The following is a 115,001-nucleotide window of genomic DNA, read 5'->3' as shown; positions in this document are numbered from 1 at the left end:
ATTTCGGTTTTGTGAGCATTATGGCCCGTTTTGTGTTTGATGAATCCGGCGTCCAGCACTTCTATAATTCCCATGCGGCCACCTCGGCTTTTAGACACATTCTTATAAAAAAAGATTAAACTTAGATAAATATTTTTTACTTCGCTCTAATGCCACTTGAACTTGAATGATGGTGGGACAAAACACAGCAATAAACTTGATTGGTCAGAATCAATGACAGGTAATGAAAACTTCAGAGGACAGCTGAGAGCAAGGAGGTTTTATCATCATCTACTGGGAAAAAATCAAAAGTAAAAAAAAAAATTATAGTATGTAATGGAGTACAAGTAATTTTTTCTTTGCAAATGTAGCCAAGTAAAAGTGAAAAGTACTGATGCCAGACATTAGTCTGCAATGTACATTTTGTCCAAACATGTACTTAAATACAAGTAATAAGTTACATTTACTCTGTTATTGCCTACATGTGTAAATTGCATTTACACCAGTAGAGGAATTGTCTGGCCCTCATAGAAATTCACAAGCCATACAGCCATATTTGGCGCACATGATTATTAACATGAGTAATGCGATCAGAGCAGAATTAGTGACACTGAATAATGATGGAAAGGAGGGTTTTGACACTTCCTCAGTAAGAGAGGTCAGCGGGTGTATGCTGACTCCTTGTTTCCTTGCTATCGGTGCTATGTCATCACCACCAAAGTGTGACCGACGTACCTTCCTGTCCTACTTCGGCCTGTCCCCAGCGGAAATGCATTTACATTTATATATTTAGCAGAATCAGATGCTTTTCTCCAAAGCGACTTCCAATGAACTCTATGTAGTCTTATCAGCCCACACTCCTTATTCACCAAGGTGACTTCTAGATACACGACTTAAATAATTTTTGTAACTTTGTTCTATTATTGCATATTCGACCATGATGATTTTTTTTTTTGTCTCTCTCTCTCTGAATGGGTGACACAGTGCTAATTGCGTAATGGATTTCTGAAATTCATCTCCTTCGTCCAGTCGAAGTACCATACTGACCAAGGCTCCATGAATGCAGGGACAAGGACATCCGACATGGATGGAGATACACGGTTCACAGAAACTCGCAGAACCCGGAGCGTGTGACTACGGCCATCCTGAGAATGCCTGAAGTGATCCACGGGTATCATCTTGGAGTTCTACCTGCTACTGGCACATCTATATAAGGCCCAAAGTAAAAGAGACTCATCCGGGCCCTTACTCAAGCTGCTCATCAGCACTGCACGGTGCAGGCTGTGCCGGAGCACATCGACCGTGTAAAAGATGAAGGATCCCGAGTCCTCCCAAAGTGGACACGTGTCCTTCGAACACAAATGAATGCTTTCCCGTGTTGTAACCATCATCTGTGTGTGTAACTCTGCAATCCCTCTTATTACTCATCTGCCACAAAATTACCAAATTGGACAAAGTTTCTTCAGTGGGAGAATGAGTCTCGTCTCTCGTCTCCTCCAAGAAAACATGACTGTGCGAAATTCAGAAAAACAACTTTACTTTGGAAAAAACACATTTTAAACACTTATTGCACATTTTAAATCAAGCCATTCAATGTATATTCTTAAGCCCAATTGAATTATAACAACAGAGCCTTCAAGTATAAAGAATATGTGCAAATAACATCAGCAGTACAGTAAGGGAAAGGGAATTTTTAAAATGCATTAAAAAAAACAGAAGTGCCAAGCATGTTTACAAAGAAAGTAATACAAAAGAGAAAGTATGAAGTGTAATTTCAATGCTGGATCATGTGTCAGGTTCAACAGAGGGTGCTGGACTAATTCTTGAACCTTTGAGGATGATCAGAAGAGGAGTGGACCTTTAGGAGATGTGTTTTGAGTCTCTTTTTTTTTTTTTTTTTTTTAAACAAAGGGCCTTAATCCAGAACATCATGCAGTTACTGCACATTTAGTGTTCAGTTCATGTATCCAGAATCTGTAAAACTGTGTTAACCAACTCATGTGACAACGGATTCAACTGAGCATCACTGTGCTTCTCAGATAACTCCGGGATGCAGAGGGAGGGAGCCATGACCCGCGGGCCCAGTGGGTGATGCTCTCAATTCCAGTAACAGAAGAGTGATGAGTTCTGGATGATGTACTCTTGCAGGGGCAGTCATGATCATCCCTTCAAATTTTATTCAAGCCGACTCCTTGTTTTTATTAACGTGTTTGCTAAATGTTTGGATTAGTTTGTCTGCAGATGTTTTCTGGCCCATTTTCCTGAGCTCGTTATTTAACACATTGCAGGCATTTTCAAGACCCTGCCTTTCATACCAGTCCTTCAGTATGTTGTAGCACTGCTCCCGTATGTTATTCGGATAGCTGTCGACGTGCATATCGATTGTGGCCTGTGCGATCCCGCTTCGAATAGCTAATTCTTTGACCGTCTTGTGTCCAAGTTCATCCACAATAGTGTAAAGGTGGGGGCTGAGGTCAATATCTGTGACAGAACATAGAATCCCAAGATATTAGCTGCTCAATATCCATTTATACATCCCTACTTGCCTTGGCATTCTTCAATATTAAACAAAAACTTCACAAGCAAAACCCACTGTTGTCTGCACAGTGTTATTATATATTAGAATATTAACATGGCTAATACTGAAATAAATAGCACTTTACTATTGAACAAGCAGAGAAGATTGAAACAAATATAACACCCTGAAGATGAGTTCAAAGACAATAATTTAAAATATTTTGAGAAGAATTAATTATACTAACCTCTCAGAAGAGGGTTCATCTAGAATAAAATAGAAAAATAAGTAAATTAAATGTTCAGTGCCATCACTACAGAGTGCTTTTATAGTCAGTGATGATTACAAACAATTGTTAAATTTATAAATTGTTCCCTGTGAAATAAAACAGTTTGAGGAGCCCTTTTTTAGCGCCGAAAAGACATCTTCCCCCTTAGAAAGGCCTTGAAAATAACAACAACAGTGAATAGGAATGAAAATATGGGAATCTACTAAATATGCATACAAAAATGCACCAGTCATTTCCAGTGTTTCAGTGTTTGGTGTTTTGGTACCATTTGTGTAGTGAAGGACATGAATACCGTACCTTATCATACTCATCGGGTTCGTCTGGAGGCTGTAGAGGACCTCCTTTAGCATTTTAAAAAGTAGAAAAAAAAGAGAATTAATAGTATTAAAAAATCCACAGGTCAGTGAAGCTACTTCATCTGTCAGCGTTTTTTAAACTGAGGTACTTACTTGTACATTTTTTTTTCCAAATACACCAAGCCATTGATAGTAATGCAATTAAAATTATAAGAACTGCAAAAGCAACAGCAATGGCGGTACTGTGATCTGTTCTCTGATCTGAAAGAAAAAGAAAGATAATCAGAATTTCAAATATAAACAAAGACAGTTTTTCTGTTATGCACACATGAATGTACAGTTGTGGGGGAAACGGAACAAAAAAGATGCACTTTGTAGAACGCTGGATCATCTGCTTTGGAATGGAGCACAAAGTCAGAGGCACATCTCCAGCTTCCCCGCACAGGACCGATGGAAATACAAACAGAAGTTGTCTGAAAATCCATGTCATTGCCTGTTCGTACGTGACACTGTATGAATTTGGCTCAATTGCTCTGTGTTATGCCACCTCGCTTGAAATTTACCGATAAAACTGAAGTAAAAATGTAGTGAATATTCTAAAATTCTGTTCTAAAAACAATGTGCAATAGTTTAAAATTGGGATTTTGGGCCCAACAAAATACAGCAAGTCTCTTATCTGAATCCCACAATTTATCCATCGTCTCCAAGAAAAACATCAGTGAATTTAATTATATAACAGCAATTTATTTCAAGCGGGACTCCAAGATTTCCACAAGGGATGACCACTGTGGGATGAGATGGCCACTGTTTAGTCATTCTCTCTATTATTACACAAGCATGATGCACAAAACCGGCCTTCAGCAGGCTCCATGAACGTTCATTCATGACTCAGGTTGCGGTATAAAATGAGTTTGACACCACTGGTGTAAACAGTCTCAAAACAATAATGCATACCCCACTAAAAATATTAATTACCAGACACCTCTGCTACGTATGGCCTTGATCATCAATCAAGAGTTCGCTCTCTTCGCCGCCATCCACTTGTATCCCTGAATCCACCAAAGGACTTGGGCCTCCTTGGTAAATGTTCGTAGAAACTTTCTCCGGTGCCGTGTCACGTTTAGTTTTAAAGAGTTTTACTTTTCATGATGCAAGACAGATTAAAAAAGTCTCTTGCTGGTTCGGTCTGATTCCTTAAAGTTACCCTATTCCATGCCACATTTTGCTCATTGTGTTTTTGCAAAGGCACTGTTGCTCTTTCGTCCCAAAAGCCTGTTGTCTACCAAAGGTGCACCTGTCATGTAAACTTGATCTAAAGGTTCAGTGTGTATACATGAGAATGGCCCTGACATATCCATTGGGACACATCACATGTATGGGATGGGGACCATTAAACCTGGCGTTTCCATCTGTTGGTCAATATTAGTACATTACCATTGTGAATGAGTTGCGTGTCACTCAACAGGAGCTTGGCTTTTATTAGTACTGCAAACCACTGTGCAGACATACATGCAAAGAGCATTTGACTGTATACTTACCCTGACGTTCACAGATAGTGTTACTTTTATTTGTGCACGGTTGTACAATCTTACGGCCGTCACACCTTTGGAGAGGAAGAGAGCATACTGCATGTTTAGGAAGAGAACTGGTACATACAATAAACAAAACAAAACCCTTATCTGCGGCCAACATCCCTAAACTTATAGAAATTTAAATAACTGCATGGTAAAAACACAAATGCCTATCACCATTTACATGTTCTTATAACAAAGCGAGTTGAACTTTTTCACCGGACTGCTATGGGCAGCTCCGGCGATGGTTTTGTTTTGTTTCTGGTCCTCAGGCTGTAGCGTTCCAAAACTAGTAAATATAAATCTTATATAAATCTACATCCCTAGACGAATGAAAGAAAATGTCGTAACACTGTCACATAAACTCATATTTTAAAGGTCATATTATTCTCAGCACTCCGACATGTACATATATTTCTATGCATCACCTCGAAAACATTAAAATTACCTTTACAAATTGGATTACGTGTAAGAATAGTACTCCTGCACTGTCTATGTAGTATACACCTGCTACAGTCAATAAGTTTTAAGATCTGCTGCTGTGTGAATTTATATTTTTAATTATATGTAGCTAAAAGTAAAAAATATCCATTCCAAATTCTATTTATTATGAGGGTGCACACTGTATAAAGAGAATACTATTACTATGTTATTATACTATTCTGTTTATACAGTATGCACCCTCATTAAATACCATTAAACATTAAAAATTATTTGAAGGTTTGAACTTACTTGTCACAAGGCAAACAGCTTTTGCATTCATGTTCGGCACAGTAGTGTCCTTCCATACATTTACACTCTGCATTCTTAGTGTAAGTACAATTGATCTCCACTTCCTGAAGCACTACAAGAAATTTCAATAATATCTTTTGTGACCAACAATAAAATAATGACAGTGAATTTATTCCTAAAAACTGTATCTTAACACAATGTCTGAGTAAGATGGCATTTTAATACTGGCTTCACCATAACATCAGTATCTGTCAACTTAGGGTTTGCTTTTTTACTTTTACTACTACTTCAACTTTTCTTAATTATACATTTTCCCTATTTTTATAAAGGGTTCAGCAAGAGGACTGACAGGTCTTCTTGGTCAGTCTGTGATTATTCTATATATCAAAATGTACCAAATAAATTTTAACTGATAACCCTTCGGATAAGGCCTTCATTTCTCTTGGATCTTATTCTTTACACCACATAGTATTCTACAGTTAGACTAGATAAATATGGTATTGGATAATATGCCTAAATGTTATTTTCCTGCAAATGTTACACTATACTCACACATCAAACAGACAAAAATAATGAGTTTATAAAGTACTTACAGTTCTCATTACACGAGCGGCACCGTTCGCAGCTCTCCAAGGAATTACTAGATGCGGTGTAAAATCCTTCATCACATTTGAGACACTTTGTGCTGGTCGGGTTGTTCTGAGTACAGTGTTTTTCAACATATTCCCCTTTAAAAAAGAAAAATAGAGGTGGTGATTGCACTACTAAAGTTACTGTTTCTAATTTTCAGCATTCCATTTATTCGTTTTGCTGATGCTTTTCTCTAAAGCATCTTATAATGTTAAGATACCTACAAATATTTGCCAGTTTATACAGCTGAGTTTTTTTTTTACTGGACCAGGCAGCTTGGCCACATTTATTACAGCAAGAAGTGGGATCTGAACCTGCAGCCTCTGCACCCAGAAGGATGCAGTTCGAACCACTATACTACATGTCTAACATTTTGAACCCTGTGCAGCGAAGTGATGCCTCTTCCTTCATTTACATTAATTTCAATGTAAATGACAGAAAGAGTGCCGTATCGCTTCAGAACATCCAGTTGCAACCGGTTTCGATCGATTCCCCTCTCTAAAACTCTGTAGCTCCATGGAAGCAAAAAACTGATCATGACTTGTGTAGCTCTATGTAGCTTCAGCAGTAACTGAAAGCACATTTCTGAAATCCAAACTAGTGTGATCTTACACAGGTTTATTTTTATGTAATGGGGAAGTTTCTCACAGCTGGGTTCTCTGTCCCACTTGGCCAACGGCATGTCAGCAACTCGGCCTGTGCTTCTTTCGTCAATATCTGAAAATGTTAGCCGTGCATCCCCGGCTCGCTGTGAGGATACAGTTCAAGGCAAAAGCTGTTTTTTTTCATACCTCACCTTCCACTATGAATACTTGCTGAAAACATAAAACACTGTCGAAATAGTCTTTATAGCAAAAGTTCCGGTGATTTTTTTTTTTTTTTTAATTGGTTGCATTCTTTTAAGTTTGGGGGGCGCGGTGGCGCAGTGGGTGGACTGGGTCCTGCTCTCCGGTGGGTCTGGGGTTCGAGTCCCGCTTGGGGTGCCTTGCGACGGACTGGCGTCCCGTCCTGGGTGTGTCCCCTCCCCCTCCGGCCTTCCACCCTGTGTTACCGTGTAGGCTCCGGGTCCCCGCGACCCCGTATGGGACAAGCGGTTCCGAAAATGTGTGTATGTGTGTGTGTTTTAAGTTTTCAAAAATGAATTATTACGATTGGACCTTCTGCGGGCTGCATACCTCATCAAGAAGGTACGGTAGAAGACAACCACGAAGACCAGTTTTTTGACATCGCAGAACGAAGACAGATTTTGTGAGTGCAAAAATGATCTTGGGTTTAGAGGCTCTGCTGCCCGAAACGTGGCGGAAAACGCAAAAGGCGAAATTTTACCACTGTCCCCGCTACAGGGCAGATATACACGGGGGCCAGTTAATTATGGATCTTGAAGAACGTGGAGAATTTAGAAATGTTTTAGCAGGAAGGGAGTGGCGGAAAAGCCAGGGTGTGCCGCCATCAGTGCCCACGTGGCTCAATGAGCCAGGTGTAGAGACAAGAAGAGACAAAAAGGCGGGAAATTCCTGCTTTGAGGGAAAATTCACAACTCTGCCACATTCTCCTGGGCACAAACTTTGCCGAGGACACCTACCAGCAGGGCAGCTGCAGCAGATGTTGTCCTTGTGGTTATAATCCCCATAGCGACACTCCTGCCGCTTCCGTCGCGCGCCAGCACGCGACCCGTCCGCGCCGGGGGGCCCGTCGCGAGACGCCCGCGTGACCAGTACCTCAGAAACCTGCAGCAAATCGAATGAATGGTCATCAGCGACAAGTACCATACCGTAACGTACCGTAGCGACGTAGAGCCACAAAACAGGGCGTTAACCCACATTTCAAAACGACGTCCTGTTGTTGTAAAATTTTAAACAAAAAAAAAGAAAAAAAAATACTTTTTCTAACGTTCGAACTTTTGGTGTTAAAATGTGAAAGTGAAAGTAAACACACGCCGCGCCCCGCCCGGCCTCAACTGACCATTATTTTCTTTATTATATTTATATATCCGTATATTTTTATGCACTTAATAAGTTATGTCAGCAGACTACTACGAGCACTTTGAATTTAACTAGTTTTTTCTTTTTGAACTGATGAGATCATTAGGTGCCGAGAAAGTTACTCAGCGCGATCCGAGCCGCACACACTGGCACTCACACTGACTCAGCAGCTACTCTTACAAAAACGTATGCTTCGTCGACAACAAAAGAATAGCAGCTGTATAACACAAAAACAAAATTAAAACAAGAGAGGTTCGTACCAGCAGAAAGAGAAGCGCTGTATAAAGAGACATTGTCGCTGACTTTGTCTTTTCCTTCGCCGACAGCTCTGTGTTCTTCAACAACAGGGTGACTAGTGTTTTTCGGTTAAGGAAGCAACGCGAGCCAATCAGAGACGAGTGCGTTGAATTAAACAACGGGTGGCGTTAAACTGAAAAAAGTACCTAAAGCACCTAAGAACTGAAGTAGAGCAGTTCAGAGTTACAATGAAAGGAAAAACATCCATTTTGCCGCTCAGAGACCATTTCTCCATTATGTTGGAGTTTGCTTTGTTTTACTGATTTTACTGTGTTTTGCAGTTCCAGAGTGACCTCTGCCATCTGAGAAGTTCTGAGCAGCGCTTACACAAGGAGCCAGGAGTGAAGTCAATGGTCTGCTGCTCTGCTGATGGTTTATGTTCAGCCCCACAGTCCTGCCGAGTTTGGAGGAGGGCACATCGACTCTGCTTTGCCATTTTCGGTCAAAGCTCATGACACCAGCACTGGCTGCACAGCTGTAGGTCTATCACCGGTCTCCACTTACTTTCACAGCCACAATTGAATAGTTTTCTGTCATACACACTTATTGCTACGCCTCAACTTTGTCAGTGGAGATTTCATAATAATAATAATAATAATACTAATACTAATAATAATAATAATAATAATACAGGTTAGGGTGACTATAAATCTGAATCCGTGCACACACAAGGAATTTTTGGCTTCAGTTCCCAATGGTTCATAATGCAGAGTAGACAAAACAAAAAAACACACACAACATACATATACTGTCACACCCTCATGCCGGACGACCGCACCTGTGGCAGATGAAGGGACGGGCTACATAAGGATGCCCCCAAACGCACCGGTTTGTGGAACCTCATTTTGAGCAACTACAGCTGCTTAGCGAATCATGAACTTCCCTTTTTGCCTCCCTGCCTCCTCCTTATACCCGTTGTTTTGCTCTTCTGGCCTCGGACCTTCAGCATCGTTTATTGGACCCTGTCTACTGGCTATTCCCCTTTACCGGCGTACGCACCTTGGCAACCCCTGCTTGCCCCCTGCACCACACGACAGCTCACGCACTTGGGTCTGATGCCCTTTTGTGGTCATCATGACATATACACACATAAACATACGTACAACAAGTGCAAATCTTATTAGACATGGGAAAGCATGTGTACAATAATGTTTATAAACAGATTACTGCAGATACTTATTTACTTACTCTCATGTTTATTCATTACTCAAAACTTTAATGATGCAGTAGTAACCAACCAATCGCAATAACGACTTGTCCTGAATGGGATCGTGGTGAGCTGAGCCTATCCCGGAGACAATGGGCGCAAGGCTGAAGGGATGGGGGGGCACACCCTGGACAGGACACCAGTCCTTGCAGGGCCACAGCTAGCCACCTAGGCTTACAGCTGGTCGAAGGTACTGGAGCAATTACAGGGCAAGTACCTTGCTCAAGGGCACTACAGCCGGAAGCAGCAATCGAACCTGCAACCCTCAGAGCCAAAGGCAGCTGCTCCAGCCACGATGCAGCCCTCATTATTTTATAAAATTACACTGTTTAGGAAAGTAATTTTAAAATTACTAGGATGAATCAAGACTCCCTATATGAACATCATGTGAACTACACATCCCTTTCTAAGAATTTCAGCCCAAATGGGAATATTTTTTACTATGCTGAACTATGCAAATCAGTACGGAGGCTTCGTTACGGTGATTAGTAGTACAGTAGTAATTCTTGAATACATTAGGATCTTTGTTGAGTAGAAATGACAGACCCCTAAAATGCCTTCAGAGGACGTGGTTCAAAACTGCTTTCAGCCAAACATCAGTCAGAGAAAAAGCTACTGTAAAAAACAAGTTTAGGCACAGGACAGATCCAAGCCTGTGAGGAAAAAAAGACAACTTGCGTAGGCAGAGAATCTTGGCAGATGTACCATGTTGGCAGATTTCTCTGTCTGAGTGTGCTATAAAACCGTAATGAAATATCTGAAATAACCCAGACCCCGCATCCAGGGGACGTCCAACTGCGTCTTTGTTTACTGCAGAGTTCCTTTTTTGGTGTTGCTTTAACATCAGTGGAGTGTGTGTTGCCAGGCTGGAAGGTCTTTCAGCTTCCTTAGTTGTGTGTAAAGATGAATGTACATTTCATCCTTGACCATGACTAAAAACAAACCATATTCTCTTAATATGCCTTTGAGATTTTCTTCCAGGTCATTTCAATCATTTGAACCGTTGTTAAATAAATGTTTGCTGTGACGATGGGTGTGCGTTTTGGAAGGCGCAGATATGTAAAGTGTAAAAATGTACTAAATGACAGTGTCCAGTGACAGTGTCTCTGTGTGAGAAGAGAATTCTATAAAAATCCATTGAATTGAATTGAACTGAATTGAGCTGAAGTTGGAAAATACACAAAATATTCACCTAAACACAAAATCACAGTTTTACACTTCTAACTAACGAAAAAGACTGAGCTATTAAATACATTTGGGAAGCGCAATACAGACTGTATGTTTGTTTAAACTTACTATATTATTATTTTAACTTATACACACACACACAGTCTGAAACCACTTTAACTTATATAGTGTACGCTCTTACGTGCGTGTAACACATCATTCTTGGTAAAAATTCTCTTGATCGAGGAACTTACCCTAAAGTGATCGGTAAGAAGTAAAAAGGTAAAGGATTGTAATTAACTCTGAGCAGAAACATGATGTGAATTGCTTTGGAGAAAGGTGTCAGTTAAATGAGTAATGTCCTCTCCTTCTAGGGGTTCATACCAACAACAAGCTGGACTGGTCACACAGCACAGATGTTCTGTATAACAGAGGACAGAGCAGCATGTCCTTTCTTAGAAGGTCAAGGTGGTTTAATGTGTGCAGCCTGTCTTATTTATTTTTTTTACTTTTTTGTTTTATTTAAAAAAGGGGGTGCGGTGGCGCAGTGGGTTGGACCACAGTCCTGCTCTCCGGTGGGTCGGGGGTTCGAGTCCCGCTTGGGGTGCCTTGCGATGGACTGGCGTCCCGTCCTGGGTGTGTCCCCTTCCCCCTCCGGCCTTACGCCCTGTGTTGCCGGGTAGGCTCCGGTTCCCCGTGACCCCGTAAGGGACAAGCGGTTCTGAAAATGTGTGTGTGTGTGTGTTTTATTTATTATTTACTTTCTTTGTTATTTTGTTGATGTTACTCTGCACCTTCTGCGTGAGAATTTCTGAGCAGAAATTAATAAAGTATAACTCTATCGTCTCCTAACATGCTGTAAATGAGTCTCTTATGCTGAATTGAGCAACATTACATAGAATAAAGTCACAGATAAATTTGGACTGAGCACCGGGGCTCACATTTCTCAGTCTTCAGCTCAGAGGAAAACAAACCAAAACTGTTTCTGACAACTTGACTTTGACACAACAGGATGGATTGGCTTTAGTAAAACCACAAGCTGGTTTCCTGCTGCGCTGGGATTTTTCTCCCAGTGAAACCAGGTGTGTATTGCCGGAGGTACAGAAAAGCACATTGTCTTTGTCAAATCGCTAGCTCAGTGCAGGCGGTTTGCAGTGATCTTACGATACGTTTTCCACCCACGCTTCAACTGTTTCTATTGCATCACTTCTTGTGCCATTCATTGTCACATTATTATAACCTTAATTATGTTTTAGTAATAAATTAACAGAAGGGAAATTTGACACACGCTGAAAATAGCAACTCTCATTCCATTATTAGTTTTACTCACATGTCATTGAGCAGAAAGAAAACATGAGTACAGTTAACACACTTCAGTCATCCTTAACAGTCAAAGATATAAAGTTTAAATTTTTTTATTCCTTTTTTTTGCTGTATTAAATTCAGCTTGCAATGGTTTGTGAAGCGCAAGACAATCAGCACCGGTTCTATTTCATGAAACGTATATAAAGCAGAGGCTCTTAACCGTTTCCATTCTAGAAAAGCATCAGCATCATCGGCACCAAACAGTGTGCAGACTGACAAATGCTTTCGAAACGTAGGATGTACCGTACGTTTAAATATTTGTTGACATAATATTTATTATTAGTGTCTTTTGTCTTAAACAGGGAAAAGGTTTCACAGATAAAAGGATTTCCGGAGCAGGATTGAGCACACAGGCTCACATTTGTCCCTTTACCCTTTGATGGGCTCTTGCCGTCCGCTCCAGGAATGTCTAAGGTGCAGGGTGTGAGACGTGTCAGTGAGTACGGGTGTGTATTTCAGTGCCGCGCAGTGCAGCTGGACCGTGTTTACATCTCGCAGGAGCCGGCCACCCCGGTCGGACTGTTTCCCAGGGCCTTCCGTATAAGGCAGCGCTGCAGAGAGACAGAGGGTGGCCCCGGGTCCTGACTCCTTCTTTGGGATCTGGGAGGGGGGCGAGCAGGGAGGACGATGGGGCGGAGGGGGGATACATAAAGATTCCCTGGTGTCGCTGTACCACGCACCATCCCGGAGCGACGGAGCCCCCCGGCCGAGCGCTGTCAGGTAAGTGAACCTCACCTCCATCCTACTTGCGATCTCGCAGCGGTGACGCCTTGGCCCCGACATGGGGAAGCACCGCTCCGGCAGCATGGACACCCCCCGGGGTGCTTGAGTATGAATGCGTACTAGAGCGTGTTTGTGGAAAACAGGTTGCGCAGTTCGTTTCAAAAAGCCCCTGGTCTCCCCGTGCTTCGCAAGCAAAGTGCCAAAGGGGAGTTTGTTTCTCCTCATTCTCCGCATACTTTTGCTGCACCTCCTGCAAAACACTTAAAGCCTCAGCGTCTCCGGCGGCACTTCTCGGGAAAAAACGTGACACCTATAGTTTACGTTTGGGGTCAGATCGTTATGCTTCTTCATGCGAGCTGTTTACATTTCTGCGTTTGACACCAGGACGTGAGAGATGAGTTATGCGCTGAAATGCGACGCGTCGTATAGGGGAACATCCGAAAAACTGACAGGGCCTTGCGCTCTGCCCGGATGCAGGGAACTGGCAGCGATTCCAGGTATTCGGTGGCCATCTGCACCCCCGCGGCACATCTCATGCTTCCAGAGTGTCGCGGTCGGCCAGTTCCCCGAAAACAGACCCTCAGCGGTCGTTCCCTCCACGCTCTGGTCTGGCTGGACCCTCCCCGCCACCTTCAAGATTTAGGATATATTACTAAATATGGTCCTCAGTGACTCCTGCATGAGCTATGTGGGCCCACTCCTCTCAGACAGGCCCCGGGGGGGGGGCAGTTTGGGGGCGATGCACATCCAAAGCCACGCCGCCTTCCAAGTCGTTTCCTAATTAGGAAGTTTTCCCATAGTACCACAGCCATTCACTGCAGGCAAGAAGCAAGTTGCGCGTGACCGTAGTACGCAGCGCAAACGTTGCCGTTCTCCATTGTTTCAGAACGTAATGCAACGACCAATTATAATGCCTGAAAGTATTTTGTCACCAAAATATTTTAAAGCAAAAGTAAGTTTTTCGAAGAGAATTAAAAGCATTTTACTATTAGAATCAGTATTAGTTCTAGAAATGATTTAATATTAAAATGAATCAGTGTTATTAATATCAGTATAAATCAGTGCTTGGAGGTCTAAAGTGAGGTTTTGAAAAATAAATTCAGACGTTAAGTTTTTATTAAATATTTTTATTTTATCAATCCTTCTCTTGTCAGTAAGTGTTTGTCCGGTGCAGGGTCTTGAGGGTTCGGCGCTTGTCCGAGTATCACAGGGTGTGAGACGGGGTACGAGACAGGGTACGAGACAGGGTACAGCCTGGACGGGACACCAGTCCAGCGAAGGGCCATCATACACACTCATCCACATACTCATGCACACATTATGGGTAATTTACCTGAGTGTGTCTTTGGACTGCGTTGGAAACCAGAGCACTCATAGAAAGCCACCAAACATTTACATAAGGTAAAAACATTTTTGTAAATTTTTTGTTTACTCTTTTTCTTGTATGTTATCCATACAATAAATATGGGATTTATCAGCCTCATTTACTGATAAGAGTAAGATCATTTGTGGTTCATTGAAAGTTTTGTTAAGAGGGAGTGGCTCTTTCAATGTTTTTTCACACACCCACACGCTTTTGTCATGTTAGAAATTAGGTAATACCCCTCAAGGTGAAAAGTCACCTCGACAAGCACATACTTCGGGTTTCTCATCTTCGGCGTCACGTTCCTCGCAGCGATTGTTTTCCGTCTGAGCGAAGAGGGCACCGCCAGTTTGCCATGTGTGACGAGGAGGAGAGCACTGCCCTGGTGTGTGACAACGGTTCGGGCCTCTGCAAGGCCGGCTTCGCCGGGGATGACGCTCCCAGGGCCGTATTCCCCTCCATCGTGGGCCGCCCCAGGCACCAGGTCAGCGAAACGAGCCCGAACCTCTGCTCTTTCCCATAGCACCAGTGTCAGCGCCTGCATCCGGGGGGGGAGGGGGGATTCCTGACATCCTGCATGTTTGCTCATCAGTGGCATGCCTGTTCTCCAGGGGGTCATGGTGGGCATGGGGCAGAAGGACAGTTACGTGGGTGATGAAGCCCAGAGCAAGAGGGGTATCCTGACCCTAAAGTACCCTATTGAGCACGGCATCATTACCAACTGGGATGACATGGAAAAGGTAAATGCTCAGTCAAGTCCATCTACCGCCTCGACCACACGTCGGTGAATAAGTGCACGAAACATCACGCAAAAAAAAGACCCCTTTTAACGAATAACACAACTTCCTCTTTCTTCTATAAGGACGTTTAGCTTCTTTGGCTCCCATTGAATTGCGGCGAATTATGACTTTTCTCCAAGGCCTCGGCATGTTTACACGTGATGCAAGAGCACGCTGAACACGAGCGGTGTGTTCATCAGCATTTCCGTGAAAGGCAGGATCAGACATGTTTTGAAATGAACATTTCGGAGTGCTTACTGGAAGTAAAATACCGCGGTATGTCACAACTCAAAACCAGAGTAGCCGTATGACACGGCTTCGCTCGAGGGCACATTCAAAGCCTTCGCCACACGTCACTACCACCATTGTCAACATGTGTTTCTGCTTCTTTCAAAAGCCATTTTTCGTTGGGCAACGATGCTTTTACGCCATGTTTGTCCGAGCCTCACACACTCTGTCTCTAATTACGAGCTGAACTGAGTTCACTTGGTGTGTGTGTGTGTGTGTGTCTGTGTGTGTGTGTGTGTGTGTTTGTGTGTGACAATATCAAGATCTGGCACCACTCGTTCTACAACGAGCTGCGCGTCGCCCCCGAGGAGCACCCCACTCTGTTGACAGAGGCGCCGCTGAACCCCAAAGCCAACAGGGAGAAGATGACCCAGGTAATGAAGATGTAAAAACCTCTCAAAGGCCTTTAGACTTCCAGGTGCTTCCGTGGACACGTTTCATTATAACTGCCCTTTTTTCTGGAAACATCTGAGCATTTTGCATTAAGTGCAGCAAGGAATAGTCTATACAGGGCATCTGAAGTATCTGCAAGAAGTTTTTCCTAAAGGCTTTTAGTTTATATTAATTTATTTAGCGGACACTTTTCTCCAAAACTGCGGGAGGAAACCAGAGCACCCGGAGGAAATCCACACAAACATGGGGAGAACATGCAAACTCCAGACAGACTGAGTGGGCATCAAACCCACATCCTCTTGCACCACTCAGGCGTTGTGAGATAGCAATGCTTCTCGCTGTGCCACCATGCCACTTTCTAAGTATAACAGCAGTTCAAACTATTTCGTGTAACGCTCTTCTCAACAAGGAGACAGAGTGGAGAACAGCAGAGCACATATGGTTGACAAAGTGAAAGTAAATAAAGCAAAGAGAACATAAACACAGAGCACAGTTTGCTAATATACTGATATGAAAGAAGCCATCCGGCAACTGAGGGAAAGAAAACAAAAGTCTCCCAGCTCAAGGAGAAAAATCTGAAAAATTCTTTGGGTCCAAGGACCTGCAGCTGCCCACCCTTGTTGCGGAAAATGTTGACACAAATGATATTGATATCCAGGTGTAAGGAAATAAAAAGCAAAATGTTTTCCTCTGAAACTGCTTGATGCAAGAATGTATTCTTCCTGTTTTAGATCATGTTTGAAACCTTCAACGTACCAGCCATGTACGTGGCCATACAGGCTGTGTTGTCCCTTTATGCTTCTGGCCGCACAACTGGTGAGACCACATGCCTTAGTTACACCATCAGTCCGATTTATACCATCAAACATCATTTCCTAGAGTATAATTTCAACATCTCAGTACTTAAACGGATATATTTTTTGTCGTTTCATCATCGTTCATGATCAACCTGATTTGACACGCAATTCTCATGCATCATGTGACCTCATTGTCCTAACCCTAACCCTATCCCTTACCGTAATCGTAATCCTAACCATAACCCTCACCCTAACCCTAACCGTAACTGTAACCTTAACCTTAACCATAACCGTAATGTAACCCTAACCTTAACCCTAACCCTAACTCTAAGTCTAACCATAACCTTACATTGTCCCTAACCCTCACCCTACATCGTCCCTAACCATAACCCTAACCTTAACCCTGACCCTAACCATGACTGTAACCTTAACTTTAACCCTGACCCTAACCATAACGCTAACCCTAACTCTAACCCTAACCATAACCCTACGTCGCCCCTAACCCTAAACCTAACTGTAACTGTAACCATAACCCTAACCTTAACCCTAATCCTAACCATAACGCTAACCCTAACTCTAACCCTAACCATAACCCTACGTCGCCCCTAACCCTAAACCTAACTGTAACTGTAACCATAACCCTAACCTTAACCCTAATCCTAACCATAACCCTACATCATCCCTAACCCTAAACCCAGCTGTAACCGTAACCCTAACCTTAACCCTAACCCTTACTCTACATTGTCCCTAACCCTACATCGTCCCTAACCCTAACCTTAACCCTACCCGTAACCCTAACCCTAACCCTAACTATAACCGTAACCCTAACCATAACCCCACATCGTCCCTAACCCTAAACCCAACTGTAACCGTAACCGTAACCCTGACCTTAACCCTAACCCTAACCTTTACTCTAACCCTAACCTTAACTCTACATGGTCCCTAACCCTAACCCTACATCGTCCCTAACCCTAACCTTTACCCTATCCGTAACCCTAACCATAACCGTAACTCTAACACCTCTTACAGGCATTGTCCTCGACTCTGGTGATGGTGTCACCCATAACGTTCCCATTTACGAGGGCTACGCCTTGCCCCACGCCATCATGCGCTTGGACCTGGCAGGCCGAGACCTCACAGACTACCTCATGAAAATCCTGACGGAGAGAGGCTATTCTTTCGTCACCACAGGTGAGCGGAGCAAACCTGTCTGACAGCATCAGGTAGGGCAAGCTGCAACATGGGTGTGGGTCCAGAGATGTAAATCTATTATGTACTGGACTTTCCACCATTCGGTCCCATCTGAATGCTCTCGGGGGCTTTCCGGCAACATGCACGTGACTCATGGCTTCCTTCTCATCTTCGTGCAGCCGAGCGAGAGATTGTTCGCGACATCAAGGAGAAGCTCTGCTATGTTGCACTGGACTTTGAAAACGAGATGGCTACCGCTGCCACTTCTTCTTCACTGGAGAAGAGCTACGAACTTCCCGATGGCCAAGTCATCACCATCGGCAACGAAAGGTTCCGTTGCCCAGAGACCCTGTTCCAGCCCTCCTTCATCGGTACTCCTCCCTCCCTCTTTTCTCACAAATATGCAAATCGTGTTCTGTATTTGACAGTGTGGTAGCGCACTCGGTAACACTGGTGCTTCGCACTTCCTTGCTTGAGGGTTCAGAGATGGGTTTGACTTTGGCTCAGTCTGCGAGGAGTTTGCACGTCCTTCCCCAACGCAAAGGCGTGTGTCTCAGGTGGGCTGCGAACTCTAAATTGCAGCTACTGTTCAATGATTGCCTTCCCATCCTGATTCCAACCCTATTCTTCCACGGGATAGGCTCTGGACCTGAACTTGACAAGCAGTTGCAGACATTGTATAGATGTGTAGATGGATGTTTTGCCTTCCTTTGTAACACAATTGAACCAGGTCACCATATAAAGCGCTGTAACCCCTCCCCAGGTATGGAATCTGCGGGCATTCACGAAACCACCTACAACAGCATCATGAAATGTGACATTGACATCCGTAAGGACCTGTACGCCAACAACGTCCTGTCCGGAGGAACCACCATGTACCCTGGGATCGCTGACAGAATGCAGAAGGAGATCACGGCTCTGGCCCCGAGCACCATGAAGATCAAAGTGCGTAGTCGCCACCCTTGCGATAACCTGCTTATGAGTTTATTACGAACCACAAGTAGCAGACATTCTCTCAGTTAAATTCTAACAAGTACTCTTAAGCTCAGTTAATCCAGCAAGGATTTGCTTTCATTCAATGTCACTCAGCAGAGTGCGATCTGAGAGGCTTTGTCTGACTGCTGCTATTGTGAAGAGCACCACCTGACGTTGCGTCAACCTCTTGTACTTTCCCAGATCATCGCACCACCCGAGCGCAAATACTCGGTCTGGATCGGCGGCTCCATCCTGGCCTCCCTCTCCACCTTCCAGCAGATGTGGATCAGCAAGCAGGAGTACGACGAGGCCGGCCCGTCCATCGTTCACCGCAAATGCTTCTAAACCCATAACCTTCGAACCTTCTCGCTCCCCCCCCCCCCCAACCCCCCCACCCCCTTCATTACCTCTATCTGTGCCCTGTTACTCCAGAAAGTCTTTTGTTTGTTTGAACAAATCAGCTTGCCATAATAAATAGTTGGTGGGGTTGGGAATTTCTGCAGTGATGACACAGGAAGAAGGGAAAAAAAGAAGGAGCAAAGCTCACTGCCTCCACCTAGTGTCCAAATGCCGAATGAAGGTCCTCGTGTTCATTCGCCGCTGCGCTTCATTCCCTTCCTTTGAAAGAATGATTACATTGTTGGCACGGCAGGAAGGAATAAAACTGTTCAAAATGGACTTTTTTTGTGCAATATCATCGTTCTTTTAATCTGAAACATACTTTTCAAAGCACAGCATCATTCAAAAAGCATCTCTATTATTCTCTCATAATTACACAGAAAAGTTGCGGATGGATACATTTTTCCCACTTTCCTTAACTTATAAAGTGCTGCGTCTTTCTCAGTTATTGTCCAACTCTGACGTGTGTGAGTGCGTCTATGTACGTTTCTGTATTCCAGTAAGTCATGTGACTGGGGGGTAGTGTAGTGGTTAATGCTGCTCTCTTTGGACCAGAAAGTTATAGGTTCCACTCCCACATGTAGTGCCCTCAAGCAAGATACTCACCTTACAGTGTTCCAGTAAAATCACCCAGCTGCATAAATGGGTAAGGAGCTTAATGTTGTAAGTTGCTTTGGAGAAAAGTGTCAGCTAAATGAATACTTCCCTCTAGTGATGCTTAAGCTCATCAAAAAATTTGATTATGCAGAACACATCCCTCTCCGCTACTCCCCATTACATTTATATGAAAGACTCCATATCTAATTTTAAAAAAAAACCCAATGTCGACATGAGGGCTTTTTCCTGCACGTTCTTGATTTCTGGATGCCTTTACCCTGGTGATGTTGTACATAAACTACACGATCCACAAAGTGCCAAAAAAAGGAATGTGCTGATAGTGCTACGATGAAATTCCATTATGAAAAATATGCTGACTTAATTGGCCAAAGGCCTACACAAGTGCCAGGCTTCTCCAGAAAGGTTAGTGTTAGAGTTAGGGTTAGGGTTAGGGTTAGAATTAGGGTTAGGGTTAGATAGGGTAAGGTAGGGTTAGGGTTATGTAGAATTAGGTTAGGGTTAGGTATGGTTATGTAGGGTTAGGGTTGGGTAGGGTTAGGGTTAGGTTAGGTTAGGGTTGGGTAGGGTTAGTGTTCAGGTTAGGTTAGGGGTAGGTTAGGCAGGATTAGGGTTGGGTAGGGTTAGGGTTCAGGTTAGGTTAGGCAGGGTTAGGGTTGGGTAGGGTTAGATAGGGTAAGGTAGGGTTAGGGTTATGTAGAATTAGGTTAGGGTTAGGTATGGTTATGTAGGGTTAGGGTTGGGTAGGGTTAGGGTTAGGTTAGGTTAGGGTTGGGTAGGGTTAGTGTTCAGGTTAGGTTAGGGGTAGGTTAGGCAGGATTAGGGTTGGGTAGGGTTAGGGTTCAGGTTAGGTTAGGCAGGGTTAGGGTTGGGTAGGGTTAGATAGGGTAAGGTAGGGTTAGGTAGGATTAGGTTAGGGTTAGGGTTAGGTATGGTTAGGCAGGGTTAGAGTTAGGTAGGGTTAGGTTAGGTAGGGTTAGGGTTAGATACACTGTGATTGACTGCAGGACAACGGAGGTAAAGTGTGAGTTCTTTATTAAAACAGCAGAGGAACAAAATAGTATATTGATACCTGTTTCCACTGTCACATAATGCCACAAAAACAGCATATAATTTTGCTGTTCGATGTTCAAAGCGAGTCCAACACCACATTGCATAACCGGGAGAAAAAAGATATGAAGAGGGACAGAAGCTAGAGCAATTTTTTCGGCACCCCCTCGGCGAGTCGCGTTTTCGCAGGACTCCCTCAGATTCAAACCGCCGTGATCGAAAGTGGCTGCTTGCTTTCGGTGGGCGACGCGCAACCGGAGACTCGAATCGACACGTCGGGGTGCGAAACGGGGGGCTGATACCTGAGCTGCGTCGCGTCAAGGCCCTTCTCTTGACGGCAGGAACTGCTCTGCTGTAAGGCGTCTTGGGTTTCTTTGCTAGATACATTCTGAGCACTTTGGTTTTTGCCTCCTCACCTTAAAACAAACTGCTTCCGAAGCTAAACTGTGTGTTTTTCCCTCCCCCACCTCCCGCTTAAAACTGTAAAAGGCGGAACTTTCCCGTCCCGTTCACCGAGCCACACACACTCTTCCGATCCCCAATTCCAAGAACGTGACCCACCAATAACCATAAATAAACATCTGATTAAACCCTCTAAGATGTTAGAAAACTATATTTAAAAAGTAGCCAAATTTATTAAAAAAAAAAAAAAAAAAAAAAGCTTTTTCATCAGTAACAAGCTCCTTATTATGATATTAGCTTTTAATGGCTGAATTTTCATTTTGATTTTCGGAGCAGCGCGTCTGACATAGCAACAGCTATATTGATTAAAACCCTACGAGGGGGCTGCACACACCAGCGTGCGTATTGGAAATATCACTTTGACCTTCTGTGACATCCGCTGTCCCGATCGAAAAGAGTCGTTTAAACGTCCATAACGTGGACTGAGATATTGTGTGTCAGTGCATTTCTTGTTCCTTGGGGGGGGGGGGGGGGTTGTTGTCCCCGTTCTTATCTCACGTCTGTCCTTAAGCTCTCATTCGAGACTAACCCCAACACACAATTTGACACTTTTTAAAAACTTTTCTTTTTTTTTTTTTTTTTTTTTTTATCTCTACGGGTTTTCTGTCATTGCCACCGTCACGGTGCAAGATCTCTAGGTCATATCACGCACCCTCCCATTATAAATTATAATATAAGCCACTGGAAACAAAAGCCAATACTGAGATAGTGAGAGAAAAGACCAAACGCCACCGGAAACAACTCCATACTTTTCACGACAAAACGCTGAACGTCATCCTGTGCGGCAAAGCGACATCTATTCACAGTACCTTTAGTTAAAAAATAAATAAAATACAAAGGCCTTCAAGTAAACATCAAGAGAAATAAAAACTCTGATCCGTGAGAGGCGTGTTGGTCGGTAGGAGCGTCCTTCAATGTCACCTGAGGTCCAGCACCGTTGTTTTCATGTCCTTCACCACAATGTGCTTACAGATCTGCAGAAAGAGGGAAAAGGTTTTATTTATTTCATTTAATATTTGATTCGAGTTACATCGTTTTAATTAGCATATACTTTGGCAGTAGGCAGAATCACGGCATGAGACAAAGAGGCACAGAACAGACTGGCCTCAGTGGTTCCCCAGACTGTGCCTGTTTCCAACAATGACAACCGGCTGCCTTTAATGGAGGAGACGATAAAAACAGTGAAATTTGCCAGCTTGTCTGAAACTGAACAGGGAAATCATGCAGAAGGACTCCCAGGGCGAAGACCGGTTCCCAATCCAAGGATGTGGTGTGTTTAATTTCTTTGTTTTTTCAGACGTTTGTTTGGATTACGGGGGGGAGGGGGGGGGGGTCACGGGGTCACGGCGGGTTTGGCCGGGTCTTGCTCTCTGATGGGTCTGGGGTTCGAGTCCCGCTTGGGGTGCCTTGTGACGGATTGGTGTCCCACCCTGGGTGCATCCCCTCCCGACCCAGCCCTGCACCCTGCACTGCTGGGTTAGGCTCAGGTCTGCCGCGACCCTGCTCGGGACAAGCGGCTTTATCCAGTGTGTGTGTGTGTGTGTGTGTGTGTGTGTGTGTGTGTGTGTGTGTGTGTGTGTGTGTGTGTGTGTGTGTTTGAACTACTGATTCCACACTTGTCTTAAAGGAGCCACAGCCCCATATTCCATTAAGAGCATTTTCAAAAAAGGCTTTTCTGTTTAAACCCTTAATTTCAGTGTGTCTTTCTTGTGTCCAGCTGGGCACCTCCTCTCTTTAAATCGGCTCCAACGTGTCAACTCTCATATGTTGATAGTGCAGTGTTAAATGCAACATAGCTGTTGCTATACCAGATGGAGTGTTACGGTGGGGTGGCACAACGAGTAGCGCTGCTGTCCCATAGCACCTGGGTGGTGCGAGAGGACATGGGTTTGATCCCCTGCTCAGTCTGTGTGGAGTTTGCATGTTCTCCCCGTGTCTGCGTGGGTTTCCTCTGGGTGCTCTGGTTTCCTCCCACACTCCAAAGACATGCTGTTCAGGTGGACTGATGACTCCCACAGTGTTTGAGTGACAGAGAGAGTGTGTTCCACTGATTTATGGATTAGTGATCCAGTGTAAGTAGTGTATCTAGCAGTGTAAGTCACCGCGGTGAATAAAGTGTGTGGGCTGGTAACGCTACATAGAGTTCATTGGAAGTTGCTTTGGAGAAAAGAGTCTGCTAAATAAATAAATGTAAATATGGTTATAATTACCAGAAGGTGTTTGCATGTGTGGGCATACAGCCCTTCAGTTTCAGAATGAATTTGCCCCCGCCCCCCCCCATCCTAACCCACACACACAGCGGAAGAGCAGAGGCCCATTCTGCCGGCAGCAACAATCACCAGGTGGGGTCACTGCTGGGCACTCACGCTGAACAGTGGGGGGTCCTTCGAGTGGGGGTGAAAGCCCTTCATCCGGCAGTTGCCCACCTCTCCCATGCCAGAGCTGGTCAGTCTAAAGACACCGGTACTACAAAACAAAGAGAAACACCCAGTCTTGAGTAAACAGTCAACTGGTTGTGTAGCGAAGCAAAGTAACAGACAAATAATGGCTAGGATCATAGAGAATATCGGTGGTGTTCGTAGCTCGGGTAGATGGTTAAGGTGTTCGATTGTTCGCCGAGCTTGCCATTTAGGTTGCAAGGTCACATGAAACCAACCAATCACGTCCAAGCTTCAGGCAATCCCACCCATCAAACCATATATAAATGAGGACGCATCCAACACAAATCACACAACTCGCACGCTGATGATGTCACCTCGACTGGTGACGAAACGTTTTGCAACCTAAACGCCAAGCTCGGCGAACAATCGAACACCTCAAATAACGGCTACTTTTCTTCGATTGCACCGGAGCAGGAATATCGGTGGAATTTTCTGGAACATTCTGTCATACAAGTACAGCCATAGAAGGTTAACGTTTCTGTATTACATATAGTGACAACAATAAGGCAGTTGGTTTAAAAATAACGGGCTGCTGAAATTTCTCTGTGCCTGTGCTGCACATATGGGGGGCGCGCGTGTGTGTGTGTGTGTGTGTGCGTGTGCGAAAACGGACAGACCGTCGCACCGGAACACTCACTCGTTGTGTTTGGGAGAGCAGACGATGGCGATGGCCTCGGGCAGCATCAGCTGGTAAGAGCAGTGCGTGTGAAGATCCACGCTGGATAAGAAGGCCGTCTGGGTCGGGTGCGTCTGTGGGCACAGCGCTGTTGTAATTACGGGGCCCCGAGTTATGAAAACATCTCCCAGATCTGCACGGTGATCGCTTCAGCCGGGCCCACGCAGCCTTACGGTTTAACGGCGGAAGACGGACGTGGCCCAAGATGGGCTTCGCTGAAAAACCCGAATTCCCGAAAAGCGCCTGACCACGGAGAAGCTCCTGCCTTCCCGGAAAAATCCGATGGTTTTCGGACCCTAACAGCTGTCTTTGTCGTGCTGCTCATTGTCTGGAACCACTGTTCTGAGAAAGAGTGATTCACGGGGCTGCAGCGTTTCTGTCTTTAACATTACGGAGAAAACAAGGTCAAGCGCTGCATACGAAAAACGGGGGAGTCGAAGGAGCTGGCAGTAATGGAACGGTAAATAGAGGTTGCGGTTAAAACGACAGCTTCCGGGCTATTTCCAGCCTGGGGGAGTCGGCTGCTCACGCACATCAGAACCTCCCCCCGGGCTGCGAAGGGTCGCGGGGACGGGAGTGAAAGAAACGCGCTCACGTGGATCCAGCCCAGAGTGAGCAGGTCGTGCTGGTCCTGGAAGCTGAAGAGCTCCTCCACGTTCTCCATGTCGCAGTAGTCGGGGCCGGCAGACTGCTTGGGCACGATCACGTGGGTCAGGACAAACTCGTTGTGCGTCTGAAAGGTCAAAGGGTCCGGATGAAATCTCCGGCAGGGGTTTTTGGGGGCGCCCCCACTCAACCCCACTCTCCAACAGGGGATCTTCCGCTATGAGAAGCAACCCTCCGCTCACATCTAAATAAAACCACGTACAATTTGTAACACACGTTGCGCATTCCTCGGAAATGAAGCAAAGACCAAAAACATTATTAATCCGTCCGCACCAACAACAACATACACATTCAGGAGCCTCTGCCCTCCTGGGCTACGCTGTACAGGTGGTCCTCGATTTAGGATGGGGTTACGTTCCCCGAAACTCATCACAAGTCGAAAATATCGCAAGTCGAAAATGCATTTAACACACCTAATACACACTTGTGCGTGACAGACCGGGAGAAGCGGATCGCTGCCCCTGCCCAGCATCACGAGAGTATCGCACTGCATATCGCTTTCCCAGGAAAAATCTAAATTCAAAATTCAAAGTAGGGTTTCTACTGAATGTCTATCCCCAGCTCGCCATCGTAGAGTCAAAAAAATCGCAAGTCAAACCATTGTGAGTTGGGGACTATCTGGGTTAGGGTTAGGGTCACAGTTGGGGTTAGGTAGTATTAGCATTAGGGTTAGGTAGGGTTAGGGTTGAACAAGTCGAACCATCGTAAGTCAGAGATTGTCTGGGTTAGGGTTAAGTAGGGTTAGGGTTAGGGTTAGCTAGGGTTAGGGTTAGGTAGTGTTAGCATTAGGGTTAGGTAGTGTTAGGGTTGAACAAGTCGAACCATCATAAGTCGGGGGCCATCTGGGTTGGGGTTACGTAGGGTTAGGGTTAGGTAGTGTTAGCATTAGGGTTAGGTAGGGTTAGGGTCGAACAAGTCGAACCATCGTAAGTCGGGGTCCGTCTGTACACTATTCCAAAAAATTAAATATTCCTCAGATCCGATGCACAAATTTTCAAAGGATTTTCTCCCCGCGAACGCGGTGTGCGTGTCGGTAAGAGAAACGCGCTCACCAGTTTTCCGCAGAGGACCCCGCACGTCTCGATCCCTCTGGCCGTGTTGCCGTCGGCCAGGAGGAGGAACTTGTACGTCAGGTCTCTGGGGATGACAACCCGCCTGAGGCCATCGACGCGCTGGTCTGTGAGGACACGCAAAGAACACGTGTGATTTCCTGTTTTCCGTGACACCCCCCGTGGTAGACACCGCACAGGACCTCCTAGGGTTCGGCAAGTGCCGTTCGCTCAGAGCCGAGCACTGCCCGCCACGAACACAGGTTTCTCAGCAGAGGAGGGTATAGAAGCGGTTTACCGTGTCCTTCTTCGGTTCATATCTTCGGACTGTGGGAGGAAAGCCACGCAAACATGGGGAAAAAAACACACAAACTCTGAACAGGCTAAGCCAGAACCCAGCCCTGCTGCACCAGCATGCCGCTGGACAACACTGCCAAATATGAGCTCTCCATAAGCCTCCCGTTCAAGCATCCATCCTTCCACCGGCGTCAGCTAAATGAATACGGGTAGGAGGAAGCCTCATGTACGGCAGTTTTATGAACATCACGCAGACAGAACCGAGGCTGGACTCGAACCCACGACCGGATGCTACGTACAACGGTGCAGGTGAGCGGAGGCGAGAGCCACTCACTCTGTACCGCACCCAGCGTCAGGGCCGGTTTGTTCGCGGGGGCTGGTGGCTTGTTGCTGTTCGGGTCGAGGGCGACGTGGTTTTTCGGGGGCCGGGCGAGACACGAGCCGTCCGTCTGCTCCGGCACCTTGGGGCCGGCGCCATCCTTGCGGCTCGCCATCTCCTGCCTGCGCAGCTGGTCCTCGAAATAGCGGAACTGCTCGGACTCGATCTGCATCCTGCGCAGCTGTGCCACACGTTCGCGCTCCTCCTGCAGCAGGGAGAGCCTCTGCAGCTGCTCGTTGCAGCTCTCTGCAGCCTGACTCTGCACACAAACAAAGCAAATACAATAAACAACACGGACAAAAGGGAACATTATCCCAGAAACACATTTAAGTCAATCTGCCGTATGCAGCGACGACTCCTCTTTATGTGGCCAGTGTTCGGGATTATGCTCTAAACCGATGCGCTTCTACTCTTACGGAAATGTACCATTAATAAGCAGCGGCAGTGGCCTCGGCGAACGAAAGCTCCTGGGACCGGAAGTCGGTTCATGCATTGATTTGCTGGGAACTGCGAGTTATTTTCACCCCCAAGTCACAATCAATAAAAGTTTAAAAATACAAATATCCCTCGACTTATTTAGGGGTTAGCTCCTGTAAAAGTCTAGGATACAGCTGTAAGGAATAAAATGTACTTTGTAAAATGTTACTACCTTTGAGCGACATTAAACGTAAAGCCTTTAAAATGAGTCATTTAAACTGAATGGAAGTATATATATTGTCTCTGTACTAGCAGGGGCGTGCTGGTGCAGCGGGTTTGGCTGGGTCCTGCTCTTTGGTGGGTCTGGGGTTCGAGTCCTGCTTGGGGTGCCTTGCGAGAGACTGGCGTCCCGTCCTGGGTGTGTTCCCTCCCCCTCTAGCCTTGCACCCTGTGTTGCTGGGTTAGGCTCCGACTCACTGCGACCCTGCTCAGGAAAAGCGGCTTCAGCCAGTGTGTGTGTGTGTGTGTGTGTGTGTGTGTGTGTGTGTGTGTGTGTGTGTGTCTATACTCCCATTTGGTGCCAACCTGATTGATTCATTCCATAAACATGCAGAATTCCTCCACTTGCTACACAAGAGATGAGCTGTATATAAGCACAGTTTGCAATCACTCTGCTACAGACACCAATTGTGGAAAGTAGTTGAGTAGAGAAAACACAATTAAAAATGAAACAGGACAGTTGTCACATTTTGTAATACAACAGTTTGCATCATGAGGAGCCTGGGTAATATGATGTAGTTTAGCATCATTTCAAGCTTAGGCTTAAATAGTAAGAGTGCAGGCAGTCCTCGGGTTACGAACGTCTGACTTACGAACAACCCGTAGTTACGAACCACCTCCCCGTAAAGCCTACTATATTAAAAATTCGAGTTACAAACAATGATTCGTAATAACAAACGGCGCTACTTCGCAACACGCATCGAAACATTGTGCCTCTACAGCGGTTTGTCGGCTCGTGAGCCCGAGGAAGGACAAAGACTTTGTCCGTCGAGGCGTCGGACCACGGTGCTGTTAACGGCGTCTCGTGCGCGTTACCGTATTTGGCTTTAACGGGTTTTGTTTTTACCGTCCTAACCATGGCACTGAAGTGTAAATGTGATGCAAGCGATGGTGATGCATCAAAGAAAAGGAAAACGATCACGACTGAAACTAAAGTAGATATAATAAAGCGATCGGAAAAAGGTGAAACGCCAACAAACATCAGAAAAGTGAACGTTAAAGTTTCTTCAATGTTTTTACACACACACTCTCTCTCTTCCTCTCCTTTCTCTCTGTTATAAATATTGTAGTTACATTTATTATTATTGTGATTGTTATTATTGTTATCATTATTATCATTACAGCATTAAAATGTATCATTATTATTAGTGTATTGTTACATCAAAGATGTTAAACATGTTTTAATGTATCCAAATTGTTTTTTTAATGTTTTTTTATGCATAGAAAGGTACGCTATACTATATACTATGACAAACATTTGACAAACTGACGTTAGATACCCACCGTACCCAACTGTGCCGACTGACGAAGAAATTCGACTTAAAGACAGACTTGGGAACGGAACTCGTTCGTAATCCGCGGACTGTCGGTAATGCGGTAGGTATGGCGTCGGCCCTCGATTTCACCCAGCCGGCGGAAGCTCGGCCGACACTTCCGAGTTCCTACCTGACTCTTGAGATATTCCATGTGCTCCTTGTTGTACTTCTCATGGAGGAGCTTCTTTAACTGGTCCTTCCTAGGAAATGCCACATCCTGCAATTTCTAGGGAAGGTCAAAGACATTGCGAGAACAGTGACCACGACAAGCTCTGCTACCGAGCGAAATTGTCTCGTCTTCCACTTGAATTCAGAGCCATTTCGAATGACGGCATCAACGACAGAAAGGATAAACCCCCCAAAGCCGAGAAGAAACGTATCCGCCCCAGCTGGTCTTCGTGCATCGGGAAAAAAGTGAAAACCTTTCAAAAGAATTTTTAATGACGTCGAGCCTGTTCGTAAAGGCGTATCTTATTTGATACGATGGTGTGACAAAACGTCTCTACCATACCGCCTGACCCCCGTGCGAGATTTTAGATCGAGTTGTGACAAGCGTCACTAAGTCGGCGTCACGCTGCCGCGTCGGAGAAAAGAGACCGACCCTCATCCTCCCCCATCCCACTGTGAACGGACGCGCTAATTTGGCGTGATGTTAATCCGACTTGCGCAGGGCTAAGCGTCTGGGCCGTACCTTCATTATAACCTGCTTCTCTGGAACGCTGAACTGCTGGTAGTCGCGATGGCTGGGCAGCTTCTCCACGAACAGGCTGGAAAGGAGAAGCAGACGCTCAGGTGGGAACAAACGCATACAAGTTAAAGGCAACATATGTTTCTTGATGCTCTTCTCCAGAGTGACTTCTAATGTTAAATTACTTACAATGATTTACTTATTTATAGGGCAAGTACCGTAATCAAGGACACAACAGCAATGGGTGGATGCAAACCGGGTCCTTCATTTACATTTATAGCAGGCTTTTCTCCAAAGTGACTTCCAATGAACTCTATGTAGTGTTATGAGCTCACACACCTTATTCACCACAGTAACTTACACTGCTAGATACACTACTTACACTGGGTCACTCATCCATACATCAGTGGAACACACACACACACACTCTCTCTCTCAGTCACTCACACACTATGGGGGACCCTGAACAGCATGTCTTTGGAGTGTGGGAGGAAACCAGAGCACCCAGATGAAACCCATACAGACACAGGGAGAATATGCAAACTACACACAGTCTGAGTGGGGATCGAACCCACATCCTCTCACACCACCCAGGCACTGTAAGACAGTGGACAGTTAGATAGAGCCAGTGCCTTCAACTCGAACTCAATGGCTCTATCTAACCAACACACTACCTGCTGCCTTACACTGCGCCTTAAAAAAACCGATGTCATCAGCGTCAAAAAAATTTACCACCTATTTTTTAAATGTCAAGGTTCTCATGTGTATTACTACCCATCGTTTCCATTCGCACACATCACCGTCCGCCAAAATACGCAAAAGCCGAGAAGAGCAGCATCAGCGGCGGCGCAGCCGTCGGGAAGCTCACGTGATGAACTTGTTGTAGAGCACGAAGGCGTTCTCCAGGCTGCCCTCCTCCAGGTACACGGCCGCCATGCGCTCCATCTCGACGCCCGAGCGGAAGTAGCGGCGCGGCGCGATGTCCTCGTTGATCTCCACGCTGCAGCCCATCTTGGTGAGGGCTCGCACCCGTTCCACCGCCGACAGGCTGACGTCAGTGTGGTCCGGCTCTGCCGCCAGCTTCTTCTGCGCACAGGATCCCGGATGGAGGGGGGGGGGGGGGGGGGGGGGTTATGCTGTGGCCACAATAGCCCCACCTACCCTGTTTCCACCCTCCAACCCCCAGAGGTGAAAAGGGATTAGGAGTAAAGGGGGGGCTGCACACCGGGCCGCAATTGGAGAGGGTCCTACTGAGACACTGCTGCTCATGACAGCAGAACAAGGAGAAAAATTCTTTGATTTAAAATACGGAGCATCTCAGAGCCCATCGGGGAGCACTTCCAAGTGTGGCACGGCAGCGGCTGTACGGAAGTTGGGGGGGGGTGGTCCATTTTTGTAGCCCTTTCATAGAAAGGGCAGTGCAGTGAGGAGGGCTCGCATCTACACCCCCCATGCCAACCCCCTCCCCTCCTCTTGCAGTGTAAAGAAGAGAGGGATGTGAATGACAAGCTGGTCGCTCTGGGAATGCTAATTGGTCTGAGTCAGAGGAAGCCCGGGGGGTGGGGGGGAGGGGGCCACGCACCAGCGAGCTGAAGCTGAAGCTCTGGTCCATGCTGTCCCTGGGCTGCAGCGCGGGGGGGTCCGATCTTCCCAACGCATCCATCTGTCATCTCCCAAGATGATGCCGCACCGAGGGCCAAGGCGATACAATCCAGTGCGAACTAACGGCTCTGTGCTGTTGCCTTGGAAGGAGGAAAAAAAAAAAGAAAAATCCATGGGTCAATACTCCCACAAGCGTCGGGGTGCATCTCGCAAAGAAACGGACCCATTAATGCTCCGCCCCGCCCATTCTTGGCACGCTAATTTACATCGTCTATAAATGTTCGCAGGCACAAGATTCTGATGCTCTAACTGCAAACCATCCATGGCCAGTCGCACTCAGAAAACGGGATAAAAAACACAACGTTTCATAGGTGCAAAAATATCGCTGATGATACCTGTTTTTCCAAGCCATGCTTTAAATCTTAAGGTGGATCCACTTCGGCGTTAGCGATTTGCAAGTATAACACAAAAATGGACCTTTAAGGGCAACTGAATGCAATATGCTTAAATTAATAAATCAAAACTCTAAATCGACAGCCACAGACGATACTTCACCCCAGACAACGGGAGATCTTGCTCACTGGAGCGCTCCACAGACAATAGGGGCTTTTAATAAGGGTTAAGTTCGCTGATATGAGCTGCAATTTTAAAATGTTGCTGTTGCTATGACAGCTGGCAACTGGTAACCAAGCAGTAAAATATGATGACTCATCATTTTTTGTTACCCAGATGAAAAAAAGCAATACAAGCTATGACCATCACATTTAAATTCGCCCGGGCCCTGCCAATGCCATTTCATTATTTGCTTTTGAAACTACTTTATTTCATGAAATACGGCAGCAGAGTGAAAAAACACCTTTCGCGGCAGACAATGACATCCGCACATGTGCTGCCATGGCAACCGCGTTGTTAGGAGGATAAAGACGGCATTCGAAAGCAACTTCGGGCTAATGCGACACTGCCTTTTAATACTTAAGGAATCATTCTGCGGCGGGACTTTGCAGACGGACTTGAAGTGGCAGTAATTCTGAGTCTTTGTTTAAATAATTTATATGATGTTTAAATAATGAAGTTGAACAAATTCTGCCAGGGCGGCATAAACAGCCCTCATGAGACCTCTCAGAACTACAAACTGCATTTCATACTGGAGATACAACCCACTGGTGAATACACACACGCGCACACACACACGCACACACAAACACACACACACACACACACACACACACACACACAGGTATGTACAGTATCACTAAATAAAAGTAACAAGCGCAAAGAGAGAAGGATCCATGGAGGTTCAGGATTACGAAGCTCATCTCCAATGTGACCAAAACCAATCGAGCACCGGTGCAGGTGACAGCGATCAGGTCCCGCGTTACCATTCCAGCGCCTGAGTCACAGACAATATCACCGCCACCCCACCTGTATCCCACAAGGATGCACTCAAGGGACATTACGAAATTACACTATACGTGGTGCCAAAGTACCGCGTTATTTACCGATAATGGAAAAGCACAGATGATCCAGAAAAAAATCCTGGTCCACATGATAGGAGATTAGACGAGAGCATCGAGACGGGTAGTTGAGACCCTGCAAATATTAACACACGACAAAGAAAAAAAAAGACATACACTTCCGAGATTCACGTTGAAACTGAATGAGCGACTAGCCCAACGAGGTGTAGAATTCAACCGGACGCTTTATGTAAAGATGCTATTACTAGAAGGAGAAATTGTAACTCACACACACACACACACATTTTCAGAACCGCTTGTCCCTTACGGGGTCACGGGGAACCGGAGCCTACCCGGCAACACAGGGCGTAAGGCCGGAGGGGGAAGGGGACACACCCAGGACGGGACGCCAGTCCGCCGCAAGGCACCCCAAGCGGGACTTGAACCCCAGACCCACCGGAGAGCAGGACTGCGGGCCAACCCACTGCGCCACCGCACCCCCCATTGAAATTGTAACTCTGTATCTGCTATTTCGTTGTTTTTTTTGTTTTGTTTTGTTTTGTTTTTTCCTGACCAACTGCTCTTGAAAAATGTAATAACTTGATATCGGCCCAGCAGATGATACAGTGGCCAGAGCCGCTGCCTTTCTTTCAAAGGTCCGGGATCAATTCCTGCTCCTGCTGTGACAGCCTTGAACAGCTGCTTTCCCAAAAAATTACTCTGGTAAAACTTCCCAGCTGTACAAATGAATGAAACCAGCTTAGAGAATCAAGACCAAGTAATAACAACGAGAAGAAATAGGGTTTAATATTACTAATAATAAGAGCAGGTAAGCAGTCAGTTGACACTGATTTACACACTAAGTAGAACAGCAATTCTCTATTAATTTTATCCCTGTATGACATCATATTTACATTTTTTCATTTAGCTGATGCTTTTCTCCAGAGCAATGTACAACACTGAGTTACTTACAGTTATTTACCCATTTACACAGCTGGGTAATTTTTACTGGAGCAATTTTAGGATAAGTACTTCGGTCAAGGGCACTACAGCTAGAGGCAAGGATCAAACCTACGACCTTTTGATGCAAAGGAAGCAGCTCTAGCTACTACGCTATCAGCTGTCCCTATAGTACTGCACCTACTGTATTTGGCCACAACGATTCAAAATATTGACTATTCATGCGCAGAATGATCTCTGATTTACACAATTTACAGTATTCTATTCTATTGAGTCTAGGTTCTAGAAACTGACTGTAAATCACAGATCCAGGGGGGCACAGTGGCGCAGCGGGTTTGACCGGGTCCTGCTTTCCGGTGGGTCTGGGGTTCGAGTCCTGCTCGGGATGCCCTGCGATGGACTGCCGTCCCGTCCTGGGTGTGTCCCCTCCCCCTCCAGCCTCGCGACCCCGCTTGGGACAAATGGCTTCAGACAGTGTGTGTCATTGATCCAGGAATGAAACAATGGGTTCATGTGTGCTGTGACACACCTTCAAGCTGCCAAAGAACACCCAGAAAGTAAACGTGAGAAAGGCGGCGGCGGTCGACGTCACGCGGCGCAAACGCACCTGCAGACGACAGGACAGGACGGCGAGGCGACATACCGGCGTGGCCTTCGCACCTTTTCTGGTTACGGGAGAGGTGTCAATGGATGGATTTAAAGCGCTCCTTTTCGTCGTACAAAATAACAGCGAGATGCAAGCAGACGGACTTCGGCGCCGCCATCTGCTACTTGACTCTCCGTTGAAGGAGTGTGCAAAGTGAGGTCAAACATGAACACACTCCTCCGCTCCAAACAAGCACAGCAGGAAGCTGCACACCCTTACGAAGCATACCGCGGTACACTTACCACAGCTTCGTCTCTAGTTACGTGTACCCGTGCTTCTCTCCTGATTTGGCTTTTGTTACTTATTTCTCATTGCCTATTATTATGTGGGCCCAGGATCACATAATAATTTTGAATTATGTGCAATATACTTCCAGCACTTGTATAAAGAATTTGAATGCTATGCATTTGAATGTTATGTGCAAATAGAAACAAATAAGTTGCAAATTATGACAAATATTCAAATGTCCAAAAATCGGAAATTGAGCACCTTAGTATTTGAGGGTTACAGGTTCTGGAAACTGTGGTGGTGAAATGCTGCGGGTAACATTCCATCAGAGAGCTTTATTAGCTATATTAATAATGAGCTAATAATAATGAGCTAATAATGAGCAAGATAAACAAGCAAAGGTGCCACGTGATGCAGGAAAACAGGGGCACCGAGACCTGCGTTGAAGGACATTTTGCTTTTACCTGCAGGCAAAGTGTGTATCACCCCCGATTTACACTCATGAGCATCATATGTGTTTGCTATAAATTAATTTTTCAATCAAACATGCAGGAGAGTATTATACCTTTCATATGCTTTTCTCTAAAGCAACTTATAACACACACACACAGTCTGAAACCACTTGCCCCAAGTGGGGTCATGGCAAACCAGAGTCTAGCCTGGCAACACAGGGCATGGGGCCAAAGGAGGAGGGGACACAAGCCAGTCCGCCACAAGGCATCCCAAGTGGGACTCGAACCCCAGACCCACCAGAGAGCAGTACCCGGTCAAACCCACGCTGCACGCCGCCCCCCAACACAACTTATAACTATCTATCTATTTACACAGCTGGGAAATTTTACTGGAGCAGTTTTTTTCAGGGTAAGTACCTTTCTCAAGGGTACTACAGCTGGAGGTGGGATTCGAACCTGCAACCTTTGGGGCTAACAATTAGCTCTAACCACTATGCTACCAGCTGTCACTTGGTAGTGTGGTTATAGGAGTCAGGCGTGTACAGCGCTGCATGAAAGTATGCGAAGCCCTTGTGCTCCTTAGTTTTACCATAAAACAGTTATTTAATGAGAACCAGTGTTTCTCATGTGACATAACAGGTGTGTGATGAGCAATTCCATATGTTGCTTTAGCGGAAATCGTGAGTGTAGTAGAAACACACAAGTAGCGCAGAAGTGAAAATAAGTGAAGCCCAAGTTAATCTGGTTAAAGAGAGTAGGTAAGTAGGGTCAGGGTGGTAAATCATAGTCATACCTTCATTTTATACGCTTCTTTTAATATTTTAGACCAGAATAATGACCGTCCCTACAGGGTTCACACACTTTCAAGCAGCACTGTGTTCAAGCATCTGGTTCTGCAGGTTGGCAGAAATGCATTCAGTGAAGAAGCCAGTTGCTGTCCACCCATCTCAGATATTCAGCCAGTTTAGATGTTCTGCTGAATTGGCTAAATGTTTGGTCAAGTGGATGTCTTTGACCCTGCTGTCCAACACGGATCCACAGAAGCAGCCAGTGAACGGTGATCGACTCAGTGGCGGGGGGAGGGGGGGTCCCCACACCTACAGTGGATATGTTTAAAGAAACATGGTCTCGTGGTGTGAACCAAACAGCTGGTAGCGTAGTAGTCGGAACTGCTGCTTTTGGACCCAAAGGTTGCAGGTTTGAATCCCACCTCCAGCTGCAGTACCCTTGAGCAAGGTACCGAAGTGCTGAACTGCTCCAGCAAAAGCACCCGGCTGTACAAATAGGCAAATAATCATAGGAAGTTTAACACCGTAAGCTGCTGGGGGGAAAAGTACCAACTAAACGTAAACACACTTTCGCCGTGAAGTGATCACCTCTCGCTTCCCGGTCCAACCGGTCGGTCATAAGGAAAGTTCTACATTTGTAGGACAAACATGGCTTCAAGAGCAGCTCGTGCACAAGACACTCCTACTGTTGATAGGGCCCATTATGAAAATATGTGCGTCCACAATAGTGCATTGATAAGAGACGGGAAATATTAGACATGAGGGATAAAAGGTGTAAAGCAATATGTTTAAAAAAAGGGTGAAAGGTAGGAACCTGGATTTGAGGAGCACCGAGCCGCAGGGAAGGTCCACAAAGCAGCAGGTGAGCGGAGCAGTAAAGGTGTCATCTGAACACCACAGTGATTTAAAATAAAATAAATAGAAATCATAAAAGTTCACTTTGCAGTTTTACCATTTTTATGTCTCATGTATTGAATTTTAAATTTCGCAGCCATATTAACATGATGTAAATATGTGACCCCCCTATGTCACACTGCGCACATGGCTGTGGAAAAGTGTCGCGAGGCAGAAGGACACGCTGCACCCCCTCCCCCCACCCCCACAGACGGCAAAAGTTAATTTTACCAACAAGTGTGAAGAACAAATGCAAACGAGGGAGAAAAAGGGCGCTTTTTTGGTGGCAGAAATAACGGGATCGCGCGCTGCTGGGGGGCGCCTCACTTCGCGGCGCGCGCGTACCGTGGTGTTTCACCGCAATCGGCCGCAGACAGACACACAGTGTCACTTTGTTTACTTTATCGCACCTGTGACACTTTGTCGCGAGGCGCGCACGCGGCCTCCAGAACACGCCGCTTCTCGGATTTTATTTATATTTATTTTCTTTTTTTCTTTTTTTTGGGGACTCGACCCCACTGACTGACTCTCTCTGTCTGTCACGAGGCGGGCTGCGTTCCGGCTTCAACCCCGAAAGTGAAACGCGCTTCGTTCTGCTTCGAAAAAGTGACTTTCGGTCGCGAGGCGCCGCGCGAGCCGAGAAACAGGTTTCGTACCGCATTCCTGCCCCCAGAAACGAGGTTTAAACGTGGTCGTGCTCTTCGTGCGCGAGCCTCGGAACACGGGCTCGGATCAACTGTGAATAGGAATCGCCCCGATCGTTTTAAAAGTGTGTGTGCGTGCGCGTGTGTGTGTGTGCGTGCGTGTGTGTGTGAGAACACCGGACCGGTCCGATGGACTGCAAATCTAACAGTGCGACGAGAATTCATTCCAGACGCGGGTCCAGCATCCTTGATTTTGAATCCCTCGTACGTACATGATGATCCCCCCACAAGCGCACCACGGTACCGTACACGGATTTGCTTCGATTCACTATTCGACTGTGAAACGTTGTTTCCATCCGAGCGGCTCTCAAACTACAAATATTACAATAAAAAGCAGCTTTCGGAACAGGCAACGATCGCGGCAAATATGTTGTTTTTTTTTTTCTAAAGAAAATGCCAGACGTTGTGCTGATGGAGAGACGATCAGAGAGCCTTACCGATACCGGTGGTCCACCTGAGCGCGCGCCTCGTACCGTGCCCCGCATCCCTGCTCGTCACGTGCAGCACATGCTAGAATCCAGTGCAAAAAAAAAAAAAAAAAAAAAAAATAAGGGGGGAGGGACCGGGGGGCGGGGGTTGTGTGTGTATATGTGTGTATGTGTGTGTGTGTGTGTCACTGTGTGTGTGGGGGGGGGGCGGTCTAACGAGCCTCAATAAAAAGGCCGCGCGGCGCGTTCTCTTTTGTGCGCTCGTCACGGACACAATCATGTGTCGAGTTAAAATGGCTGAACGGTGTGTGTCGGAGCCACGAGCCCTGCACGAGGAGGGAGGCAGATCAGCCCGGGGGCGGGGGTGCCTTCCAGGCAGGGGGATGTGTCCAGGGCGGAGGGGGGTAGACCCACAGATTTACCCCCCCCATCATCAGCACTGTCATCTTCACAGGCCCCCCCTGCCCCCCTCGGACTGTTCCACATTCTCTCACACGGCCCCCCCACAGCGCAGCCACCGGCACGGCGAATAAAACACAGAGACGCAGCTGATAAGAACATTTTAATATAAGCGGCGGCGCGCGAGAGCCGCTCTTCCTCCTCCTCCTCCTCCTTCCACTCGTGGTCACGTTTACCGCGTGGCCCGTGCAGTCCTGTTGTACCGCTCGTATTCGCGTTGTCCTGCGCTCGTGGTGCCGCAACATTCACGGGAGGACGGAAATAAAACACAGGTTCCGCCAAGAGCGCGGCCCAGAGCGCGACGGCGCGACGGATTTGCTCAAAACGCGGAACGAACAGCGGAGCGACGCGCTGTCGCGTGAGCGTCTCCTGCGCGCCGCTAGAGGGCGCGCGACCCATGCGCTCAACTTCACGTGGACACGGCGCCCGTCGCGGTGTTAATAGAAACACTCAATATAAACACACACATTTGTTACGCATGTTGTGTTATTATGTATATATTCATTTGTTATTGTGTAGCAGGCACATAGTATATTTTTATTCACTGTATATATATGTCTGCTACATAATAAATTAATATACTCCACTCAAATGTAATATATTTACATTTATTCATTTCAGACGCTTTTGTCCGAAAGCGACGTACATCTCAGCAAAAGTACAATTTATGCATTACATTAAGAGGAGGAGACATAGCTGCAGACATGAAAGTCTCAAGCAAACCTAGTTTGTTACCTTCCAGTTGCTGCACAGATGTTCATTGTTCAAGTAGGTGCATAAAACACACACACACACACACACACACACACACACACACACACACACACACTTTCAGAACCGCTTGTCCCATACGGGGTGGCGGGGAACCAGAGCCTACCCGGTGACACAGGGCGTAAGGCCGGAGGGGGAGGGGACATACCCAGGACGGGACGCCAGTCCATCGCAAGGCACCCCAAGCGGGACTCGAACCCCAGACCCACCGGAAAGCAGGACTGTGGTCCAACCCACTGCGCCACTGCACCCCTGCATAAAACACAGGATAGACAAATTCTCACCTACCAATTTTTTTTTCTTTGAATATTATAAGATACACAAGCAAGCAAATACAATGCCAGAGTAGTGGCTGAATAAAGGCTGTATCTGGGGATGCTATGAAGTTACGATCTGTGAACAATTACACCGTAAATGAGCTGGAGAGATCTTGGGCGAAGTGGGTCTGGAAAAGGTGAGTTTTCAGACCCTTCTTGAATGTAGACAAAGTTTCTGCAGTTCTGAGTGACAGGGGAAGGTAATATATACTGTATATAAATATAAATATACAGTGGGTTGGACCAGGTCCTGCTCTCCGGTGGGTCTGGGGTTCAAGTCCCGCTTGGGGTACCTTGCAGTGGACTGGTGTCCCGTCCTGGGTGTGACCCCTCCCCCTCCAGCCTTACACCCTATGTTGCTGGGCTAGGCTCCGGCTCCCCGCAACCCCATACGGGAAAAGCACACACACACACACACACACACACACACACACACACACACACACACATTTTCTGACTCGCTTGTCCCATACGGGGCCGCGGGGAGCCAGAGCCTAACCCGGCAACACAGGGCATAAGGCCGGAGGGGGAGGGGACACACCCAGGACAGAATGCCAGTCCATCACAAGGCACCCCAAACGGGACTCGAACCCCAGACCCACCGGAGAGCAGGACCCGGTCCAACCCACTGCACCACCACGCCCCCGTGTGTGTATATACATAATAAATTAATATACTCCACTCAAATATAATATACAACGTATACTGTATATATTATACACCTCAAAATTAACTTACAGTAATAAGTAATCAAATTGAACCCATGACCTCTAGCATATGGTCTTATAGTTGTATTTTCTTTACATGTAAAGAAGCACATAAACCATTTTGGGCTTCTTTATATTTTTTATATTAACACACCAAGGATAACACCTCGTCTTCTAGCAACACTCTCACATTTAGGTCTTAAATCACTTTCTTGGTGGCCTGGCTGCATAAGTAATAACTCTTCATACAATCTAATAACATTTACATTGAACACCATATGTGGTTACGGGGTAATCAAATATATGTATATAGTATGTTAATCTTGGTATTTGAATATTCAAAGCTTTTTTTCCCGCTATTATGTACATTTATGTGGTCTCCGCAAGGTTGTGGACGGAAAAGGGAAAAGTAACACTGGTCTGGGTGAGCCGGAGGGGTTTGGATCTGGATGCTGGGCCTACGGGCCTACGGGTCCGCTCAAAGTCGTTTATCCTGAAGTGGCCTTTCGATGACGGCGCTTTCTGTGAGGAAGAACAGAATAAGAGCAGCACGGCGTGCGTTTGAGCCTCTCACAAAGCCCACGACATCTTCTCGTGCGTGAAGATGCAGAACGTTCCAGTCCCTCATTTACAGCATCATGGGCCCCTAAGGGCTTTTCTGCCTAGATGGGCTTCTTCCAGCAGAAACACTTTCCACAAGAGGCACACAGACATTATGATTTTTAAAATTTTTTTTTTTTTGGGGCTGCATTGGCAGTGATTGAGTTTTCAGAGTCCTCCCTTTCAAAATGACCTTTAGAAATCATTTGCGTTGCACAACTTGTCAGTCTCCCCTTATGGATGCAGCCCCCAGCAGCAACACGACAAAAGCCATTACCGTCAAGGAGAAATAAGGCCCAGTCCCTCCCTGTATGAAATGTTTGACCATTGCCTGGTCCATCTTGTTGATCAGGTGTCACAGAGCTTGTCCTGGTGTTTAATATTTATGTCAGCTGATTTTTAGTTTATTCTATTTGGTAACAATTTAGCTGAAAACATAGTGCACCTTAATCCATACCACATTCGTACCGTTACGAACACACTTTGTCTAGAATTTGAATAAATGGCATTCGCAATGCTTATTATTATTTCATTTGTTATTGGTGGATGATTTCTCAGCGTACAGTAAGGAAAGGCATTTCTCTCATCCTTTTTCACTGATTATTAATTTTTCAGATTTTGTGCTGAGGTCTATTTTTACAATAAAACCTCTTTGGTATTTATTATGTATATTTATTCATTTAGCAAATGCTTTTCTCTAAAGCAACTTATAACGTTAAGCTACTTTACAATTATTTACCCATTTAAATGGATTATTTTTTACTGCTGCAATTTCAGGGCAAGTACAGCTAGAGGTGAGATTTGAACCTGTGACCTTTAGGTCCAAAGGCAGCAGCTCTAACCACAACACTACCAGCCACCCACATTCATCTATTAAATTAATGTTTAAAACATTAAAAAACATTTCTTCTAAATCATGTAAAGGCTGTTTTTATTCCACTAATATATATTGTATATCCTGAATAATAGAATGGCAGGTTGAATTTCCTTCAGGCTTCACAACTTGTCATGTCATTTTGAATGGAACTGACATGTAATAAATTAATATGATATGTGGGTCTGTTCAGCAACTAGTCAGCGTTAAGTTCTAGTTGTTTTTAAACCCTTATCCGGCCAGTTTTGTTACCTCTGCCGCAGCACTCAAGGTGCGGAGCGGCGCGGTGATTGATGGTACACGGATGCAGTCGGTTGGGTTTGTGATCTCGATGGAGTCGCTTCGCAGATGTAACTTAGGCAACAGCTTCCTTTGTAATCCGTGGCACATTCGGTAAGAGCAGGGGAAGCGACACTTACAAGCACGAACGTGGCAATAGGGGCAAAAATGTTGTAAGACAGGAATTTACTCATTCGTGCTCTCAAGTTTCAACCAACTCCGTTCCTTTTCCACCCCAACTTCGGCCCAAAGACCTTCCTGCGACGACAAGCTGGAGAACCTGATTTTTCCTTTTAGATGAGATCACCTGGTGGTGGTGGGAGGAGGGGGTTGCACCACATCCATCACCTACCTGCAGGAACATGTGCGCCCAGGTGGTTGTGCAAGCTCCTGGTTCAGCTTAATGAGCAAACGTGTGACCTCTGCGTGATGTCAGTTCCCAGAACACACCTTCTTATGGGCTCAGAGCTGAGTGTTTCTCAGACGAATGAGCAAAGAGAGCTTTGGAGCTGATCTCTAACACTGCGTTGGCAGAGCTACGCTGAACCGGGACGGAAAGCATGGGTATTCTATATTCAGAGGTAGGCCTCTGGCGTCTCCGAAATTCTGCTTTTTAATTATTACAGTTGCGAGCTTAAAAAGTAGTGTGATTAGTAGCACATATGTTGAATTTGGAGTTTATTTTGAAGCGTGGGACACTTTAGACGTGTCTTCTCACCGGCACAACTAGAGATACATTCAAATTTTTTTTTTTTTCTTTTCCTTTTTAAAATCATTGATCGATCCATTTCCTCATTTTTAATTTGGAGCACAGAAAAGCACGTGAGGGTAACTGTCCGCTTTTGTGTTTGATGAGGAAATGGTGTTTCTCATCATACTGCAGTCAATTAGTCATGTGACTTAAAAGTGGCATCAATCCAATTGATTGACAAGTTAGATTGGGAACAGGGTGCTGTATACTTTGTTTTGCCACTGTTTATATACACCGTAGTATAGAGTATAAAAATTTAAGTGTAGTGAATCTGTAAAATTTAGAAGCCTATTCTCAGGGCAGGGTGGTTCATGCAATGTTAAGGGAGGGTAATGTAGCAATTATCGAAATCAAACATTTTAATTGAAATATGTTTGGTGCAGAGTGGATTTTTGTTGTTAAAGAAGTGATATTTTATTTTTCTGCACTGTAGTCGCATTGGAAAGCTGGGAAGATCTCGCTCTTTTCAGTGTAAATCTTGGGCTTTTTAGTGGAACGTCTGCGGTTAGTTGCGGTGTCGAAAGTGATTTGTGAAGCGTGTTACGACGCTCGCGTTGGCCAAGAGTGGAAGTGATGTTTAAATCATAGGCTTTGTTTTTGGGTTCGCGCATCTAGGGCGAATCATCGAGCGGCGGAGTTCAGTAGGTTCAGTAGAACCTGTTGCTTTTGCATCTAGTCTTCAGCCCCCCAAAAAAAAATCAGTTGGATTTTTTTTTTCCTTATCATCCATGTCCCTTTTAATGCTTAACTGCAACACTATCCAACTAGTGTTTGTAATTATTTAATTCTTATTTACTTTTTGTATCTATCCTACTCTTGTGTTTGAACACTCACACAAATAAATAACATGTTTACTATCAGCTGTTTGTTTGTCTGTAAATACTGGAGGCACCTAGAACCACAGCAAATTCCTCGTGTGCGTCGGCCAATAAAACTCATTCTTATCTTTATGTTTTTCCATCGGTGTTTTTCAAGTTGACTGAGAATATTAAACATGGATGGAGGGAAGGAGTCCAAGTCTTGGGTGGGACCCTGATGATCTTCCATGAAGGTTAAGCGCTTGAATTGGTGCAGTAAAATATGTAGCTTTATAAGCAAGTAAAGCTTTAATGACCTTTGAATAAAAGCTAACTTGAATTATTTTGAGAAAATTCCTATCAACCTTATAGGAACTTTTGAGGAGACTGACAGTCTTATAGGAGCAGCTTTACAGTGGTTTACTGCTCTATACAGCAGGGTAAGGCTACTGTATGAGCTGAGGGTGAGCACCTTGACCACAGGGACTACAGCAGCTCTGGGATTCAAACCGAGACCATTCGGGTATCCAGACACCGCACCGCTTTGGTGATCCATAAATGATGTCAGTACCCCTGCTGCCCGTCTCCAGCCCATCTGCCAGGCTGCCTACGATGATGACCTCCATCAGGTGGTTCGACTGGTGAAAACGGATGCCAGAAATCTAAATGTTCAAGACGAGCTGTTCGGAGACACGCCGATCATAGCTGCCTGCAGGCGGGGAAATGTCCAAACGGTTACGTACCTTCTCCAGCAAAATGCAGATGTATCAATACGGAACAAGGTATGGCGCCATTAACGCGAACGTCTCGAGCACGCTGTTGAAATTGAAACGTGCGTGTCGGACACGGCACGTTATTTATGTGTTTATGTATGGTACGGTGGTCAACAATGTAAGCTGCTTTGGAGAAAAGTGTCAGGTAAATGTGGGGTTTAGATGTGGTATCTTAAAAAGGTTAAAAATGATTGGGTGGCAAAGCCAGTAGTGCTGCTGTCTCACAGAGCCTGAGTGGTGTGAGAGGACGTGGGTTCGATCCCTGCTCGGTCTGTGTGGCGTTTGCATGTTCTCCCCGTATCTGCGTGAGTTTCCTCCGGGTGCTCTGGTTTCCTCCCACACTCCAAAGACATGCCGCTCAAGTTCCCCCATAGTGTTTGAGTGAGAGAGAGAGAGTGTGTGTCCACTGATGTATGAATGAGTGACCCAGTGTAAGTCACCGCGGTGAATAAGGTGTGTGGGCTGACAACACTAGAGTTCGTTAGAAGTCACTTCGGAGAAAAGCGTCTGCTAAACAAATGTAAATGTTTAAGTGAGAGAGACAACCACACACTGATCCTGAGAGCGTAAGGAGAACAGCACCAGTACACCACTAGCCAGGATGCTGGGACACCAGTAAAGACCTGCGGTTCTGACTCATTTTCCATCTACAGAAGCAAAGGACCTGTTTGCATTATGCTGCACGGAGAACGTTTTCCTTTCTGGACTACCTGATGATTGTAATTCTGATGCCCATCTTACTGATAGGATACCTCATAATGGTATGGTTGTTTCAACTCTTGGGTTTTTTTTTTTTGCATGTACTTCTATTGTCTTGCAAGAAATCGCTTCCACGCTAGATTCAAGCAGGCCTCGGTACACTGCACCTCCCGCTTTCTGCAGTTTATAAACAGATGGAGTGAATTGCGCTCATTTGACAAATTTCTTTTGAACAGGTGGAAAAGACAAAGAGGAACGCAAACCTGATGAAGCTTATTTTGAACTCAAACGTGGAGATCAATGCTGTGGACTGTGTGAGTATTTCGGGGAGTTGCATCCAGTTCCAGGTTGAGTGAAACTGACAGCCTCCTTCGATGCAGTTAATCCTGTATAAAATCCAGGTTACAAACTGCACAGTTAAAACTGTCAGGATGTTTATTTTTTATATTTAAAATGAATGAATAATGGGATCTGACCTGCAATAGAGAACTATGTAGCACCAAAAGGGCAGCAAGTAATGGTTATAGCTGCCACTTCCCAGTTGGAAAGATCTGGGTTCGAATGCCACCCTGATCAAAGTACTTACCCTGAACTGATGCAGTAGAAAAGACTCACTTGAATTAAAAAGGTAAATAACTAAGTAGCTTAACCCTGTAAGTTGCTTTGGAGAAACACATAATTTAAATAAAATCTTTCTTGGAAAAATATTTGCTCAAGTAACGCATGGTATCTGTATGCTGAAATGACGCTGTGAGTTGGTTTTTTTTTTTTTTTTTTTTTTTTTTTTTTTTGGGACGGACAGAAAGGAAACACTGCACTTCATTATGCCTGTCAGCGAAAGAGCGACCACCTTGTTTCGCTGCTGCTGGACAAAAACGCTGACATTTCTATCACAAATGCGGTAAGTCTTGTGCAAAAAAGGAAAGCTGCAGTATAAAGGTACATGCGTATTCTTACATGAGCCGCTGCATTTTCAGGATAACGAGACCCCGCTGGATATTGCCCGAAGACTGAAATTTAAAAATATTGTCACCATTCTGAAAAAATCGGACTGAATAATGGGCAACGGTAGACAAATGGAGACCGCCATCGCCATGGTAACACCGTTGCATGAGAACACCTTCAAGTCAGCGGCTGTAAACCGTCATCCTGCCAGTCGACCGAATATTCTGGCTTTCGTTCCATCTCTCATCAGAGGATTGCAATTAAGGAAATGATTGTTCTGAAATGCAAAAAAAGCAGAAACGACAAGTGTTCTTGTGAACAGCACAGGGACAATTAGGCCGAAAAAGAAGCGAAGGTGTCAGATTTTGTCTCGAGGAATGAACGCAGACTCTACCAGGACGAGGGATCACATCTGTTGCTATAACTGGTAAAAGTAAAATTCACTGTGTTCACGTTTTGCAGGATGAGCCTTGCTTTGCAATCAGGGCTTTTACCCACCCCCCCCAGTATTTTACATGCTTCTTGGGACCTGGTTGATTCACTGATCTGTGGAATCTCACACACCATATTTAATGCACTTGTACATTTTATTATTATGGTAACAGCCCAAAATGGTGTGTAGTTGCCACCTTTATTTATTACATTGATTAACAGAAGGTGAGGCCTTTGGTTGAAAGGAAAGGCAGCAGAGTGATCTCCATATAAAGTCCCGCTTCTTTATAATTCCATTCCCTGGTTTTATTTTGTGTGAAATGGATTTTTTTTCTACCTTCTGCAATGAAGCATAATAAATGTGTGTAAAAATCTGAGATGCAGTGTGAAGGGATGCTGTGGGCTTCCGAGGAACAACAAAAGGGGGTTAGTCTCAGAACGCTGTCATAAATTCAAAGTAATCTCACCTCAACGGTATTCTGTGAAAGAGGTTTATCAGTGAAGCGTTATGTAAAATGGGAAATGTTATCATGGTTTACCATTGCAAAGTGTTGGGAAGGACACATGAGTAGGATTCAAACATGTCAATCTGTTAACATTTCTAAATTTTCCTTTACAGAATCAGTGCATGAAGATTCAGTATGTTAATTTAAAAAGCTTAAAAATCGAGGTACCAATCCCTTTAAAAAAATATTCATTAGTCCTGGTTTGAAAAACCAACGGTAACAGTGGCTCGACCCAGAAGTGTAAATACAATGAAGTATGTTAATGGGAAGGTGTGAACAGCATTATGATGCACCAAGCACTTACTGGTAAGACCATGAAATTGACAATTTTTAAATTATAAGGGCTATGTTAATCATTAAAAGCATCTTCCTTAAATGAAAAAACATCTTTAGTGTTAAAAAGCCGCTTTCCTAGAGAGGCAAAAACTGGACCGTATGATGGTACATTTAAACCAGCATGCCGTGGTGTACGTTCGCTTAAACTGGACCGCAAAAACGAAAACCGGGCCCCCGAAACACAGAATGGTCCATTTTTCTAGAGGGTTAGTAAAGGAAAGGAGGGTCAGTAAAGGATTGAGCGCACAAAAAATAGCTTAATTCACAAGTATTCCTGAGTCAGCAAACAGAATTTGGTGCAAACGGAAATGTTAAAATGGAACACTGCCACAGTTGGACGGTTAGTAAATTCACACACACGATAGAACTACTGCTTGAAAACTGTGTAGACCGTGGTAAATGGCAATGGAGTAACGTAATGATCGCTGCTTGACCTGGAAGGGGATTCACGCACCCCTGCTCTGAGCCACATGGAGGTCATGAATGCTTCTTCAACAGTGTGAGGATGTCACTGAACATCTCCTGCGGAGCATCCAGGCCCCAGATGAAGTCCAGGTGCTCCCAGTGCGGGATATTCTTATGGTAAACCAGGTGCTGTATCTCCGCGAGAAGCACAGCCACGTCCATGGGATCGGCCAGCGTGTCGTGACCCCCAGAAAACACCGCCGTGGGCACCTTCACGTCCCGCACGTGGTACAGCGGCGGAGTCGTCTGGTGGGAAAAGAGCAGAGAGCTGTGAGGATCTCTGGAACCAGACTTCTCCGTCTCGCACCCTTCGTAAGGTCAGAGGCGGCGGCTAAGTACGAGATGATAGTCGTCGTACCTGATTGTAATGGGCCAGGTTTCCAGCTCTGCCATAGTTGTAGGCCATCAGCTTCCCAGAATGCACCATCTGTGGAAGGAATGGAGCCGTACCTGCTGAGGACCTGAACCCCTCTTCGATACGTGCCATACGCAGCATACGATGCTTCAGCTGAAGGCTGCAGCGACCTGACAATCTGCATCCCGGACACTGACGTTAACCCTTCGACCGAAGCGCTCGCCCTGTCATTTGCGTTCCCGTCGGCTTCCTTTAAGGAGCGTCACCCACGTTCGCGGCATTGGCTGTGCAGGGTAGGGTCCTTCTCAGAGCTGATGTCATATTCTCGCGTTTTCAGGGCAAAATGAACAAAATCAAATCCCACGCAAAGAATTATGTTTTGTGTGCGTTAAAAAAAAGATATGGAAATGTCACTACGCCAAATTATAAACGCACCCATGTCCATCAGTGAGACATTAATTATTCAATAAAGTAAGAGAGTCCCCCCTGCCCCCCAAAAAAAACATTGTTTCGTGACAGGCTTCTCTGTAGGAAGTACATTGCCACGAAAGATGGGAATGTGTACGGCTCTTTGCGGCGGTGACGGCTGCCGGGACAGGAAGAGCAGATCAAAGACTTCGACTGGGGATTTAGCGGCGGAGCGCTGAGAGTTCTGGGTAAACTGTGCCCAGAAGAATAATGAATAAATCTGACTGCAGCTGTGAACTTAATCCAGGAGATGTGTCCATGGGGGGTGGTAAAGATGTTGGGCTGTGTGATTAGAGTGATATCTCAGTGTGTCATAAATCATACCCCGTCTTTCATTTCTTTCCTTCCGCAGCCTGAGTGAAACTTTATAAATCACTTCAAACCGTCCCTTGGCCGTTGTGACATGTGATATAGGCTTTATATAGCAGCTATATAAAGCCTATATCACATGTAAATATTCTGGGTTGGGGGAAAAATACATATACAGTATATACATAAATAAAAAGATGGAAGCTGCACTGGGCTTGAGATTAAACAGTTTTGAGCTCTAACACAGAACTTGGCCTATTTTCCGGCTTCGGGAACATATGCGTTTGCACATATTCTGTTCCACAGGTGCTGAGTTTCCCATACCTGAGACCAGTGAATCATGTTCTGAACGGATGTCCCAGCTGGGCAGTGGGTGGTGTACACAGGGGTTCGAGACTGGAAGAGGGAGATTGGAGTTAATGAAGGTCGGAGGCAAAGGTGCACTTTGACAGTAAGAACCAAGTCCCAGACCGTATATAGAAATATAGAATGTCTGGCGTATAAATTAAACATGAACATCAGCTGTCGTCAACCGATATTTTCACAGTCGATATCAATGGGAGCGTAAAGCGTGGAGCGTTCCTCTGTATCAGCTTCAAAAAACCGCTTTAACGCAATAGCCAACGCTTATGAAGCTCCCTTTAAAATTTGAAACTACGACCTTCTATGAATTCGTACATGGAGATGAAAGCGAGACCCTGCAATGCGAGCTGATAAAATGGGAAGATTGCGAGCGTCCCGCGACGGCAATATCAGACGTACCATGTTGAGGTTCCTCTCGTCGAAACCACAAATGACGAAGAAGATATTTCCACACAAGAAGGAAACTGGCTGATGGCTACACAACTTGGTGGCAAACCACTTGATCATTTCACTTTGCGGCAGAAAGTCCTTCCTTCCGAAGAAATCCTGCGGGTTGGAATGAAGAGATGGAACGCCGGGCCGTCGCTCAAACTCGGATCACTGGACTACGCACCGATTCGCTAATCTGCCCTGAGCATTAAGAATAACAGTTTTTTGAAAACAATTTGTTTCCTACTTATGTGTGAAGACAAGTCAAAAAGTACCCGCAGTAACGTTTAAGTTGAGCTTTGTTACGAATATTACTGCGGTATTTGACTTGCCATCGTACAACGATACATACATTTCAGAAACACGTTTTCTTTTCCGTTTTTTTTCCCTCACCCAGATGAGGAACTCTGGTAGAAAGGAGAGCTTCACCATGGGACTCTTGGTGTATCTCACTGTGGCGACCGGCGCCAGAGCAAAGAACATCTTGATTTTGCTTGCTAGTTCAGGCATGGTGGAAAATGCTATGAAGGCTACAGAAACACCAGTGATTACATTTGGATGTACAATCAACCTAAACTTACAGCTGCCAAGCATCAGAGATGTACAAAAAAAAAAAAATCAGATGGCAATACCTCAAAGTGTTCTTACATTTAAGTCTCACTAAAGCAACTCACTATGTTAAGGTACCTACAGCAATTTACCCATTTTTACAGCTGGGTAATTTTACCGGAGCAATTCAGGGTAAGTGCTGCTCAAGCGTCCTACAGCAGTGGGTGAGGTTTGAACCGACAGCCTTCGGATCCAAAGGCAGCAGCTCTAACCACTGCACTACCAGCTATCCCAAATTATTGCTCTTACTGTAATAAAAATATCTCCACTACAACTATTAATAGTACTGTAGTTGCTGTAGTTGCTTAGTTGACTTTTTTTTTAACCAATTCATGTAGGAACCCCAACCTCAGCATCTCTGCTGGAAGAGATGTTTAATAATTTAGTGATCAGAAATTGTTGAACAGTGGTTGAACCTTTATGCAGCTACTCATATGATGTACATGGGTTCATATGGTGGATTGTGACAAATTAACTGTATTTTAGAATCACGTGTCGGCATCCAAATCTTTCCTTCTCTTGATGTAATGAGCTCATTGTAAACTGAAGATAAGGACTTCTAGAGAGACTCTTTTTGGGACTAGAACCAACAGCCTACAAGCGATAAGTCAGTATCCTTAGCAACATTCTGCCTTCCAGTTGTCTTACCAATGGTGGTGCCCTGAGAATGTCCCACGTAGAAGATCTGCTCCTGAGCTGTGGTCTTTGTGATGTAGTTCACTACAGCTGGAAGGTCCTTCTTTGCCATTTCATCGAAGCTAACATTGGAAGAAAAAAAAAAAAAAAAAACAGCGCAAAAATTACTGCCTCCTGTTTGCTGGTGTACAGAACGAGTCTCCACAAAACCATGTGACATCCATGACGTCCAACTGCACAAACCGACTACCTGAACTCCCAGAAGGCGTTCTGGTCCGGACTGAGAGAGACGTGTTTCCTGGACCACGTGTTCCCGCGGCTGTTCCCGAGCCACACGTCGTAGCCGGCGTCGGCCAGGACGAAGCCCAGGCTGCTGTTCGGCGGGTTCGTCACCCAGTTGCTCCCGGCTGCCAGAAGACCGTGCTGCAGGAGCACCACGGGTCTGGGTTCTGCAGGACGACACAAGCCGCTGACCTCCGTGACCAAACGGACCATTCCGACACCCAACGCTGACGCGCTCAGTCGACTCGAGTACGAAGACACGTGTACTTTCTGCACTTCGTGCACCGCAGCAACTTTGAATAATAATAAATTCCTTTGGAAAAAATCACAGTTTTTAACTGTCTGGTGTAGGGAGGAATCGGCACCACCAGGGGGAGCAAACCAACTGCACGAGAGCAACTGCGGGGCCTCGGTCCCAAGGGACCTCGAGACTCTTTCGTTTTCTTTTTTGGGACCCTTATCAGGGAGATCTGTCAGAAACAGGATGCTCTGGTCGCCTCGGTAGTACAAACAGTCCCGCAGCCGATAGGATTGTTCTACTTCATACCAGCCATTCTTGTACCCTGCCACTGCCGCCGCCGCCCCTCGCCTCCCGCCTCCCCCCTCCCCCTGCCCCGCCTCCCTTGCCGAGCCCTACCTTATAGAGGGGAGCGCGAGTGAGATTTCACACTTTACGTAAGTGCCGGGGGAGGCCAGTGCCGGGCGCTGATGGGAGGAAGCGGGAGAATGAGCTCTGCTCCCTCGCCGTCCCACTGCTCCCTTCCCACTCTGGCGGACTGTCTTTCTCGGAAACGTACACGACAGATATTTCTTCCCCTCGTTTGCCGCAGTACGTCTAATCGGAGGAATCAGCAGAGACCTGCGGAGGCGCACGCTTTTGAAAGGGGCTCCGTGCGAGTAAGAGGCTTACGAGCGGCCCACACCGACACAATGGGATTACGAACTACAGGGTGGTCCCTCCCAACATTCAAAGAACTGGTGACAAGTGCAAAAGTTTTATGACCGGAAAGCTCTTTCTCCCACATTTCCACGTGGCGATCACCGTGACGGCATCTGGAGCTCTCCACGAATTTCGAATCCCGGGTACAGCGTTGCGAAAGAGAAGGGTGGGGCGCTCCTTGGCCGCTTTGTGAAATCAATAGAAGACAGGCCTCGCGTAAAGTCACGGCGTCCAACTCGTGGTTGTCGTCGACAGCGCCGTCCGAGAGGCCCCGTCAACATGTTCCCGCGGACGGCGGACGGCCCGGCCCGCCACACCGAGCACGACCGCTGGCTGAGGTGCACGCTCACACACTCGCGTCTACACGCGTGCGCACAAACACGACCCTACTTGATCCACAACGCTCGTACCCTCCCTCCTACACTCCCGTAAGGCAAACATCCCGATGGGCGCCTATTTATGTGACGTCTGAATACAGTGCATCGGCGAGCAAATTTCCAGCCTCCTTTGAAGACCCTCGGAAGCCTGACGAACATGGGGGGGATTAATAAGGAGGACAAGGGAGTTCCAGACAAACCCTCGTAGAGCCCGACAAAGCGTTCCTAACGACAAACTAATCCCGACATTCTCGGCATCGACACGACGCCTCGTTTGCATTTTGAATAAACTCCCTTCAAACTCAGAAGGTCGAGCGGAGGACGCGGAGTTCATTTTCCCCTTAGTTTAATGAGAAAAATGCAAAATAAAGACATAAGGCCACCATTACCCAGAGGGCAGAGAATCCACCTACACAGCGATTTGTGTCAGCGGGATGAGTTCACATTCAAAATCACACCAGACAATGTGCGGCAGAGGAAGGGGAGCGTGCGCATGCGTGTGTGTGTGTGTGTGTGCGCACGTGGGGTTAAGAGGTGCCATATTTGTTTTTCACGCCGGCTTGGTTTCACAGCTGGGATTATATGTACTCTGGAAATCACTCTGCTCATCAATGAAACATAAAAGCACAAAGGGGAGGAAGCGTACACCGGTGCGGGGGGGGGGGGGGCAATGCGTGTCGTACGAGAGCCGCGCGGCACGCTAACGCACGCTGGCACTGCGGTGGTTGCGACTGTGCTCCTTTCAACACCCTGCCCGCCTGCTCACCGGAGGCTCAGAGCCATCGCGGAGGGCCCCGGTCCTGGCGACCGGGCCGCAGCTAGCAGCCAGGGTGCGAGCCCAGCATTTAGAGTTCGGGTTCTAGTTCCCCTCCCGGCAGGCTGATTGGAAGCGAGGCTGCTTGCGTCCCCCGTGCTGCCGGCTGCCTCTTTCCCACCCCTCGGTCCACCCTCGCCGCACCGCACGCAGCGATTAGCACATTTGAAGCACGATGCTCTGACGCGTGGGCCGGGAGGTCCCCTTCTCGCCCCGCACGCTTTTCCCGATTCTTTTCATGTGACAGAATGGTGTCTTCCATCCTGCGCTGCGTTTGCGAAAATCGCATTCCTTCTGATGAAGCGGCCAGGCGGGAGTTTCGGAGGGAAATTGGGTTGGTGTAGGGGGGAGGGGACCCGGCAGGCCGCGTTTCTCCACATCAGAGAGCGCCGCGATAAATAATTTCGGGAGAAGCCGACACCCTCCCCAGCCAGAGAGCCGAAGGACGAAGGAAACGCAGCGGCAGACTGGGGTGATGTCACTTCTCTATTAACAGCAACTTTGCTCCAGGTCTGGCTGAACGTCATGATCCAATGCAATAATAATAATAATAATAATAATAATAATAATACTACACACACACACACACACACACACACACACACACACAATAGCTGAAACTGCTTGTCCCAAGCAGGGTCACGGTAAACCGGAGCCTAACCCAGCAACACAGGGCGCAGGGCTGGAGGGGGGACGCACCCAGGACGGGGCGCCAGTTCATCACAAGTCACCCCAAGCGGGACTCGAACCTCAGACCCACCAGAGAGCGGGACCCGGCCAAACCCGCTGTGCCGCCGCGCCCCCCTCAATTTATTACATTGAATTTTTTTCTTTTCTTTTACATAATACGTTTGTTCGCTTTGTTCCGGGTTATTTTAATTACGTCAGTTTCCTCTCGACGGACCAGCCTCATCAGATCAGTAGGAACTTCCACACTGAACCCACACGGCTCAAGGCGAACTCTTGCGTTATTCAGTATCGACAAGCGGACAGTAATATTGCTCATATTGAGCCATCCCCACTGAGCAACTCACACGCTGATGGGTGTTTGTCACATGTAAATAATTCATTTGTTTCAGTGTGTCACAGCACTGAGCGAGACACGCGGTCCTGACCGAGCAGCTGAAACGTGCTACTGACTCACAGCCCGTGAACTATGCCGTTTCGTTTTCCACCGTTGGTTCGAGACAACCGAAGGCTCACCGGATGATATCGGCGATCGCTCATCACCACGAGGGACGCTCTCGACACCAGCTGCGATTCCCCGACTGCAATATCCCCCACGCTTCGGAAAACTACGTACGCGTTGACAATGGAACCAAAAGGTACGCCGCGCGGACCTTGGAAATGACTCGTCTCCCATCCCGGCAAAAAAGTTGCTGGAAAATAAAGGCAGAGCAGTCACGTATCATATTTTGTATCATAAATATAAAATGAAAGCCATCTCCCGGCAACAAAGACCGCTGCTTTGTGTGTTGCAGCCTAAGGTTCACTCTTCCATGCTCTTCTGCTATTGATTCAGTGCCGTCATCTCCATTATTTCCTGCTGATACACAAGTCCCTAAGAACACGGTACTGCGGCGCGCTCTGCGGTCCAAGGTGAGGAAAATATCCTTTTCCGCGGCGAAAAGACATCGGTCATTTCTGTAGATCGGAAGTTGTTCTTTACAGAGAAGAGTCACTTGAAAATGCTTTGGGGCGGCACAGTGGCACAGCGGGTAGCGATGGCGCTTCGTAGCATCTCGGGTGAGGGTTGGGATCTGGCTCAGTCTGCGTGTTCTCTCTGTGCTCTTGTTTCCTCCCACGCTCCAGAAAGCTCTGTTTCGTGTGAACTGTGGAATCTAAATTTCCCGTAACGTGTACATGTTTGCGTGAATGAGTGTGTGGCAAGGTCCTGTGATGGACTGTGAAAATCTTGCGATTTTAGCGTGTCACTTGTACATTATGCTCCGTCAAGCTCTTGTTAAACTCTTTGTGTATAAAGCCTGCTTTTTTGACTCAGTCTCCGCTAACATACCATGTGCATTTGGAAAAGTTAAACGAATAAAAATCATTTTTTGACTTAATTTTAACATCATGCTTTGAAAGGGCATGGCCCTTCAGGCAGTCAACAACTTGAGCAGAAAGCCAGATGTGTGTCGTCAGTATGGCCACATTTTAATTGATGACTTTCTGTGTTAACAGTGGATCAGTGACTTGTTTTACTGCAGTACGCTGGAAATATACAGGAACGATGACAGAGGCACCATCGAGGGGGGCGGCTGAGCAGCGGCGACGGCGCTCCGACCGATTTTCTCACAGATGGACGAGTCGTGCTCCACCCACCTCCTGTTGGCGTGCTCTTCGCGCCATGAGGGATCCTGTTGACGCTTAAGATGAAGCCGTCCTCGGTGACCACCTCGTGCTCCTCGGAAGGGTAGCCCCAGAATGAAATGATCTCACTCTGCGGGAAACAGAAGACGCCCCCATCAACCATCTGAACGAGACCACGGCCAGCGAAATCTCAGGAGAGGCAGTAAAACAAGAATCAGGTTTTGGCTTCCCAGTATATCTAGCATATTGAGCGGCCCATTTTCATCAAATAAATACCAAAGGAAACACAAATATCTGACAAAAGGTCCAAGAAAACGGAAAAGGTTCTCTCAGAAAAGCATTCAAGGTAAACTACAATAACGTAATGCAACACGGCATATGTATTCGTGTTTACATCCATGAATTTACCGGACGGTTGTCTCATGAGCGACGTCGTGGTGGGGGAACAAAAGTGCACCCCACAACACAGAGAGGGCTTGGATTCAAACACATGGTTATCACAGCAGTGGTATTTGTCTCATGCCACCATTTTCACGGTAGCTACCTACAGAAGTGACATATAGTACGGGTAGAAAAATGTCGATAAAAAGTAAGTGATGTCGAATAACTTATAAAGCTTTAAGGAGACTGGGAGAGAAATGGGCCCAAAAGAGACACCTTGAAAGCTGGAAGGGATTCAGTGGTTCTGAGGGACAGAGGGAGTTAATTCCCAACATGAACGTCGAAGGTTAGCGCCGAGGACCGATGGGCTTTAGATTTTGGATCCCTTTGTAAGCGGGACCACCAAGCAGTGGGGGAGCGCAGTGGTCTTGCTCGCATGTAGGGAGCGATCAGGCCCTGTAGGTATCAGGGTTATAATCCTTTGTCTTCTAGGCTGCGACCAGAGAGGTCACTGGGTCCAGCAGGAGAGGATATTCTGTGAGTCCATAGGGAATCTTCGCTAATTATCTCTGTCCTCTTACATTTCACAATAACACCGGGAAAACAGCTATTAGAGAGGTGAGGCAGAGCATTTTTATGATTTTCTGTATTCTTAAAAAAATGCAGTTTTAAAAAGAAACATACATCCAAAGAAACTAAAGCACTTCTTTTTTTGCTCAGATCCTTCCACAAAAATCATTAGCAGCCTTCCATTTCCAGGCCCCATTTTCATGCAAGGACACAGTCACACTCCCTCAGTCCTAGATATGATATAAATTCTAATCAGAAACTTCAAAGAAATTGTGCGAGCGTGTTGGATCCAGGCTTGCCATGCAATCTACCCATGCATAATTAAAGGCACCGCAATTTCCCACTCCCCGCGGGTCTCCGTCGGCAGAGTCTACTCTGGGCCACTTAAGGATAAGCTCGCTGCTGGTTCAACAAACACTCAGGAGAGAAGAGGGGAGGGTGGAGGAATCTCACGTGGGGGGCGTGGGGGGAGCTGAGCGAATATATAAACGTCACATGGCTCCGCTTCTTCGCACGACCGTCAAAATTCATAGTTGAGAGGCAGGCCGGCAATCCTCCCGAAGAATGCGTGTACGAATAAGGAGTTTGGAAATAACCATTTATTTGGCTCATGGTTAATCCGTTATGTATTTGCGAAAGCATTACAGATTTTAATGATGGATTTAATCTTAAATCAAGGATAAACAGATAAAAACAATAATAAATTGTCATGGTAAGAGTACCTTGCTGTACTGCAGAATAATCACTGCGCCAGCAAGGCACAATGAACAATGAAGCTTCCCTTATTTGTAAAAGTGCCTTTCTTGAAAGATATCACAACTGTTTGCTCCTCCTATGAAAGGACTCGTGCACTTGCGCACACTTATCTTGCTGATCGTTTGCCGCAATTCTGTTTGATTAAACCTGTCCCGTCATATCAATAAAAAGGAAACGAAGAAAATGGCACCGAAATTGCTGATAACGTTAATTTACCACCTCAAGAATTTAATCTTATTTACCGTGTAAATATTATGCGCAGGAAACATAAAGAAATTAATCCGCCTCGCTAACGGATAGATAATGAGGAAATGGTTCGGCTTCTGTGGCAGGAGATCAACCATTTGCACACTGTTGCCTAAGTTCTTTGGTCACGTGCTGAACTCCATCACCCCAATAACAGGATGTCAAATGGCAGGAGCTCAGATGTGGGGCAAGAAAGCAGAACTCTTCTTGCATTACATCTTGCGCAATTCCTCACACCACTAAACTGCCGCTAAGTGTCTGCTGCTAGCGTTCAGTGTCTTATCTACAAGACCTGATGATCCACTACACCCCAACTAGACTGCGACGCTCCTCCACCTCCGCCCGCTTAGTGGTCCCACGCACAAAAGGTCCAAACGCAAAAGCACAAAGGTTTTCGGTTCTGGTGGTGAAATGACATGCCCCCCCTCACTCAGAACTGCTGAATCTCTCTCTACATTTAAGAAGGCTCTTAAAACTCACCTCTTCCAGACTCACTTCTCCCATGATCCGCAAAGTACGTACCAACCAAGCAATGTCTGAGACCGCTTGTTCCAAGCGGGGAGCCAGAGCCTAACCCGGCAGCACAGGGCGCAAGGCCGAAGGGGGCGGGAAAACACTCTGGACGGGACGCAAGGTACCCCAAGCAGGGCTCGAACCCCAGACCCGCCGCACAGCGGGCACCGGCCGAACCTGCCGCGCCACCGCGCCACCACGCCCCCCTCCTAAGTACATGTAATGTGTAAATGTTCATGCTCTATAACTTTGAGATCATAACTGTTGAATAACGGATACACTTTCACACAGCTACTCGTGTTATGTAAATGTTTATTTAAAAAAAAAAAAATAGTGATTTGGAATCACTATTTATGCAGCACCTCGTGTGATGTGGAAGGTATGCTGGAAAGTAACAAACTGCACTTAAGAATCACGCATCTGCACCTAAGCCTCTCTGTTTATATAATGCACACATTCTACTTTCTACAAGATCTTCTTGAGATGTACGTCGCTTTGGAGAAAAGCGTCTGCTAAATGAATACATGTAAATGTAAATGTTAAGCGAGAAATAGAAAGGACCCTCAGAAATAACCATCTGCATGCTCTACACATGTAAATTCATGGTTGGCACATTGGTACAGCAGATAGTTCTGGAGCCCCACAGCACCCGGATTGTTGGTCTGATCCCTGTTCAGTCTGTGTGTTGCGTGCGTTACGTTACAGTACGTGTGTGTTTCCTCCCACAGTCCAGATATGTGTTTCAAGTGAACTGGTGACTCTAAAGTGTGAATCACTGAATTTATGTGTTGTGTGGATGGGCGAATGATCGCGGAGAGCTGAGTATAGTATATCTAGCAGTGTAAGTGACCTTGGAAAAAAAGGTGCAAGTGAAATTCAAGTTCAAAATTATTGTGCTTCACTTTGGAGAAAATCATCCGCTAAATGAAAAATATGAAAGTCAACCCAAGAAATATAAAGCGCTGCTTCAAAGTATGTGAACCCTGCAATTGCTGTCTACAATATTAAAATAAACTTAAGAAATCTGAAAGTTAAATCTTACAATAAAGTTATAAAATGAATAAATGACTATGATTTACACCCAATTCTATTTACCTACCTGGTATAATCAGTGCAACTTGGGCTTCACTTATTTTTACACCTGCACTGCTTGTGTGTTTCCACTACACGCATGATTTCCTCTAAAGCAACATATGAGTCACATGAGACACACTGATTCTCATCAAATAACCGTTTCGTGGTAAAACTAAAGGACGCAACGGCTTTGCATACTTTCCAGCAGCGCTGAATTACTTTCCAAAGCAGTGTATCTACATACTAATGTTACAGTGAAACTGCACACTGCAGTCAATGATGAGCCTATATTGTACCGTACTTTGTTTTGTCTGTCTGTTTGCCACTTATTATTACTAATTATTATTAAAATTTTTTTTCACGGACACTTTCGTCCAAGGTAACTTGGAATGTTCAATGTGGAGCGGACACCAAACTGTGAATATATATATATGTTCACCGCTTTATACAGCTGGGTAATTTTTACTGTGTAAATTCAGTGTAAGCACCTTACTCAAGGGTATTACAGCAGGAGTGGGGATTCAAACCCAGGTCTTTCGGTTGCAAAGCGACAGCTCTAACCACTGCAGTACCTACTAACTCCCACTTCATACCTATATTCTGTTCTTTAAAAAGCATTATGTCGAAGGAATTTGTTTCCATCCGAAAGACAGAATAAACATTTCTTGTGTGCATAATAGGCTACTTTCCTTTTCTCTTTATTGCATGAAAAGTGGAACAGTGCTGTAGCCTGGAGAATTTTTCCGATTTTCCAAGAAAAACTGTTTGAGGGGTTCTTGGCCCAATAATTCCAGAAATTATTTTTCCCCCTCCTTTAAGTGTGAAAGAGCTACGGCAAATCAAACAGCTTTTAAGGGAATAACTTGGAAGATTCCTAGAAAAATTTGCCAGAGGTTATGTAAATTATGTCGTCTCGGCTGAACTGCACGTGCCTTCATAGCCAATAATTTACAGCGAGGAAACCTACACATGAGGTGTCAGCTGCCCCAAAAATGTACGGTTGTGAATATTTAAAACACCAATGTTAACAAATATGATGGAACAGAAGTCAGAGAAATTCAGTTCGGCATTTTTTGGTAAATGATTAAAATTTCTTTTTTTTTTTTCATTCAGGCGCTGCCAAAGACCTTCAAACATTGGATTAGCAAATTCTACAATCACCAAAACCAAAGAGACAGTTTGGTCCCTTTTAAAACTTTTAAAAGGACCAAACTATCTCTACATTTATTCATTTAGAAGACTCTTTTCTCCAAAGTGACATATAGTGATTATCACCTCGTGCTGGGGTGTCCACCTTTTTGTGCCTGGGAGGCTACAGTCATTATTGTGAACAAGTTCAAGGACTGCCTATGTAAAAATCACAGTAAATGACACACTGAACCTTAATTGTCTAAATTGAAGAAAACTATTCTTGATTTTACTTTAACTGTATTATCCTGTAGGGGGCGCAGTGGGTTTGGCCGGGGCCTGCTCTCTGGTGGGTCTGGGGTTCGAATCCCGCTTGGGGTGCCTTGCGACGGACTGGCGTCCCGTCCTGGGTGTGTCCCCCCCCCCTCCGGCCTTACGCCCTGCGTTGCCGGGTTAGGCTCCGGCTCGCCGCGACCCCACTTGGGACAAGCGGTTGTGTGTGTTATCCTGTAGGGGGCGTGGTGGTACAGTGGGTTTGGCCGGGGCCTGCTCTCTGGTGGGTCTGGGGTTCGAGTCCCGCTTGGGGTGCCTTGTGATGGACTGGTGTCCCGTCCTGGGTGTGTCTCTTCCCCCTCCAGCCTTACGCCCTGCGTTGCCGGGTTAGGCTCCGGCTCGCCGCGACCCCACTTGGGACAAGTTGTTTCAGACAATGTGTGTGTGTGTATATTATCCTGTGACTCAATAGAATTTTTAGTATTTATGGCATGTAGAGTAAATACCAATCGTGTTACAAATGCTGCATTACGAGCAGCAGCGGGATGCACAATGCACCTCCCCGAACTCATATTTAGCTGACATCTTTATTCAAGGTAAATGACAGTGCTAGATACACTGCGCAGGACTCCCTAAAAATCATTAACCTATCTAAACCGCACAGCTATGTAGAGCTGACTCACTCACGCAGTCATGGACCGCAGGAGGAAACTAAAGCACCTGGTGGAAACCCAGGGAGTGACCTGGATTTGGACCCATGACCAAATGCACAGCCCAGGAGCTGTGAGGCACCAGCACTACCTGTGTTGTACCTTTTCAACATTACAAGTGATTTAGTTAGTCTTACAATGTTCATGTTGACCTCTGGATCCAGTCTGTCCGCCCTAGCGATCCTCCTACACTGGATGACCCCTTGGAGGAAGAAGGCCACGGACAGCAACAACCAGGCCATCTTCACTCTGAAAGACACCAGTTCAACATTCATTTGAATTCCAAAAAGAACAGAAATTTCAGTTCCAGCTTCCCCACCTTATAATCAGTGCATCCTGATGCAAATATCTTTAATGTCAGTATTATTTTGAAGTATACAAATACCCTGATGCTTCACCTCTATTATTCCTTCACACTTAAAATTATCAAAAAGAAAAACCTTTTTCCATAATTACTGCATTCTGGCTTTCCTGTAGATAGGAGTTAAGCGTGTGTACTTTTTTCACAGTTGGCATGGCTAAACTAATGAGCTGTATTTTATCGTTTAATTCTCACTCAATGGAAGGATGAAAAGCCAGGTGAGTGGAGGTGACTTCATGAGTACTGGCCCACGCATCTAAAGATCAGGTATTTTTGCAAAGTTCACAAATTAGTTGGGAAAGTATCATTAACTAAAAATAACAACAAAAAAAATAAATGCACAGAAACCACAACTAAAGTTAATCACTGGCACTCATTTAAACCCTATAAATTATTACTTTCATTAGAGCTTATTATTATAATTTGTTTCTGGACTCAGCAGGCTAGAGAACTAACAAACTTGGAATCCGGTCAACAACTTTAATTTAATTTACACGTTACTCTATTATCTATTTATCAACAAAGCTCCTCGAGTATGAATCATTTATGGAAGTATGCCTATCTGATTACATATTCATAAAATATTCACGCTTTATTTTTTAATATTTTAGATCCCACCCAAGTACTACTGACAGCTCTTTAGCAGACCAAATATTAATGAATTTCTCCCTCTTTCTAAGAGTCTTAATCTTTTAATGTTCTTTCACTGCGGGGTCACTCAGTGATTTTTTAATGTAAATGAATATGCAAAAATCTGTGTTCCTAGTAGTTGAACGAAATGACATTTCTCTTCCTGTCATCTCATGGTATTAAGGAAGACAACGTAAACACAGTAAACGGTGTATAAATGTGCTACTATTGCAGCTGTGGGACTTAAAAGCAGTTGATTAATTTTAACTTTTTGAGAAAAGTAAGCCACACTCACCTATGTACAGTAGATCCTCCCGTCGGTATGAAAAGAAGGGTTCGGAAAGTCATGTGACGCACGCATCACGTGACGATGGCCAACCCCGCCCACTGGCAATGCCACGCCCACACTGATCGGCAGTTTCCCAGTGTGCCAATCAGGCCCTTCCGTGGAAGAATTTTTATCTCCTATATGTGTAGGGGACTTCTTAGAATTTAGTACTAAGTATTTTTTTTTAAACATCTTATTAAACGATTCAAACACTTACAATACAAGAACATCAATCCAATTTAGTACTCTAAGTATACCGTGTGATCTCACGCTACAGAAGGGAAAACGATACGTCAAAGAATGACGGGATACAAGATAGTGATAGTCTTATGAATAATTCTGGTACAACAATGATTGCACTTTTACTTTTTTATGTAAAATAAAGCCAATTATTGTCAAAATTGTCTATAATTTCATTCCAAATAGTCTTTATTTTGTGTACTTTAAATCGATTAGTTAAATATTTTAATAAACCAAATTCAAACGGAATTCAAAACTAACAATATTAAACCGCTAAATTGTGATTAGTTTTACTGGAAGACTGCTGTGACTAAATGTACTTTAAAACTGATCTCGGGAAACTTTCTAGGTTGGCCAACGGCATGAAAAGTTTTGTAATGTAAATTAAAATTCGGATCAAAGTTCCACGTTAGAGAAGACAGCAGTTTAGTTGGCTGTTTCGGTCGGCCAGCAACATCAGCGCTTTTATTATCAAAAGAGGTTAAAGTTCGCAGTTACAAAAAAAGACTTTTTTTCCCTCTTTTTTAACTGCAGATGACACAGGAATTCAACGAGATCGTCGGTTGTAAAACAAAATGTAATTTGATTCGGACAGAGTTTAAATTTTCAGACAAGCACCGGAGATGGGTGCATGTTTTGGTTGGCCAACAATATACTGAGTTGTGTAATTCGGGAAGGTCGATAATACTGAAAAGCTACCGGTGCCGGATTTCATTGCTTCGTATTTATTTTTTTGCTATACTAATGTCTCGAGTACTTATAGTCGGTGCAGGGCTCACGGGCAGTGTGTGCGCTTGCCTTCTGCGTAGAGAAATGCCGAATAAAGTTAGCATTGTTGTGTGGGATAAAGCTCGCGGTGCAGGTCAGTTACATACAGGTCATGATGAAGTTGTTTGTAACCTACTACACTCTTTTTTTTTTCCTGACCACGTTTATTTGTCCGCATCTTGTTTTGCAGTAATAACATGATTTTGCTGTACAGTCAGTGTGTCGAAAGGCGAGGTTTGCACAAACGACACACACTGTGTGTTGAATATTTATGTTTCTAGTATTTATCGAGACGTGATGATGAATATTTATGGTAAAGTATTCTGTGCATACGGGTTATTAAGAATCGTGATAGTTTGACACGCATGTTATTATAACCCATGCTCAAAACAAACGGAGATTCTGACTTTACACGCGTTATTGTTCTGTTTACTTGTTGCCTTCGGACGCGCGCGCGTACGTACGTACGTGCGTGAAAAAAACGCGTCAATCGTCGTTTACCGCATGTCCAGTTTACTCCTGGTGCCAAGAAAGTGAGACTTCGCCTGAATTTGGAACATTTTCAGTCAATTAACTGAAAGCGCCGAACATATCATTGTAACAGGGATGTTTAACAGCTTTAATTCACCACTTTCAATAACGGAGAAAAATTCTGTAAGTTCTGAGGTGTCCTCCGGTTTTTTCGCACACAGTGAGATGGCATCCTGTTGGCCTTGTGGGCTGCACAGTGCTTAGGTCCTTGAAAGGGGGGGGGGGGAGGAAGTAAAAACCAGGGAAAAAAAAAAAAAAAAAAAAAAAAAAAAAAAAATAGGACTAAGACACAAAAATGTAATGCAACTAAACCTTCAAATGTACATTTCTTTAAAATTCCAGAGTTTCTAGGCCTTTCCTGGGAAAGGCCCTTTCTTTCGCTCTTTCGTGAATCATGTGGTTTAGCATGAGAACAGTTTACGGTGCAGCATGTCAATCGGTGTAATTCAATTACCGTTTACCCCGCTTTTTTTTGGCGTGACGGGCCTACAAACGCCAAAATCCAGCCGGCAAAGGAGGTTGTGTTGTTTGTTCCAGGAGGAAGAATGTCCACCAGCAGAAGCCCCAGTGACCCCAACTGCACAGCTGACCTGGGTGCTCAGTACATAACCGCCACACCATATTACGCCAAAACGCATCGAAGGTATTGCTCCAAGAAGCGTCCACCTTAATATCACATCAGGCGATGGCAGCATCAGACAGGTGTGCTTGCTGATTGGAAGTGAGACGGCTTCCTTCCTGTGATGTGTTCATGGGCATCTGTCTTAAAAAGTTCTAATTCAAGTGTGACCATCCTTGATTTTTTTTAAGACCACTATCCACCGAGATATTTACATTTTTTTCATTTAGCAGATGCTATCCTTCAGAAGGATGCACGGTAAACTCGGGGTCAACAAAAGTGCATTCAACAGCAGACGAACGGCTTTAGGCACAGACGTTATTGGTCAAGTGCCGGTTGTTCAGTATCATTTCGCTGGTACGTGTTACTAAAATGCTATAGAAATGAGATTCAAATTGCAAATACATAAGCAATCATAGCAGATGGTGTAGGAAACAATCTTATTAGCACCTGATTTACAGCTAAAACACCACATGTGGTGATATTCTGTCCAAATAATTATTTCAACAAAGCAATTAAGAGCTGATCCAATGGGGAAAAAAAACACATTATACACACTGGTGTTTAAGAAGCAGAGCTGGATCAGTCTGGTTCAATCATAAATAAACAGTAAAAGAAATTAAAGTTCTGGGTTCTTCTACATATTGATTAATATATGGTTCTCAGTGTCACAAAGTTAGAACAAAGGGTGTTATGGAGTTGGTTGTTACCATATGTGCAGTGATAAAGGAGATGCTCATTTGAAATGCTAATTTAAGACATTTGGCACATTTGTACATTTCAGTCAATTAATTCTTTACTTGAATAAAGTGCATTCAAACTCAGTCTAGTAGTTATTAGCCTGTTTTTAAGTTCTATGAAAGGTAGCAGGGCTATTCTTGAAGGGATGTGTATACTGACTTTTCCCAAAAAGTCTTACCCTGGTTTAATGATCAAATTATCTGATATGTGTACTATTTATAGCTACAGCTAGAACTCAGTTTCCCCCAAGCTGTTATACTGAATAGATTTTTTTTTGCATTTATGTTCAGATGTTCTTTGTGATAGAAAAGTGCAAAAAATAGCACAACAGTGGAGTTAATTAAATAGTTTGAAGATGAGGTTAGAGCAGAAACTTGCACATAAAGGGCTTTCAGGAATTGAGTTTGACACCCTTGCCTTAAGCTTTCATCAGTTTTTGATTTCATTTCACTGCCATGTCTGCTCAGTTTTGTGAATAATTGGACTCATCTGGATCTGTTTTGGAAATAACGTTTTTTTTTCCTTCATTGAAAAAATATGCATTCGACTTTTTAAGGCTGAGTTTGTCATTTTACGGAGTAATGAAAGAAATTTCAAGGGCTGTGGCAAGAGTTGTGTCTGTAGTCTATTTGTATTTTAACTCGATCAACATGGTGTGCATTAAGCAGGAATCCCAAAGGTAAACCAGTGTTCTTTTTTCATTGTCTTTTTTTATATGTTGCATGTTGTGAATGTCACCACATGTTCCTCAACTCCTCTCTCATGTCTGGTTCTGTTCTACTTAAAAATGCTCCAAAATGTGTATGCAGTCCTGTAACAAAAAGGGAAGAGCTCATGCATATAGACATAAACAGATATGAAATACAGTTGGTTGCATGTAATTCAGAACCCAATACCAGATGGACAGTGTTTAGTGGAAACTTTTCTACTCACAGTGTGGACTCAGGAGTACACCTTTATAGGACATTGATGATGATTTAACCATTCAGTCAAGGCTGACTTTTGTTCACTTTATGGATCATCATTTTGGTTGTGACCCATAAAGTATTTTGGCAAAGATAGTGGAGTAGTTTGCCATTGCTTTCTCCACCCCTCCCCATTTATCCGGGCTTGGGACCGGCGTGTTGCTGTTGCCAGCTACACGGCTGGGTTTCATAGGACATTACCAACCTCGAATAATCTTTTTTTTTTTTTTTTTAAAACCTTCTGTTTTACAAAATGCTCATACATGTAAAATTGCACATATTAGTATTTTTGAAGTTCTCTTTATCTTCCTTTGACATATCTTCTGAAGTTTACAGTGCTGCCAAATGGTGCTGAATGTAACATGGTCCATTTCATTTGCGAAGTATTATGATGCAGGTAGATGCTGTGTGGTGTCTGTCAGCAGTGCATCAACTTATTTTAATAGCAGTCATGTTTTAATGAAGACAGTGATGGTTAGAATATATTACCCAAGTTACTGCAGTATCTCATAAGAGCTTTATTTTTTTACGTTTACCACACAGGGACTCTTAAGCATAAAGTATCAAAGCAACATGTCTCGATGTTTTCTCTCCAGTTGAGACATGGGGAATATTAAATATTTGTTTTCGTACTTAGCGTAAAGTACGTTTCGAACATAATCACTTTCTTATTGTTATTCCTTCTGATCTTTTCATGTAGAGCAGCTTGCGTGTTTTCAAACCAAGGTCCGCGCTAGGAAATGGATCAAACCTAAATCAGGTTAGGCTGTTTAAAGTTTGCTGTGCTCATTTGATAGTTTAATTCATCTTTTTTTACGAGTCCCCTGCAGCCATTTCTCTTTGAGAAGCCCCTTCCTCACAGCTGGTAGGAGGAGATGTACAGGAAGGAAGGGGCAGGCAGCGTGGGGACTGTGAAGACTGTGCAGGGGCCACCCGGGGCCCACTCCTGATCTGTTGCCTTTCAGGAGCACTGAGTGCTTTTCAAAGGGATGGGGTGTACGGTGGGGGAGGAGGTTTGATCAGAATTCTTTTTGATTTCCAGCTTCTATGATGAGCTTCTGGCACACGGCATTTTGAAGCCTCTGGTGGCGCCTGTGGAAGGGATGCTAATGAAAGAGGAAGGACTTCGCAACTTCGTCACCCCGAGGGGAAGCTCCTCCATCGTGAAGCATTACCTGAGAGAGTCGGGTACCTTCTGCAGCTCCTTCTGCTACATTCCTTTCCATGGGACATGAAATCGCAAGAATCTGCTGGAGCCTCTCAGCAGTTTAACCCTTTAGTCCAGCTGTGATGTAGCCAGAAAATCACAAGAATCACGTGACGGGTTATAAGAAATGTTGTGTGAAAGTCTGTTTTATGGATCCAGGCAGTACTGCGAAGATGCTGAAATAAAAGCAAACGACACACTGCCCTCCTCGCTGATTTATTCAGCACACTTATTTATATAGTATTTCACGAATAATTTCAAAGAGAGAGGAATGTTTTGGAATGTTGATTCAGTTCAGGTTAGTTTGCAGTGGCAACTGTAGACTGATGATTAAAATAATGGAAATTAATAAATGATATCTGTGATGTCGTTAGCTACTTTAAAAGTCAATTAGATAAGGAGACATGGGGACAGAAGCCTCATTATGTGTTTTAATGCTGAGTGAGTTGCCTTCGAATGTCCTAATGTGTGTGTTGGCCTTCTCTCTCTCTCTCTCTCTCTCTCTCTCTCTCTCTCTCTCTCTCTCTCTCTCTCTCTCTGTTCATTCTCACTGTCTGTCACTCATTCGCTGCCTCGCTGCCGCTCTCTCTTCTCCAAGCAGGAGCTGAGGTGTGCTTCGATCACCACATCACCCACATCTACCAGAAGGGGGCAAGCTGGGAGGTACAACGAAAAGGCGGGGAGGCGGAGCACTTTGATGCGGTGGTCCTCACCATGCCAACCCCGCAGCTCCTGCAGCTGCAGGGTGACGTGCCGTCTTGTAAGTACCCCCAGGCATCCCCATTCCTCATTTAGGCCTTGTGAGCTCAGGGGTCACATGATGGAGCGGTGAATTTTCAAGCTGCCACAACCCCGACAAAGTTCTTTGCACAAAAGATATACTTTTTGAATACCTACTTTCCAAGTTTTTTCCCGCAAGATGCCTGCAGTATTGTTCTGTGTTGCACCATGGTCTCCGGAGAAACAACATTTCATTCCGCTCTATACAAGCTATATACACAGTCGTGCCACATTATTATGACCACCTCCTGCATTTGACGTCGGCAGCGCGTAGCCCATGAAGTACGTCACGTGTCGTGAGCTGGCTTGGTGGGTATATAAGTTGTGTGATAGGCCGTCTGCCCACATATCACTCGTTGCTGTCATGGGTAAAAGGGGCGATTTATCAGAGTTGCAAAAAGGGATGATTATCGGCTGTCGGGCCAAGGGTGGCAGTATTTCTGAAATGTCCGACAGTGGTTGGAAGAGCACGACCAAGACTTCCAAGTACTTCCCTGGCCCCCTAATTCCCCGGACTTGAACCCAATTGAGCATCTGTGGGACCACCTCGATTGTCGTGTTTGCTCTATGGATCCTCCGCCACGCACCCTCCAGCAGCTGTGGGATGCACTGCAGTCATCATGGCTCCAGATACCTGTGACAACCTACCAGCACCTTATTGAGTCACTCCCAGCCCATCTAGCTGCTGTCCGTGCTGCACGCGGCGGTTACTCTGGATATTAGCTGGTGGTCATAATAATGTGACTCGACTGTGTCGAAGAATGAAAATAAAAACAACTTGAACTTGTAAGATTTATAATATGATTTTGAAAGTGTACAGTGGTTTAAGTTTTATCAGTAAAAAAGTTGATGGCAGTTCACACGTGATTTATTAGTTTTACTGGAGCCATTTAGGATAAGTACCTTGGTCAAGGTTATACATGGGGTACAGGGACTCAGTTGATGACACTAACCAGTGTAAATAATAATGAATGAATAAATGTAACTATGATGCCACCTGTTTTCGCTAACTCGCGCTGCTTGCTTTGGACACAAACATCTCCAAATGCCATGCATCCTCAGTGGTCACAGTAGTTTGGAGGAACACCGTGTGAAGGTGGAGGAAACTTGTAGTCTTCACACACCGAGCAGTCTCTTGCCTACATTTGGTACAAAGCCCTGATGGTGAGAGCAACCCCTATTGGTACCCTTCTGGTATTTCAGACCTCTTGAAGACGACCACACAATGCAGGATTCCTTCCAACAGATGCCAGTTGCTTCAATGAGTCTCGTCAGGTCTCTCCCATATGTTAGATCGCATTGTTCCCCTCCGCTGTTTTGTCTCCTTGCGTCAAAACACCCGCAGTACCTTTGCATACAGACTGATCCTTGGTGTGCCCAAGTCTCTGCTGTGAATGCATGCAAACTCTGTTGCGTGTGTTTTGTGAACAGCCTTTGAAGTTTTACTGTGCAACAGGGTTTTCTGTGCAAGTGCAGAATCCTATTTTTGCGAGGGCTATTAAATCCGCACTGTCCTGTAATTGCTCTGTTTTCTTAGTCATTTTTTTTCCAGAAATATGTTCAGTTTGATATTGTATGATGTCCTAGTGATGGCTGAAAGCCACTCTGCTTTTTCCTGCATCTCTGGAACAGAGTTTAGTTAATGTGAAAATCGAAGTTCTTACTAGGATAAGAACTTGGAATTGCAGTAACTCCCAGCTCCTAGTTAATTTGTCTATGTTAACATGTTCTCTGTTCTGCTTTGAGCATAAAATAAGGGGTTTTGGCTCTGAAATTTGAAGGATTAAGATTGTCTGGTAGACAGCAAATGTGTCCCAGGCTGGCCCCACGCTCAACTTCTGTACTTTGGCCTAAATTGGACTCCTGGGGCAGACTGTACAAATAACCTGCATTGACACCAGTATTGGTATTCTCTGAATGCAGTCCTAAACTGAAACCAGGTTTTTGAAATGGTAATACACGACTCCTAACGGACAAGTATGGAAATCAGACCCCCAGGGTGCATGGCTTTTCTTGGAAATTGTGAATAATACAGAGTGTGAAACAAGTTACTGTGTTCAAAATAAATAGCGCAACCAAAAAATGAGTTGCTTGAAAAATAAAGCTGGGGGTGGAAAGCAATCGTAATGCTTGCGGTACGAATGTGTTGCCTTCGGTGACACTCGTGGTTTTAGAAACGGGGTAATGGCAACGTGTTAGGAGTACTTGTGGAGTCCAGCGGTGTGTTCTGTCACTGTGGCATTCATGATCACTCAACTCAGAATAGGGAGGGAATGAGTCAGAAAAAAGGGAGGATAGGACAAACTAGCTATGCTTAGTCCCAGCTCTGTCACCCCTTGTGAACAACGCTTCTGTTCCAGCTAAACTCTAATTAAGCTGTGCTGATTGAGCTGCTCAATGATTAAATAACATGATTCGATTTACGTTCAATTGCACACAAGCCTGGGGATCATTTTCAATCACATTGCATGGAGCCAGGGTAGGAGGACTACATGCCAGGGGACAGTCGGTGGTGTACTGGTGAGAGCTGCTGCCTTTGAACCCGGAGGTCGCAAGCTCAAATCTCACCTCCTGTTCTGGTACCCTTGAACAAGGTACTTGCCCTGAAATTGCTCCAGTAAAAATTACCCAGCTATATAAATGGGTAAATAATTGTTAGTAGCTTCACATTGTAAGTTGCATTAGAGAAAAGTGTTAGATAAATGTACATAATAAATGGCAAAGATATTTTAAAAAATCTTGCAACGATACTAATGAAATTGTCAATATAGTTCATCCATCCAAGCGATTATTATAGCCACCTGTCCAGCACAGGGTCATGGTGGCTCAGAGCCTATCCTGGAAGCACAGATTGTAAGGCAGGATACACCCTGGATGGAATGGCAGGCAGACACACACACAAGGTCACACACTGAAGTCAAATTTAGAGTCAGCAATCTACCCCAAATGTGTCTTCTATCCTATATCTTATTTTGTTAAATTAGTGTTAAGCAGGAATGCAATTTGACTAGAGCCATAGTGAACATACTCATTTTAATGACTCATTGAAATACATACACACACACATTGTCTGAATTATTTTTGGAAGACCAAAAGAAATACATACTTATATTCTAGATATTTACTTTTTTAAACCAATATATGCAGTATTTATTATTTATTCTTTCCTTTTTTAAGTGTTTTACAGCTAAGATAAGTCAGTCCTTAAGTAATAGACAAATTTTAATTTAATTTGAATTTTGTTCAGTGAAAAAATGCTGCATCAAAGCTGATTAATAAAAAAGTTATTTTGAATAAAAACCAGGATGCACATACGGCTTCCTGGACCAACGTTCACTGTAGGAGCCATTTCAGAAAAAGCCGTAGTTCCCCTTCTCGGCCTAGTTTCACAGAGAAATTACATCCATACCAACACGTCATACCGCTAAGACAGACTGGAGTAATTAGTTATGCGGATTTGAGAGAATTTTTGTTACTTCCTCCATTTCTTTTGTTGTTCCTTTTACCAAACATTGTCTGTTAACAGTATTTTTAATTACGATTGCTAATGGCAAAGTCCCGCAGCAAGCAAAGGCACACGATTTGCCATTTGCAGAGAGTAAACACATAAAGCAGCGCAGACAATTTTTAAAAAGAACAAGTTATACTGAGCATTATAAAAAAAAGTGCTCCTTAATCTTTAATCATTTTAATAATTAAACATTTAAATTTCTTTTTTTCTTTCCCCTGCCATGGATAAATATAGGGTGCCCCCCCCCAATGTGCCTTCCATATGGGTTTTATATGTATTTGTGTATTTGTTGTTTGGCCCTGTAATTTAACTGTTTAGTAGCAGCTATGAGAGCGTAAATGTCAAGAGTTATGTGAACACAAGCAAGTTAGGGGTAAGGGGAAATGGGTTAAAATGTTTAGGCTGTGTTATGCACTGACAGTGGGGTGGAGTGTGTTTCAAAGTCCCTTCTGTGCAACGACAGACACGCAATGTTATTTACTTTTGGAGATCCTCGCCCCGGCGCCCTGCTGTGCTCCCGCAGCCGTATGTCAGGATCTTGATGTGGCCTTCCTTACTGTTCTTCAGTACTCTCTCCTGGGGATACTACCTGGGTCCTGGGGGGGGGGTGTCCTTTTATAGCCAGAACATATTGATTTGTTCTGCTATCACTGGGTGGTTTTGTGTGTTGTCCCAGAGGCCCTGGATGCGTGAGCCGATTTATGTTGGCATGGATTTTATAACAGTTCAATTTTGGCCAATTTTCACAAAGTTTATTAGAATCAGCTGTAGATGTTACTAGTGAGTGTAATTGAAAAGGACTGTGTTATGTGCAATTTATCCAGTACGAAAGACTTTGTATCTATAATGAGAAACTCAGACAATTTATTGCTCAAAATTATTTCTCTCATACTCACATATAGTGTGCTGTGTAACTCTGACACCAGATCGGCCAAACACCAAGGGTTTAGCTATATTGCGTTTGGGCTATTGTAGCTAGTCCACTGGTATTTTTGATTTATTTGGATGACCTGATATATTTTTCCTCTACTGCTAAAATGGCACATTAGTAGGTGCATCAAGGAATGAGATGTATTTTTTCTGGATTGATGTCAGTCTGGAGTTCTTGTTTTTTCTGTTCTCCTTTGCTGAATGGCCACTTCATCATAAAGAACATTGGTGATGGCTGTACTTTTTATATTGAAGTGTTTTTTTTTTTCCCCATTTTTTGACCTTATTATCTTAGTTATTTCTTTTGTTTTGATATATAATGTCTTTTGCAAGTATGTTTTATATGAGATGGTGTGTCATTTGTTTTATCTGTGACCTTGTGGATACACTCTTGAGTCTGTCTTTGGGACAGATGTGGCGTAAAATAAATTGTGTGGCAGCTGAGCTGTAAGGACTCAACTGTACAGCATGGATATGAAAAGAGAATGGTGAGCGATGTGATTGCAGATTTATTGAACCCGTGACCGTGAAGCGACCAGCTCGAGGAGGAGGAGGAAGTGATGAGTGTGGCCTGCTGTGTTGGGGTCTAGCCAGTGGGTGGCAGCAGCCAGGTGTCAGTCGAACCAGGTCGCACATGCAAGAGGATGCAATCTGGAAATAATTTAAACAAAATTAAGCTGCAAAAAGAAAAAAAAAAAAAACTGCATGCTTCACACTTCCGCTTTTTATCAGAGTTCTTCAAAACTCAGGAAAGAGCACAGCAGACCGTGTCTGTGCGTTTGTTCCCGCATCAATCGCAACGATTATACATGCGTATCCCTCTGTAGTCAAAAAAAGCAGAAGTGTAGGAACCCAGCCTTTTTTGAGAGCAGGATCTTTTGAAGCTGTGTTTACACAATCTGTGCGGGATTTATTCAGGTGTAACGTTTAATCTTGAGACAAATTATGTGAAGTTATGGCTGAAATGCAAAATGGCAGTTGACTAAGTTTAGTTTGCAGCAGACTGAATCCATGGCATACACAAACTTAGCTTAATAAACCCAAAGAAGCATACAAATACATTTGAACATATGGGCGTTTTGTTTTTATGGTTCGAAATGAAGTATTCTGGTTGAACAGCTCAGACTCATGTCCCCCCCCCCCCCCAGCAACTTGATTTACAGGGTTAAGGTTGCAGTTATTACAAGCATACAATTATTTACCCATTTTTACAATTGGGTAGTTTTACTGGAGCAATTTAGGATAAGCACCTTGCTCAAGGATACTACAGCCAGAGGTGAGGATCAAACCTGCAACCTTAGGATCTAAAGTCTGTAGGTCTAACCACTGCACTATAGTAACATTAGAAGGATGTTATTGATTATAGTTTTAATTATTTAGTGGTTATGTTCTTAGCGGTATCTTCTTTAAACTAGGTTGTTCTCCATTCTTCCATTAAATATTATTTACAGTTTGGAGTATATATACACGGGGGGCGTGGTAGCGCAGTGGGTTGGACCGTGTCCTGCTCTCCGGTGGGTCTAGGGTTCGAGTCCCGCTTGGGGTGCCTTGTGATGGACTGGCGTCCCGTCCTGGGTGTGTCCCTTCCCCCTCTGGCCTTCCGCCCTGTGTTGCCGGGTAGGCTCCGGTTCCCCGCGACCCCGTATGGGACAGGCGGTTCCGAAAGTGTGTGTGTGTGTGTGTGTGTGTGTGTGTGTGTGTGTGTGTGTGTGTGTGCGTTGTCTAGCGCACAATGCTCATGTCCACAGTCCCACGTGCAGTAAAAGAACAGTGTAGCACCAACTCATGAAGCATAATTTGTCCTGTAAATTTTCTTCATTTCACCTCATCACAGATTTCATGAATGTTATGCAACTTATTTTTTGATCTCTTTTTGTCTGGTCTTGCCAAATGGAGTCAGTGTGGAGTTATCAGTTCTCTGAATGGCTTTTTTAAAGAAACAGATTTTTGGCCAAATCTTCAGAACTTCCTTGAAAGAATGCCCTTTGAGATCTGCCTTGTTTTTCCCCCGAAGCATTTTAAATGTCTGGCTCTTTGTAGCGCAGCAACTCATAGAAGATCCAACTTTGTTTCATGTGAATTAATTAAGGGGAAAAATTAGAACTGGAAGGTATTGATGTAGATGTAGACCTGATCATTCCTTTAGTTACCTTAAATGCTGCAAAACATTTAACGTTACCTTGCGAAGAAGGAGTTTTCATCTCAGCCTTTCTTTCACAACTATGAAACACATTAATCCACTTTTACTACATTTGATTGTTCCCAACAGCAAGTGGATCTGAGCTGTGAGGTTTTTTATTTTTTTATTTTTTTTAAATGTTTTCTAATGAACACTCGGGAGGGGGGCGTTTTCATCGCCATTGACGTCACAGTTCTGGGAAATGGCAGTGGCCACGCCCACTCCAATAAACCTTCCTGTGTCTGAGTGACACGAAGGACAGATCTCCATAGCACATCATCACCTCGCATGGCCATGTGTCTGCTGCTGTTCCTCCAGGACTCCAGAGATCTCACTCCCACATCAACACCCCAAGCAGCAGGCTTTACCAGACAAACTAATGATTGCATATATGGATGCATTTGGCCACAGGAGAGAAAAATATGTCATCGGTTGATCATGGTGACATCATGGTAGAGACCATTAATATTCTTATTACGGAACTACTCATTTGTAGATGGGTATTATATAGTTTTTAAAACGTACATAAAGAATTTGAAAGGAAGGGCTCAACTGCCCTTTTCAAAGCCAACAATTTGTGGAGGAGAGTATTCGTAACTCCATGTGGAGTCTATAACCTGTGTCCCAGTGGCCGTCTACATGGGAGAACCCATTGTTTGCCAAGACTCCTAAATTTTGTAGCTAGATAATAATTTGACAGAAACGCATGAATCATCTTCTACAACAGAATGCTGTATGGAGCATTTATTCACCTTTTGTCCAGGTAAAAAAAGCATCGCTTTCTCTCTCCAATGTTTTTGTCTCGTAAGAGTCCAGGCCAAGTCCTGAATGTTTATTCCAGTGAGGTACAAAACAATATTAGACTTCAAAGGAAGCTGGTTTTCCCAAATAATGTGATATTTGTTAGATTTTTCAAAAAAAAATAAAAAATTCATATCGTGTTGCTTTGTATTATTCTGAAGCATTTTCACATTTTTTGCCATTAAGGGATCTTTTTTAACATCTTTACATCTGTTTGTACAAATAATATACTAGACAGTATTCATTTATTAGCCAAAGACTCATTTGAAACTAATTGTCCAAGAAACTGAAGTACTGCACTATATCTTGCTTTAAGGCACCCCTAAGCAGTAATGACTCACTTTTATTGAGTTGTGGTTAACCTGCAATGGATTCATTTTTCTCAGTTTAGACAACTTCGGGAAGCCACAGAAGGTAAAGGGACACATTAACTGTCTCCAGGTGGAAAGTTCAAGTGGGTTGTTTCTCGACAGGGGTTCCACTGTAGTCCTTTGGTGTGGTCACTTTCACCTTGGTTCGCCTCATTTTCTGTTTCGCCTTTGAAAAGGTTGTGGTTTTACTTGAGCAACTGGGATATTGAGTTGCTGAAAATCCTACTATGTCAGTTCTGTCAGTAATCAGGCAGAATTCATTACAGCTAAACAATGATGATAAACACAGACGAATACAAAAAAGAAATTAATGAGCATTTTTAAAAAATCTATTATGGGTTCCTCTGGGTGACATGGTGGTGCAAAGGGTAGCACTGGAGCCTCACAGTACCTGGGCTTTGGATTTGAGAGTAGCTGAATCCAGCTTGGTTGCTTCTGGGTGCTCTGGTTTCCTGCCGCAGTCCAAAAAGCCTGTTTCAGCTAAGCTGCTGATGCTAAGTTGCCTGTAATGTGTATATGATTGAGTGAATGTGTTTGGGATTGTGCCGCGCTGGGCTGGTGCTGGACCACAACAGTGCAGCGGGCAAGAGGTAATTGATAATGAATGCCTTTCTGCTTATGCAATGTCACAATTTGCTTCAATTTCTTTTTCTTTTTGCTTTTTTTGGGTGTCTCTGTGTGTATGTTCTGTATGCAGTATTTAAGCTCCTGAACCTGTGAAGATATTTACATTTATTCATGTGGCAGACCCTTTTCATAAAAGACATCGCCCTTGGCATTGAGAAAAATCATTCGATCACATTACAAATATATGTGAGATTGAATCGTTTCCTGAAGATGAATGAACTCTGAGAGCAGGAAAGCTGTGACACGCCTGCAGTAAATAACGGCTATCTCCAGGCTTCCCCTCCCCTCCACACACCTATAAAATATTACTGAACATTTTGGCCCAGGTTTGCCTTGGTTCCTGGGGCAGAAGTTCAGAGTGGAGGTGTGTTTTCTTACAGCACTGATACCGACCATGGTGCCAGGAAAGGCAAGGCACGCTCGGGTGCCTTTCTCTAGACTTTCTCTCCTTTTTTTTTTTCCTTTTTTCATTCTTGGTAAGAAAAGCTCCTTGAAGGCTTGTATATTGTTCATCATATTGCTAAACTTTTTTTTTTTTTTTTCCCCCCCATCCTTTCTTAGCTTCTGGCCAACTTTCTGTTTTCATTGATATGTACTGTAAAGCCAGCCATGAAAATTCGCATGTGAAGGAAAAGTGATGGTTTTGCAAGAGCCACAAAACCCATAGAACGGGATGCACAGACATAATGGTATGTCAGGGAATGATGTAGAGGTCAGAAATGATGTGGGAGTGTAGATGTCAGCCTTCATTTAGTTTGGCATTGCAGTCCCACATGGCTTCAACACTTTCTGGTCAAGGGCACTTCTTGCCACCACAAGTGGTCTCCCCTTTGCATTTTACTGTGGTCATATGCAGTATACCATTTGAGAAATTTTAAGTCCTGCATTATACTTTTCTTAGAAACCCTCTAGATACAGTACATGGCACTAGCTGTATTCCTACATATGAGGAACTAATTGGTAACAGGTGGTCAGACCAGAGTCTTCAAATAACGTAGAGGACCCGAATAAGGCCATTTTTTTTAATTAGAATTCAATAGGAGTTTACGTCTAAATCAGCACGCACAGTGAACATATAAAAGAGACATTTCCACTTTTGTTGGAAAGGAAAGATCAGAAGTCTGTTAAAACATTATTAAGGAGTTAAAAAGTTTCCCTGACTCATGAGGTTCCAACTATTCCAGCTCCTGACGAGGTCCATTTTATTGAATCGGATACAGTATGCTGAAATTTCATTCTATGTGATATTTAATTTTAAAACACTGACACTCAAAATGAAAGGTGTTTGAAATTGTCTCAAGGTGAAATTTTTACATTAGAAAATTTTAAGAAATACTGAAATATACTGGGGGGGGGCGCAGTGGGTTGGACCGGGTCCTGCTCTCCGGTGGGCCTGGGGTTCGAGTCCCACTTGGGGTGCCTTGCGATGGACTGGCGTCCCATCCTGGGTGTGTCCCTTACGCCCTGAGTTGCCAGGTAGGCTCCGGTTCCCCACGACCTTGTATGGGACAAGCAGTTCAGAAAATGTGTGTGTGTGTGAAATATACTGTTTACCTAAGTATTGAAACATCACACATTAATACCTGGTAGAGCCAGCTTTTGCTGCAATAACAGTCTTTTTGGAAAAGTACGAATAAGTTTTGAACACTTTCAGGGTAACTTTTGCCATTTCTCCTAAGTTTTAGATTTTAGCAGATTAAAATGTCATCTTCCCTCTATTTTTCTCCAGCCATCCTTCCTCCTTCCATATATAACAAGATTCAGTTTTATATATATGTGTATAACAAGATGCCCAGTTCCTGGTGATGAAAAGCAGCCCCACAGCATGATGCTGCCATCACCACACTTAACGTAAGAATGGTGTTTCTTATAACATGGGTAGTGTTTGGTTTGCATATGGGAAAGTGACACATTAGAAGCAATTACTCTTAAAGAAGCATCTTAAAATATGTTTGAAGCCTTCCAGAATGAAACACAGCTGCAGTATGGGAAAAGGTTTTGTGGTCAGATCATGCCAAGATACAGCTTTGCAGCCAAAATTCAAAGTGCAAACCTAGCTCTGCTGGTGCCTCAAGAAAACAAAACTAGTTTACAGCTTGTGAATTCAAACATTTCATTGTACTATGTGCTTTAAATTAGAATTATTTCTTGTGTACTTGACAGTTTGGTTAGTTAATTTGAGTTCCTTTTGTCAAATTGTCGTTGGTTTGTGTTAACAGATATGGTGAAAGTAAATGCAATGCTGCCAGATGCATGCTTGCATAATTTTTTTGTGGTTTGTGTTAGCTGAATCCAATAGAAGACTCTGGAGTTTAGGGGCAGATGATTTGAATTTAACAGTCAATGTGTAAGGTGATGCTTTAAGAGGTCATCTTTTTCCCCCTCACCCTGTCATCCATTTTCCCGATTGTTTTATAATCTGTCGAATAAATTTCCATCAGGTCTTTGAGGTCAGTGAGTTGGTTTCTTCCAGATCCACACCATATCTCTGGAGAAGGGGTGGCCTTGGACACCTTATGAGCCAAACCCTGATGTTCAGTGGGCTGCCACTGCAGATTTTACACATTTACATCTCCACATGATATTTTTAAAAGGGAATAGTTAGGTTCGATTTACAGTCCTGGTCAAAAGTTCGAGTCCATTTCCTGGAAACCTGTGTTTTGTTCACAAAGTGTTGAGTTAGTATGTTTGATCAGTGAAAAAACTCATGTGTCTTGTGGAGTACTTGTGGGTCACTTTGGTTTCTCTCTTTGCTCCAGTTCCTTCCGTGAATGTATTCACGGATTTGACTGGTATTGTAGTTCAGCCTTCATCTTTATATTGTACAAACATGCAATGGTCCTTAGTCACAGATGAGTTACAATTACAGATTAAGCAGACTATTTATGGCTTACCAGTGTAACTGCTACTCTACCTGCTACTTTCACCACTGGTTCAATTGCAGTCACATCCCTACATGTCTACTGGCCTTCAGAACATCTTTGCCTGCTGTCTTCATGTACTCTATCAACACCTTTCTGAGGAAACCAGATGGAAATACGGTGGTAGGAAGGAACAGATACTATTGTCCTGTGTTTAAACTCTTTGGTCTTTCACATGTTCTCTTTCTCTGCTCTCTTCACGGCGCCAAAAAAGCATGCTGACTTAGTGAAACCATGCTTAAATTGTAAAGCTGTATTTCCATCTCTGTGGAATCACAAACTCTAAATCTGCAGGCAAATTGCCTAGTTTGGTGTTTTTATATTTTTGCTGGATTCCTTTTCTATGGCTGTATAATCTGTGATAAATACCATACCAAGTATTTTGGAAGTGTTTTGAAAAATGTTAAAATTATATGGTGTTATGCACTAATTGAGTGAGTAGCTGCATAATACCATATCATTACTGAGTAACTGCTAATACTGAGTCTTAGTCATAATTGAATGTGTTGTATCTCTTCAGTGTTGCACCTGAATTTTTTTTAAAAATTGTTTTAATGGTAAGGGGGTACAGTGGCTCAGTGGGTTGGACCAGGTCCTGCTCTCCGGTGGGTCTGGGGTTCGAGTCCCGCTTGGGGTGCCTTGCGACAGACTGCCGTCCTGTCTTGGGTGTGTCCCCTTCAGCCTTATGCCCTGTGTTGCCAGGTTAGGCTCTGGCTCCCCGTAACCCTGAATGGGACAAGCGGTTCAGAAAGTGTGTGTGTGTGTGTGTGTGTGTGTGTGTGTGTGTGTGTGTGTGTGTGTGTTTTAATGGTTCATTAAAGGTTGTTCCTTTTTTATTCTGTGTATTACTGGGAAAAGTTCCTTTTTTCAGTTTGTGTATTAATGCAACCAAAAGTATCTACATTATCCACTTGATTTAACTGTCTTTTACTAGCTTCTGACAGCATGCTGTCCTTTTTCATCCTTGAGAAAGTTTCTCCTGAATTACTTTAGCAAATATCCAGCTGTGTGTGCAGTGCTATCCAGCTTAACAAACAGCAGTGTTTTCCATGCCGGATACACACAAACTTTCCTGGTAGCCACAATGACTTGGATAAAAATGACGGGAAAAAAACATTTCATTCCTGCTGCAAGAGATCTGTGGTCGATAAGAGCGCCAGCACCTTTTGTCCGTGACTTGAAAGATGAATGCAAACTTTTGGAGTAGAAGTGGTAATTGTCATCAAGTTGAGCGTAGCAGTGGCAGTCTATTTTTCTGTAAAGGTCAACGTTTTGAGTTATGCTTTGCGTGTTTCCAGCAGTGTGGCTCTGCCAGTCTGCCTTCCTCCTTTGGCTATCGAAAGGCTGGAAGGCGAAGTACAAGTGTCCCCCTTTGAAAGAGAGCAGCTCACATTTTAAATGTCTCGTTTACAGGCTGTTGGGAGTTGGGCGTGAACAGGCAGAGTATGTGGCTTTCGGCATTGTGCGTGAACAGTGTGAAAGGCAGTTCTGGAGCCGTGAGCTAAGGTTCAGGGCCAAAGGACCCTGGTTCGAGGCCACCCTCCTGATGTTAATACCCTTGATCAAGGTACTTACTTTGAATTGATGCAGCGAATTTATCTATCTCTGTGAATGGGTACATCATTGTTAGCACAGTAGTATACAAACCTAGTGTAAGTCATTTTGCAGAAAATCATCAGTTCAGTGAATAAATAATAGTAAACATTGTAGGCTCTGCTGGCTGCGGTTAAATTAATTGTTTCTTGCGAACTGTAGATTTTAGTTGGAAGAATCACAGATTCTGACTCTGCTAGGAAAGGTTCCCTGTTTTATAGAAGCTTTGCTTGGGCCCAGAATAGTTCTGCGATGACCAGCTGCCCTGGATGTGTAGCTCTGTGGCGTTTCCGCTTTTGAATTTTACATTGCTGCGGCTTGTTGTATCCTCCTCCACTTAATCATCCTATAAAAAATGCAACAACCTGCTTAAAATAGCCTTTTTAGTAGGTGAGCGTCAGCTTCCTTCCACGTGAGATGTTGCTTCCCAGTGTAAAGGAGCCGTGTGTGTCTTGACCCTGTCCTCCCGTGCACATTTTACCACTTTCCAGTATGTCTGCAGAACTGCTCCTACTTTCCCACCATGGAGGAAGTGAAGTGTCGAAGTGGAGGGAGGTTTTTTAAGGTGTTTTTTTTTTTTTTTTGACACCGGCCACTGTCGTCACTTCTGAACACCATGCCGCTTGTGCAGCCAGTAACTGTGGAAGAGTGACCATTTTTGCTCTGATCTCCCTGCAATCCCTCCTCCACAGGAAAGTGTTTGCCTTCTCATCCAGAGACTGCATCACTTCCATGAAACTTTAAAGCTGGCAGCTGAGCCGTCACTATGCCTGACTCGGGTGGCCCCCTCTAGGCACTGGTTCGGATGTGAGGCTCCTTCAAAACCCTTGAAAGATGCCACCCCTCGTTGCTGCTAGCTTCAGCGTGAAATGGTCATATCCACTGTCTGTCATTGCTAACAGAAGTGTAATATATTGTATTCAATAATGATTCATTTAACTGACACTCAGGAGCATTCCTGTGTTAGGTTTGTATGCTGAGCTGCTTATTTATTTACACATCTATTTATATTTATTCAATTTTACTGTATCCATTTAAGGTAAGTACCTTGATCAAGGGTACTACAGCAGGAGGTGGGATTAAAACCCCTGTCCTTCAATTCCGGCTTTAACTGCTAAACTACCTGCTGCCCGTTGTTTTTATTTTTATTTATAGCCTTTTATTCTTGTGAAATCCAAGTAAAACTAGTCCCAACTTATTTTTCCATGGAATCTTATCATTTGTTTCCCTTGCACTTGCTCTTCACTTGCTGTATTCACTGTAGTTCCTTTTCTATAAATGATTATATTCTGGAGAGGGATTCCACTCTAAAGTTATATGAAGCTTGGTTTTAAGACCACTGAGAAATTTAATGAATGTGAAAAAGAATTGTATTATTTGATTAAAGAACTGCCCCAGGGTCTTTTAGAAAGTCTCTCTTTCTATGTGTAATTTATTGTCGTTTTGTTCTGAAAGTGGCTAATTTAACCTCAATCCTAGGGAGATTGTGCTCTGCAAATGATTTTGTATGGTGCCAGTATGAAAATAGTATATGTTCCTGAGTCTCTTCTCTCACTTTATGTGTTTTAAGTCATTTTTATGTTATGAAATTTATAATTAAAAGCAAAGTTCCTTTTTTCCATAGCTCATTCTTTAATTTCCCATGAAAGAGGATTGTAGATATTGGCAAAATATTTTCCTGGAACTGTCAGAGCTGGCAAAGTGACAAAATTCACAAAAGTTTAAAGCACCCAAGACATAATTTTAGATGTGCTTTTTTGGACAGTAAACATAGCTGTGTGGCCTGTATTATTTTTAATGTGTTTAGTGATAGAGATGCACCCTGAGGGCTTCATGAGTGTTGCGATATTAAAGGAAGATTATTCTTCTATTAACCTGTCCAGGTATTTCTAATGTTAAAATTAATTCAGAAGAAGCCAGTGCAGTCAGCAGGTACTATTTTTTTTTTTTTTTTGGTTCCTGCTGCAGTGAACATAGCAATAATATTTAGTGTGTGTGTCTATTTTACTATCCCTAAACCCAATATGCTTAATGAATGTTCCCATAAGGAAGCCCTGAAAAGTATGTTATGGTTATGTCCATTTAGTGTGCTTAGTCAATGTATAATCCCCAGAAAGACTGGAGAAGTGTGTATTTTCTGTGGGTCTATGTGTGTATACATATGCACAAAGTATTGAGCAACAATCCCAGAAAGGTTCTGGTGGTTATGTGGCACAAATACTTTGGCCCAAAAAAGAACACTGTGACCTGCCATGTTTAACATGCTACTAAAATGATCTATTTTGGCTTGAGATCAGTGCTAAAACCTACAGGCTGTATCTTTAAATATCCCTCTGTGGTGCAGATCTAAGTGCAAAATGTCTCCAAAACACACCCCACGGTGTGTTATTTATACACTGCATCTGTGTGACATCAGAGCAAGGCAAACCATTTCCTTCATCGCAACGCTGACCATTGTGCCATCTGCACACGACAAGCCTGTGAAAGGGCGTTCATTTTTAAAAAGCTGTGATCTTAAAGCAGGGAACTGTCACGGTTTAGTACAGCATTAGGCAAACTATCAAGGGTACAGCACCAGCATTTAAAAATCGCTCTGTCCACAGTGTTTGTCACCTGAAACAAGGTAAAGGTGACATATTGCACTCCTGCCACGCACTTTTTTTCCTCCATTTAACTTTTCTCCAAAGTGACTTACAATATGCAGTGTTTCTGTTCTAAGCTACTTCAAACGATGAACCCATTTATGCAGCGGGATATTCTTACTGTTCAATTCAGGGTACGTAACCTCGTCAACTGGGGATTAAAGCCTTTGTCCTTAACCACTATGCCACCTGCTGCCCCTGTATTGATAAACTAATCGTAAAATCACTCGCTAACAAAATTCTGTTATGCGAACAGTCGCAGCACAGTAAAATCGATCCCCAATGTACTTATGTGCTGTCTGATGCTTGAAGGAAGCATGGGTTCATCAAAAATCAGAAAAGCCATTAAGGGCTAAGTCTTGCTCTCTATGCTTTTTCTGGGCCTCCAGAAAAAGTCTTTGTTAGTCACATGGGTAAATAGTTTTGCTACAGCCAGAGCCACACACACACACACACACACACACAGTCTGAAACCGCTTGTCCTGAGCGGGGTCACAGTGAACAGGAGCCTAACCCAGCAACGCAGGGCGCGAGGGGACACGCCCAGGATGGGATGCCAGTCCGTCGCAAGGCACCCCAACCAGGACTTGAACCCCAGAGCCACCGCGGAGCAAGCCTTGGTCAAACCTGCCGTGCCCCCACCGACAGCTATCTTTGTCTTTATTGCTTTACCGTGCTGTTTTTATTTTCAAGACCTTGAGGGTTTGCTGTTTAATAATGCAGAAGGCCTAAGAACAGAAGTACGTCTAAAGCAGGAGGAAAATAGCGCTTGAACAGAGTTGCGTATGTACCGACGGTGTCTTTGACCTTATGCGCTGATGACTCTTTAAAGTGGTCGCGCATTCGGCTCTGTTGCACCAGTGACTCGAGACTGACCCTGCGCTAGACGTACAGGTGGAAAACCGATTTAATCAGATCATAGAACTCTTCCTGAAATATATTATTTCCAGCATTTGTCATTTCAGCAAATTAGAGCTCAAAGGGGGCACGAGCTCGGAAACTTGGCTGGCGGTCGGCCTCGCTGCGCTCCTCAGTGAGCGATGTGGCCAAGCCGGCCAGCCGACCTATAAAATCCGCTGCGATGCATCACTCAAGCCCGGTAAATATTTTACTTATCGTCGGACACCCTTCGCCTGCAAGAGCATTAGAGGTTAGCAAAACAACCATGATTTTTTGGGAGGCTCTCCAAAAGAACTTCTGAAGCAAATATTAAATCAACCTTTAAAGGGCTCGGAGTACAAACTGGGAAGTGGTGGAGCCCTGGCTCTCGGAATAACTGCACAACGGCGCAGCGCTCCGTGGAGTCCAGCCCGGAGTCCCCGGGGAGGCCGTGAAGGCCAGGTCCACACCAGGAACAATGAAGGACGCAGGGGGAGTACAGGCCTGCGCAGACCTTTGTGTTTCACTCTCGACAATGTTGCTTTAAACAATACTAACATGAAATAAATCAGCCGTCTTTTAAAAATAAACATTCTTTGGATTTCTTTTTTTCTTTTTTTAAATCCTACTGGGGATTTATGTGCATGACTTCCAGTAATTTAGACCGCTGCATTTTGAACTATGTTGCGTGTTCTTAAACGTGGGCCAGTTCTGTTTAATTTTCTGGGCAGTTCAGGGCCACATTACAGTAGTGTAGCTACTGAAGGTTGCTAGTTCGAAGCCCTCTCCACACTACCAATGTTGTATTATTGATCAAGGTACTTACCCTACTCTGCACCAGGAAAAATACCCAGCTGTATAAATGGGTCAAATTCTGGAATCAAGTGTCAATAACTTGGAATCACGTATCACGTAACCAGCTGGTGCTTTATTAATATGAGTAATAAGTTTCACTTTAAATCTGCTGTCTTATTTAAAGTCAAATGGTTGCAGTTGTTTTTGCATCAGTGCATTGCAGTGTCCTTGGTAAATGTGCGGTTTATAACACTTGTGATTGCAGCGTCATACCAACGGCCTGGTGCATCTTTCAAAGTGCAGTCCGAGTCAGTGATGCCCCCCCGATCCAGAAAGTACAGTCCAAGCCGCGTGGGCTCATGTTATGTTCCCCAGCAAAATTATTAGGCGTGAGTCTAATGAGTAACTGAAAACATGTGAAGGAGATGACTTTCCTTGTGACCCCTCTTGCTGGACAACACAGGGCCCAGGAACTGGTATTGGCCTTGGTTTGGTAGAATCCAAGTATGAGTAGGGCAGACATTTTCCTGCAAGTTGATATACTCTTTCCATTTGCAGCTGCCCTCTTGCCTAGGTGTCATTATGTGGGTATCTATCAGGTTGGGATTTACCGACACACAGGAGACTCAATCAAGCTAAGAAGGCAGGTGAGGTGCTTGGTTTGGCCTTCAAACTCATAACCACTTAGAATAGCGCAAATCCCGTCATTCCACAGCGGCCCAAAGCAGATACATGGGTGTCCAGGCTGCAAAATAAAGCTTCCATTAAAGCCCTCACCCAGTGAAGAAAAGCTTACGAGCTGTCAACCCATCTCTCACCCTTCGTTTTCTGTGGTCATTTCCCTTTTGTATTCAGCAGACTACAGGACTGGGAGAAAACCCAGTACACTTGAGCTCCATGTAAATATGCATAGTGTCGCAAGCAAAATGCAAAGTATTTCGTTCAACGAACAGATGTCCATCTGCTCTTTCTGGCGGTATTTCAAAGAAGATCTTTGCTTAGAGAGCAACCTTTTGGATTTAAGGGCAATCCGGATGGTCTTGCTGACCACGCAGCAAGACCCACAAGCACTTGGAGCACTGTAGCCCCCCACACGCCGTCACTCAGCAGAGCAGAGGGCATGTAAGAGCTCTTCAATAACAGGGTGTCGTTGAAAAGCTAACGGGGGGATGGAGCCCTACACCTATTTTTGCCAGTGCTCATATTTTGGAGAAATACCCTCATAACCCATCGCCTCTCCCTTTTGCACCTCGTTAATCACCTCCAAGCCATATAGCACGTTTCACAGTAATGTTCTTTTACAGTGCGGCCCCACCAGATGGTGGGATGTATGACCGTTTGTGGAGTGTAACACTAACCATGCCTCAAGGGTGACGTGGCACACTGTCTGTCTGTCTCAAATATCCTTCCCAGTTCCTCGCAGGGCGCGATGCATTGCGTTCGGCCTCGGCGGATGACTAGGCTACGTTTTTATACTGAGAGCAACATGTGGCCCAGTACAGATGTCTGTGTGTTAATGTATAACATGGCTGTTCGACCACGGTCCTGGAGGACCAGTTCCAGCAGGTTCTCCAGATCTGCTGAAACAGCTAAGAACTCAGAGAGGAAGGTGAAGGGTTTTGGTCAAGGCATTGGTCTGACCACCTGGAACCAAAAAAACTCCTGTTTCTGGCCTTTAAGAGGCATGTTGAATTGGCCCGAAATAGTGTTTAGTCACTATTGCACAGTCACATTCTGTCCCTTTTATGGTTGTTCAAGGAATGCGATAAGGCCAATACACTCTCACTGGAAATTATATTAAAAAACGACATACTTCGTTTTGTTTAGTGGCTAACCCCATTTTGACAATTTCCATTAAGAAGATGATTCAATACTGAATGAAAAAGCAGAAAAGAAGCTTTTCCTTATTCTGTGGCCTTGCACCTTCTCTTCAGAAGGACGGTCATGGTGACAACGGTGGCCGTAAGTGGCATTTCAGACCGCACCATTAACAGTATGAAAAAGAAGAAGGACCTTTGTACTGTCCTCCCTCTGTAGTTGGGTCAAACTTATCTTTGCTGCACAAAGCCTGTTCATATTTATTTTGACAGAGCCATTTATTGAAAATCCTGTAGCAGTTCTAAACTGGGTATAGTACACCATCGTTAAGAAGCCATCTACCTGAATTTTGGGTGTTGACTTTGGGCGGGATCAGGGTTGGAGGTCATAGCGGGTGGTCCTGATAGGTGTTTTCCAGTTGCACTGTATCGCCCGTAAATACAACCACCCTCGTCGAACACTCCAGTGCACATCTAGCCTTTACAAGATGTGGCAGCTCCCTGATGATGCTTCCAACAGGGGAAGCGAAACATTGGAAACGGTGTCCTACACGACTCGGTCGAATCCAGAAGAATTAAATCCCCAGTCAGTTGACACCAGCTGCGGAAGCCTACGGGTTTTGAACAAGATGTCGTTGGACTGTGGGAGGAAACCAGAGCACCTGGAGGAAACTCATGCAGACATGGGGGAGCATGCAAACTCCATACAGACTGAGCGGGGATCGAACCCATTCCCTCGCGCCACCCAGACGCTGTGAGATAGCAGTGCTACTCACTGTAGCCTGTAATGCTCTAAGCTGCACTGGCTGTTATCAAAACCTACCATGTCTTATTGGGAGCTTGTAATTAAGACTTTCAACCGAAGGGTCTTCGGAAAGAGGGCCAAAATTCCTCTTTTGTCGCTAGAAGGGACTGTGTTCCCCAGGGATGCCCGCAGCCCTTGTTAAAGCCCAGCGTCTTCACGGGGTCGCACGACCTCGCCTTTCGCGGACATCTTTTAAAAATGCACCGTGTGACCGGAGTGCTTCTTTCCGAGACCTTTTTGTACTGCCTGTATTACAAAATCCACCCCGCAACACACTTCGTCATTTTATCATAACGGCGATCCCCGGACTGGTGCGGGAGCAGAACTAATTGGGGGAAAAGGCCGCGCAATTTTCGGCGCTGCACTCGACAGGAGTGCCGCGAAATGAAGCGCGCTGCCTTTAGATTTAATACAGATGTGAACCCAGAGATAGTTGGGTTGGATCCAGACTCGTTCTTGCCAGCTCCGTCCTGCACTCGCAGCCCCGCTGTTTGTCACGGTGCTGGGCAGTGGAGCAGCGCGGTATTCATTCACCACAGGAAATTACCTCAGCATCGAGGACTGCAGATGAGCAAAATTTAGAAGAGTGACATTTCTGTTAGCACCCCCCCCTCGGTTTTTCATACGCCAAAATTGACTGTAAACCGCCCCTCTAAATGGCATTCCTAAAATAGTCACGAAAATGCGTACGGACACGTGTATATAGATGACGTAAGGAAAGAGCACAGAGGAGGGGTGCGAACGCAAAGATGCAGTCCTGCAGGTCCCCAAGCGCACAAGAGGACCGTGTTCTTACTGCGGACGCTTACTGCGGTGAATTTTACTCTGACTGCGTGAGTTATCAAACTAAACAGTGTTCATCAATGGGCCCCGCCCAAAGCGAAAGGTCAGGGGAACAGAGAAACCGTTCTGGTGGGAACTGTTTTTAGAGCCAGAGGTTATTTTAAAGTTGTTTTTGGTTTTCGCTCTTGGTTTGTCTACGATCCCATTATTGCTAAACGTGCACCTGCTCCGGGTGGTGTAATCTTGAGTTCAGCTGGAAGGAAGGGGAATATTTTTCTTGGAATGGAGGAGCGATGGCAGCCTCACATGTTTCCCAGTGCCATCTCAGGCCTGGTCCTGGTGGGGTCACAACGAAGCCCCCCAACAGGCAAACGGGGCTGCTTCTAGTGCCGTTTCATACCTGCGTGCGGTATGCTGGCTTTCAAGTCTACATTTTGTGCCCTTTTCCGCGGAGCTACCCGCTGAAATGCCTGCAGCAGGAGGAGCAGTAGACATCTTCCTCGAACAAGAGAAGTCGTTTTGTTTTTGTGACACGGAGCCTCGGTGGGTTCTAGGACCCCAGTAGAGCCGTGGCGATTGAGACGGATCGGTCTCGTTGCGTTGAACGGTTTCGCCGTCTCGCTCTTCAACGACGCGTAGAATTCTTTGGAGGCAGCGCGCGTGTTAGCGCGGCGGGCGCAGATTAGGAGCGCGGGTACGATGCGGCTCCCCGTGCGGGACGAAGCCAGGGGCGCGTCGGACCCATCGTGGCCAGGAAGCTGAAGAGAGAGACCGCAGCCCCTTTCCGCGCAGTTTGGAGCCGTAATCCTCCCGCAAATGTCCCTCGGTGACAGATTTACAGGAACGCGGGGGCTAAGAGCATTCGTATTAAACAAATCCAGTTACTGCTGTAAACGTAGCGGGACGGCGCTGGAAGCGGCCAGCTGTCGTCTTAAAAGCATGTGTCTCCGTACGTCTCCGAGGCAACCAGGTGTTCTCCGACGGCGGTGCGGGCGGCTTATGGTTTCTCGGCTTGGGACCGGAGCGGAAGTTTTTTTGCGGAACAACTTTTTCCTAAATCCAAAGTCACTTTTGCCTCTGAGTCACAATCGCTCGCTCAAGAGTCACGGTAGTTCGGACCCCATCCCAGAGTCACTGGGTGCAAGGCTGGGAGGGGGTACCCTTGACAGGATGCCAGTCCATCACAAAGCAGCATGAGTCGCAGTCAATAGTTACCCTTAATAATTCACACTTGCCTTGATTTATTAATGGTTCTCAACAGTTAGGATAAATATTTATGTTGATATATATATTTAACTACACTAAAATTAAAAGTAAAAACTCACTGTTCTTTAAAGCTTGTCTAGGGTTGTTGTGGTGGTCCTAAGCCGTTCCTGTAATCGCTGGACACTAGGCTCGGAGGGCTACGTTCTAGTCCATTACAGGGTTGCCACACACACATTCACTCACACAGGACCACTCTACAAAGCAAGTTAGAGTCAGCAGTTCACTTGAAATACATCTCCGGACTGTGGGAGGAAACCAGGGCACCCGGAGGAACTTCGGACAAACCGGGAGAACTCACAAACCCCACGGACTCGACCAGATTCGAACACGCACCCAAACAGCGTAGGTACTGCCAGACAGCGCTACTACCCACTACGCAAGCACAAAACCCGTAACGCGACTTTGAAATGAGTGAAAATAAAAGTAGGCCGTTTCCACAAACAGCTATTCGGTGCCGAACGCTGACTGATTCGTCCCATCCGCACGCTGCGTTTGTGGAGCAGTAACGGAGGCGAAAAAGATATCCTAAAGTCATCCTCTGGAAATCCCGGTGAGATAAAGAGTCTCGGCTGGGGACCCTGGGCAACAAGAGCCGTCGCTGGGCAGTCCCCCCCCCCCAAGGCAGCGGAAGGACTGTCTTGCAGCCCGATGCAGCCGCCTCTCGCGTAATAGGCCACAGGTCACGCACACGGCGTGCTGGAAAATGTTAATCTTCTCACTCATCTTGCTGCGGTGGCATGCGCAAGGTCCCACGTAGGTGTCGAACCTTTCGAACTGAGGCACGGGCTTCCCACCCACCCCCCCAAGCAAGCCCTGGTGACACAAAGGTGAAATTTTCATTATCTGTACAACAGCTGCGAAAAGAGATGGACGCGATAAATTCGAGCCAGCCACGGACTGCTCGGGTGCCGCGTTTCATCGTGCCGAGCCTCGCGGCGCAGACATGTCGTCTGATTAATCGTACGCGCTCGACGTGTTTTATAGGGCCGGTGTAGTGTTTCTTCCAAGGTGCGAGGACCCAGGGTACGCTCAGAGCCAGGCACCGCTGCGTAAAGCGCAGCTGCTCAACATACAGCTGAGGTGTCTGGGAAATTTACAGCGTAAGCACAGACGGAGTGCAGGCACCCACGGAGTAGCGGCTAATCGAGCAGAGCGGGCTGTGAGCGAGCGCTCCCATGTGGGTGCCGGGATAGCTGGGGGTAGGACGGTTTTTCATCGCTCGCTCCCTACCCGTAACCCTTTGATCCAATGCGGGGTTGCGGTGGTCCCCGAAGCCCAGGGTGCCAGGTTACGTACGGTACGCCCTCGATAGCACGCTGGTCCATTACGGGGTAGTTAGACGCACGCGCTCAAGCGTTCACACGCGATGGCCAATGTTATTTAGAGTCCCACTTCACCTGAAACACATGTGAACCTGCAGAGAACTGGCACAGATTGAGTGGGGATCGCATCCGTATCGCAATCCGCAGCCCGGATGTTGTAAGGCTACCCTTAAGCCGGGGCACCCGCCGCACCGACATTTCATTTCATTTTATTTAAGTAATATTTTCTTTATGTGCTGCGCTTAAGCAGAAAATATGAGAGGATGGCCAGCCTTCGATGGGTTAGCGGCGTGGGTAACGAGTGGAAATGCGAGAAAGATCGAATCAGCACTCTTCAGAAAAACCATCAGCAGCCTGTAGTTCTGCGGAAAATAAAAAATTCAGTACTGTACGGTACCTGAAACGTACTGTAGTCATCATAGGCGTTCAGACAGAAATAATATCATTACGGCCGCGGTGGAAAAAAGCACTCGGGTGTTTCCTCTCCTTGTTCTCTTTCGATCTCTAGCTCGTTCAGCGCCGCGAAAGCAGCCTCCGCTTGTTCTCAGATACGACGCAGCCGGGCCGCCGGCGTTTGCCGAGCGTATGCCCGCGGGACGTCTCCTTCGCGTTCTGTCGCTGGGTTCGGACGGGCTCTGCCACGGAGTTCCCTTTAGGTGAACACGCACACCCGCGTAACGTTGCGCTCAGGAGGAGGTCTTTGGTCTCCTGTTCCTCTTCATCTTCCATTCTGTTCGAGTTTGTGTATCTCTGCATTCGGTGATTCAATGGGGAATAATAAGTGTGTCATCTTTGTAGTTGCTGTTTTGTGTGTGTGTGTGTGTGTGTACTGTATATAGTTACTTTATAACGTGGTAGAACACTCAGCCCAAAGAACCCCTCGGCCCATCTGCCATACGGAAAACGAAGAAAAAAATCAGGGCCAACTGCTCTGCTACCTGGGTTATTATGACTTTACTGGACTGTCGTGTCCGGAAAAGGAAGAAACAAAGAACGTGAATGACTGAGCTGAGATTAGTAACCAGCATAAACAAGACAATCAGCTGGGATTTACATTTACACTTCACTAGCAAGTTGTAGGGAGAGCTACTAGTCTGGTGGTTCGTACTACTACCTTTGAACCTGAAGGTCATGGGTTCAAATCCCACACTCCTTAAGGTCTTTTACCCAAGAGGGTGAATAATTGAAAGTTGCCTTGCAAAATAGCATCAGCTGTATGAATAAATATGAACGCTTACATTTATGTAGCTGAAGGTTTTCTCCGAAACACCTCGCGGTGTTAAACTACGTACGGTCAGCCTTGCTGATATAAGGTCCAGACATACTTTATGGGAACCTTCCCGAAAGAAAAAAGTAAAATAATGGAATAAATCTGGAGATGCGCCGAATATTTTACGGGGAAATGGAGTTACTCTGAAATGAAACGACGGCAGTTTTTCGCTCTTCAGTAACCGAGAAACCCGTGGGCCCACGGTGGCGAGTTTATTCAACGATTTGCGTAGACATCTGAGCAGCTTTGTTTGAACCCGGGACTTAGCCGAAATATGCAACCGAGTCCACAGAAGTGAACTCCGACCTCTTGTATGCTCAATCCTCACGGGCCTTAAATAACTAAAGCGGGGCCAACTTGGAGCGGCAGAGGCCAATAAACAACAGATGTCTGAGACAGGAAGCAAGGACAGTTTAGAAAAGATCTTTTAGTAAATCTTCTACAAATTAAATAAGTGAGAACCGCCCCACCCTCGCGGATTTCGCTTGCGTCACCGTCGCCGGCGACTCTTGCGCGCTGTAGTTATCTTATCTTAACTGTATTACTTGCCGCCGTCGGTGTGATCGGCCCGTATCCGATAACTTCATCGTGCTCTTTTCGTATCATTAACGCTACGCTTTTTCACACACGGAAGTAACATGTCCGCGAAGAGCAGCGTATTCCGAGGAAGCAATAGCCAGCGCGTCGGATGCAAAGCCCTCGGGTTTCCGGACCCTTGCGGATAGCGTGCCCATTCCCTTGTATTATTACTCTATTTTTTACCATAAAGATTCATTTTGTTCGGAGGTGGGCCGGTGTCATTCCCGGGGGCGGCCCGTGTGGGGAATTGTGCCAAGGGGGTCCGTTTTTCAAAAAACGCTTTACCCTTTAAATGCTGTCTTCACAGTGATTGAAGGAGGTCCAAGGCAAAAGCTGGAATCCGTGAGCTACTCCTCCCGCTACGCCCTGGGACTCTTCTACTCGGCCGGTGTTCGGATTGACGTCCCGTGGGCCGCGAAGTACATAGCCGACAACCCCTGCGTTCGCTTCATCTCCGTCGACGATAAAAAGCGCAATGTAGGTCAGTGCTTCCATTTTCCTCCCCCTTCCAACGAGGCGCACAGAGCGCTGCCTGGCTGAGAGTCTCGGCCCAGCAGGATACGAGCGTGCGGATCCCGGCCGTACGGCGTTCCGCGTCCCCCGTCCGTAAATCTGCCAGCGTGATGATTTGGTTAGTAATAAACCACACTAGGGAAAGGGCTGAGCCCCCGTTCAAACCTGTGATTCGAGCCTCTTTGATTCCAGCCTCACAGCCAGTTGCTTGAGGGGAGGAGCACCTGTAAATCTCAGCTTCTCATTGGCTTTGCCAGCAGCTTAGAACCTGGCATCAGGAAGCTACGCTGGTTGCTTATTCAACGGCGAGGATAAATTCATGTGATTGATTAGCTCTGGTGCCAAATTCCCCCCCCCCGAGGCTGGCCCTCCTCCACCTGCTGGGGCGTCATTATTTTCTCCAGCAAGCTCTCCCGTCTTTCTCCTGCTGCCGTCTGAAGGAGAACATCAAACCTTTCCTGCCGCTGCTGACCCAGAGCTGCACACCCCCTCATGAATGAGGCATGAGTGTGCAGAAAGGGAGCACTTTGAATCCACTCCTGTACCTGTCACCTTTCATAGGTCTGAAAGCAACATCATAATTAGGGATGCTGTTAAATTTTACATTGCAGAGTTTAGAGTCTATTCTTCAGGGCGGCAGAGTACTGGCCGTTATCCTTTCGGCTGCCACGTTCTTTGCTCCTCGCCTCTTTAACGTGTTTCATTTCAAGTCGAACCTTAAGGTTTGGAGGTTCCCCTGAAAGCCTTCTTCTGGGCACGGAGAGTAGATTTAAGCAGCAGGGGCAGGAACAGGGCAGAAGGTACCGCAGTGGTTAAGAACACAGAGTTGTAACCTGTAGAGCGGCTTGGCTGTAGAAGCCCTGTGCAAGTTGCTAACCTGCACTGCTCCAGCAAAATATAAATGTTTCATGACTGGATAAGCGTAGGTCCTTTGAAAAAGCACCATAAGGATGTTGGAAGGGGTCCTGAGTGCAGAGGGAGCAGGAGGTCAGACTATGAGATCCTTGGCTACAGCTGCCCATAGGGAGAACAGGTGACCTTGGTGTTTGGGTTCCATTTATTGGTCGAACCAACCAGGAGCGACTCGTTGGCGTTAATCTCCTCTTTAACGCAAAGTTACTGATATTCCGGGTCTGAAGAACCAGTTTCTGGGGCAGGACATGTGGCTCAGAGGCTGCAAGTCCAAAATGTTGCTGAACCTGTCAACAAACTCGCCTCTCGAATTGAGAAATAGCGCAGAAATTGGACAGCATGTACATTTTTGCTATTAATCTTTTTTTTTTTTTTTTTTTTTAAAAAATTGGCGTCTAATGTTTTCCTCCAATTTCACCAAATTCAGTGACATTTAGGCAAGCCGGTCTGGTAAAATGACTGCGTGAAGCCCAGGATTCTAAGGCACCTGCCGAGCACCTTCAGAAACACAAAACAAAACGGAAAACAGTTCGATTGTAAGAATGCATCGACTCGTAGGGCTTCGGAAAGGTAAATTGGAGCAAGGCCGCGTAGCTTTTCCTGTCATCCTGCGAACTGAGTGACCTCTGCCTTTTCCTGTCTCTCTGTCTCCGTGACTCGCCGGTGACTCAGAAAGCGGGCACGTCGCCAGCCCTCGCCCACACACCAAAGCTTGCTTTCTCTTTCCCTCCTTATCTCAGCGCTCTCTCTGTCGCTCCCTCTCTCTCGCTCTGCTTCTTCCACTCTCTCTCATGCCTTTTGTCTCTCAGGAGGGTCTAGGACCAGGGCACCAGGACGGCTTAATGCTGATCCGCACACGGTGCAACCGTGCATCCGTTACAAATGAGCCGGTAGACCTCGGCGGACGGATTAGCGGCGCGGGGCCCTCCGCCCAACCCAACCCGGCCCAACTCGAGCCGTCGCACTCATCTTCATTTGTGTCCGCAGCCCGTTGCCCGGTTGGCTCCGAGTGACCTCGAGGGCATGTGGGTGACAGACGGACCGTGATCCTGTACCGGTAACCGATTTACGAGACAAGCGCCGGTAGCCCAAAGTGCCGGCAGCGCAAAATCCGGATGCGTTCGTTGACTGTCAGCCGAACACTATTTTTTATAGTCACTTTAAAGCAATGTTGTTAGAACGATGGCAACACAATGAAGGAGGCTAATAAATTACGTGACGCTCCCAGCCTCGCTTACAGAGCGCTGAGATGATTTTGTCCGAAATCCAATCGCTCGCAATGCTTAGAGGAACCGCGGGAGGTGACGTCACCCGTCGGCCTCATTTGCGGATAATGGAGCTGTATGGTTTTGATCACTATTATTAAGCGAGCGCGGAACAACGTACAGACGCGCTTTCCAAAAATACAGAGCTTATCTTCAGTTTATTTATGTAGGTCGTGTTGTTCGGAGGCAAATTACATGCTTCGGACTTCCCGTTTAACGTTCGACGTCAGCTTCTCCGTAAATGTCACGTTCGTGCCTTTGCAATATGACAGTTTCCAGTTTGGAACTTGACTGCATCGTTGCCGCCTTTGTTTCCCATCCGTGCCGTTTCTCAGAGTCATCCACCAGTGGGCCGTCCTTGGTGGTCCACACCAGCGTGGCTTTTGGGGCGGAGCACCTGGAAGCTGCCGAGAAGGACGTGGGGTGCCTCGTTTTGGCCGAGCTGAAGAAGGTTTTACCAGGCCTTCCGGAACCTGTCAGCGTCAAAGTGCAAAAGTGGAGATACTCGCAGGTGAGGGCCGAGTTGAACGGGGGCACACCTTCGGGGACAGGATCGCGTGTGGCTCAGGGCGGTGCAGTCGGAGCAACGTTGCCGCTCCCTCGCACGTTACACCGGTCGTTCGCTCGGCGCTCGCTAACAACGGCATGATCTTCGCGACCGGTTTGGTTCTAAGAAGGTCCGTTTTTGGTTGCGCTTCGCCGACGCTCGGTTTGCTGAACAGAGTCGCTTCTGAACAGACTTCCAGGCCAGGGACACGTGCTGAAGGACTCGGCGTGTCGGAGACATCGCTTCGGATGTCTTTCCAGCGTCCGGTGCAGCAGAAATAATATTGTTTTTAGTGCACAATATGAAACAGAAAGACATTTTTTACACATTTGTCATGTTCAAAGAAAGAGCTGACTTTTGTGGCTTTTTGCTCCTAAGAGCGATTGCTCAACAGGCCACATTTCTTTAATAATTACAGAAGAGCATGCTGAAATTGAGGGGGAACGAGCTGAACCGGAGGACAGGCGCGGCTGGAACGCGGCACGGTTATGCGTGTGTCGGTCCGTGACCCGCCTCTCCTGGCCTGTCAGCGCCGGAAGGGAGGTGACGGAATACCCCTCCGACCCCGGCCTTTCTACCTGGCTCTATGTCCTCAGCTCCCGGCAGCCGTGACACAGAGACGCACGCTCACGCGCGCGCACCCGGACGCGTCGATAAGCTTCGGCGGAGGGTCATAGGACAGGGAACATCTGTGCGCGTTGCGTGCTCTCCGGACCGCGGGCCAGGATATCGCACCCCCACCCTTTGCGGTCATCGCGCAGGTAGGAGGAGCAGCTTTTGCGTCGTTGGCGAGAGGAAACCGTTACATGCGGATGAGTCACCCGACCCCCCCTTTTATTACCTGACGTGCGGGAGCCAGAAAGCCGCGCTTGTGCTGAAGCCAAATATCAGCGTTAAGAGCTGCTTACATCTCATATTACCGTTTCCACAAATATCTCATTCTTCAGCGTGCAATAAAACATACAAATATTAATACCGCTTAGGAATAAAAAAGGCAGCTTCCTCTTGCTCAAGATTGGTATTATTTCGTAATCTCTGATGTCTGCTGCGTGCAACAAAGGGATATCTTTATAAAATCTGCAGCGTCTGCAAGGAGAAGGCCATCCTCTGCCTTCACGCACTTATCTGCACAAACAGATCTTAAGAAACCGCAGAAACAGAGCGCCAAGCCTTTCCGAGGCTCCTCCTTCAGCAGAGGAGAGCAGGTCTTGCGGGGAGCTTAGCTTTTTCCGAAGCGCGCTGTTTAAAGCGGGGTCGGGAAAACGCTTCTCCACCGACGCGAGTTCGGTTTGACGCCATCGGAAGGAGATGGCAAAAGCGGTCAGTGCAACGAATCCCGTCCGCGATCGAGTCGGACCGGCTAAGGCGACAGAACGATATTTGCCGGGTCGGACCTTAGAGGGAAGTCAGCCCTAGGAGGAGCGGACAGGTTTCCCCACGAAGATTTGCGTATGACGTGCCGGGGAGAAGTCTGCGTCCATCTTGCCGGAAACGAGTTTTCCTACTCTAGTCATTCGGTTGACGGCATCGATCACGAAACGAAGCCACCCGCCTTCCCAGCTCCTCTACGGCACTTCTCGGTGAATGCGGACACTGCTATCGTACAGTACGCCGCGCGACGTGAACCGATGCGCAATACGTCTGCGCTGCGGTGCGTTTCTTCTCACTCTCTCCCGACGCGGTCACCGCTGTTGGCCTCTGCGTGAAGACCGGCTACCGGAGCGCGTCCCCAGTTTGACCGGAAGCTCCGTAGCAGCGGCCGCTCCGGCTCCTCTCGCTTTCTGCGACACGAGCGTACGTTTCGGCCGCCTCCGGGCCGAACGTTAGCGGCACCCGCGCATCTGTCAAATGTGAGGGAATTTTGGCTTCGCCACACTCGAGCTTGTAGCTCGCACCTCTTACCCTGGGTTGAAACAGCTTTGGTGTAGCATTTATGCGATCGCCCCCTCGCCCTGAATGCGCCTTCCTGCTAATAGATGATGTCGTGCTTGTGCGGCGAAGAGTTACGGGGGGTGGCGGCGGGTGCCGGAGCAAACCAAACAAATCTGTTCTTGGCTCTTCTTCAGCAATCACATACATCAATTGATTTACAGAGAGATTACCGTTTAAAGCAAAAAAAAAAAAACCCTTTGGGGAAATTATAACAGATAGCTTAACTGTGCCTATTAAAAGCTGCAGGAAATGGATACTATTTCCTTTCACTACTGAAATGTACCTCGATGTTTATCTAAAATGTCTCAGGCCAGCGAAAGCCATTCAAACAGGGCGTGCACGTACATGGAATGTGTTTACTCCAAGAAGTCATTACTGCACTAAATTTTCCCGTGCGGGGTTTACACGACGTCAGAAACGAGAAGAAACGAGAAGTCCTGCTTTATCGGCGAAGTCAGAGGCCGTGCGTCGGGCTCCGTCGGAGACTCTTTGCGATGCAAGGGACGCGGGGCTCCGACGGGACCGAGCCGCTGCCCCGGGTCTCCTCTCGGAGCGCCGTTCGGTCATTCGGGTTTGGCCTGGTTTGGAGCAGGACATTCCTCGCTGGCATCCGTTAATAGCACGAGCCAGGTTTAGCCCGAGCGTTTATCGAGAGCCAGAATTACTCTCCGTGCAGCATTTTATTTTCGTCCGTTGAATTGCTCTTTCTGCACTTTATTTCTGTCTGTTGTTCCCTTTATTTATTCTTTTTAACGAGCCACTTGAGCTATTAACGGCTCTATATTCAGCACCATGGTCTTTTGTACTGTAGAGGAATACCAGATGAGCTCAGCTCTGATCCCGCAAGAGCTCCTCCAAAGCTTTTTACGTGCCAAATTTACAGCCTCCGATTGCTTTGAATCAAGCAAAGCTGAGAAACGCAGAGCTGATGGTTCTAACTGTTCGCAATTCATCCAGCAAGAGCCCTTCAGATATGTGCTTTTATATGACGAGCTGCGTTTCTCCTCTGGCTCTCTCTATGAAGACTCAACAAGTCCAACATCTTGACTAGCTTGTCGTCGTGCTGGATGCAAGTGGCATGTTAAAAAAAAAAAAAAAAAAAACATGCAACCAAGCCAGGCCTCTCTCTGTTATTTAGACGGGACGGATTTTAAACAGGAGTCTCGGCGCTCGCCTGCTGGACTGTACCAGGGAGAGTGGCACGGAGCGTACTCTAGCAAGCGGTATAAATTGCGGCAAAATAACGGACAGAGCTACGCTTGTTCTGGGGGACGTGGGAGGAAGTTCCACGGAGGCGCGCTCCTCTCTTTTACCCGTGTCGTCAGTTTATACAGGTTTACCATAAAAACACCATAAATAACACCAAATTACCTGTGTCGAGAACAATGCCGAATAAATGGATTCTGTTCGTGTAGGAACATCCATATATTTGCATATGCGATGCGTCTGTTTTAATATTGTGGATATTGAGGAATCCGCGGCGATCCGGCGTGTGCTTAATTAATTAAACTTATCCCATTATATGGCGGTCACGTTGTTATAACACAGTGAATTCTGTATTTTTACAGCAATAAACAGTGAAATGGAAATAAATCAAAGCTGCAGTAGTTACAGTTGAAAAACCAAGATTAAAGTTAAATTCTTTAATATGTGTTTATCGTATATACTCTGCTATTTTTCTGCTCTGTCATTTATGATAGGAAATTGTGAAGTGGCATTATGTTGGGACTGAAATAGATAGCTAGCGCTCCACCTACGGATGAAAATGAAAAATATATGGAAATAAATGTCGTTGTGTGCGTTTCAGCAATGCCTTCATTTGGATATGGCCATCCTGCGACATTTTTTGCGATCGTTCATCTCTCAGCGTGGTGCTGGTTTGCATTGCAGAGCGAGCAGTCTTTTCAAACCCTCAGCCGGATCTTCCGAAGCGTCTCCCGTTCATTTGAGGATCTTTCCCCTCGTTGCACTTTCCCTCTCTGACTGCGGAAGCTCTGGGATTTCTGTCCCAAAATTTCAGTTTTTCCTCCCGCTGTTGCTTCCCAGGTGCAATCGTCATTATTTGTAGGACTACTGTATAGCCAAAATGCTCCGTTTTAGTGGCTTAGGCACTGTGTTCACCAGCCTGGATGAGGGAGGTCCTGGAGCCATTCGGTTGCAGAGTCGAGTCCCTTTTGCTGTTTGCCGCTATGCTGATTCTGTCCTCTTGGTCTACTATGTTTAAGGTTCTGAGCGCAGTGACCGACACGCCCGGTCAGCTAACGCTGCTCCCCCGGCCCTTGCTTGTGTGTGGAGGTGACGCCTTCGCCCACTCCAACTTCGACGGCTGCATTGCGTCGGCCCTCAAGGTCTTCGAAGTCCTGAAGTCCTCTCTCTGAGAAATGAAGGGTTGGAGGGTTTAACAACAACAAGGCTGTGCTGGAGAAGGACTAGCAGTGGTGACCTCTTCATCACCGCTCCTCCCAACACCTACCTCCGATGATCAATGCTGGCTTCTTGGAGAGGTTTGCCCACCTGTTGGAAGTCTTTCTTGACCAGCTGGAGAAGGCCGTACAAGACCTGGAATGTTGAAGCTTACGACTGTCAGACCACATTCGGCGGTACAATGGTACATTTTCATGCTCAGATTACAATCGAACTAATTAACAATGTTCTTGCCACGTCTTCTATGCGTAGCAGTCCTTGTGTAACCTTTGTCAGGCCAAATAAAATCCATGAATATGGTCTGCGTGGCTTATTTGTCATCTCTTGGTCTCGTAACCCACTTAAATCTCCCCTTAATGACTTCGACTTCATCAGAACCACTCCATTGCTTCTCCAAGAATCCCGATGAGATGGTGGTCCCTAGGAAGTCCAATAACCGCCTTTTTCCACCAAGGAAAATGTCAAAATGCCCCCAGAATGAGAGCACATCTCGGCGTCCTAAAACAGTTGTCAGTCCTTATCATCCGCTTATCTGCAGTTGTGTAACAATTTGCATGGTTTTTTGCGATGGTCCCGCTAGCCCGCGCTTAACTTCCGGAAAAACAAACTCTCTCACGGGCACGGGGAGATGCACAGATGATGGAAATGGGATTTCCATGAGTCGGGGCGGTCCCCTTCTCCCATGTACCCTGGCTCTACACTCAAGGTCCAAACCCCCACCACTGCCTCCTAGCGCAACTCACCCCTGGATACTTTGGACTGTTTTTTGCCACGTTGCACCCCAGTATGCCCCAGCGTTCCCTGGTTTTCCCCACGACATATGCACGCTAGCGCTCCCTTAATGAGACTTGATTGTTCGTCTGCCCCCGTCACATATTGCATGGCCCTATAATTCTACCAGATAGGTTGGTGAGTGACTGATTTCTAGAGCTTAGTGGCCTTGCATCTGGATGAATAATCTGGGATGAAATGTTTGGCCAACCGGTCCTAAGAGAACCTGACTAATCCTGCTGTGATTACAGCTGCAGCAGTTCCAGCTGGGAGCAACCCCGGGAGCGGAGGATCTCGTTCGGTGTAAATATAAGGCCTGCATGCATTATTTATGCGCATTACGTACAGGAAAGTGCCTGGTACGGATTACAGCGCACGGCGATGCGAACGCTGCGATCTTCAGGGACGCCTTCCTGGAGGACCACGTGGTCCAGCCAGCGTTGATTCCTGGCCGCTAAGACGGGCTGGTTGAATGACACACGGGTTTCACGTATTTCCTGTGGAAATGTTCACATGCTTCTGGAGCAGGAAGATGTAAACCTTATGATATGAATGCGTCTTGGTAGGTCGGGCTTGTGGAGGCTGAGGTCTCTAGATGTTAAGAAATCCTCAACTGCGTGTTCGTCATATAGGTTTGTTGCGCTGTGGACATTCGGCGTAAATGTTGAATTTAGAAATTGAAATTCCCTGTTGCTGATTTTGCCATCATCCCATTTAGTTACAGTTTTCGATGATCGGAACGTATTCAGTTTTAACTCGACGGGCGAAGACGAAGGCAAAGTAACCTTTTTGATTAAATACGTTGCATGACACAGATTGGCTGGTTGGCTAAGGCTCACGTAGCGACGTCATCATTCGCTCATCGATGTGAGCACAATGCGGAAACTATTAATCACAAGTGACGCGGGACTGCGACACGCACGTCCGCACAGGACGCATTTCACCTCTCGCCCCAAAAAGACCATCGGGCGTCTTGGGTCGGAATAAGCACCTTTCGCGCCGCTGACAAAATCGGGATTGCGTTTCCTGGGCTCCTGCATATGACGTACAGGTTAACGGGCAGAAAGGGAGTGAAACACCAGCTGTTAAATGTTTGTTTGCATTCGGTGTATAGAAAACGGGTGGGACCAGAGGCTCGACTATAAGCGAGGCAGCGTTCATTAACAATTCACCCCCGCAAGAGTCGGAACTCGGCTGCCTCTATTGCAATAGCCTTGCTGCGTTGTTGCATCAGCTGCCTGGTTTTCATTACTACGCTCATTACCGGCTGGGGGTCTTTGATCCGTTTTTAGAAGACGATAAGAAAGAATTGGTTATGGGTGAACAATCCGCTGGGCTTGAAGGGCTTCGCCGCGCTGTGTCCCGAACCCTCTGGCTCTTGCGCGGAATCGGCGGCGATTCTGCTGAGGTCGAGACGGCGCTCTGTCGAGGCAGCGGGTAGACGGTGAATTAAAGCGATCCCTTAATGTCGCTTCCGGGACTGGTTTAAATCCTTCCTGGACTCGTTCCTCTCCCCTTCGTTCCTTTATTCCTTCCCAGCCCCGTGCGATTTCCCGGACTTCTCCTGGATTGCCGGGGCGAAACCTCTCGCCGAGCACCGCCGCCCTCTCCCTGTCACACAATAGCCGCAGCGCAAGCCAATAAGACGCAAGGCGCATCGTGCGTCTGACCTATTTTTGCAGGCTACTCCGATGGAGCGTGCCGGCTGCTGTGCATTCTGGGTAGCCGGTTTGCATTTTTGCAAAGTCACTGGCAGATGGCACCAGAGGTTGAGGAGATAGCAGGGATCCCCTGGGCCGCCGGGAGGCCGGATTCAGGTCACGCGTGTCATGTGACTTAGCAAGGTGAGCCCCACCTCCCAACCCCCAGCCTGAGCGGGATAAAAGGAAGCGTCCTTTAATGTGTTCACTCTGCTCTACCGCATAGCCAGGGGAGGGAAATGATGAATCGCCCAAATTCAAATGCATTCTTCTGCCGCTGCACAATTTTACATTATGGCGTTTCTTCAGCGAGAGGAAGAAAAGGGGAATAAATGAAACTCGGAGCACCGGTACATGACGACGCGAACGCAAGCGCGAGCCGTTGCGCGTGTTTTTTAAGGACCAGACACAAAATTGCATTGTTTAGACTCATCTCCCGCTCCGAGGTCCCCGGAGACGGCCAGCCCGGATAAAGAGGTCGCGGAGGCTTCCGGAATGGCGAATGGCGAGGGGCGGCGCGCAGGATTATGGGAGAGGAGGTTAGTAGCACTGGAGGGAGTGTAGAGGAGTGACGTCGCAGGCAGCTGAGTGCAGCGCAACTGCCCAGACCCTCGGCCTCGTCGATACCCGGAAAGCCGGTATTGATCCGGCAGAGGAAATGAGATCCGGTGGTCGGCTGCCTACTAAAAAGAGAAAAGTCGCACACCGCTTACATCTCACACATCTTACGTGCATCTCTGCGAAACGGTCCTCCGAGCTGCCTGGCGCGATGCAGGCTTCCTGAAAAGGCCCAAAAAGCAGGCGGCCAGTGGACCGCGGCCGTTGCTTATATGTTAAAAGTGTCTTTTCTATTTTCGGTCCGTGACACAAATGCCTTAAATATAGTGACAATCTGCCGTACCGTTTGACCTCCGGGCGACCCGCGTAGCGCGAACAACCCTCGCGTTTTCAGGAACTGGCTGACCGCAGACGAGGCGTCGAGGCTGAGCCGGTGCAGGCTTTCCACGGCGCGAGCGGGGTGCATACCGTGGTACAGCTGGGGGGGGGGGTGTCAGACTGCCGCGCGACCGCCCCAGCGGGCAAAGGCATATTTGTACTCTGCAGGGTACCGTGCCCCAGTGCGAGACAACATTCGTTTCTCCTCCCGTCCCACCAAGCAGAAGCTTCCCCTTGTAATCACGTTACGTTTCCGCTACACTCACGGGCGTGTCGCAAACCGCGGCACTGCGTGCGACGCCCTTCCGCGAGCAGGACGACCTCCCTCGCCGTCGCTCCGCACTTGCTGACCTGCGAGGGGAGCGAACACGATGAAACGCGTGGGCCTGGAAGCCCGGAGGTTCTCGGGAAGCGATGAAGAGTTGGCTTTGACGGAGACGGTTTTCAGCAACTTGTTGCCGAATGCGAAGCTGAAGGATGGAGGGGAGGGGAGAGATGAGCCTCGACTCGTTTCTCCAAATCGTGCCGATAACAACGCGGCTAAACGGAAAACGGCCGGAAAGCAGGGCTAAATCCGAGTTTCTCTCAACTGTCTCCGCGGCCGCCCTTTGCCGGAAGGCCCGAGCCGGAGGAGCGAGCCTCCCAGCGGTCCCAGTGCCGCGTCGTCCCCGCCGAGCGGCGCGGGAGATGGGCTCAGCGGGGCTCTGCAGGGTAAAGGAAGCTGCGCGCGCACAGATGGACGCGAATTCACACAAATACGCGTGAGCCGTGCTCTCCGGCCACAGCAGAGCCCTCAAAAGTATTGCCGCGACACACACTTCCGCGGTAGAGAGATGGCGAGGGCTCCGCAGAGCTGCGGCCGGCCTCACGGAGGGCCTTGGGTTCGACGGATCTCCCGGAGCCTCCCGGAGCCGCCGAAGCGGAACCGGCTGTCGCCGGGATATTGCGTCCGTCACCGGCGGGCTTAGTCACATCCGTCAAAATGTCCTTCTTGTTTAATGCTTTCCCGGTATTTGCAGGTTCGGATGCTTTTCTGTCTATTTCTGCAACGGTGCTGCGTTCTGGGCAAAAATGGTACTTTTTCCAGTTGCGCATACGGTATTTTGTCCCCAGCCTTCGTTTACTCCATCCTCCACCGCGGCACGCGATGAGATGAGCGTTTAATTACAGATGTTTCTTTCGCACGTCACGATTGCGCTGCGAAACAGACCCTTCGATACGGGAGTTTCGCGATAAGACCATTTTTGTAATGCAAAATGGAAATGGTCGTTAAGCTCAACAACGTGCGTAATTCTGTAAACGTTGACCGTTCCCGGTGCCCTGGCGGCATATTTCGACTCCGGGCCTGATAAAATGACGCCGGGGGTGGGGGTGGGGGTGGGGGTGGGATCGTGGCCGCCGCTATTATCGCCACTTTGCAACCGCTTCACCTCTTCGGAGGATTAATAGAGCGCGCCTGCACCGCCAGCCATATTGTGAAAATTTGAATCTCTCCCCGAGATGCCCCGCAGCGCTATTGGCCCAGCCTCGGCGGGGCGATAAACCAGTGTGGAGAATCGATCGGGGGCCCGATGAAAGAGACCGATTGTCGGAAATGTGTAACGTCGGAGCACAATTGCGCCTGTGTCTTCGGTCCCGTCCGCAGGAGTTTCGGCAAAGCTCTCGATGCGGCTCGAGCCTCCATGCGGTGCGGTACAATACACCCACAATGCCCTGCGCTGCTGTAAATATATAACCACTTTGGACTTCAGACGGGCGGGGGGGGGGGGGGGCGGCGTTGCTGCCGAAAGCCACTTGGGCTGGTCTTCGGTGGGCAGAAAAAGGACGAGGCTCTGGCTCGATAAGCCGCCCGACTCTCTGATCATATTCCACGCGGTCAGAGACCTTCCGACGCTCCAAGTTCTTCGTCTTCATACTGACGACCGCAAGGACCTGATGACTGCGTCCGATGATTACGTGGCCTTCGGCGCCTCCACGCATCCGCGATTAGAGCCGCTGCCGCCTTTGGACCCGGAGGTTGCGGGTTCACATCCTACCTGCAGCTGCAGTACTCTCGAGTAAGGCACTCGGTGTTAATTACTGCGGTAAAGTTACCCAGCTGTGTAGATGGACAAATAATTGTTTTCTAGAAGAGCGTAAGGAATATATAATAGCGCTTTCCTTCCACAGCCTGGTGCAGTATATTATGTGTCATGTAAACAGAAGCACTTTCTCTGTATCCACACGTCAAGAAGATGAAACGGAATGCAGTTTTCCCTCAGCAAACACATGCAAACTATAAAAATGAGTCAAAATATTTTACCGGCGCCTGAGACCAGGCGATAATGTTGTCATTTCTCTCAGCGGGGGGTCGGGGGGGGGGCGGTTCTGCGCGGCTCAGACATCACGTGCCGCACGACTTTCCTTTCGGCGGGGATCTTGCGCCTGGGAGGTACTTTCTCCCCCGTCGACTCCCACGTGCGCTTCCGTCAGGAACCTCCAGGTTCGCGGCGACAGCGTGTGAGAGGGGCCCTGGGGTTATTTGAGGTCGCAGATGAGGACGGGCGACGCGCAGCGTCCAGCTGACACTTTCGAAGGTGTATTTCAGCAGAAAATACTCGTACAGAAGGCAGGCCTCGGAGCAATAAATGACAAAAACCGCTCCGGAGTAATTGAAAAATGTAATGTATTTGAAGCAGGGGGGCACGGTGGCGCAGCGGGTTTGGCCCGTGCCTGCTCTCTGGTGGCTCTAGGGTTCGAGTCCCGCTTGGGGTGCCGTGCGATGGACCGGCGTCCCGGGCGCGTCCCGTCCTGGGCGCGTCCCTTCCTGGGTGCGTCCCCTGTCCCCTCCCCCCTCCAGCCTTACGCCCTGCGTTGCCGGGTTAGGCTCTGGCTCCCCGTGACCCTGCCTGGGACAAGCGGCTTCAGACAACGTGTGTGCGTGTTTGTATTTGAGGCTCTGCCATTCTTGGGTCGAAGCGATTTTGCTGCGACACGTCGTAGTATCATATAAATCGTTTTCCTCTCACGTGTCCCCTCGCTGCCGAAGAGACCGGCGTTCCCAGTTTCGGAGGATTTTACATGTAATTATTACCGGTGCACCGAGTGCAGTGTTTCCTAAACCGTCATCCGCTTCAAAGTCAACTTTATTGTCGTTCCCACGATATGAATGTGAAATAACGTTTCTCCTGGACCACTGTGTCGACACAGAGGACAACACAGATTATCGCTACTATAATAATTAACTTTTACATTTATTTAGCAGATGCTTTTCTCCAAAACAACTTCCGCTAAACTCTATGCAGTGTTATCAGCCCACACACCTTATTCACCGCGGTGACTTACACTGCTAGATACACTACTTAGAATGGGTCACTCATCCATATGTCAGCGGAACACACACACTCTCCCTGTGACTCACACACTATGGGGGAACCTGAACAGTATGTCTTTGGAGTGTGGGAGGAAACCAGAGCACCCGAAGACTTCCACTGCTAGATACACTAGTTGCAATGGGTCACTCATCCATACGTCAGCGGAACACACACACACACACACACACACACACACACACACTCTCTCTCTGTGTTCCACTGACGTATGGATGATCAGTTCACCCTAATTTACAGTAACCACCTGCCAAAATAAAAACACTACAGGATGAAGTGCAGCGAGATGTTCGGTTCAATAAATAGAAATGTAAGCAGATTTTCGAGGGGACAGCGCAGAAAAGTGAGGGGTTTTTCTGTGCAATAATTGTTTGTGGAGACGAGGGGTCGTGCGACCTCATGTAGGTCGATGCGGGAGGTATTAAAGAAATACGGCAGCTATACTTGGTTTGGTCACCGGTTTAAGTGAGGTTTCGGCAGAAACCGTCCGTAACATGAGAGGACAGTCTCCTCGGGCCGTATTGAAGTGACCGGTGACATTCGGGATGGGGGGGTGCGTTTGCGGAGGTCCAAGTTCGGAAGTCAGGTATGTTAAGGCTGCGAGAGAGGGTAACACTGAAATCGGTTCCAACAGCCATAAAGCCACCTTCTTACCGCAGAAATGTCCTCATGTTGATTCGTTTATCTGACACTTTCCTCTAAAGTGACTTACAATTATTTATCCATTCATACAGCTGGGTCATTTTGCTGTATCAGTTCAAGGTAAGTACCTTGCTCATGGGTACTACAGCTGGAGGTGGGACTCAAACCTACAACCTTTGGATCCAAGGCAGCAGCTCTAATTGCCAACGCTAGCAGCTGTTCCTGAGTCAGTCCTTCTAATACTTAGGGTTAGGGTTAAAAAAGCATTAAACTAAAACATCCATAAAAACACCCATAAAGCTATGTTGATGTATGGTGTTTTTTTTTTTTTTTTTTTTTTTGTCTTCGATGTTGTTGATTTTAAAACTTGTTGTTTTAATTTCTGGCTTCAACGGAGGAAAATAAGTTTCAGAGAGAGGGCAGTTTAACCCAGTTCGTGTGGCGAAAAACATGCCTGCATGTCTCTTCCGTCCCGTTTCTCTTTCTTTTTTTTTTCCCCTCGCTCTGAGAACAAGAGGCTCTTTTTCCAAACTGTTTTATTTTTTTAAATGACCCGTAGCATCTGACTTATCCCTGGCTGATCACGAGCGCTTTGTGCCGAAACCGCAGCCGAGCATAAGCTGGGCTCTGCCGCCGTCTGCGTCTCCGGTGGGCCGGGGCAGGGGGGGGTGGGGGAGGAGGGGGGCTCCCTATTTCAGGAGCTCATAAATATAATCAGGAATCGTTCCCCGTCCCGTCCCGTCCCGTCCCGTCCCGTCCCGTCGCAGAGCTTCACCGCAAACCGTATCCAGGACGTGGACTCATGAGCAGAGGGTGGCTGTTCCGCGTCCCACCCGGGGCGCGTGGCCCTCGCGCCCCAGAGCGGCACCGCCGGCCAGACGTGCAGATGATCGGCGGGGCGGTCCGAGATAGGGGACCGCAGCGCCGGGCCGGCCGGGTCGCCGTTTCCGCCGAGAAGCCCCGGCGACTCCGCCGGACAGCCCGACGGGGCGTCTCCGGGCGGCCGAGGGAGCGGCGCGCGCAGCTCTGCCCGCCGTGCCGTGCCTCTGCGCCGGGACTCCTCAGGGCTTTACGGCTGTGGGAAAGGCCAGGAGGTCGCACGAATCCCGTCATACATTTTTCCCCCAGCTTTCAGCGCACATTTTTTTCTACGTTTCCCCTGTACGTGCCTGTTTGCTCTTATTTATCGCTATCCGCCTGCCCTGTGCTTCGGGGAGTCCGCAGACTCCGCTTTGTCCGTCCCGTCCCGTCCCCCTCGGAACGAGTCCGGCGCTCTCTTTCGGCGTCCGCCGCGATACGCCGTTGGGCGTAGCCGGGCCGAGGCCCCCGGACGCTCTCGGCGTGAGGGCCGGGGTGCGGGGCGGGCAATTATCGCTCCTCGCTCGTGTCGTGTTCGTCGCAGGCGCCCCGTCTTTCCGGCACCGGCGCGGTAATAGCGGGGTACGGAGACTGCAGGCCGCTGGAGCTCGTTGCCTTGTTTGGGCAGAGGGGAGAAGTGTTGAGTTTCATAAGGAAGGACAAGAAAAACACCAGTTCTACTCAACTGGAAATCTCATTAGCGACAAAACAACTCGGGAATAACAATGTGGTATTTGGACTCCGAAACGGGCGCAGAGAATCAAAGAGCAACGCTTCTCCCTCCATATGGTACACTTTCTTGTCATCGTAAAGCGCTCGACGTTTGATTTAATGTCTCCCGAGGATTCTGAGACTCTAACAATCTCTCGTCTTAAAGCAGCCTTAATACCGGCTAAGCAATTGTCCTTCTCGAAACTATATACTCCGAGTTCTCCCTTCTTCTCAAATGAGGTGAATCATGCCGGGGAGGAAAATAAGTCGTATTTTACAGAGGACTCTTCTCTACAAGGACTTCATCTTCCCTTTTTTTCCGGAAACGGATGCGGATGGAGAACGAAACGTGCGTTCCCGTCCGCGCAGACTCGAGAGGGACAGAGCGGCGAACGCGACCTGACGTTCCCGAGGGTTCCTCCCCTTCGCTCCAAATCGGCATGAGGGGGGCAGACCGGGCCCCCGTGGGACCCTAAACAAACAGCAGCCGTGCAGGGGGTGGGGGACACGACGCTCTCCGGAGGGCGCTCATGGGAAAACAAGAAGTCCCTTCCGTATCTGTTCCGCAGATGTCCTCCGTCTCGTAGGAGCGTCCGTTCACCCCCTAAACGTACCTTCCCCCGAAGTCGAGAACCACCTGGATTTCAAACGCTTCCTTTTATTCCTCGTTCCTTTTGTCTTTTATTATGCTGAAGCCCACGGTTTCTCCAAACGGTCTTTGTGGTCAGGAGCTGGAGCCGGGGGGCAGGGGCGCACGACGAGAGCGTCCGCCTCGGAGCGTGGCGCCGGGCCGCCGAGCGGATCGCGGGAGAACGGGGAGCCGTGCGGGAAACTCGGCTTCGGTTCGACCGCGTGGCGAGCGCCGCGGTCGCTGCCGGACCGCGACCGGGGGGCCTCAGCGGAATCCCTCCTCGGGACGAGGGTCCCGAGCAAGCGGTCGCGTCCCTGGTATAATTTCGCAAAGTTACCTCGGCAGCGGACCCCGGTTTTTCGCCATAAAAAGACATCCTTTCCCAGAGCGCCCGGATTATCTGTGGTATGTTGTAGCATAACAGAGGGGAAAACGGCAATAAATAGCCGTTTGGAAAGCGCACTCTGCACATACTGAGTGTACTTTATTTCATATAATTACCGTCCTAAAATTGCCCCGGTCTTGAACGATCCCCCGCCGACAGCCCGGGACACCGGCCGAACCCACACAACGGCGTTGGCCTGGACAGCGGGTAAAGATACGTCGTAAAAAACGACTGTTTAATTGTCTTAAGGTTCTCCGCGTCGTTCGGCGTTTACGCGCTCATCCGCACCGATAAGGTTCCTTTCATCCGGGCGCCGGTTTCCTTTTTTTCTCCTCCAGAACGGCGCCGGTCTCCCAAAACGTTTCAGATGCCGCTACCCCGGATGGACTCACGTAGACTGAGATTCTGACTTTCCGCTAAAAAACGAAAATAACGCCCTGCTTTCGTACCTCTCCGAGTCGCCCGTGGTGCGCGAGACTGCCCCGGCATGGGCTGCTGTCCAGATCCCCACGACCCTGCGCAGGACGAGCAAATAACGATAACCGGCGGACTGATGGAAATATGAAGTAATGCCCTCATTTGGGGAAAAGACCATGACTGCGGTGACAATAGTAGGTGTGTCGTGAAAGTGCCAGTTGGCCAACTGTCACTTTCACGACACACCTACTATTGTCAGCGCAGTCATTGTCTTTTCCCTAGTGGGTACAGCTGCTGCCTTTGGACCCAAAGGTCGCAGGTTTGAATCCCATCTCCAGCACTAGTACCCTTGAGCAAGGTCCTTACCCTAATATTGCTCCGGTGAAATTACCCAGCTGTATCGATGGGTAAATAATCCCAAGTCGCTCAGTACTGCCCATCGCTTTGGAGAAAAGCATCAGAACTTGAACTTGCGATGGGTCGATGACACTTCCGTTGGGTCACCCCAGCACTGCCATTGTGGGAACTACAAGCAGAGGAGTTGAAGCTTGTAGGCGCTGGTACAGCTGATGTCAGGGATGTTGACCCTTGCAGGAGCCTCAGGGGGCCAGTGTTACCAACCCCATGGATCACGGGGCCCAAGATTCCTGCCTGCGGGGGGGGGGAGATTTACCACTCGCTGGGGCTTCTGCCATAACGTGGTGTGAAAGAGCACCGAGAAAGTAAATCCAGCCACCGAAGGGAGAGCAGTTTAAATTCTTTACGTTCTTAAGAGAGAGACACTGAAATGGGGGGAAGGCACCACAGGGGATAAGCGGTCGAAGGCGCCGGGAGGTTTTCTGCAAGAAGGAGCGGCGCGGAGCCGAAACGGAAGGGCGAGATGCGAGGAGCGAGAAGAAAATGAAGCATGAAGCGGCCGTGGAGAGGGAGCTGGGCAAACGCGAGGGCCAGCGATCTCGCAAGAGCGGAGGAGGTCACGTTTCACAGTTTGCCAGAAGAACGTGGTGGAGTCCGGCTCCCCGAAGGACGTCTTTCTCCTCTCGGCCGAGTTTCGGGTTTTACGGGGGGACCGCGGAGCATTTCACCTTGTGCTTTAACGCTCTTTTCTACGACACCTTTTGAAACGGAAGGGTAACGAGAGTCAGCGCACGCTCGCGGCGTGTTCCTCCAAGAGGTGCGAACGTCTGCGTTACCCGGAAGCCGGGAACGACTTTTGCTTAAATCATCTCTGTGCGCAGAGGTGTAGGTGTGAAAAAACACACGCGAAGGCTTGGAGACGCACACACCCCTTGCGCACACCCCTATTTGCGCCTACGCGATTTTGGTCATGGCAGGATTGTTTGTTTTACTGTTTATTGCGTTTGCAAAATTGACAGTGTGTCCGATCGGATTATGAACGGATGGTTTACCCCGGGGTTACGGCATACATTATTTGCTCTAAAGATAGCAGCGCTGATGGATGGCAAATTGCAGGCTTGAGTTCTAATAACCAGAACCTTCTCTGTCTGTGTAATGGTGGTGGCGGGGGGGGGGGTACGCTTGGCCCGTGACGACATCGTCGTTCTCCCCACGAGACTTATTGTCCTTTGTATTTTCTTGAAGTCATTCTTTACTTGGGCTGGTGAGGAGGTCACTTCCCCCCTGCAGCTGCTCCATGCGCCCATTATATATGTGTCCAGCGTCGTTTTATTGCTTCTCCGCTCTCCTCCGCACATTTTTACCCACATCTCACGTGCCTTTGTGTGTGCTGCTGATTTCCCACACTCCGTTCTTTTATCGCTTACTTCTCACTTCTGCCCACTTCTGCCTGGAAATCCCGTTGGAATAATACCTGGGAAAGTTGCCCGCTTTAGGACACCCTTCGGGGTATCGGGCTGTGTCCTTCGCCACGGCGCTGCCCGCAGCGCTTTGTACGCTCAGACACTATGGGAATGTATCTCCCTCATCAGAGCAGATAAGGCTCTTCCCATACCTCCGGAATTCGGACGCCCAGCGCCAGCGAGTTGCGCCGATTTCCAGCATCCGTCGCGTCCCCCTCCTCCTCTGCGTCCTCCTCCCGAAGGTCCTGCCCCGTCCCTCGGCCTCCTCTCTGCGCTCCCTGCACTTGTGCTGAACTTTGAGCCCCACATCTGGTGAAAGGAAATGGCTGGTATTCCCAGCTGAGCGGCGAGAGTTGGCTCCGCCCTGCCGGGTTCCGAGGGCACGCCGATCCGGCGCGCGCTGGGGCCGGGCGGCCGCCTCGAACCGGACCTTATCAGCTCCCCGCTCTGCCCCGCCAGACACCTGAAAAAGCACAGATTACCACAGCGTGCACATCCAACCATCCCCCACCCCGGCATCAACTGTCCCCTCTCTGCATCTGGAATAAAGAGCTTTCTGTTCCTCTTTTAGTCTCCGTTTTAGCGCACTACGGTTTGTGGAACAGAAGCGGGCGGAGGTGCTGCGGCGCTGGTTGGACATGTTAAAAAAGCTGAAGCAACATAACTGCCATTTCCGCATGAATTCACCCTCAGTCTCCCTGCGGCAGAACGTCGCGTCCGTCGTGACCGTCGGCGGGTGACTAAACGATTAAGTGTTTCTGAGCTTCGGCGTTTATCTCGACCATTTCCACGGTATGCAAATGAAGTGGCCCTGCTCAGATTCTCATTGGATGCTGACATTCCCAAAAAAAAAACGAGCGACGAGCTACACTGACGGTGGCGGAAAATCAATCACGTTTCATTCACATCGACAGGGTTGGCAGATTGCAGGTTATTTACATGCACCGTTCCGATGGAAAAGTGCAACATACGTGTCGCGCTTAAAACGACATCCGTTTATTGGCGGTAAATGAAGGCTTTGAAGAGATGCGCGGCTGGGCGGTTTGAAAGGCCGCGATCCCGTCGCGGTACCAAACAGCGGGTGGCTCTTATGACCTCAGTCCTATGTGGGAACGCCAAGCGAAACAATGCGAGTTCCAGTGCGCGGCGGGGCGATCCCATTGGACGTACATGCTTTCGATTATCCGCCACGGATGCGGCGCACCGGCACACACGCCCCCCACCCCCTTTGCCTTCCTGATCGTGCTCGTGCGCATCATCCCAGCAGCGGTGGGGCGCAGCGGTGATAGCGCCTCGGTAATGACTTCCATATGTGCCCCCCCACACCCCTTCCCCCACGACCCCCAGGAGCAGAGAGACCCAGAACAAAAGTGCAGTGTTGGGCCAACGCCTCGCAAAGGCCAGAGGTGGGCTGCCATGTAGCTGACAGTGGGCTTCCAATGATGGGAAACCCACCCCTCCCCCGGCCCCCTTCACCGATGCTCCGCCAAAACAAATGGAGAAAGGCTTCGCCACAAACGCAGAGGCTGTAAACCTGGCTCTTCCGAAGATGAAGAGTGTCAGGGAGAAAGTCCAACGGCTCCGCCTCGAGCCCTCCGCTGCACCGTCGAATTCTTTGACAAGGCAAAGACCTCCTCGTGTCGCCTGATCTGTTTATCTGTCCTGTTTCACTTGTAACACGACCTCCCCGGTGCACAAGGCTGTCTCTGTTACCTCCTTACGTTATGTTACTTCATGTAGCAGACACTTTTCTCCAAAGGGACTTCCGATGAACTCTATGTAGCGTTACCAGCCCACACACCTTATTCACTGCGGTGACTTACACTGCTAGATACACTACTTACACTGGGTCACTCATCCATACATCAGTGGAACACACACACACACTCTCTTTCACTCACACACTATGGGAACCTGGGCAGCATGTCTTTGGAGTGTGGGAGGAAACCAGAGCACCCAGAGGAAACCCACGCAGATACAGGGAGAACATGCAAAATTCACACGGACTGAGCGGGAATCAAACCCACGTCCTCTCAGACCACCCAGGCGCTGTGAGGCAGCAGCGCTACTTGCTGTGCCATGGTACCGCCCACATTTACATGTATTCATTTAGCAGACACTTCTCTCCAAAGCGATGTACATCTGTTAAAAAAAAAAAAAAAAATACAATGAGTGCATTATACCAACGGAAGGAGGGATTTGGATACAGAAGTTCGAGGCAG

At 46.6% G+C, this 115,001-nt stretch overlaps 6 protein-coding genes across 11 annotated transcripts; 3 read left to right on the top strand and 3 right to left on the bottom strand.

Moving 5' to 3' along the window:
- Positions 1-1,856: 1,856 nt before the first annotated feature.
- Positions 1,857-8,354, bottom strand: fas (Fas cell surface death receptor). The gene is made up of 9 exons (XM_029248849.1): positions 8,255-8,354; positions 7,595-7,739; positions 5,976-6,110; positions 5,383-5,494; positions 4,618-4,682; positions 3,233-3,340; positions 3,081-3,124; positions 2,742-2,760; positions 1,857-2,460 (listed from the first exon to the last, which is right to left on the bottom strand). The coding sequence occupies exons 1-9, from the start codon at positions 8,285-8,287 to the stop codon at positions 2,159-2,161; spliced, it is 963 nt and encodes a 320-aa protein (XP_029104682.1). The 5' UTR covers positions 8,288-8,354; the 3' UTR covers positions 1,857-2,158.
- Positions 8,355-12,641: 4,287 nt separating this feature from the next.
- acta2 (actin alpha 2, smooth muscle) lies at positions 12,642-18,932 on the top strand. The gene is made up of 9 exons (XM_029248948.1): positions 12,642-12,750; positions 14,429-14,600; positions 14,728-14,856; positions 15,447-15,557; positions 16,308-16,392; positions 17,403-17,564; positions 17,744-17,935; positions 18,328-18,509; positions 18,741-18,932. Exons 2-9 carry the CDS (start codon positions 14,472-14,474, stop codon positions 18,882-18,884), a joined length of 1,134 nt encoding a protein of 377 aa, XP_029104781.1. The 5' UTR covers positions 12,642-12,750; positions 14,429-14,471; the 3' UTR covers positions 18,885-18,932.
- Positions 18,933-21,907: 2,975 nt separating this feature from the next.
- On the bottom strand, positions 21,908-37,520 carry stambpl1 (STAM binding protein-like 1). Its single transcript, XM_029248568.1, has 11 exons — positions 37,439-37,520; positions 30,856-31,015; positions 30,142-30,359; positions 29,277-29,352; positions 28,716-28,811; positions 26,529-26,832; positions 25,901-26,025; positions 24,778-24,915; positions 24,144-24,256; positions 23,432-23,531; positions 21,908-22,039 (listed from the first exon to the last, which is right to left on the bottom strand). The coding sequence occupies exons 2-11, from the start codon at positions 30,934-30,936 to the stop codon at positions 21,983-21,985; spliced, it is 1,308 nt and encodes a 435-aa protein (XP_029104401.1). The 5' UTR covers positions 30,937-31,015; positions 37,439-37,520; the 3' UTR covers positions 21,908-21,982.
- Positions 37,521-41,847: 4,327 nt separating this feature from the next.
- Positions 41,848-46,081, top strand: ankrd22 (ankyrin repeat domain 22). 2 transcript variants are annotated; one of them, XM_018761234.2, is made up of 6 exons: positions 41,848-42,017; positions 43,575-43,766; positions 44,411-44,518; positions 44,693-44,770; positions 45,259-45,357; positions 45,434-46,081. In XM_018761234.2, exons 1-6 carry the CDS (start codon positions 41,997-41,999, stop codon positions 45,509-45,511), a joined length of 576 nt encoding a protein of 191 aa, XP_018616750.1. In that variant the 5' UTR covers positions 41,848-41,996; the 3' UTR covers positions 45,512-46,081. The 2 variants fall into 2 exon arrangements, with proteins under 2 accessions (XP_018616750.1, XP_018616751.1); XM_018761235.2 differs by lacking the exon at positions 44,411-44,518 and having other exon boundaries at positions 41,854-42,017.
- Positions 46,082-46,158: 77 nt separating this feature from the next.
- On the bottom strand, positions 46,159-62,035 carry lipf (lipase, gastric). Its single transcript, XM_018761233.2, has 10 exons — positions 61,973-62,035; positions 60,824-60,935; positions 55,048-55,165; positions 50,560-50,758; positions 50,322-50,431; positions 49,458-49,594; positions 49,035-49,181; positions 48,597-48,668; positions 47,499-47,567; positions 46,159-47,386 (listed from the first exon to the last, which is right to left on the bottom strand). The coding sequence occupies exons 1-10, from the start codon at positions 62,023-62,025 to the stop codon at positions 47,153-47,155; spliced, it is 1,251 nt and encodes a 416-aa protein (XP_018616749.1). The 5' UTR covers positions 62,026-62,035; the 3' UTR covers positions 46,159-47,152.
- An 871-nt stretch (positions 62,036-62,906) lies between these two features.
- Positions 62,907-101,152, top strand: rnls (renalase, FAD-dependent amine oxidase). 5 transcript variants are annotated; one of them, XM_018761116.1, is made up of 7 exons: positions 62,907-63,107; positions 64,082-64,187; positions 66,912-67,057; positions 67,678-67,836; positions 93,255-93,428; positions 95,973-96,148; positions 100,342-101,152. In XM_018761116.1, exons 1-7 carry the CDS (start codon positions 62,990-62,992, stop codon positions 100,492-100,494), a joined length of 1,032 nt encoding a protein of 343 aa, XP_018616632.1. In that variant the 5' UTR covers positions 62,907-62,989; the 3' UTR covers positions 100,495-101,152. The 5 variants fall into 5 exon arrangements, with proteins under 5 accessions (XP_018616632.1, XP_018616631.1, XP_018616634.1 ...); XM_018761115.1 differs by having other exon boundaries at positions 67,675-67,836; XM_018761117.1 differs by lacking the exon at positions 62,907-63,107 and adding an exon at positions 63,397-63,667 and having other exon boundaries at positions 67,675-67,836.
- Positions 101,153-115,001: the final 13,849 nt, after the last annotated feature.

The sequence above is a fragment of the Scleropages formosus genome, chromosome 24 (genome assembly GCF_900964775.1).
Source record: "Scleropages formosus chromosome 24, fSclFor1.1, whole genome shotgun sequence".
Lineage (NCBI taxonomy): Eukaryota > Metazoa > Chordata > Actinopteri > Osteoglossiformes > Osteoglossidae > Scleropages > Scleropages formosus.
The sequence above is the reverse complement of the archived record's forward strand: the minus strand, read 5'-3'. Positions and strand labels throughout refer to the sequence as shown.

Bases quoted from the DNA above. Each gene is read 5' to 3' on its own strand.
- fas (XM_029248849.1), bottom strand. From the start codon at position 8,287: ATGTCTCTTTATACAGCGCTTCTCTTTCTGCTG. The intron at 5,495-5,975 runs GTAAGTACTTTA...AATTTCTTGTAG, and splicing joins CCGCTCGTGTAATGAGAACT to TGCTTCAGGAAGTGGAGATC. The intron at 3,125-3,232 runs GTAAGTACCTCA...AAAATGCTAAAG, and splicing joins TTGGAAAAAAAAATGTACAA to GAGGTCCTCTACAGCCTCCA.
- acta2 (XM_029248948.1), top strand. From the start codon at position 14,472: ATGTGTGACGAGGAGGAGAGCACTGCCCTGGTGTGTGACAACGGTTCG. The intron at 14,857-15,446 runs GTAAATGCTCAG...GACAATATCAAG, and splicing joins ACTGGGATGACATGGAAAAG to ATCTGGCACCACTCGTTCTA. The intron at 16,393-17,402 runs GTGAGACCACAT...CACCTCTTACAG, and splicing joins TGCTTCTGGCCGCACAACTG to GCATTGTCCTCGACTCTGGT.
- stambpl1 (XM_029248568.1), bottom strand. From the start codon at position 30,936: ATGGATGCGTTGGGAAGATCGGACCCCCCCGCGCTGCAGCCCAGGGAC. The intron at 28,812-29,276 runs GTACGGCCCAGA...GACCTTCCCTAG, and splicing joins AGAAGCAGGTTATAATGAAG to AAATTGCAGGATGTGGCATT. The intron at 26,833-28,715 runs GTAGGAACTCGG...GTTTGTGTGCAG, and splicing joins TGGAATATCTCAAGAGTCAG to AGTCAGGCTGCAGAGAGCTG.
- ankrd22 (XM_018761234.2), top strand. From the start codon at position 41,997: ATGGGTATTCTATATTCAGAG. The intron at 44,771-45,258 runs GTGAGTATTTCG...TGGGACGGACAG, and splicing joins AGATCAATGCTGTGGACTGT to AAAGGAAACACTGCACTTCA. The intron at 45,358-45,433 runs GTAAGTCTTGTG...CTGCATTTTCAG, and splicing joins ACATTTCTATCACAAATGCG to GATAACGAGACCCCGCTGGA.
- lipf (XM_018761233.2), bottom strand. From the start codon at position 62,025: ATGACTTTCCGAACCCTTCTTTTCATACCGACGGGAGGATCTACTGTA. The intron at 50,759-55,047 runs GTGGGTGGAGCA...GTCGTCCTGCAG, and splicing joins GAAGAGCACGCCAACAGGAG to AACCCAGACCCGTGGTGCTC. The intron at 47,568-48,596 runs GTATGGGAAACT...TTCCTTCCACAG, and splicing joins ACATGATTCACTGGTCTCAG to ATGGTGCATTCTGGGAAGCT.
- rnls (XM_018761115.1), top strand. From the start codon at position 62,990: ATGTCTCGAGTACTTATAGTCGGTGCAGGGCTCACGGGCAGTGTGTGC. The intron at 64,188-66,911 runs GTATTGCTCCAA...TTTGATTTCCAG, and splicing joins TACGCCAAAACGCATCGAAG to CTTCTATGATGAGCTTCTGG. The intron at 93,429-95,972 runs GTCAGTGCTTCC...GCCGTTTCTCAG, and splicing joins CGATAAAAAGCGCAATGTAG to AGTCATCCACCAGTGGGCCG.